Source organism: Somniosus microcephalus, chromosome 18 (assembly GCF_052327205.1).
Source record: "Somniosus microcephalus isolate GS21.2 chromosome 18, FLI_Smic_1.0, whole genome shotgun sequence".
Classification (NCBI taxonomy): Eukaryota; Metazoa; Chordata; class Chondrichthyes; order Squaliformes; family Somniosidae; genus Somniosus; species Somniosus microcephalus.
The window spans coordinates 31,666,155-31,810,333 of NC_141004.1; the positions used below are offsets into that span (position 1 = coordinate 31,666,155).

The 144,179-nt window shown below is 44.3% G+C and overlaps 1 protein-coding gene and 3 long non-coding RNA genes across 5 annotated transcripts; 2 read left to right on the forward strand and 2 right to left on the reverse strand.

Annotated features, from left to right (window-relative positions):
* The first annotated feature begins 10,258 nt into the window (after nt 1–10,258).
* On the forward strand, nt 10,259–17,799 carry LOC147105192 (uncharacterized). Its single transcript, XM_086011793.1, has 3 exons — nt 10,259–11,009; nt 11,145–13,237; nt 17,780–17,799. The coding sequence occupies exons 2-3, from the start codon at nt 12,223–12,225 to the stop codon at nt 17,797–17,799; spliced, it is 1,035 nt and encodes a 344-aa protein (XP_085867919.1). The 5' UTR covers nt 10,259–11,009; nt 11,145–12,222.
* A 245-nt stretch (nt 17,800–18,044) lies between these two features.
* Nucleotides 18,045–70,459, reverse strand: LOC147105193 (uncharacterized). The gene is made up of 2 exons (XR_015081706.1): nt 70,157–70,459; nt 18,045–18,320 (listed from the first exon to the last, which is right to left on the reverse strand). It is a non-coding gene; the product is annotated as an uncharacterized LOC147105193 (long non-coding RNA).
* A 51,431-nt stretch (nt 70,460–121,890) lies between these two features.
* LOC147105194 (uncharacterized) lies at nt 121,891–130,638 on the reverse strand. The gene is made up of 3 exons (XR_015081704.1): nt 130,533–130,638; nt 128,003–128,117; nt 121,891–122,012 (listed from the first exon to the last, which is right to left on the reverse strand). It is a non-coding gene; the product is annotated as an uncharacterized LOC147105194 (long non-coding RNA).
* On the forward strand, nt 130,257–139,432 carry LOC147105195 (uncharacterized). 2 transcript variants are annotated; one of them, XR_015081703.1, is made up of 3 exons: nt 130,257–130,497; nt 132,520–132,565; nt 136,088–139,432. It is a non-coding gene; the product is annotated as an uncharacterized LOC147105195 (long non-coding RNA). The 2 variants fall into 2 exon arrangements; XR_015081702.1 differs by lacking the exon at nt 130,257–130,497 and adding an exon at nt 130,673–130,851.
* Nucleotides 139,433–144,179: the final 4,747 nt, after the last annotated feature.

Consider the following 144,179-nt stretch of genomic DNA (forward strand, 5'->3'; position numbering starts at 1 on the left):
AGAGAGGGAAGAGGAGGGAAGAGGAGAGAGAGGGAAGAGGAGAAGGAGAGAGGCGAAGAGGAGAAGGAGAGAGAGGAAGAGGAGAAGGAGAGAGAGAGAGGGAAGAGAGAGAGAGAAATTTTTTGAGCTTCAGGCCGCCTGCAGCGGGCCTGGAGAGCAGCACCGAGTCCCCCTGCGCGAGGTTGAGGAGGAGGGGGGCGGTTGCTAAAACACAATATAAAACTGAAATAAATTGTTAATTAATTCCCTAACACATAATTCAAATATTTACCTTACTTCCCTAACACACTGAAAGTGTGGGGAAAAAAATCGTGAAAAATCAAGATGGCGGCCACTCACCTCGGTTCAGAAGGATAAGGCCCGCCCACACACCACGCACTGATTGGTCGACCGGTCAGGTCACCGAACCGTAGGATTGGTCAATCGTCGAGTCACTCGACACTCAACTGTAGGATGGCACGCGCCAGGAACCCGCCGTCTGATTAGCGACCGTGTGACGTCGAGGTCGACCAATGAGATGCTAATGAGCGGAACGCTGGTTTTTGGATACCGCAGGCGCGATTTTTGTCCGGCCGAAACGTAAATACGCCTATGACCGGTCCGGAATCGCAAGCTTTCTTTTGAGGCGACGCGCGCGTCGGTACGCTCTATAACTTTCAAACGTATAGAACACGGACAGACAGACAGACATCGGGACAGACAGAAGAGCCGCTTTATATATATAGATTATACAAACCAGCAAGTAGCTTGAGAAGAAATATTTTACTTAAATAATGTATTTCAACTGAAGCAAAGACTTGCATTTATATAGGAGCTCATTCCATCTGTCAAACATGCTGCACACGTGGCGGCCGCACTCCTCTGCCGGCTCCCAGCTTGCAGTCAAGAGTGAGTGAGACAGGAGGCGGGAGCAGAGTGCGGTCGCCACATGCCCCATAACGTCGGCCCTGCTCAGTGCTCGCATTATTTTGCGGATCACCTGGAAAGTCTCTACGGACCCCCAGGGGTTCCGCGGGCCCCAGTTTGAGAGCCACTGACTTAAGTTAATGGTTAAAGCTGCTGTGCCCCACGGTTACCTTGGCCTTTAGGTTTCTCTTTTTTTTTTTAGAAACTGATGAACAGTTAATTGTTGAAATATAACACAAGTTGTGTGAAGTCCACAAGAATGGTTTCTCGATAAAGAGAAGAAAATCCGAGTCTGCAATTCAACCCATTACCTTAGTGGGCTTCTGTTGATAACAAGATTGCCAGTACACACTAATTGAATGTTTTGAAAGAGTCGAACCATCTGATTGCAAGACTGATGATTTTGTGTATGTGTGTGTGGGGAGAGGGAAGAAGATTGTGTACTTACTGTGGAGAATACCTATTCTACACCAGAGACTATCCATAAGGTATGACTGGACCAATAGTCCTCTCTACTGTATCACGAAAAACAAAATCTTGAGTTCCTGCCACTTAAATTTTGCTTCCAATGTTTATATCAGAAACCCCAAATAATCTGGAGCCAAAAGCTCTCCGAGGATTGCCCATGGCAACGCCTTACTTGTCGTTTCTCTGCAACTTTTCTTTGCTCAGACAGTGTCGTCAGCTGGGTCCCTTTGCCTCTTGTGTGTTGAAATTGAAATGCAAAGTTTATTCTTGGTTGCCAGGGTAAGTATCAGACTGTTGGAATGCTCTGGGTTTGCCTGCCGACGACCCAGTACAAATTTGTGCTCTGAACAACCACAAGTGTCATTTTTGTGCAACATCTAGCCTAGTTACAATTGCCTCTGGCTGCACCATGCTATCCCACCTCGCATACAAAAAAGTGCCTTATAAGGTCATTTGATTTTTTTTAAATTAAGTCATTGCAACATCTGTGCATCTTTAATACAGTTGGATAATTACACAGAGTGTAGTGTTAGAAAGTGAATTATGCACTGATTGTAATTTATTTTCACAATTATAGCAAAAGCCCAAGAAATCTCTTCAGACCAAATCCTGTTAAGACCATTATTTTCCATCTGGCACCTCAGAGTCTTCTGAAGAAAGCTCCAGTGCCTGATTAAATTGTATTTTGTACATTACAATCCAGCACATCACTCAAAATCAGAGAGATTAAAACACCAGACAAGTCATTAATTAAGATGTATTACACCATAGTCCTAGGCTTCCAGGAGCTGTTTGATAGATACCTGCTCCAGTAATATAAGCATTGTGTGAAATTAACCACAGCAAAGGGTTCTGACTCACCATTGATTTTTAATAGCAGATATCATGGCTGTTGTATTGAAGCATTATTCTTTCTGGACTATTGCCTTTGCTTTGAAAATGGGCAAGTCCATCAATCTGAACTATGTACGCTAGCCCTCCTTCCTATTTTGTTAACTAATACCTTCTTAGACTCAGCTACGCCAAATATCATTTGCAACCGTGAGGCCACCACGTCCTCGGCCCTGAATACAAGCTGGAGGTGTCAGCAAAATAAAAACATGCTACTAGCTGCATTTTCCATTACTGAGGCCTGCAAATCAACGGAAAATGTTGCCAACCTGCATTATAAGAACGAGAGCCACTCACCGACAGACCCACCACGTGCACCAGCTGAATAATTGCTTTCCAACTCTTAAACTCAACATGGTGAGTCTCATACAGGCTGCCCATAAAGATAAAAAAAATTGAAGATTCTTCCAAAACATTGGCGAGATATTTAGCAACAGTGATCCTGAACTTGATGGTGACAGCACTTTACCTTTCACAGTAACGTGCCTCTTCAAAGGGGAACCTCAGTGTGGGGCATGTACATTGAAAAAATGTGCATTTATTCCAAAAACATTCTGTGCTGATAGTTTTGTTTTGGTTCAGTTACTGTTGCTATAATTAGCATTTTAATAGAGCAGACTAGCATGTGTAGTGAGGGAATTCCTTTGGAATAAGTCTGCTTCTCGGTATTGAAAATGTGGACCATATTTTGTTGATGGTCTTTTTACAGGATCTTAGCTTTTTTTCCTTTGCCAACGGAGTATTTGTTATGTTTTAATAAATAACAGAGAAAATGGTTTGGGAAAGGCCTTGCATACAGACTGCCAATTAAAAAAATATACTGTACTATTGATACTGTGAAACAGTAATCCTCTTGGAAAATAGGGCCGCAATTTTGCCAGCACTTGGAGAGGCGGGTCAGAGGTTAAAGTCCTATTGATTGACAGCGGGTCCCGAACCCACCGTCAACCCGCCTCCAAACAGCCTTCCCAAGTGTCGGGTCCCCGATTTATGAATGGACCCAACACCTAGCGGTGGGCAATGGATTAAAGGCAATTACCTGCCTATTAACAGGTACTTGTCAGTAGTGTTCAGCCTGTTTTTCGATTTTCCCGCTTTTGGGTCGGGTTTCCTGACGTCCACACACCACGCCAGGTAAATGTGGCGTGTTGTGAGTCTGGTGTAATGTTTGTGAAAAGATGACAGCTGCAGAAGTGGTGTCAAGGATGCAATGTTGCACCTGGTGAGTTTCAGAGCAAAGAAAATGTTGGTTACTGCATTATTAAAACATATACAGATTTCTTTAGCTTACAAGTTTTTAAATCCAACTGTATGTCCAGTGCCACCTCATTGGGAGAGCCTCTCTCACCAGTGACCGATCGTTTCTGTCATCTCACCTGCAGCTGCCATCTATTGCAGCATATGGAGGGAGTCATTGGAGAGCCTGGGTGAAAGAGTTCACCTTTGTACAGTGATTGTCAATGTTTTTAGCACCTCAATGCTGTCAAACATTGAGGGCTGGATTTTCTCAGCCACGAGGAGGCGGGTATAGAGACGGGACTGCAGGTAAAGTAACAGAAAGTGGGGGCGTATGGCAAACCCGCCCCCATTCCGCCTCTGTGCCCTTTTGCCAGGAGGTGGGAAGATGTGCTGCTTCGGGTCCCATCTCCTGGAGGCGGGAAAGGGATTAAATCATTTTAACTGCCTGTTAACAGGCAGAAAAAAGGATCAGTCCCATTTTACCTTCTCAGGTGAAGGCTTTCCGAACTCAGAGAACCCCACTGGGTTGGAGGAGTTGAGTAGGAGGTCTGCGGGGGTTGCAGGGACCTGAAAGTAAGATGTAGAGGTGAGTGATGGGTGCAAGTGTGGAGTGGTATGTATGGAAGGTGAATGTTAAGTGTTAAAAAATGTTCACTTACCTTGGTTTCTGCCTACAGACTTCGTCCGCCCTGGATCGGGAGTCCAACATCTTCCTTGTCGATTTCAAAGACTGGCTGTTGGATCCTCCAACCCAAAAGTCATCTGAAGTCTACAAAGTTGAAAGGTTTGATGAGTCCTGAACACAAAGGGCAGGATTTTCATTGGGCCATGGAGGCGGGATTGGAGGCGTGTGGGGGGGGTTAAAATTGAAAAAACTGGCGGGCGGGCCCAACCCCGCCTCCATGCAATTTTCATTAATTCGTGTCTAATGGTCCCGTCTCCGTCCCACCTCCAAGAGGCGGGATAGGCCGTTAACGCCCTTAACAAGCACTAAATTGGCTCTATAATGCCATTTTGAAAGGCCTTTGTGATTTTAACCCATTTCCCACATGAAACACGCCTGTTCTGAAACACGACGGTGAAACCTGGCGGGAGCACAATTGGATTGCTGACTATCAGCTGCAGGTCAACCATTAAAGAGGAGATTTGATCAGCCATCATTTGCAGGTGGCAGGACTTTGTAGTCTCAGGTCTGGGGGAACTTTTAGAAGGCATAACCACAGCTGTGGAAGTTTGGAGCCTGGCACTCATCTCCAGTATGTCCTCCTGGGAAACCCCTCTTGCCACCTTCACTGAGCGCTTCCTCAACTGAGGCATATACCAGAAGCATGGGAGCCATTTATTTCCTTCCTTTCTGGACATTAGATGAGGACGAAGACCAGCTGCAGCACCAGCAGAACCAGGAACAACAGCAGCACCAACAGCAGCAGTACCAACAGGAGCGCCAAGCTGCTGCTCACCCACCTGAAGCTGCACAGGCCAGAAGGGGCCAGCGCATGGAAGCCCGTCGGCACAGGAGATACCCCCCAAACAGGGTCTACAGACACAGGGTCAGCTACCTCAACATGTCTGAGCAGCAGTGCCAAAGGCAGCTCCGACTTTCGCGAGAGGTAGTGGGTGACTTCTGCGCAATGCTGCAGCAAGACCTGCAGGCCAGAGGACTAGGTGGACAACACTTACCAGTGGCCGTCAAAGTCACCACTGCACACAACTTTTTTGCCTCAGGCTCATTCCAGGGATCAGCAGCAGACATCAGCGGCATCTCCCAGGCAGCCGCACACACTTGTATCACGCAGGTAACCAATGCTCTCTTTGCCATCACACATAATCACATCCATTTCACCAAGTGTCACGGCACATGCAGTTGGATTAGCAAATCTGGCAGGCTTTCCAAGGGTGCAGGGCATCGTTGACTGCACACATGTGGCCCTTAAGGCACCCCATCGCAATCCAGGTATTTTTGTCAACCGCAAGGGCTTCCACTCCCTTAACGTTCAGCTGGTGTGTGACCATAAGAAGGAAATTTTGCATGTTTGTGCCAAGTACCCTGGCAGTTGCCATGACTCTTACATACTGCGCCAGTCCAGTGTTCCTCTGCTATTCAGTCCGCCAGACCAACTTAATGGATGGCTACTTGGAGACAAGGGCTATCCCCTGAGGATGTGGCTAATTACGCCATTGAGGAGCCCATCCAATGAAGCTGAGGAGAGCTACAACACCAGCCACATGTCCACCAGTGCCATAATCGAGCAAACCATCGGTTTGCTGAAGATGCACTTCAGATGCCTGGATAGATCAGGTGGAGCCCTGCAGTACTCAGCAGCTAGGGTCTCCAGAATCGTTGTGGTTTGCTGTGCACTTCACAACATGGCACAGCGTCGTGGCTTGCAGATTCCTGAGGACCAAGTGGCTCGTCACATATCCTCCTCAGATGAGGAGGAGGAGGAGGAGAGTGAAAACGAACATCTTGCAGAGGCCCATCAACCAACGGCAGCAGTATACAAGAACATTGCTGCCCGGGATGCAAGGAACGCACTCATCTTGGCCAGATTTGCTTAGCCTAGCCAATCAAGCAGTTTTGCCTCGCAGCTTCTTACCTGAGCATCGACAATGGCCAAGGACCAGCGGATTCCTAGCAATTTGACCACCATACTGACAATTGCAAGTAATCCTAAGCCCTCAATGTGAAAGTCCCATTTGCGAAATGACACATGCCACATCTACAGCAGTAGCCATCAGATTTTTTATTTACATTATTCATCTGATGGCTTTTTCACAGAAAACATCAAATTTCACCCAAGTGACTACCCTCGTGACTATTTGTGCAGTATCTTTCTCTTACGCGTGCTCCTACATGGTGCTTCCCCTGTGGCTTCAGCAGATGTGGTGGCCCCTTGCTCACTTTCCTGCTGCTCCTGTCATGACACCTTTGGCGGGCGTCCTCTGGGGTTGTGAACCTGTGAGGGCTCAGCAACAGTCTGCTGCTCCTGCGGCTGTGCAGGGGTTGAGACGCCAATCTCAGTTGGGTGTGTACTCTGGTGGAGCTCTGACCGAGGGCTCTGCAGTGGCATGGAAGTGAGTGCGCTTGGAGAGGAGGCTCCACTTCCTTGATGTCTGCCACCAACTTCCCTCTCATGGTTCAGGTCCCCCTCAGCGCTTCCAAGCGGCTTGAGAGCACCTTGCTGCACATCAGGGGGGCCATGGGGACCCGTATCTGCACTGGCAGTCCTACTCAGAAGGACTTCCATGAAGGTTTGGTTTCTCTGTTCAATAGATGACCATCGCTCCTCCAGAGGTGTCATTCTATTCTGAACACTCACCATGTTTTCTGCACTCTGGCAACTTATCACCTCCATGGAGGTTGCCATCTTTTCCATGATAATGCGTTCATGCACCAATGACTCCACAAAGACTCTCCTCATGTTCGCTATGGACTCCTCCATTCACTCTACACTCGCAGCGACCCTGGAGACAAAACCTGCCAGAGACTCCTGCATCTGTTCCTGGAGTTCCAGCACCGCTGATCTTATGGATGGACCCAGAGGCAGAGGGTCGACATGCAGCTGAGCTGAGCTGGCAGAGTCCTGCGCCCTCCGACTAGGACTCTCCACTGCTGTCCCTGTCTCCACAATCTGCTGATGCTCACTTGTGAGCTGTGATACAGCAGATGACAACACTACTCTATGTCCCGAAGGTCCCCCCGAGGTGTGAGTGTCTGCGCTGGTGCTGGGTGCGCTTATTTCTGCTGACGCTGCGCCCTCAGAGGTTGCAGCTTCCTCTGAGGAGTCTTGAGGCTCATGCTCTTCCTCCTGGCTAGTGGGGACGGGTGCTTGCGATGGTCCTGTGGGGGAGTAAAGGAAAGTTAGAGATGTGATGCCATGGTTACATGCACATTGCACATTGCAGATGATCATAAGTCCATCTGTTAGAGCTTCAGAACCATTATCAGCAACTCGTGCAATGTCAATGAGATGAAAAACTATTCTGTCACCAGCTTGCTGTGATGCACCCCTCTGTCCCCCACTTGCGCATCTTCCTCCACTCCTACGATCTCCAGGACATCCTCCTCCCCCAGGGGGTGAGGTGGACTACTGAGGGTGGCCCTCCTCCTGTCCTCACTTTTTCTCGCTTATTGTGAGCTCTCTTTTCCTGCAATGAGGGAGACAAGTGGAGGTTGAGTGAGAATGAAGGAGTGAGTGTAAAGATTCCATAGCATAGATACTTAGAAGGAGACAAATATGGAGTGAGGTGGCAAGACCAAGGTTATCAGTTGTTTTCATAGCATCACAGTGATAGGGAGTGTGAGGGCTGCATGATCGAATATTTAGGTGAATGTGACCATAGAGAGAAAGGGAATCGGTAAGGGTGCATGGATGTCAGTGTCAAGTGGGATGTGGAGGAAGAGATTGCTAAAGCTGAGTGCTGGTGAGGAAAGGCAATGGGGATCAGGTTGAGGGTGATGGGAAATTCATACTCACTTTTTCAGTGCACAGAAGGTCATGAAATCTCTTCCTGCACTGAATCCAGGTTCTGCGGGTTACTGATAATGAGTTGACCTCCTCTGCCACCTGGTCCACACAGCCTTGGTCTGCTGGGGAGGCTTCTTCCTCCCTGAAGGGAAGAGCACCTCTTTATGATTTGCTCCCTCAACTAAAGCCTGCAAGGTAACGTCATCAAACCTGGGAGCAGACCTAGGTCTCTCGCTGGTCATTCTGCCTCCAGGTCCCTGTAGCATGAAAGGCCAAAAGGTTGGCAGTCTGCAGAAGAAGCAAGGCTTGTTGCAGACCTTAAATGCTGCAGCAATGATGACGTCATCGGAGGCGACTTTCAGACTGGAAAAACTCATTTGCCATGGGTTCCCACACGTTGGAACTCAATTGGCCAATTAAGTTAAAATCGCATCAATCTTCCACATCGATTTAGATTCAGGTGGATAACATGAAATGTGGATTACATGACCCCAGCCCGCCCCTGAATTAAAATCCAGCCCAAAGTCTCATCAGACTACAGAGAATGTCAGTGTTTGACAGCTTTACAGAGCTGTCAAACACTGACATTTCTTCTTTCAAGTAATCTTGACAGATAGCACGTCAGACGTTGACGTGCTCTGTCAGTGACTTCCCCCTAATTGGCCTGCTGAGCCCGCAGGGTGGGCTTAACAATGTCAATCAGGGGGAAATCCCGCTGGTTGGCCAGTAGATGATGGAGGCGGGACATAGACCTGACAAGCAGTAGTCCCTCCTCCAACTCTTCTCCATTGAGAAAATCCAGCCCTGAGAAATCAACTGTCAAAATAAAATTGTGCATGGTCCCTTTAAGGAAACCGGCAGATGACATCATCATCAAATGACATCATCAGACCCGCTTCCTGTTAATTGGCTGTTAAGCCCGCAGCAAGGTCAATCAAGGGAAAATCACGTCTGTGGAGCGGAGGCAGCTGGGGGCAGGACCGGAACCCGGAAACCACCTGACCCGCACCCATCCCGACACCGAATGCAAAATCGCAGCCCTAGTGTTAGTGTGTCCACTCCAGTATACAATTGCATGAAAGGATCAATCATAGAGCCCTGTAAAAGCAACAATATCAAAAGCAAATAAACAGACAAACAAAAGAAAAACACCAACAAAAGACCGATGTAAAGGTACTTACTCATATTACAATCGCAAAATACTGCGGATGCTGGAAATCTGTGCTACACTTAGGTTACTCTTTAACTTTGTGGTGATTATGCAGGTGAAGAGATTAAATCCCAGCCTCAACTATCATTCAATCTCAGTCCTTCTGCTGAGTAAGTCTCACTAATTCGTAGCTAGGCTGCTGTACAGCACTAGGTGATGTATGCTCCCTTTTGTCGCATGCTTAAAATAAAAAGACTAGTTTTGCCTTTCAGAAAATCTGTCGCTCAATTATAGAACAACATTTAAAGCAACCGTGGAGAATTCTGCAGACCAGACTAACATATCCCAATTTCCAGATGATAACAACAGCAGAGAGCTTTAAAGAGGAAAAATACATTAATCAAAAGCACACTTTTACAATAGCTAGAATCTAATACTGTAGTAAACTGAGCTGAGGAAAGCCATTGGAAAGTTTCTATCACACGATGGTCTTGATTTTATCTTGGGCTGGGATCAGTGCCTGTGGGGGGCTGAAGCGAGTGACAAACATGCATACCAAGGCCCCGAGATATTTTAACTCCTGGGCCTCATTTCCATACTCAGGCTCGGATTCCCACCCGAACCCAGCACAAATCACTGCCTAGCCGGAGGGCAGGAGCAGAAATTCAGGTGGCAAGAAGGCGCTACTGGGAACCCATGGAAACAGTCCCCAGTAGTCAGGTGAGGGGAGGGGTTTTCCAAGAGGATTTCTTTGCTGCCGATCTGTTTCACAGAATGGAAAATACAGTATTTTTTTAATTGACAGTCTGTATTCAAGGTCTTTCCCATTTGCTCTCTCTGACTCACAAGGAAATATGGACTCGATTTTAACTCCCTCTACCTGGCAGAAACTGGGAGGGGCAGTTAAATTGGAGCGGGGGACCTACCCACTCCTTTCCTGCCTTGATCTGACCACCTGCAATTTTAAATCGTTATCCCATAGAAGCTCAGAATAGTCGTGCTTGATAGTCGGTCACAAGTGAAGTGTGCCGTCATTCTTTACAGCTTACTCATCAAAGTTTCTTAAATTTTTCTCCTCAAGAGAAAACCTGTGTGACAGAAATGTGCAGAAAAAGTAATCCACTGATGTATCAGTGCCTGTAAAGTATCTCATAATGATTTCAATTGGGACCCGACCCACTGTAAAAAAAAAACTTTCCCACCTAACCTGCCACCGATCGCGCCCGCTACCACCATGGAAAATTCAGCCCAAGGTGTGGACTGATTTATGGAAATTTGGCTAATGGTAGCTGATAAGATTAAGGCAGGAATGCCTGTTGTTATTCAATTTCAAACCTCTGGGTCAGTATTTACTTGAAGATGGTGCTTTTATTCCCCAAATGAGTGTGGTGCAATGAGCACCAGTTGAACCACTATCGAGAAATCCTTCCCCAAACAGAGAATCCAAGTCATAAAAGCAACACTGCAGAATTTCTGCTTTTCCAAAGTCATGAAAAATTGTTCCAGTCCTAGCTCAGACCCATCAAGTGAAATTCAATTTGCTTTTCCTTCTATAACAAATTTCTTGATAAAAAGAGAACAAAAACAAAACTGTCACCATATCCGACTGCATGCTAGCTCCAAACTCATTTAAAATGTGCTAACTTTTAAAGGAACTTTGTTAACGTTGCCCTTTTTGGCAAGTTCAAAGAGTACAAGCTTCTTGTAAAATGATAATACTTTCAAATATGAATATTTTCTCTAATTAGTAATTGCTGTACTAGTTGGCTGAACAAACACATCAAAGCTTCTCATTTGACAACAGCAAGATCAAATATACTAGAGTGATGGACCTAGAAAATACATGATACTGTATAAGGCTTTCTTCCCTTCCTTAACCATCTCAGGTAAGAGTTCCTCTAATCATTATCACAGCAAAACCATGATATCATTGATAAATATATGTGCAAATTCATACAAGTGAAACATCATGTTCGCCTTGTTTTCCTTCCTACTTCCTTTCCTTTCCCTTCACTCTCTAGAAGCTGCACCTATTTATCCAAGAAACCTCCCCCAACCTAGTCTGGCCTATATGTGACTCAAGTCCCACACCAACGTAGTTGAATCTTAACTGCCCTCTGAAGTCAAACTGCTACAAAGAATATCAAGAATAAAACCAGACAGACCACTCGACTGTGAGCCCCTTCACCACACGGACTGCAGTGGTTCAAGAAGGCGGCCCACCACCACTTACTCAGGGCAATTAGGGATGGGCAATAAATACCAGCCTTGTCAGCAATGTCCACATCCCAAAAGTTAATTTAAAAAATTGACCTTTGAATGTTTCAAATTTATTGCAATTTCTGACTCTTGTCATTTTCTGCTTTACAAACACATTGCTGTTTAGAATTGATTAAATTTCAATAATTAATAGATTGAGATGTACCATTTTTTGGAAGACTGTCTTGGGGTACTGTTTTTCAACAGTTGCCCAGATTTCTCCAAATCATTTGCTGTTAGAGAACTGCATAAAATCAGTAGGAAGTATATATCTCCAATTTGAAAATGTATTCTTATGGCAATCTCCCACATATTAGAACTGTGATTCAGCAATTAAGTACATTACGATGCACATAAGAGCCAAGGGAATAATCTCAGAATGGGGATATTGTAAAATTTGATATATAATTTGTATTTTTATGTATGTTTTATCGCTGCTAAAGATAAGAGTTAAGAGTGTAGTTTTTTATAGGACTTTTTAAATTGAAATAGCAGCCTTAATATAGAGAGTAATTTATACACACAGGTAAATTATATAATATAAAAACAGAAAATGCTGGTGTAACATTTGCATATTGAATTATCATTGGCCCGCAGGCATCTGTAAGGAATACCTATTATATTCACATGTGATCACATGCTGAGTTGTCATTGGCCTGCAGGCATCTGTAAGGACTACTATTGTTTTGAAGACCCAAGCTAGGGGTCCTAATGCCAGGCTTTCCCCAATGGTGCTGCTATGAGTAAGATCACAGACCTAATGCTTAATAAAAGAGTTAAACTGTAATACTCCGTTGTCCTGCAATTTATTATTTTTGTACAAAGTGTGCAAAACAAGACATGGTGTCAGAAATGGACATCGTTGGAGCTCCCTCGCCTCGAATGGATTGGGAATCTTTGAACTTACCTAGAGAATGGCGCAAGTTCAAGCAACATGTGGAGTTGATGTTCTTGGGTCCGCTGAAAAGCAAAGGGGAGGAAAAAAGATGCAGTTACCTACTTCTGTGGATCGGAGAAAAAGGGAGAGATATTTTTAACACATCGTCTCTCACCGCGGATGAAGCAAAGGTACTGAAAAGTTATTTTGACCGTTTTGAATCATATGTGATGCCCAAGGCAAATACGATATTCGCTAGGTACAAGTTTCAGGAGAAAGTACAAGGAGCTAGTGAGTCATTTGAACAGTTCATGACTGAGTTAAAACTGCTGGTAAAAGACTGTGAATATGCAGATAAAGATGAGATGGTCAGAGACCGCATCATGTTTGGAATACATTCAGCTAAAGTGAGAGAGAAACTTTTGAATGCTGGGTCCGGGCTAACGCTGGACAAAGCTATGGACACAGCTAGATCGCACGAGATAGCCCAAGCACAGTTGAAAACCATAACCGGCACCACGAGCAGCTCGCGTGAACAGACAGTACACGCAGTTAATAGACACACACCAAAGAACACCGCCCAGAGAGCGTGTTTCAGAACAGAAAGAACAGAGAGTTTTCTAAAAATGAGTGACACAGATATAAAACGCTTCAAAAACTGTGGATATTGTGGAAACAAGGTGCATGGGGAAAAGGAGCACTGCCCTGCCAAAGGAAGGCAATGTGCTAAATGTGGTAAACGGAACCACCTTGCTAAAGTTTGCAGGACTGTTTTTGGAATGGCAGTACACACAGTGAGTGACAGCCACATGCCAGATAGGGAGCCAAATGCAGAAGAACTGTTTATTGATTCTGTGTCACAGAAAAAAGAGATTTCAGAGACTGAGCAAGCCTTTGCAGATATTGAGATAGGAAAACAGGGCACAGAGCTTAAGTTTAAACTAGACACTGGAGCTCAGGTTAATGTAATTCCTCTGAGTGAGTATCATAGCTTGAAGGATGAGTGTGAGCTACAGCCCACCTCATGCAGACTGACTAGCTATGGGGGTGAGCAGCTCATTGTAAAAGGCACATGCGCGATGAAATGCAAGTACAAAGAAAGCGACATGATGTTGGACTTTTACATTGTTGACACTCGAGCACCTCCAGTGTTAGGTCTAAAGGCATGTTTAGACATGGACCTCGTCAAGCTAGTGCTATCATTGACAGCACCAGTTGAGAAGCAGACAGTCATAGGGGAGTTTGCTGGTGTTTTCAAAGGAATCGGACTATTCCCAGGTGAATGCACTATTCACCTTGACCCAACAGCAACCCCTGTGGTTTGCCCACCGAGAAGGATACCCCTTGCTCTACGTAGTCACCTGAAAGAGGAGCTGCAGAGCATGGAGAATACAGAAATCATCGTCCGGGAAACAGAACCGACAGAGTGGGTCAACGCGTTAGTAGTGGTTGAAAAACCATGTACAGGCAAGCTCAGAGTCTGATTCAACCCCAGAGATTTGAACAAGGCTATCAAACGCCCTCACTACCCTCTACCAACGCTAGATGACATCATACCCAAGCTAGTGGGAGCCGTTACTTCAGTGTAATGGACGCACGATCAGGATACTGGACTATCAAGCTCACGGAAGAGTCATCTAAGCTAACAACATTCAACACACCATTTGGACGCTACCGATTTCTGCGTTTACCATTTGGTCTTATCTCAGCACTGGATGAATTCCAGCGGAAGATCGGCGAAACCTATGAAGGCCTCGACGGAGTAGTCACAATCGTAGATGACATCCTCATCTATGGCAGGAATAGCAAGGAACATGACAGGAACCTCCGTGCAATGCTACAAAGATCACGAGAGAAAGGTATCCGGCTCAATCCCGAGCAAAGCATAATCGGATCCACCGAGATCAGTTACTTCGGGCATCGCCTCTCAACTGATGGCATTAAGACAGATCCAGAGAAAATCTCCACCATCAAGAAGATGGAGCCGCCGAAGAACCGCGCAGAGCTAGAGACAGTACTAGGCATGGTAAACTACTTAGCCAAGTTTGTTGCCCCGAGCCTCTCCGAAATCAACGCACCCATGCGTCAGTTGCTCAAACAATCCAATGAGTTCCTGTGGGACAAACAACATGACACAGCATTTCAGAAAATGAAAGACCTAATCACCAGAGAACCAGGACCAGTTCTTGCCTACTTCGACCCCAACAAAGAGCTCAGACTACAAGTGGACGCATCAAAGTACGGACTAGGCGCAGTATTACTGCAAGGAGGAAAGCCCATCAGCTACGCTTCCAGATCTCTCACAGACAGTGAAATCAACTATGCTCAAATCGAGAAAGAGCTATATGCAATTCTGTTTGGATGTAAGCGTTTCCACCAGTACGTCTATGGCCGACAAGTCATTGTGGAATCCGACCACAAGCCCCTCGAGTCAATCACAAGGAAACCACTAGCCGCAGCCCCACCAAGGCTACAGAGAATGATCCCTCGGCTACAGAAGTACGACTTCACAATCATTCACCGTCCAGGCAAAGACATTCCTGTCGTAGACACGCTCTCCAGAAAGTCTCTTAGCTACCAGGACAGCAGCCTCAGTGAAGGCATGGATGTGCAGGTGCACATGGTGTACAACAGCTTACCTGTGAGTGACTCAAAACTGAAGGAGATCTGAGCAGGAACAGAGAAAGATGCACAACTCACACTGCTGAGCAAAGTCATACATGAAGGATGGCCTGAGGAAAGGAAGAAATGCCCTCAGAGCATATCTGAATTCTGGAACCACAGAGACGAACTGTCACAAATCAACAGAATCATCTTCAAAGGGGAGAAAATTATCATTCCTACCAGTCTCAGAGAAGAGGCGTTGACAAAAACTCATGCTGGACATATGGGCATGGAAAAATGCAAACAAAGAGCACGTGACATTATGTTTTGGCCTGGAATGTGCAAACACATTGAGGACATTGTCGGAAAATGTTCCATTTGTCTAGAACGCCGCCCATCAAATGTCAAAGAGCCCATGATACCTCACCGTATCCCAGGCAGGCCCTGGCAGGTCGCGGCAATGGATCTGTTCACATGGAACAATGAGGACTACATAGTGACTGTTGATTACTACAGCAGATTTTTTGAACTGGACAAGCTTCACAGCACCACATCTGCAGCTGTGATCCACAAGCTAAAGGCAGCCTTTGCCAGGCATGGCATGGTAGAGACTTTAGTCTCAGACAATGGCCCCCAATACAAATCAAAAGAGTTCGAGTCGTTTGCCAAGGCATGGGATTTCACACATGTCACATCAAGCCCACATTACCCTCAAAGTAATGGCCTTGCTGAAAAAATTGTCCAGATTGCAAAGGCACTCATGGACAAAGCCAAAGCGGACAAAAGAGACCCCTACATCAGTCTCCTTGAGTACCGCAACACTCCGGTTGACAACTTCAAGTCACCAGCACAGCTGTTGATGAGCCGCAGACTTCGCTCAATCCTTCCAAGCACCAACCAGCAGCTGCAGCCAGAGGTCGTCAGCTGCAAGCAAGTGCATGCAAAATGTGTACAGAGACAGCAACACCAAAAGAGATACTATGACAGGTCAGCTAGACTACTGCCGCTGCTGCACAATGGAGAATCCGTCAGAATCCAGGAGCATGACTACTGGAAGCCAGCAGTTGTCATCCAGCCAGCTGACACTGAGCGATCGTATCACGTCCGCACCCCAGAAGGACAGGTGTACCGCCGCAATCGCAGGCACCTCCTGAACACCAAGGAACAACACCATCATTCTGACGAGAGGATCAGTTCAACAGAGTGTGATGAACAGAGCAATACACAAAACACATCATACTTACCTGAGCCTAAACCTGAACCTGAATTGTTGACCGATTCAGGAGCATGCTCAGTTTCATACCACACAAGGCCGGGACGAGAGGTCAAGCCTAGAGTTATCCTTGACTTGTGAACTGTCAAAGGGTGTAGGCGGATCGCTGCCCTAAAAAAAAACTGTACATCGTTATTGAAACGTTGAGATGTTTTCAGTGCTAGTTAAATGCTGAGTTTACTTATATGTTTATGCTACCGAGAACATTATGTAGAAGAAAGGTTTAAAAGTAATGCATAACATTTTTCTTTTAAAAGAAAGGGGATGTAACATTTGCATATTGAATTATCATTGGCCCGCAGGCATCTGTAAGGAATACCTATTATATTCACATGTGATCACATGCTGAGTTGTCATTGGCCTGCAGGCATCTGTAAGGACTACTATTGTTTTGAAGACCCAGGCTAGGGGTCCTAATGCCAGGCTTTCCCCAATGGTACTGCTATGAGTAAGATCACAGACCTAATGCATAATAAAAGAGTTAAACTGTAATACTCGATTGTCCTGCAATTTATTATTTTTGTACAAAGTGTGCAAAACAAGACAGCTGGTACACACTCAGCAGGTCAGGCAGCTCATGTGGAGAGAGAATCAGAGTTAACGTTTCAAATCAATGACCTTACACCAGTTCTGATTAAAGGCCGTCGAACTGAAATGTTAACTCTGTTTCTCGCTCCACAGAAGCTGCCTGACCAGCTGAGTGTTTTACAGCATTTTCCGTTTTATTTCAGACTTCCAGCATCCGCAGTATTTAGCTTTTGTTTTAGCATGTAGATTGTATGTTCAGGTTAATAGTTAAACTCCTCCTACTAGGGCCATCAACTTTTTGAAGTTATAGTTTAGTAATTCATCAGTGCAAATTGTAATCATGAACTATGAATCAATGAAAGCCATGGATGGAGTTTTCTATTAGAAGATTTTTTTCTTGTCTTACAATACTCCTGTGCAGCGCCTTGGGACATTTTACTACGTTAAAAGCGCTATATAAATACAAGTTGTTGTTGTAGATAGAGTATTCATTAAATGGAGCACAGCATTAATTGAAATAGAAAGTTACCAGCAACTCTCAGCATTTTGTCTAAGAGTATTTCTCAAAGGTAGAGATTACTCTCAATTCGTCAAGAGTTAACTAACTGTACAATATTACAAAGGCAGACTACACAAATTCCCCATCACTATTTATCTACCCATCACACATGTAAGTCACTTTGTTTGTCTGTTCTCCACAATGTAATCTTATATTAGATGGATGGGATTGGATGAAAACAAAAGTAATTCACTGATAATGATATATTCATCAAAATGTAATCTTTACCAAAAATCATATTTTAATATTATTAAGCCGTAAGATTAAATTAATTGAAATTAAGTCCTCACAGCTTGAGGAATAAAATCGGTTCTGTGTTTAAACTACAGCAAGTTGTCCCAAGCTGTTTCAAAAAGCAATTACTGAAAAATATTAATGAAAATTTTAATGAAAATTGCAATTTTTTCTCTCCCTTTTTCCTCTGTATCCTTCTCTATTCTAATATATGATCAAAACATACAGTCTAAATGCAAAACGACAGGTTTGTTGCACGTTTTACTGTTGGTGTAGCCCTATGCCTGGCTCTGCTGGCTCGTAATTCTTGTCAAATTTTCAGCTGGAAAAAGACACCACTGATGGGGGACGGTGGGAGGGGGGGACAAGTGAAGATTACAACAGTTATTTTGCAGTTAATATCACATATACAGTAATTTCACACCTTTCAATTGATTCAATCACAGTCAGTTATCTGTTGGATAGCCCTGAATGAGCATGTTGGTCTCCGGATATTGAGCTGAATTTCAATGTAAGTGAATTAATCGGATGGGATGAGCAGTAAGGGACGAACATGCCAGTGCTTGACAGTTTGCCACATGTCCAGCAATGTAAAAAGACAACTTTTATTAATTGAAAGTTTACCTTCCAGAATAAATACAACATATTAGAAAAATGTTAATAATCCACAGACTAAGTAGCTTTCGCAGCTTATGATAATATTAGGACAGTAATTTCATGCGACTTAGTTGTATTGCGACATAATTCTTTCATCTCTCGAACCTGCGATCAAACGTAGTCCAGACTGATGAGAGAAGATTCCTCTCACTGTCGGCAGTCTTATGTGATGTGAAACAAAAACAAGTCAGCAGAGCAGTCAACATCTGTGGAGGGAACAGCCAAGCTAACATTTCAGGTGGTGACCTTTCAACAGAACTGGAAAAAACTGGATGAACAGCATTTAAAAAGGAGCATAAATGTATTGAAATTCTCACTAATCACAATTTCTTTAAAACCCCTGAAAACTGTGTCAAGTATAATTAATTCTTGAGAACGGATTATATCCCTTTTTATCTTTAAATTGAAGTTTAAATATGACTCAGTGACAGATGCAGAACAACATTAAAGGTAGCACTTTGGACGGTGTAGGGCGAACCCATATCATAGACCAGCATTTTCACCCATTGATAACGGAGAAAATCTTTTTCAGCAGCTCACCAGGACGCCTCTACAAACATCAATAACTTCTGCTGCTTATAGAACATCTTCACGTGCCCAAAAACCAACTTCAGGAAAATGACGATCAAATTGTAAAATACTTCAGTCGAACATTGACCTATCAACAGCCTAACATCTGCTCCCCTGAATCGAACAGCCACTCATGCATATTGCTTCTCTTCTTCTTAGGCAGTCCCTCGGAACCGAGGATGACTTGCTTCCACATTAAAAATGAGTTCTCAGGTGACTGATGAGTCCAATGTGGGACCTACAGTCTCTGTCACAGGTGGAGCAGACTGTGGTTGAAGGGGGCGGGTGGGTGGGGTGCTTGGGTTGACGTGCACTCCTTGCGTTGCTTGCGTTTGGCTTCCGGCGAAGTGACTCGAGGTGTTCGGCGCCTTCCCGGATGTTTCTCCTCCACTTTGTGCGGTCTTGGGCCAGGGATTCCCAGGTGCCTGGGGCTCTCTTGCTTAAGCAAGTAGCAACCATCAATCAAATCATGCTATTTCCTTTCCAAATTTGAGGGAGCTTATTCATCCAAGGTGTGAACAAGTTTCAGATATAAATGGTAGGCCTGGTCTACAATTCCGAGTAAACGAGAGTAAAACAATGGGGTGGATTTTTGACTTGCTGCCCGGGCATGAAACTGGCATTGTGGATCTTTGAGCAGTTGCATAATCCTCATGCCAGCCACACCACGATTGTACTTGTGGCAAACATTGTTGCATCACATTTGCGGGTATGGCAGCATTGTGGTTATGTTACAGAACTAGTAGTCCAGAGGCCCAGAGACGCGAGCTCAAATCCCACCATGGAGCTGGGGAATTTAAATTCAGTTACAGGAAACTTTGGTTTATCCGGAGGTTAACTGTCCGGAATGCCCGAGCCACCGGCAAAAATCAGGAGCCGTTTCGTTAGTTTTTTTTTCTTTTCGTTGCTTTTTTTTCACCAGTCAGGCTCTGCAAGGTCTCGCTGAAGCTGTTGCTAAGCTACAGAGATGCTTGCAAGGTACGGCCGACTGTTTAGAAGCTGTTGCTAAGCAACAGGGTTTGTTGCCAGATACGGAGCTCAAAATCTCCGTATGTTTCAACATTAGCGCTGGTTTGTCCGGCAGTTTTGATGGGACGGCAACAGCTTGGTCCCGTCGGTGCCGGATAGCACAAAGTTTCCTGTAATTAAATAAATCTGAAATAAAAAGCTAGTATCAGTAATGGTTATGAAATTACTGGATTTTCGTAAAAACCCATCTGGTTCACTAACATCCTTTAGGGAAGGAAATCTACGGACCTTACCCGGTCTGGCCTATATGTGACTCCAGACCCAGAGCAATGTGGTTGACTCTTAACCGCCCTCTGAAATGGCCTTGCAAGCCATTCAGTTGTATCAACAAACCACTACAAAAAACTATAAACTATAAGGACTGCAGTGGTTCATAGGCGCCGGCTCACCAGCACCTTCTCCTGAGAATGAATAAAAGAAAATGCCAATGATATGCAAGTAAAGCTTGTAATACGATCTTAACAAGTATATGTACACTATTCCATTGTATACTATTCATGGTCAATTGATGAAGTACAAGACAGCAACGAAGTTGAGAAATTACAGAACTCATTGCACAGAATCATTATATCATCATAGCTCACACAGCAAAATTGAAGAAGAAATGTTGACATTGCAAATTTATAATGATAAATTTTGACAGAAAAGCATGACCATTAGTCATGACATCTGGGAGTAAAGGTTTATGGATAGGGGTTGCAGTGCAATGGTTGGACCAGCTTCCTCTAGTTCTGTTCTAGACATCTACCCTGGGGTGCCATAGTGACTGCTGAATGTGCTTTTGCATCTATGAAATTTATAGATATATATGTGTCAAAATCCTTTGGTTTTTAAACAAATGTCGGATAAAATATGAGTCACATCATTATCCAACGCAAGATGTTTGCCACTGCATTTTGTAAGGTTCCATCTATCATAATTATTAGGTATATAATAGACGTGTCAAATCTCATCAGCATCTCTGGAAATTATTTGATTTTTAACGAAAATCATTTGTGTATTAGTCAGGCTGATTCAGTAAGTGTGTGTACAGGGTCTAGAGGGTGATGGGGGTGAAATGCAGTGTCTGAATTTAACATGAGATGCAGAGCATAGGATAAGAGAGAAGAGCAGATACAGCATATAGTAGAAAATATCGCTAGGGACTAGTACCAATCCAGCTTAATATTCGTGCTTTTATTACCATTTGCAAACTATTCAGTGCCCCCTATCACAGGTTGCATTTATTTTTCCTGTGATGTTTTTCTTCTTTAGCTTTGTTCTATATGGACAGTTCTATCCTTTCAGCCCCAGGATTCAATTCTCTCTCATTACAGTACAGTATTGTTACCAGCTGCAAAATGAACAAAATGCTCTAGTTTCAGCCTCATGACCTCCAAATCCTTGTTATCTGCCATCTCGTGATTTTTTGACATGACCCACTCATGTCCACTAGGGCAGGCATTTGGAGCTTATCAGTATCCAACTGCCGTCTACTCCTTTTCATTCAAAGTGGCCTAATTTAAATCGGAAGATAATTTAAATTGAGCAAAAGAAAGCCTCCCGTGTTGTTCTATGTAAATTGCTTAATTTGCGTTACTGGATATTTTTTTTTTCAAGCAAATAACCAGAGTTGACTGTAGATCAACCTGTTTGTAGGAAAACTTTTGTCAGAATCTAACCATTCTACAGCTATCTGTTTATAGTCATCAATAGAATTTCATAAGTTCTCCCAGACAGTGCCATTGCCTGGAGTTCAGTGACTTGTCTATAGAAGTTTAAATGCAGAGTGAACCATCGTTTGCAGAACCAGGGTTGCTGGAGCATGCATTAAACTATAGGAAACCTGTTCCCATTGGTATCCCAGTGCAATTCCCTCAAGCCTTTCAGTAATTCCAACAATCACCGAGATCAATGCTATGAGACATCGGTCTTCCTTTCAATTATCTCCGCCTGCATCATGTTGTTTTGCCAGCAGATAGATTTTTGAATGATTAGATAATTCATATTTGTATGTTATTTTTAGTCTATTAGAACTAGATTAGGGTCTAACATGGCCACTAAATATTAATATATTTGTGACTAATCCAAATACTTAATTATCATATTTCAATGCTATTTCTAATAACTTGGAGTTCAAAATTATGAGAATTTGGAATATACCAGCACCCACAGGCTGCTTTTAAAGACTACAGGGGGAGAAATTCGGTATCACCCCGTTTGGGACGCAATTATCGGCCGGACGCAAAGTTTAGCATTGTCGCTAATTATCACTTCTGACTGAAAACTTGGCTTCTATCGCCCCTGGAGGTGATTGGAGCGCTAAATCAGGCGCTACACACCTCTCGTAAGGCGCTAACTCAGAGCGCTGGCGAAGCTCATGTAATGTCAGTCAGCAATGGAACACAGACACACTGGCGCCGGCCAGTTCTTAAAGGGGAGGGTCGATCTTGCGCTCCATCCACAGCCTACTCATTGCAGCCTTGAATCTCAGCCTGGAGAGACCTGTACATCAAATCTGCTGGAAAGAACAATGGAGAGACCTAGGGAAAGAGCTCAGAGTGCAGCCCTCATAGTCTCTTCTAAATCGATGCAAGGAAGGTCAAATCAAACTGACCTGCAAAGTGCTGCTCAGTACCCAAAACTCCTTCACACAGCGTTGAATCACTCCAGAAGTCTCTCTCTCTCACAAAATGCGTGGTGCGAAAGTGTCGCCGACAAAAAAAGGCAGGAAGCAGTTGCCTTTAAATAGCGCTCCCCCAGTCCCTTCCCGACTGCAAAACGCTCCCCTCAACCTGTCGTTACTAGCGGCAGGCGGTAAGGCAGGGGGTGCCACTCAGTATCCGGCCCGGGGCGTTACCAGGGCGTTGCACGATCTGCGGGCACAGGAGATTGTGGCGGTAGTGTTTAGCACCGCCGCAAAATGTCTCGCCAATTTCACGAGCGGCGCAAACATCGCCGCGCCCGGGCACTAGTTGCTTTGCGCCCCATTAGCGTCCTCTTAGGGTGCTAACAGGAGGCACAAAGCAACCGAATTGTTCCCCCTATGGCTTAGAAATTGTATTGTGGGCGCAGTGCTGGTGCAGCACATGCTACAGCTGCCTAATGAGGCTGGCAGCAGGACCATGGGAAATTGGTCCACTGGCCTCACTAGGATAGTACCAGCGAGCTGTGGGCACCATTCACGGGCGGGCAGCAAGATTGGCTGGATGAAATGCCAACCGAGAAGCTCAGGAGCAACTGGGAAGGGGGAGGAGACAATCGAGAGGGAGCCAAGCGGCAGCAGGCCAGCGGTTTTAATGTGGAGCTGGGAGGAGCAATCCTGCTCCTCCTGCCTCCACAATAAGTTGAATAAAACATTTTTTAAACTTGCCTTGCAGGTGGCAGCCACCAGCAGTCCCTTTAAGGACATTGGTTTGGCTGCTGAGCACTTGAAGAAACTGGTCGCGACATGCATAACGCAAGCTGAAGTCATTCGAAGTCCAATTTCGCAACAGAGCCTGAAACAAGTGTTCGGCCCCTGATTTGCATATGCAATGGACCCAACGCCAGTGTCAGGCATGTGCCCTAGACGCCTACGAAGGAGTGCTAACCAATATAGCGGGAGGTGCTCTTCCAGCACCAAAAGGAACATGCACGTGCTGCCCACTTATTGGACCCTTAGGTGCCCGTTTTATGCCTGTAAAATGGCGCAGCAAATTCCAATTTCAAGGCATTTGATTAAATGCCCCCAAAGCATTGCTTTGAGAATACAAAAATAGATAACTCACCAATCTGTGAAGTCGAGGATTCACTTTAATCTTTGGATCAAACACTTGAGGTCCTAGTTGTTGAATCTGGATACAATATCACAAACTTATAATTTTTCCTTCTTCTTAGAGCACAAAATATAATTTGTTTAATTTAGTGGAGAAATATTTTGCATATTTATGTTAATTTTCAGAACTTTTGAGAGTACTGTACTTAAAATGTTGTATGGAAGACAATACATCAAATTAACGCAGAGTTTGATGTACTCCTTTATATAAACCCAGTGAGATCTCCAAGGACATTAAACAGACTCTTACAGGATCTGCAAAAGATCATTTCATTATCTCTGGTTCAATAATTAAAAGGCAGCAGAAACAAATTACACTGAAAAAGTGCTAGTAACTGTCTTATATCTTCGGTGTCAGTTTGAAGGCAACCAATTATAGCATTATTTTTCATTAAAGCTGTAAATGGAGAAATACTGCAATATGACAGACTTTCTCTCCTAATCAAGTTTGTGTCATAAAGTTGGGAGATTGGACACACAAGCTCAAACACAATGTGCAGTGGGAGTGATTGGAATATTGTAGTCCAGTTATATTACAGTTATTGCCCTGTTGCAATTTAGTTTGTGTGTTGCTTTGATGCAAAATCAGTTATGCGACTTTTAAGGTACACAGTAGTTTTTCTATCAAAAGGAATTCTCTCCCTAAACCTTCAGTCTCGCCACCTCCCTCTCCTCCTTCAGCACCCTCCTTAAAAGCCAACTCTTTGACCCAGCTTTTCATCACCCCTCCTAAAATCTCCTTCAACTTGGTGACCATCTTAGATTGCACCTCAGTGGCACGCTTTGGGACATTTTCTGCATGAAGGACACTATCTAACTGCAAGTTGTTGCTGGTGATGTTGTTGCTAAGTGAAGTTGGAGAACTGACAGCGCATCAATTTCTGCAAGCAGTGTGAAGCCACCTTGAGAATGCAGTCTCTGACTGTGAGTGGTGGGAAGCAAACTGTGGCTTCCAGCTGGCCAACTTTCTAAACTTCATTTTGAACTTTTGAGCGATAGCAAATAGCTATTTGGCTCTTCTTGAACATAGATTTAACAAGCATTTGGACACTGATGTACAGAGATCTATGCAAGTGTGTAAGAACACATTTGCAGAGTTTCTCTTTGCATGACTTGAGAGCAGTGTGAAATCAGTAAGCTAACTCTAGTGCTGTTGACTCCACATTGCTATAAGCAGGCACCAGTCTCAACCACTTACATTATAGCAGCGGCATTACCAGATTTTTTTGTAAGTTGTTAGCTGTAGCACAGAATTCACATACACAAAAAGGTTTTTGTGCCAAAATTGATATTCATGTGTTATGGTAAGTAAATTTACATGCAATTTGTTTGAGGCACAGACTACAGCACTGAAACTGGGAACCTTTTCCCCCCACTCGTTCCTGGGATGTGGGCGTCATTGGCAAGGCCAGCAGTTATTGCCCATCCCTAATTGCCCTTGAGAAGGTGGTGGTGAGCCGCCTTCTTGAATCGCTGCAGTCCGTGTGGTGAAGGTACTCCCGCAGTGCTGTTAGGGAGGGAGTTCCAGGATTTTGACCCAGCGACGGTGAAGGAACGACGAGATATTTCCAAGTCAGGCTGGTGTGTGACTTGAAGGGGAACTTGGAGGTGATGGTGTTCCCATGCGCCTGCTGCCCTCGTCCTTTCATCAGCACACTCTCGGTTTACAAGCCTCGTTGGCAAAACAGCGGAGTTCTCCAGTTTAGATCTAGCTGGCTGTTGCTTAGGAGTACATTTCTAAATCTGCATACTCAAACTGATATAAGGGTGATGAGAACAGAGGCTAACAACAGATCATCATGTTGCTGTGCTCCATGAAAGATAGACGAATAGCCACCATCAAAGTCAGCCCACTTCCTGGAGAGATTTTGTGGCAGAGCCACTGAGGGACTTTGAGCAACTGTACATAATTCCCTTTAATGAGGTTTTACTCCAACCTAAGCCTGTACCAGTCTGTTAGTGATTTCTGTGTTTGTACATACTGTTTGCATGCACGGGGCGCGGTCCCTTTAAGACTGCGGCAAAGCACGGGTAAACGCGATGATGTCATGCCGCTAATCACGTGACCACCCAAGCGCGGGAGAAATGTGATGACGTCATGACGCCATCCACGGGACCGCCCTGGCAGTCCTCGTGGAGCCTCCGACCAGCAAAGACCTGTTTTCGTGGTTCTCCTGTACAAACTGTCTAAACTCGTTAGTTCTGCATTAAAACTCGTTTGTTTGAACGTCTGAGTCGAACTCGGTTCTTAGATAGGAATTAGAGATAATTCCTACAATTTCATATATAAAAAAAAAACACTTTTAACTTAGAACTCTTTCTTATTTACCTCGGGGTTACATTGGAGACAAATGCTTCAGGATAGAGGACTGACACCAGTAGATAAAACAGTAATCCAGTGTGCTGAAACTATCTGTTCATCTTAGCTGCTTGCAACAATTTACCTCCCCAGAAGCAAAAGCAGTAAAGTGTACAAAAAATCTATTGAAATAAATTTAAAAAGCTACAAAATATGTTTTAAGCTAATTATAATTCTTTGTAACCACTTGATCTTTTATTGCTGGTGAGGTTGCTCTCTTGCATTGGTGGTATAAATGCATAAATTGTATCTCATTTCAGGAATTAATATTTTATCCCAAACTGGGTCAGATTGGGCCAACCAAGATGATATTTTTTTTAAATCTGAACACTAATCACTAGAAAATTTATATCATTCACTGCTGATATCTGTTAGAACTTCGACTGTAATTGTTCTGAGTAACCTGTGTTCATCAGTGATTATTACTGAGAGAAGGTTCAAGGCAACAACTAAACATCCCGTGTGCAATTGCACAAAAAAATGGATTAACTGATAACATACTAAATGTGAAAGTGAACTGACAAGCCGCATTATAAGTGTGGTTGTATCTCACATAAGGAACGTGCCATCGCTGCTAGTCAGTGGTCATCATTGCATTTCATATTTTATTCATTTTTTCCACTACTATGCTTTGAAATAAACTGAAGGCACTGATGTCCTACATCTTTTCAATGTTTAATAAATGAATGTTCAGGAGAGAAACAAGGTCAGAATGTATGCCGATGAAATCTCACCATGCCTCTGTAATCACCTCAGCTTCTTTGCCTCTAAAGGAGTTCAGTTAATGTCGTGACTAATGACAGTGAATCTGGAGCCACTTACAAACCTCATCTGAATTCCAGTGTGGAACTACAGCCTTAAAGTGACTCCCTCTTTTCCATTTTTTTAATAAGATATACTTTGAGGTTTTATTCCATTTTGGGTTCAATTTATTTGCTGGCAATGGCTTTAAAGTTTTTTTTTTATGGGATGTGGGCTTCATTGGCAAGGCCAGCATTTATTGCCCATCCCTAATTGCCCTTGAGAAGGTGGTGGTGAGCCGCCTTCTTGAACTGCTGCAGTCCGTGTGATGAAGGTACTCCCACAGTGCTGTTAGGGAGGGAGTTCCAGGATTTTGACCCAGCGACGATGATTTGTGATAGGTAGAGAACTACAAATCCTATATTCATGATGTTGTTACAATACAGATTAATAGTTGCAGCATAATGAGCATAAGGTTATTGTAATGTATTATCACAAGGTTTAGTATGCGCATGCTCAGTTCGCTCTGGCCTAGTAAAGCAAGCACATTGACTAGCGACTCGTCCTGTCTCTGTCCTTTATTTGTTCTACCCACACATATTACATTTTAGCGATGAGAATGGGATCCCAAAGCCATTTTTAGGGATCATGGAAGGACACAGTGTTCAACCTTCGAGTGGAAAAGTTTAAGGTGAATTTGTGACACCTAAACTGAATTTTTGCGTTGTTTTACTGTTAATGCTGATACAGAATCGTCTGTGCTTTGCCTTTCTGTGTATGCATACACAGCAACAGCGCCATTGATTCTCACAGGTACACGGGTAGTGTGCTGAGTCACTGTTCAATGGGATCGAGACAATCATGGCTGCGCCTACGGGATTCATCGGAAGCCTCGGCGTGTATGACTGAGCTCGTGAACCATTCAGTTCTTACATTGAGCGGATGGAGATGCTTTTTAAGGCCAATAACATTATTGAGACCGAAGGTGCAGATGAGAATGTTCAAACTCAAAATAAAATAATTTGTGAATGGAAGAAACCAATTTTTCTAATGGAGATCGGCCCAGATGTCTACGGAATGTTGACAAACCTACTCACACCAGGGAAAGTGAAGGATGTGATGTTTGAAGGCATTGTTGAGAAACTCGAGGCCCACTTTGACCCAAAGCCATTAAGAAATAGCAGGGAGCTATAAGTTTGGTACCAGAAACCAAAAACAAAGTGAAACCATCAGTGAGTACATTGTAGCTCTTAAAAAACTGTCTTTGCATTGTAACTTCGGCACATTGTTGGATCGTGTGTTGTGAGATAGGTTTGTGTGTGGACTGGTGGATGAGCGCACACAGTCCAAATGACTGAACACTCCGAACCTAACGTGTGACATAGCATGCAAAATTGCCCTATCTATGGAGATAGCGTCAAAGAATGCTAGGGAGCTCCGTCCCACTCAAGAGACTAGTGCAGCTGAGGTCTACAGTCACAAAGCCACCGCTGAACCTAAAGTTGTGAGACCAAGTCAAAAGCATGTCAGTGAGAGCAGCTCAGTGAATTGTTATCGCTGCAATGGAAATCACTCACCACAGTCCTGGCAATACAGAAATGCGAAGTGTTTTCACTGCCAGAAGCAAGGCCATATTTCAACAGCTTGCAGAGCTAGATCGAAAGCAGGAAATAAGAACCATTCTAGTGGCAATGCAAAGTAGTGACAACAAAAGAGAGGAATTCACAATGGGCCGTATTTTCCGATCGGAGGCTTCCCGCGTGCAAAAGCCTCCGATCTGGAAAAAATCTACGCACTTACCTGAGGGCTCCTGAGGTGCGTATAGTTCCGATGCTGGGCCTCTCCAACTCCAAGTGTGCAGGGCCCACGTATCCTAGAGGCGTATGCGGTTCGCAAGCACCCCTGGGATCATGTGGGCCATGGGGAGCCAATCAAAGAAGGGAATCCCCCTTCATACACTTGACAGATAGGCCAGTCAAATATATGAATGGAGTTCACCCCAAAAACACTTTAAAACATTAAATAAATTTTAAAAAACATCACTTTTTTTAATTAGTTGAAATTACAATAAATTAAATATTTTAAACAAAAATGTATTTTTTTGAAAGAATAATTAAAGTTTTTTACGGGGCTAAAAATAAACTTACCTTTTTTAAAGTATTTTTAAATGATAAATGAGTTTACTTTTTTCAACTCTTATCCTGGTAAAAGCAGGCCTTACACTGCTTTTACTAGGCATAAGAATTCTAAGGGTTTTCTGCAGGCAGAGGGTCTCCAGAAAGCGGAACTATCCGCCCACACAGGCCCTTCTCCAGGGCAGGCGTCCGATCTGTCAAGAGCATTCTTAACAGATCGGAAATGCCGGTTTTCAGCACATACGCTGTGCATGCCTGAAACCGGCATTTCCAATGTCCCTACGGGTGTGTACACAGCTTGTACACACCTGTAGGGGCATCGGAAAATACGAGCCAATATTGAAGTGAACACACTTGATTTTGAAGAACTAGGCATCTACAGTATCTATGCCACTAGCGGCAACACCAGCAGTCGTGAGAAAGCCTTCCGTACAAAACTTTTGATCAACGAGCAATATATTGATATGTATATCGACACGGCGGCAGTCTGCTCTATCATGAGTAAGGACACATATGAGAATAAATTTAATCAAGTACCACTTGACGTAAGAAAACTACTAGGCACTTGGTCTGAGGATTAAACAAGGCTTTAATCAACTGTTTTTCAACATGGACATCTAGTTGTGTCCTTCACTAGTTCCTGTTAAAGAATGTCCTGCACAAGCTGGGCCCATGCCCGAGTATTTATACTCTCCCTGGACAGCGCCACTTGCAGGCTGCCCAGTATTACTTCATAAATCATTACCACATGAATGACAGATTCATGTCACCACTTACAAAAGAGTACTGTAGAGTTAAAAACCTACTTCGGAGAAATCCTAGAGACATGTGGACAAATGAAATGTACAGTTCAACACAATGGCCAGCCAGTAAAGCTGCCTATTATTGTAACGAGCTACAACAACAGGCCAACCCGCATGGGCAAAGATTGGTTGAGAAAGTTAAAATGAGACTGGAAAAACATCTTCAGTGTAGATGCACAACTCGACACAATGCTGAACAAGTATGAAAGCATGTTCACAGACAGTTATGAGGGCATCACTGGGTATGACGCGCATATCCGCATCAAGTCCAACGCAAGGCCGGTCCCCTATCTGTTGAAAAATCAGGTGGAGGAAGAGCTGGCGAAGCTCAGAGATAACGGAGTGCTAGTAAAAACTGACAAAAGTGAATGCGCTTGTCTTCTTAGGCAGTCCCTCGGAACTGAAGATGACTTGCTTCCATATTAAAACTGAGTTCTCAGGTGACTGATAAGTCCAATGCGGGACCTACAGTCTCTGTCACAGGTGGGGCAGACGGTGGTTGAAGGGGTGGGTGGGTGGGGTGCTTGGGTTGACGTGCGCTCCTTCTGCTTGGCTTCCGCTTGCTCCCGGCGAAGAGACTCGAGGTATTCGGCGCCTTCCTGGATGCTTCTCCTCCACTTTGTGTGGTCTTGGGCCAGGGATTCCCAGGTGTCAGTGGGGATGTTGTACTTTTTCCAAGGAGGCTATGAGGGTGTCCTTGAAGCGTTTCCTCTGCCCACCTGGGGCTCTCTTGCCATGTCTGAGCTTCGAGTAGAGCGCTCGTTTTGGGAGTCTCATATCGGGCATGTGGACGATGTGACCCATCCATCGTAGCTGATCGAGCATGGTCAAAGCTTCGATGTTGGGGATGTTGGCCTGAGCGAGAACACGGACGTTGGTGCGCCTATCCTGCCAGTGGATTTGCAGGATCTTGCAGAGGCAGCGTTGGTGGTACCTCTCCAGTGCTTTGAGGTTAGTGCCGGGTTTGAGGTCCTGGTCTCCAAACACTCTCTTCCTCAGGCGACCGAAGGCTGCACTGGCACACTGAAGGCGGTGTTGGACTTCATCATCGACGTCTGCCCTTGTTGACAGTAGACTCCCGCGGTATGGAAAGTGGTCCACGTTGTCCAAGGCCTTGTCGTGGATTTTGATAATCGGGGGGCAGTACTGTGTGGTGGGGGTAGGTTGGTAAAGGACCTTTGTCTTACGGATGTTTAGTGTAAGGCCAATGCTCTCGTACGCTTCGGTGAAGGTGTTAACGATGGTTTGGAGTTCGACCTCCGAGTGTGCGCAGACGCAAGCGTTGTCTGCATACTGTAGTTCGACGACAGAGGAAGGGATGACCTTGGATCTGGACTGGACGCGATGGAGGATGAACAGTTTCCTGTTTGTTCTGTAAATTAGCTCCACTCCAGCGAGGTGCTCACTGAGGGGAAGATGGAGCATTGCCGCAAGGAAGATCGAGAAGAGTGCTGGTGCAATGAGACAGCCTTGCTTGACCCTGGTTCGTAGATGAATTGGGTTTGTGGTGGAACTGTTGGTCAGGATCACGGCTTGCATGTCGTCGTGAAGTAGGCGGAGGATGGTGACAAACTTTTGAGGGCAGCCGAATTTGAGGAGGTCACTCCATAATCCCTCATGGTTGGCAGTGTGAAAGGCCTTTGTAAGGTCAAAGAAGGCCATGTAAAGCGGTTGGTGCTGTTCCCTGCATTTCTCTTGTAATTGGCGCGCGGTGAAGATCATGTCCATTGTGCCCCTTAGTGGGTGGAATCCACATTGCGACTCTGAGAGGAGCTCTTCAGCCACTGGGAGAAGGCGATTGAGGAGGATTCTTGCGATGACTTTCCCTGTGGCAGACAGCAGGGAAACTCCTCTGTAATTACCGCAATCGGACTTGTCACCTTTCTTGAAGATGGTCACGATTATGGCGTCTGAGATCCCCTGGCATGCTCTCCTCCTTCCAGAAAACTGATAAAAGTGAATGGGCTACCCCAATTGTGATAGTGCCCAAAGCAGACAAAACTGTACGCTTGTGTGGTGACTACAAAGTTACCATCAACCAAGCAGTTGATGATGAACAGTACCCATTACCTACATCACAAGATTTGTATGCAGCACCCTCTGGGTCACAGGTTTTCTCCGTCGCACGCTTATGCTCAGCTGAACGTTGTCAAAGAGAGTCAACAGTTTCTCACTTTCAACACACACAAGGGACTGTACTCATACACCGAGCTGTCATATGGTGTAAAGTCCTCCTCTAAAATCTTCCAGGCTACGATGGATAAGATTTTGCAAGGAGCTCCAAATTGCTTATGCAATCAAGATGATGTGCTGATCGCAACAAGCAGCAAGGAAGAAAATCTAGAAGTGTTAGATTTAGTGCTTCAAAGGTTGAATTCCCACAATGTCAAATTGAAAAGGAGCAAATGTGCTTTTGTGCAGCCCGAGGTTGTGTACCTTGGTCTGAAAGTTGATGCAAATGGCTTGCAACCAGTGAAGGAAAAGGTTGATGCTGTCATCAATGCTGCAAAGCCACAGAACGTGTCTGAGTTAAGATCTTTCCATGGAATGGTCCAGTAGTACGCACCTTTCTTACCTGAGTTAGCGACCATGTTAGCCCCATTGCACAAGCTCAAGAAGGATGTCCAGTGGAAGTGGACGAAGCGTAACAGGAAGCTTACGACGCTTGTAAGAGAAGTCTCTCTAGCGATGCTCTGCTTGTGCACTACGACCACAGAGCGTGAGCTTAATTAGCGTGTGATGCTTCTAGTTACAGTGTGGGAGCTGTCATAAGCCATGTAATGGATGATGGCCTAGAGAGACCAATCGCATTCGCATCGCGAACCCTCACAAAGAGCGAAAGAAACTATGCGCAAATTGAAAAGGAAGCACTCGCCATAGTGTTTGGAATCAAGAAATTTCAGCAATTCCTGATTGGCAGAAAGTTTACCCTGATAACTGATCACAAACCACTCCTAGCAATATTGGGGCCCAAATCTGCCATCCCTGCAATGGTTGCATCAAGAATGCAATGTTGGGCAGTGTTGTTGTCACAATATGACTACACGATTGAATATCGCACCTCAAAGAAAAACGCAATTGCAGATGCCTTGTCCAGGTTGCCATACAAGACTCATGTTGGGAGTGAAGGTGAGATTTTCATGCTAGGTTCAGTTGACAAAGACTTTCCTGTGAATGCAACTGAGATTGCAGATGAAAAGGACTCGGTAGTGAAAAGAGTGTATGAAAACACCTTGAATGGATGGACTGATCAGTGTCTGGACAAAGAGTTGAAACCATTCCATAACCATCGTACTGAATTGTCTTGTGAGCAAGGTTGTAGCAAGTGGGAAAACAGAGTGGTGGTGCCTACTTCTTTGAGTTCGGAATCAAAACAAAACAGCCCAAAAATTGGTTCTACACCAAAAGCTTCAGTAAGGAGATCAGGAAGGCTCCAGAAACCTGCTATTAAACTGGATTTGTAGCTCATTTAAAAGAAAAAAAGCCAGGAGTTTTTGTTATGTGGTACATGTAATTCTGGGAAAAGTGGGGCCATAGTTTTGTTGTATTTAAGGAGGGGAATACATACACTTTTTTTTAAAAGGGGAAAGCAGTGTAATGTATTATCACATGGTTTGGTATGAGCATGCTCAGTTCGCTCTGGCCTAGTAAAGCAAGCACCTTTACTAACAACTCATCCTGCCTCTGTCCTTCATTTGTTGTACCCACATATATTACAGCTATCAAGTAGTAATCAACAGCTGAATACGAAGACGTAATCCTCAAAATTCCACGGGTTTAGGCTGTATCGTTGCAGTGTAATGGGAATGGAGGGGCAAAAGTTTGTGATGGAGCCCATTTTGTCCAGGTTTCCAGCCCATTCTGGCCCCACTGGTGAATTCCAATGGGGTGGGGGGTGGAGGGAAGTGGGTGGGTGGGCGGTTCTTTCAACCGCCCTCCCTCTGTTGTGACATCACACTTGCAGGCGGGACTGGCTGAAAACTGACCTCCCTGGGGAAACCCCACCAGTTCTGCCTATTGCATAAAGCAGTCATACTTGCTGTAAGCGGACCACAATGCCTTGTCCAAAAAGCAGTCAAACCCAGAATGCTCGGTCATTGCTGCTACATCTGCAATGTTTCAAGGGAGCAGTCATCAATTTAAAATGGTACCTTTGGGTGCATGAGCCTGTGCATTACTCTTGAAGTCCATTGGCTCTGCAGGCCAGGCATGTCAGTAGTATTGTTAATGGACAGAGTGCCTGTCCCTAATGGCCCTATCGATGGGATTTGGGACAGCGTCAAGACAAGGGCGTGGTGGAGCTTCCAGAATTTTGACCCATAGCAATATCGTCAATATATGTTATAGAACTGTAAAGAACTGTTGGTTCCAATCTACTCACACTGTGTAATATAGCTCCACTTGTCCATCACTGTCTCAAGTTTGTGTCTTTCCATGTTCCCTGATGTCTCCATTCTTTTTCTCCCTCTTTCCCTTCAGGCTCATGCCTTTTTCCCCCTCACATGTTTATTTCATGGCTGATTGGTTACTCATTAAGGGAATAAAATAGTGATGAGGACTGGAGCATATGTTTGTGACTGATTTTTAATGCCTGCATACATTTATATATGTACTGGTTGTCTCCGACTGGGAGAAAAAGTAAGACCAAGAGAACTGAATCACTGGTAATAAACCCATCCAGATTTTTTTTGTTAGCAGATGTAGCATATGCACCTTGGCACATTCTTTATGTTAAAGGTGCTTTACAAGTTTTTGTTCTTGCTGAACTAGAGGAATGACTTGAGTAGATGATACCTTCTACTGATAAATGATTCAGTGTGAAACTGGAGTTGTATTACACACTGAGGGATAAGGGTCGCTCTCTTACTCACAATGATCTTGAATGACAATACGATAGAGATGTAGGATTAATTGTGAGCCTCATGCAGTCCCCACTCAGCATATACTCAAGATCTCACAAGTACTTCACCGATCAGGATGTGTGTGGGTAGTGAACACTTGTTGTTTCATCCTAATCACTTCTACCGGTACACCATTGAGAGTATCCTGTCCGGCTGCATCACTACCTGATATGGCAACTGCACCGCCATAGGCCGCAAGACTCTACAGATGGTGGTGAAAGCTGCACAACATACTATAGGAATTAAACTACCTGCTGTGCAGGATATCTACCCCGAGAGGTGCCGGGGGAAGGCCCTGAGAATCATCAAAGATGCGAGCCACCCCAGCCACAACCTCTTCGCCCTGCTCCCGTCCGGTAAGAGATATCGAAGCATACGGTCTCGTACCAGCAGGTTTCGAAACAGCTTCTACCCCCAGGCCATAAGACTCATGAACAAATAATTTATTATTTATTACTGTTGTTTTATTTATTATTACTGTATTTCTATGAGTATTTTTATCATTGCTATGCCATATTTATTCCAATGTTGGGAGGACTCGTAAAAATCAACATTTCATTGTGCAGTACACACGTTTGCTGCACATATGACAAATAAAATTGAATTGAATTAGGTCATGTAGATTATATTTCAGGGAAGGCACATAACTGTTGTCATATTGGAGTGTCTATTGAACATTTTCTTTTAAATTTCAGACTCTCACAATAAGTTAATTTTATATTCTAGTTTTGTTTTACCCCACAAGCGGTCATATTTGACAAAGTTGCGAATAATCAGGAAGCGCGTGCACAAGGCTCATTGGGTTCCTGTAAAATATTCAAATCAGAGGGACTCCCCATAATGAACCCGCAGCACTAATGGAGATGTAATAAAAAAAAGCCTATTTTCGCCCAGGGTGGTTTTCCCCTCTCATCTCTTTCTTTTTCCAATCCTCCACCATTCCCTTCCTATCTCCTCTTACCCCCTTCCCCCTACTTTGCTTCTTTCATCTCTTCCTCAATACAGATGAAGCTACCTGCGCTCCACCGGCAGCCTGTCGCTCTTCGCTGGTGCCCGAAATTCCAGCCCAGGGTTCCTCTCAGTGGTCCCAGAAGCACTTGAACAACATGTCTGCAGCACCAGAAAAACCTTCAAATGAGCTGACCTCACATTATCGGGCAAGGTCAGTCCATTCCTACACAGGTGCAGGGAATAGCTGAACAGCACCACCACCACTTGATCAGCTCCCATGGCATTTAATAGAGGTCTTTAAAATTATGAAAGGTTTTGATAGAGTGGATACAGAGAAAATGTTTCCACTTGTGGGGAAGAGCATAACTAGAGGTCATCAATATAAGATAGTCACCAAGAAATCCGTTAGGGAATTCAGAAGAAACTTCTTTACCCAAAGAGTGGTGTGAATGTGGAACTCGCTACCACAGGGAGTGGCTGAAGCGAATAGTATAGATGCATTTAAGGGGAGGCTAGACAAGCATATGAGGGAGAAGAGAATAGAGGGTTATCTGATAGATTTAGATGAGGAAAGATGGGAGGAGGCTCGAGCGGAGCATAAACGCCGGCATGGACTGGTTGGGCCGAATGGCCTGTTTCTGTGCCATATAGCCTATGTAATCCTATGCATTTAACGTGCTATTGTTGATGTTACTTCAGAGGAAAATAAAATTTGTCATTCAAGAGGTTTTCATTTTAATTCCTTTTTTCCTCACTCACAGATGTCCATGGAAGTAAAGTGGATGGTAATAACTTTTTGTCAGCTTTACCTTCCGATTCCCTATGGAATTGACAAAACACTCCACCAAGTGCCTCAGCTGAGAACCAGTGATAATTGTGGGTTATCCATTTTTAGTCACAGGCATGTGTCAGTGCAGGGGAATGGAACAGCCTCCTACTTTTGGCACCCAGTGCCCATTATTAAGTGCTGCTGGAGCAACTATAGCAAGGTTACAGGCAGGGTAAAGCCCCCGTTACAACAATGTGCTGCAACCCCAACTCTCCCAGTATGATTTGACCATCTCTCACACCAACCCTCCTGATGGCCTGAGTCAGATTGGGCCAGATTCTTATTTTGCTGTCAAATTAACGGTGAGGCTAATGGCACTCGCTGTTATTCATGTGTAAATGGCACAGCAACTTCAGGCGAGGGGCAGATGCGCGGTTAAAGGCCAATATCCAAACGTTGCTGTCCGAGTTGCACCGCTCTGCCGTTAGCTTCACAAAAATGGCTTTTCACTGTCTGCCTCACCACTGAATGGCGTGAAGTTGCTGTAGATACGAACTAAACTCCCCGCAGATATTTAGGACTAGTAATTACAAGAGTAAGTACCCTTTTAACAATGTGATAAGTGTTAATGACTACCAATCAAAGTCTCTGGCACCGAAAATTAACTATTATAAGTGTGAAGTCTCAATCCATCAGGTTATGAATTATTTTAGGAAATTAAAAAAATGTCTAATTTTAAATTTCTTTTTTCCTTTGTCTTTTTTTCTCTCTCTCTCTCAGTCCAACCTGTCTTTCCCTCTCTGTATTTACTTTCTGTACCTGATTTGACATTGAATTCCCCCACTCTAATTCACCCGTCCTTCCGTTGTTTATTTCCCACTCCCTAAACCTCATTGGTTAAGGAGCTGCCCTGTTGTTTGCCCTGTTCACTCGGGTCCCAGATGGCCCGTTTCCCTCACTGCACCGTTGTCGGCTCGCACTTTCGGTAACTTAGTGGGGGGAAACATTTTTGAGTTGAAGGGTGCCGTTAGATGCCCTGTTACGACAAAACCTGCCCATTGTCAATTTAGTGGTAACTGTGCTGAATTGTGAACCAGTTTCAAGTTAATTTCCCACTAGGAATTAGTTTGAAACTGCCCCAGGTCATTTCGCAAGGGGGTCCTTGCAAACAGAAAACAGGGGATAGTTACAACAGAAAAAGGGAGCATAATTAAAATGGGCTGGAGAAGTGAATAAACATGCACTGAAGTCATGCTCATTTGTCCCCTTCTTCAGAGTAACCTCTTCATTCCATTTGCCTGTCCCTGCAGCTTACTAGCAATCTTTATCAGCATTATGTCTCATTTGAAGTTCCATTTAAGTTAATGGAATAAAAAATGATGCCCATCTGCACAAGATGTGTTCAATTTGCTGCAATGTAAACTTCCATTTACAGAGGCTATTTATAAAGATGGAGACCGAGAACAATTTCTGATTTGATACTTAAACAATTTATCTGGCCATGGAGGTAGCTAATAAAAGCGAGAATAATTTAGCTTGTATCTGGTCACCATAGAAAAACTCAACTGTCGTTAATGAGTATAATGTCCTGAAATATCCCTGGTGTGTGAAGGTCACAGGAGAGCTTAATAGTATGTGAAGGTACAGACAAATGTGTGAATCTCTCAGCTTTACATTGCAGCGGACAATGATATTCTTCACCGAGAGCACTGCTAAATGTCAAAAAAATATCCTATTAACCAAAATTGACATTCATTCCAACTGCCAGCATAGTGTGACACCATGATCTTGTGATAGAACACTGCAAAAAAAAACCTTCAAACCACAAGAACTATAATGAGTAAATGGGCAACATCCACTTTAAAACTTCATTTATTTTACATTAAATTAAAAATAAAATTGTTAAAATGAATTATTATGCAAGTACTAAATACTAGAAAAGTGATCCATGTTTTCAATGTTATTTTGAGCCCAGACTTTCCTTTAAGTATTCCCCCAAAAAACTGCAGTGCAGCTTTCAACATGTATAAAGGACAGTGTTTATATAGTGATACCTTTGCTATTTAAGTATATATTGCAGCACTGTATATATTAGCAATAAATCTCAGAGGCATTGATGCATAACAGCTGAGGCAGGGTACAGACAGGTTATTGATGGTTGGATTGATGTGATATGTGTTTGGCAGTTTGCTAATTGACATTTTTGCCATCCAGTAGAATGAATGTAAATGTTGATGTTGATGAATTTATAAAGATTCTGAAATATTTGAAATGTCAACATTGTTCAATAACTGCTCACAGAGTGTGGGAAATAAACGGGGACAATTAGAAGTAATCATGTCACAGGAAAATATAGATTTAATAGCACTCACAGAAGCTTGGCTACAAACTGCGTAGGAATGGAAAATACACACACCAGGTTTTAATTACTTTAGGAGGGACAGAATGGGTAAAAAGAGGAGTGAATACATGCTGTAGCTAGGACTGGTGTACATTAAAAACAAATTCAGACAGAGCCTATATGGTTAGAGAGCAAAGCTAAAAAAAAGTGATTGTTACATTATTAGGGCTGTACGACAGACATCCTAACTGTGGGAGGGAAATGGAAGAGGACATCTATGGACAGATCAGGGGGATAAGTAGGAATAACAAAATTATTGTTCTAGGAGATTTTAATTCCTCACTAATTGATTGTTTACTGTCACCCTGTGCCAGAGAGAAGGAATGGAATTACTAAAATATGTGCAGGATTCCTTCCTCGAGCAGTACATCCACATGCCTACATGGAGCAAGGTATTGCTAGACCTAGTTATGAGTAACAAGATAAAAAGGGAAAAAGTTAGTACAAAAGAAAGGGCACCAGATAGGAATGAGGCAGATTTTAGAAAGACGAGGAGTGAGCTAACCAAGGTGAGGTGGAAAGAGAAATTGGCACTCAAGATTGTCGATCAACAATGGGATCTTTTTAAAAAGGAGACTCTAGAGTAACGTTTCAGAATGCAGTGGATAAATAAGGACTAAAACTGAAGAAGAGGTGTTTACACCGTTTCTATTAGGGGCGATTTTGCCATGAGGGCACGTTGGAGGCAGGACTGCTGCTTGTCGGGTCGATGTTCCGCCTCCAACCCATGCTATTTTCCCTTGATTGACCTTGTTAAGCCTGCCAGGCGGGCTTAGCAGGCCAATTAAGGGGACGCCAGTTACAGAGAACGTCAGCGTATGACGTTTCATCTGTCAAAATTTTTTGACAGATGAATTGTCAGCGTTTGACAGCTCGGTGAAGCTGTCAAACATTGACATTCTCTGTTGTTTGATGAGTTCTTGTATTCGAGACTCATCAAACCTCTTTCTTTAGCAGAAATTAGATGGTTGTTGCATTGGAGAATGCAGCAGTCATCTGTCATCTCTGCCGGTGAGATGCGAGACTCTCCACATCCCCAACTGTTGAAGCCTGCAGGAAGAAACAAAGGTAAGTAAACATTTTCTATCACTTTTCACTCACCTCACATACTTACCTCTCCATACTTGCACCCATCACTCACCTCCACAGCACACTTTTGCACCCCTCAGACTCCCGCAGACCCACTGCTCGCCTCAGGCAGTTAAGTGGCTGTACTCCCCTTCCCGCCTCCAGGAGACGGGACCCGGCGCGGGTTGGCTACCCGCCTCCTGGGAAGATGGCACGGAGGCGGGTTGGGGGTGGGATGGGCACCCGCCACCAGATTCTGCCATTTTCCCAGCAGTCCCACCTCCAAACCCGCCTCCCCAGGGCTGGCAAGATTACGCCCTTAGTTTCTATAGCTTCTCTGCCAAAGTTACGGTGGGCGAGTGGGAGAATCCCTGCGGAAGTTCACTCCCTGTCTATTCAGCACCAGCAGAAGAAGAGGTTAAAATATGGGAGAAGTCGGTTCAAATTTCCACAAAAAGCAAAAATACAATCAGCTATTTAAAATATAGAGGTGGTTTGAAGTTTGGCATCGATTGGACATCCAAAAAGAATAAAGCCCTGACAGCACTGGTGTTTCAATCACTTTGTGCGCCAGCACGTTTTATAAACAAGCCAGACATGATTTAATCTTCTAGTAGATATACAATGAGCACCTTGCCCTCTGGGGATGACCACTACTCCTGAATTGATGAGCAATCAGGCAGAAGCAGACTCAGGCAATTAATATATTATTATTACAGTGTGGAAGATATCAGCACTAGGTGCAGGTTAAGGGTACTCCATAAGCAGCATATTAGTAATGGAGAAGATTATGTTCAAGGAAACTCACATAAGCCAGTACCTAAGTAGTAGTTATTACAATGTAATATTAAAGCACGTCACAACAAATATTAATTATTGTAAATTTGTAAGGACAAATTAGACCAAGATGTTCCTTCTGAAATTGTTGTCACGGTTAAAAATAATCAGTGTTTTTCAATGGATATTGAGCCATAATTTGCTGCAGTAGGGCAATGCCGTTAGTTAGACTTTCCCTTGCCTGTTTAATCATAATATTCTGCACCACAAGTTGCTGAAAGTGCGAGCTGATAACGGCGCAGCGAGGGAAACAGAGAATCTGGGACCTGCGTGAGCAGGACAATCAACTGTGTATCTCCATAACCAATCAAACTGAAGGATTGTGAAGTTAACAGCGCAAGGACTGAGAAGGAAGTGTAAATTAGGTTGGGTAAATTCAATGTCCAATCAGGTACAGAAAGTGAAAGAGAGAGAGGGAAAGAGAAAAGAGACAGAAAGGAAAAGTAAAATGTAAAATTTTACATTTTTTAAATCTCCAACAATTAAAACCGGAAGGAATGCGACTCCACAGTTGTAATAGTTCATTTTCAGTATCAGAGAGGTTGATTGGCAGTAATTACCACTTAGCACCCCATCCACCACCTTAAACATTCACTCCCTCCACCACCGATGCGCCGTGGCTGTAGTGTGCATCATCTACAAGAAGCACTGCAGCAACTCGCCAAGGCTTATTCAACAGCACCTCCCAAACCCGTGACCTCTACCATCTAGAAGGAAAAGGGTAGCAGGCGCATGCGAACACCACCACCTGCAAGTTCCCCTCCAAGTCACACACCATCCTGACTTGGAAATATATTGCGTTCCTTTATCGGCGCTGGGTCAAAATCCTGGAACGCCCTATCTAACAGCACTGTGGGAGTACCTTCACTACAGGGACTGCAGCGGTTCAAGGCGGCGGCTCACCACCACCTTCTCAAGGGCAATTAGGGTTGGGCAATAAATGCTGGCCTTGCCAGCGATGCCCACGTCCCAGGAATGAATAAAAAAGGTACTTAGATTGAAATGGACAAGACTTAACTTTCTGTGGTGAGTTTAGTTTGTATCTACTGCGCAAATACAGCAACTATACACCATTCAATGCATTTTAATGGTGAGGTAAACAGCAAGATGCCATTTTGCGAAGCACCTAGGACAGCAACTTTTGGATTTCCGCATTTAACCACACATCTGGCCTCGCCCGAGTTGGTGTAGCATTTGCGCATAAATAACGGCAAGGGCCATTAGCCCCACCATTATTTTGACAACAAATTACGGCCCACTTTCTCTCCCTCTTTGATCCAGTGCCCCTAGTGGCGTTCACAGGAGCACACCTCAGGAAATTCATTTTAATAGACAGAAAATCAGCGGCTTTCCCCCCCCCCCCCCGAGATGTGCCCCATAAGGGTACCGCTCCTCACTGACAGAATGACTCCTTTTATATACACGGTCATATTTCAAATGTCGCACTTTGTTGCAAATGCGAAACAATTTTTTTAGAAAATAGATTTGTAAAAAAATCCAGTCATTTCCTGCTGGATTCTGTAAATTTGGGGGAGGAGGCAGGAATTTACAAGCAGCTGCTAATCTAGAGAAATAATTATCCTCTAATTGATCTCACGATGTGCCTGACAATTAAGCTGTAATTGACCTTAGGATGGATTTATTTACAACAACTAGACCTTGAGGTCTTAGCAACAGTCAGATCGGATACACCTTAGCAGCAGAACAACATATTGTGCATTACATGATATAATGCTCCTGTTCTTCTAAAACAGCGTATCTTCCAACTTACCGTGAGCAATGCCATGGGAGATTTTCATTTGATTTTACAAAGTTACAAATACCAAACCCTTGTCTAGGGACTGTGTATACTGGTAGCCTGTCTGTATTGGTGGGTACTGAGTAAATAGGTACCAGTATCAATTTGAATAGCACATCCTACCTGCCATCCAAAGAAAACCTGAAAAACTTAAAAGTAATTCATATTTTATCTTTTAATGTCTGTCATCTCTGACGTTTCCTGTGTTCTTAAGTGATGAGGAGTGTACATAAATTGGACTAATTTTTAAAATATTTTTGTAAAATTTTTGAAATGTTATCTTACATATGTTATCTTACATGCCTTGAAAATCAGATAGGGTAACTAAAATGTTCTAAAAGTTACTGGATGCTTGATTAGTAGAACTTTTTTCTAATTCAACTTCAGTTACCAAACACTGTTGTGTGAATTTTAACATAAAAGAAATAAACCATGAAATGTGTAGCTGGGTACAGCAACTCAATGGAAACGTGAGTGAATAGCCTCAAGAAGACATAAAGCTGAACACAAACACCAAGGATCAGACACAACAAGAAAGTGGATGCAGTAAGAATGAAGTATTTGGCAATGGATGACAAAAACACACTGATATTAATCGCCAGCCAATTTCTCAACTCAGCAGGGATGCTAAGTAACTGTCCCTTCGCTAATTTACCCGGGAAGCCTCGTGGCTCGAGTAGTAGGTCATTGGGAAACACATCACAGTGGGTCAAAAGTCTTAACTGTCATTCAGGCGTCTTCTGCTCTCATTCACAAATGTTGCAGATACGCTTTGCTTAAGATCTCATTGTGCATCAGTAGACGGCTCCATTTCAGTGTGTAAAGGAAAGCACAGTGCCAGCCAAGTGGGTGCACGGTGGCATAGTGGTTAGCACTGTTGCCTCACAGCGCCAGGGACCCGGGTTCGAATCTGGTCTCGGGCGACTGTCTGTGTGGAGTTTGCACATTCTCCCCGTGTTTGCGTGGGTTTCCTCCGGGTGCTCCGGTTTCCTCCCACAGTCCAAAGATGTGCTGGTTAGGTTGATTGGCTATGATAAATTGACCCTTAGTGTTAGGGGGATTAAATACGTGGGGTTACGGGGATGGGGTGGGATATGTGTTGGTGTAGGGGTTACGGGGATCGGGTGGTATATGTGTCGGTGCAGGCTCGATGGGCCGAAATGGCCTCTATCTGCACTGTGGGGTTTCTGTGATTCTGTGATTCAAGTCAGCCATTAAAGCAGAGCAATAAAGAGGATTATGTGCCAGCAGATTTCTGCAAGCCAATACCTTAGTAATTACACTAATGTAGGAATCAACGGATTCCTATCTAAATCACTGAGGTCGAGTCAGTTCAGTAAATTAACCGAATTTAATTAAACTGGTGCACAAAACAAAAACATGCAGGAGCAACAGCAAACAGGTCTATACAGTAGCTTGTTCCACGAGGTCTGAACTCAGAACCTCCCACCTCTGACGTCATGATGTCATCACGTTTCCCGCCACTCAGGGCACCACGTGACCAACGTGATGACGTCATCGCGTTGTTTCAGGGTTTTTACAGAAAGCTTGTTTACACTCAGCAAACAGACATCAGTGCTGTAACATTGCTTTAAAGACAGTTATTCATTTGCACAGGAGTTCATTGGTGGTTTTACCACACTAAAGTCATTAAAACAAGTCGTACTAAGTATTTGAGAGTTTGTAGAGGCAAACCAAAATTTTTTTTTCTGGAACAATACTTAAGGGTTAATAAAAAGTTGTCTGCATTTTCCAAATGATATTCCTGTGTGAGGATTAAAGCTGGAGCAGGAGTATAATCTACTGTTCTCTACAGGCAGGCAAAATGATTCAAGCACTTGACTGCCAAAATGTAATTGTGTTAATTGCTTTATTTTTAAATATGTTATCAATACTGGAGCTCTAACCTGCCATTAAATGCTAGTACATCATGAAACTCATTGAAAAGTATAAAATTCTTAAGGTGCTTGACAGGGTAGATGCAGAAAGGATGTTTTCCCTGGATGGAGAGTCTAGAACTAGGGGGTCACTGTCTCAGAATAAGGGGTCAGCCATTTAGGACTGAGATGAGGTGAAATTTCTTCACTCAAAGGGTTGTGAATCTTTGGAATTCTCGACCCCAGAGGGCTGTAGATGCTCAGTCATTGAGTATAATTAAGACAGTGATCGATAGATTTTTGGATACAAAGGAAACTAAGGAATTTGGGGATAGTGCGGGAAGGTGGAGTTGAGGTCGAAGATAAGGCATGATCTTGTTAAATAGCAGAGCAGGCTCGAAGGGCCAAATGGCCTATGTTATAAATCTCATCATTCATCAAGAAACTACTCATGGAATAACGCTGGACGGCCAGCTGGTGGCGCCGTCCAAGGAGTATAAATACTCGGGCGTCGGCCCCAGCTTACCAGGGACATTTTGTAAGACAAGGAACTAGTGAAGTACAACTAGACCTCCATGTTCTGAAACAAGTTGATTAAAGCCTTGCTTTATGCTCAAACCAAGTGCGTAGTGAGTTTTATTACATCAGCCTACTCCTGCTCCTATATCTTATGATCTTATGATCTTACACACACACACACACACACACACACACACACACACACACGTGCTTCTTTTACACCCAACCAGGGTGTGAACCACACCTAGTGCAGTTTATTAATATTTATTTTAATCCCTTATGATTTGCATTTATCATCACCTTCATCTTGGTTGGGGTGTATTAACAGGAGATATAAAGAAAAGCTGCAAATGCTGAAAATTACATCACTTTAACCATTTGAAGGGAAGGACCAAACAAGTAAACTAGTTTTATGGACCTTAACTCTTTTCTCTGTTACATTTTCTCTTGTGCACGATGGCTGAATTTTTGTAACAAGCATCTTGTGAGACACGTTATCAAATACCTTCTGAAAATCCATATTCACTAGATTTATTCCGCCTATCTATCCAATCAGTCGCTTCTTCAAAAAAAATTACTTTTTTAAACATGACTTGCCTTTATTAACAAATTCATGCTGGCTGTCCTCAATTAATCCATGCATTTCTAAGTGCTTTAACATTAATTATGGATTCTGAGGGGGGGAATTTTAACGTGGGTGAGCGCATGGGATTGGGTGCGGGAAAAATTCCGAGCGCTTTGGGAATCCAGCTCCAACCTGCCGACCTCCAGGTTTTTCCGAGGCGGGACAAGGGGCGGTCAGCCAACCTGCTCCCAAGAGGTGGGTTGGCATTTAAAATATGTTAATAAGGCTGGCAGCCTCTGATTTAAGTCACTTTGCAGATTTTACAGTGGGCAGCCAGGTTTCCCAGGCCTCAGAAAACCCGGTAGCTGAAGCAAGGCAAGGGCAGCATCAGAGAGAAGGTAAGTGCCTTTACAGCACTGCTTGTGGGCCAGGAGGAGCACTAGAACACACAAACAGAGCTTTGGTTTAATGTCACATCCAAATAACTGCACCTCTGAAAATAGTGCCCTCTGAGCATCAGTTTATATTACACGCTCAAGTTCTAGAGCATGGCTTGACCCTATAACCTTCTGCTCAGAGATGAGAGTGCTCCCAACTAAACCAAGGTGACACAAAGAACAGGGACCAGGCAACCTACATTTTTTTGTTGGGTTTTCCCTACTTCCGGCCTTTATAAATCTAGCAAGTTTTCTTTGGCTGTTGCTGGGTCAGGAACTGGTGGAACGAGCACAGCACTAAATGTAATATAAAAGCAGCTTGAATCTGTCAGATTGTTGATTAGTAATACTGCTCCAAATGAATGGTTTTAAGTTAAGTATATCAATGCAGGTTTAATGGGGCCTCTGCTCATTGTATTTATGAATACATGTGCAGGTGCGCATACCATTTTCAGTATACTCATTTCTGGCAGAAGCAAAGCCTACCAATACTTTTTTTGACTGTTCTACTAAGAATATGAATAAATATGAGTAAAATATCAAAGTACCACCTTAATGCTAATTAATAAAAGTTAAAAATTGTTCAAAGCAACAAAACAGGAGGTCTAGGGAAGGCAATGTGGAAAAAGAAACAGAAAAAAGGTAAAATATTAAGGCCTAGAAATTCAGTTTGGGCCCGCCAGCTGGTTTGCGCCCAAAAGTTAGCGCTGGGCGGGGAGCCATTAGCGACCGTCAGATATTCGGCTTCTGCGCCCCAAGTCGGAACCGGGCGCTATTCCAGGGTGTGGCCGCCCCCGCTTGGGGTGCTGAAACTGAATTTCAGCGCTGTAGGCGCCGCTGCGCCACCCGATGCGGTGCAGCAGGCTGCGGTACTGCAGGCCTCCTCCTTCTCTTAAGGTGGAGGTGCCTGCAACGGGGAGTTCGCCGCTGGATTGTGCCGGCAAATGAGCCCGGCACCACGGAGAAGTGCCGGGCTCGCGGAAAGCAGCCGGCAATGCCGCGGGGGGGGGTGGTGGAGGAGGCCGGGGAAGGAGGTGCGGGCAGGCGGCCGCCGAAAAAGCGGCCGGCCGCACCTCCACCTTTACGCGCCCCACTAAGGCTGCAGTAAGGCCCTGGTCTCCGGATGTAAGTAGCGGCCGCCACGAAGGAGGCGGCGGCAACTGAATATGGGATTCGAGCCGGTATCGGGGCGGAACCGGGGCACTGCGCACACCGATGACGTCATCGGTGCCGGCGCAGCGCTACCGGCTACCACCGCCATTACCGCAGCGCTGAATATCAGCGCGAACTCCTCTATTGGCGCAAAAGCCCTCTTTGGGCGAAAACTGGGCGCAAAGCCAACCGAATTTCTAGGCCTAAATGTCTTATTCTCCCAGCAACATCATCACAAGTGTGGGATCTTAGTGTCCCTACAACAACTGTAAGAGTGCAAAGTGCAAAGGATCAGGCTGAGTATTGGATGGAATTGGCCACCATAAATCTTGCTGGGGACTCCCAAAATTCAAAAGATGGCCCTACCTCGAATGGGGCCACAGTAATTTTATTGGCAAGAATACCTCGCCCATTTGGTTTAAGGGGAGCATCAATCAACAAGTTTATATCGGAGTCCCAATTAGCAAGTTCCTTATCTCAGCTGACTCATCAATCAAAGGTAGCAAATAAGGGTAAAAGCATTTACCTAAATTGAAAGGGAAATAAAGCCATGCCATTCTCCTGCACCTTCAATGTTGGTAAAGGCATATGGGTGAGTCACCTGCCCATACCCCACATTGCTAGGGAATAGAATAGGGCCTAAAGAGGGAACGAAAATAGGTCACCAAAAAACAAAACAAGTGCAAAATAGTTACTATGGCTTCAAGTCTGAGTTATTCCCCAATATATAACATTTAACAATGAAATCAATTCCACCTTGGATTCTCCGTAAAAATAAAGCTTTAGTCAGTCAAGAGTAAAATGATTCTGTATAAATGTTCAACTGGTGCTTGGGGACTGAGTGCAATAATCAAGATTAGTTGGCCATGACAGAAGGAATGATGGGATTGATAAATGAGTGCTGGCAGCTGCCAAAAAAGCACAGAGCTGTTGTGAGCACAATGTCAATGCAGTCAGTAAAAATGAAAACACATAACCTTTCTGACAGAGTCTGCAGCAGCTGGAAGCATTAGATTCCATATTGAGTAAACCAATGGATTACTTAGTGCAATTGGCATTTTGGTTGATGGATAACAAAATTGCTTTTGAATTTTTGGCCAGTATTAATCTTGATTGGGTTGGTACACTTCGAGAGATTGTGTACCTTTGGTCAAGAGATTTATAGAATTACCAGGAGTTGACCAAAAATGCTGAAAGCCAGGAGCAGCAACTGGCTGTCCCCCTGTATTCACGAATTTACATAAAATGCTTAGTATTGGCTATTGGAAGAAGGCTATATATAATGCTGTCAAATGCATGGGTAAGAAAGAAAAGGAAAGACTTGCATTAATATAGCACCTTATCACATCGTTCGGCACTTCACACACCATTAACTACTTTGTAAGTGTAAGGACTATTGGTATGTAGGCAAACACGGCAGCATTTGTGTGTAGAGTCAGATGCCACAAACATCTATGGGATGAATGACCAGTTATTTTTTTGGTGATGTAGTTTGAGAGAGGAATTCTAGCTTTTCTTAGCTCTTAATGTCAGGATGTTAAACATCCAGCTGAATCTCCAAAAGAGGGCGATGGGCCTTTGGATTAATGTCTCACCTGAAGGTTGCAATAGCGAGGGAGTGCTGTTCGGACAGCACTCCCTCAATACTGCACAACAGTATCAGCTTGTATTATGTGCTAAAGTCCTAGATTGGGGCTTAAACCCACAAACGAAGACAGTCAATGAACCAGCAAAGCAAATGATTACAGATGGCTCACTAAAGATATTCCCCAGAGGTGCAACCTGTGTCCTGCAAATGAAGACTGAATTTAGCAGTTAAAGTGTTACTTGACAAAAGATGTAAACTGAAACAGGAAGCATACAAGCTGTACTGCTACATAATCTGAACAGACTAACTTCGCACAGCACATTAATTCTAATCTACAAAGGTGAAGTAAATTATGTTATGAAATTGGACCTGGTTACAACTTTGAACTGTGTCCTGTGCACTCCCTGATATTGCCGAGGTGAACTAAGAGTTAAATAGTACTTTAACGAATGTCCTCAAACCAACAATTATCAGTTGTCCGAAGACCAATTACTGACTATCCACTTGGGGGGGGGAGGTAAGTGGAGGCTTTGTCTGGTCAATTTGGTTCTAAGATGACATGGCTAGTGCTGGGAGATTGAAACGGAGTAGATCCTTTATACATAGATACATAGATACATAGAAGATAGGAGCAGGAGTAGGCCATTCGGCCCTTCGTGCCTGCTCCGCCATTCGATGAGATCATGGCTGATCCTTTAATTCAGTATCCCGTCCCCGCCTTCTCTCCGTAACCCTTAACCCCTTTTGCCCGTAGAAATATATCTAATTCCCTCTTAAATATATTTAATGAGCTGGCGTACACTGCCCTCTGTGGCAATGAGTTCCACAGGTTCACCACTCTCTGAGTGAAGAAATTCCCCCTCATCTCTGTCCTAAATGGTTTAGCCCTTATCCTTAAATTATGTCCTCTAGTTCTGTTCTCACCCGCCAAGGGAAACATTCCTTCTGCATCCAGTCTGTCTAGACCTGTCAGAATTTTATACACTTCTATGAGGTCCCCTCTCAATCTTCTAAACTCCAGTGTGTACATCCCTAAACTACATAGTCTCTCCTCATAGGTCATTCCCGCCATTCCTGGTATCAGCCTGGTGAATCGCCGCTGCACCCCCTCCATGGCAAGAACATCCTTCCTCAGATGAGGCGACCAAAACTGTACACAGTACTCGAGGTGTGGTCTCACCAGTGCCCTGTACAGCTGCAGCAAGGTATCCCTGTTCCTGTATTCTAACCCTTTTGCTATGAAGGCCAGCATACCGTTTGCCTTCTTGACCGCCTGTTGCACCTGCATGCTCGCCTTCAGTGACTGGTGTACAAGAACACCCAGGTCTCTCTGTACTTCCCCCTCTCCCAATCTATTGCCATTTAAATAATAATTTGCCCTCCCGTTCCTGCACCCAAGGTGGATAACTTCGCACTTGTCCACATTATAGTGCATCTGCCATTTATCCGCCCAATCGCCCAGTCTGTCCAAATCGCTCTGGAGCTTCCTGGTCTCTTCCTCTGAGCCCACCCCCCCTCCTAGTTTAGTGTCGTCTGCAAATTTGGAAATGCTGCATCCGACTCCCTGATCCAGGTCATTAATGTAAATTGTGAACAGCTGGGGGCCCAGGACAGATCCCTGTGGTACCCCACTTGTTACTGCCTGCCATTCAGAAAATGAGCCGTTTATTCCAACTCTCTGTTTTCTATCTGACAGCCAGTTCCCTATCCACGCCAAAACTTTTCCCTTTATCCCATGAGCCTCAATTTTCCATGCTAATCTTTTATGTGGGACCTTATCGAAGGCCTTTTGGAAGTCCAGGTACACCACATCTACTGGCTCTCCCCCATCTATTCTACCAGTTACTCCCTCAAAAAATTCCAATAGATTAGTCAAGCACGATTTACCCTTTGTAAATCCATGTTGACTCTGTCCTATCCTGTCCCCATTTGCTAAGTGCTCCGCTATTTCATCCTTAATGATGGACTCCAGCATTTTGCCCACAACTGATGTAAGGCTTACAGGTCTGTAATTACCTGCTTTTTCCCTACCCCCCTTTTTGAATAGTGGGGTAACGTTAGCTACCCTCCAATCCATCGGCACTGTTCCCGAGTCTAATGAATTCTGAAAAATCATCCTTAGTGCATCCGCTATCTCTAGGGCCACCTCCTTCAGTACCCTAGGATGCATGTTATCAGGCCCTGGGGATTTGTCCACCTTCAATCCCTTTAGCTTCCTTAACACCATATCCTTAGAGATATTGATTTGCGTCAGTTCCTCCTTTGCCAATGTCCCTATTTTTCCCGATATCCCAGGGAGGTTTTTTGTGTCTTCCTTCGTAAAGACTGACCCAAAGTATGCATTTAGTTGATCTGCCATTTCCTTATTTCCCATTATATATTCCCCCGTATCTGACTGCAATGGACCAACTTTGGTTTTCACCAGTCTTTTCCTTTTGATATATTTATAAAAGCTTTTGGAGTTAGTTTTTATATTTTCCGCCAGCTTGTTTTCGTAAGCTATTTTGCCCCTCTTGATCATGCCCTTTGCCCTCCTTTGCTCTATCTTAAACTGTTCCCAATCTTCCGCTCTGGCGCTTTTTTTGGCTATTTTATACGCCCTATCTTTGGATTTTATGCTGTCTCTAATTTCCCCTGTTATCCACGGTTGAGTCACCTTTTTAGATTTCCTTTTATGCCAGATTGGTATAAACAATTTTTGCAATTTTGTCATTCTATCTTTAAATGTTTGCCATTGTTTATCTACCTCCAGTCCTCCCAGGAACGTTGTCCAATCAGACCTACTCAGTTCCCGTCTCATGGCATCATAATTCCCCTTGTTTAAATTCAGGACCTTAGTCTCTGAGTCAATTTCTTCGCTCTCCATTTCGAGTGAGAAATCGATCATGTTATGATCGCTCTGACCCAAGGGTCCCCGTACAACAAGATTACTGATTAGTCCCTTCTCATTGCACAGTACCCAGTCCAATATAGCCTGTTCCCGAGTTGGTTCCTCGACATATTGATCCAGATAACCATCCCTTAAACACTCAAGGAATTCCTCCTCCTCATTATTTTTACTGATTAGGCTAGTCCAATCTATATGTAAGTTAAAGTCACCTATGATGACAGCTGTGCTCTTATTGCACGCTTCTCTAATTTCCCTCGTGATGCCCTCCCTAACCTCTATTTTACTATTTGGAGGCCTATATACCACTCCTATTAATGTTTTTCGCCCCTCGCTATTTCTTAGCTCCACCCATATAGATTCTGTATTAACTGAGTTAATATCCTTCTTTTCAATTGCATTTATCCCCTCTTTTACTAGCAATGCTACCCCTCCTCCCTTTCTTTTTTGCCGATCCTTCCTAAATACTGAATACCCCTGTATGTTAAGCTCCCAGCAACCATGTTTCCGTAATCCCAATTAGATCATAATTATTAACCTCTATTTCCACAGCTAATTCATCTACCTTGTTCCTGATGCTTCTCGCATTAAGGTATAAAACCCTCAGGCTTTTTTTATGCTCACATTTTTTATGAATTAGTTTGGCCCTTTGTTTTTTGTTCCTCACCCTTTTACCATTTATTTCTGTCTGCCTTTCACTTTCCTCTATTTCACTACATAGGTTTCTAGCCCCCTGCCATACTAGTTTAAATGCTCCCGAACTGCTTTATCAAAAATTACCCCGAGAACATCAGTTCCATCTCTGCACAGGTGTAGACCGTCCCTTTTGTATAGGTCACACCTACCACAAAACTGGTTCCAATGCCTCAAAAATTTAAAACCCTCCCTCTTACACCACTGCTCAAGCCACGTATTTAGCCTAACTATCCTGTTCTCTGTACTCTTACTAGCACGTGGCACTGGTAGTAATCCAGAGATTACTACCTTCGAGGTCCTACTTTTTAGCTTGGCTCCTAACTCCCTAAATTCTACTTGTAGGACCTCTTCCCTTTTTTTAGCTACGTCGTTGGTACCAACATGTATCACGACAACTGGCTGTTCCCCCTCCCCCTCCAGAATGTTCTGCACCCGCGCCGAGACATCCTTGACCCTTGCACCAGGGAGGCAACATACCATCCTGGAGTCTCGGTCGCGACCACAGAAACCCCTATCTATTCCCCTTACAATCGAATCCCCTATTACTATAGCCCTGCCACTCTTTTTCCCTCCCTTTATGGCAGTCAATGGAAAAGAAAATTAAAGGGGTGGAAAATGTGGTGACAATTCATTATCGCCCATATTGCGCCATCACTGAAGACCAATTTCACCCTCTCTGTCTTAGATAGGTAGGGTGTGTGTGCACTCCATATCATGCTACTAGAAACTCTACTTATGTGGATTTTTCAGTGGTTGGTTTGGAGATTCTTAAGCTTGATAAAGGAGTTCTGTGTATTATCAGACAGTCCAGGCGAACCCAAAAAATCCTATTGCATTCTTGCCAAACTGTGGTTGGATCTTTTAATTTGAGTCAGTTTACGTAGGATGACTCAGAATGAAATTAGGTAGCATGGTAAAACCCAAGGATTAAATACAGTTTCTCCATAGAGTTTTGATGGTGATTGAAGGCTATTTTACGACGGAGGTTGTGACAGCTGAGCCCAGTACTGTCCTCGTTCAAAGTTCACATAAGTGCACCATCTAGCAGAAGTCATTTGATAGCAATCAGAGGCAGAGATCCTGATCAGTGTTTTCCCACTAGCCTAGGGTGCTGACACCAATTGTTAACCGCTATTGCCTAACTGTCCGAGAGCAGCTAACTCAACACAGACCTGGGTGGTTCTTGGTGTGTATTTCTCAGTTGCACACTGACCCGTCAGAGCAGCAATAGTAAGGTTTTTTCTAGCTTCCCAGGGCATTGTTGTGGTAAGAACAATTACCAAATTGCATACCAATACCAATCTTCATAATCCCACATGAGATTTATTAGTTTGTAACTAGAACATTGATATAACGGAAACAGGGGCCTAGATTTTCAGTGTGCTGTGAGGTGGGCTTTTAAGCGTGCGGGGGGCTAAAATCCCGAATTCGGGGGTCCCGACACCATCCCACCCAAAACCCGCTTCCACGTAACTTTCAAAGGAGGCGGGTACCCGCCCCGCACTGGGACCCGCCGACTCGAGGCGGGAAGGGATTAGTGCCAATTAACTGCCTGTTAACAGGTAGTTAACAGGCAGTTTTTAGCCTAATCCCTATTTTGAGGAGTGTTGTGTGGGATTCCCGACAGCTCCAAACCACGCCAAGTTAGAGCAGGTGGGCCGTCGGGTTGAAGGACTTGGAGGGGTCGCGATGTCGGTGTTCAGGTGAGTGGTGGGTGCATGAGTGCAAAGGTAAGTGTGTAAAGAAGTTTAAATTACCTGTACTTACCTTAACAGCCTTTCTTGCTCTAGGCGTCGGGAGTCCATCATTCAGACGGCACTGAAAGCTGAATGGCTGCGATCTGTCAAAAGTGACAGCCTGCAGCTTTCATTGCCGGTGAGAGTTCTAACTGAGTCTGCGTAGAAGGACTCGGGTTAGAAGTCAGACTGTCAGTGTTTGACAGCTTCAAACAGCTGTGAAACGCTGATATTTCATCTGTCAACACCTCTTGACAGATGAAATTTCAGTCTGTGACATCACCTGTTGCCGGGTGGCCCTTAGTTGGCCTGCTGAGCCCACTGGGCAGGCTCAACAAGGTGAATCAAGGGAAAATCGCGTGGATTGGCCGGACGTCAATGGAGGCGGGACTAAAACCCGAAAGTTGTAGTCCCGCCTCCTTCCCGACTGCTGAATAAAAATCCAGCCCAGGTTTTGTGTAATTCACTTTCAGAAACAGTTCTGTAGAGATTTTGCCTGTCGACTGTTAAAGTGAAGAAAACGCAATCACTGCAAAATATTTGGACATATTTGAAGGCTAATCTTTAACATTTCTGATAATCATCTGTATATTTCAATTTTTGAACTGCCGATGAGAAACCATTAAGGAATATGCTAATGAAAGTTACAATATCTGATGAATTTTGCATGAAAATTATAATACTTGATGACATTTTCATGAATAAGCAGAGACACTGAAGCTGATTTTATGGTTGATTAACTGTTTAGTTAAATCAGATACTCTAAATGTACAAATGGACTCCAATAACTTTTTCTATACAGCACAAAGTACACAATTCAGGTGCTGCTTGATGGCAGCAGTGGAGCAGGTTCCTCACGTGTTTCACATAGACTATATACTGCACCTCACCTAATGCATTTAGTGAAAGCGTAAAGGCTGTACGGTTTTACACATTTGGTTCTTTCAGTGACTGAAAAGAAATAATTGACTTTCCCTCAAACAAATTTGTTGTTAATAATGGAACACTGCTCGTTGACTCACTGCTCACCAGCCTCCGAGCTCCACCCGTCCCGACTCAGCTATTGAACACCGAGTGCACAGAACCTTGAATCTCCCCAGAGTCCAATCATTAAATGGATGCTACCTGTAACACAGCTATTAATATCTGGCAATAAGCAAACACACATCTATCGTGGATAATTTTTAGTATAGGACCAAATTTAATGGGTAGAAAATCACAGGCTGGATGTCCTCAAATTCCCCTGGTATGCTCCCTGTTGTAATGATCAGTAACATGTCATTCTAGAATGGTACACTAGGTGGAGCTGTATGTTTAGTAGTGGGCTACCCACAAGGCAGTAGTCAAGATGGGTGCCTGTATACTAGTCCACATGGCTGAATAAATGACTAGCACAAGCTAGCTGTTCATAATGAAAACGTCTATTTATTTATGAACATAACATGGTACCAGGATTGGTAATATCTGCTGAATATTGTGAAATGCGACATGGAGAATTTGAAGCCATCGGACGGTTTGAAACTCACGGGGAATGTCGACTGCAATTGGCAGACTTTCAAACAACAATTCGAACTCTACATTGCTGCCATCGGGTTCGGTACGATGCCAGACGCAAGGAAAATAGCGTTACTGCTCATGGTTGCAGGCCCGCAGGTGATAGAGGTATTTAATATGTTTGTATTTGATCAAGAGGAGGACAGAGAAAAAATGGACGATGTGCTAAAGAAGTTTGATACACATTGTTCTCCCAAAAAGAACAAGATCTATGAGAGGTACGTGTTCCGTTCACAGACACAGCAGCAAAATTAGACTTTTGATAGCTTTGTGACCGATCTGAAACTGAAAGCACAGACATGTAATTTCTCTGAACTGAAATCATCCATGATTCGTGACCAGATTGTGTTTGGTATTAATGATAAAAAGGTCAGGGAACGTCTGTTGAGAGAAACCGAACTAACATTGGAGAATGCTGTGAAAATATGCCATGCCAGTGAGCTAGCTCAACAGCACGCAAAGACTTTCAGTGAAATTAATAATAATGCGACTGTAATGAGTGACTGTGCTGCTGTCGGTGCTGTGTTCTACAAGGGGAAGAAATGTGGGCAGACCAGAAATGCAAAGCAATCGGAGGATGGAACTTTTAATTGTAAACGCTGTGGTTACCAGCACCAGTCAAGACAATGCCATGCATTTGGGAAAATGTGAACAAAATGTAATGGAAAGAATCACTTTGCCAAACAATGCTTTTCAAAAGTAAAAACAAAGAAAGGGCAACAAGTCAGTGTGATTGAGGACACTGATTTAAGTGAGACATTTTTGTAGGAATGGTGTCATGTGACAATATAGAAAAGGATACAGAAAATGTGCAGCCCTCAGGAATGGACAATGCTGAACATAAAGTTAATGCAGTAAAAGAGGACAAATGGATGATGCCACTACAGGTAAATGGAGCATTAGTTACATTGAAACTAGACACTGGGGCAAAAGCAAACTTAATCAGTATGAGTGACATTAAAAATATGAAAGAAAAGCCCAAAATACAGAAAAAGTCAGTACTACTGAAGGACTATAATGGACAGAAAATAAATAGCTCAAAGTGACAGTCAAAGACAAAGTGTATCATCTCATGTTTTCTGTTGTGGCTGAAGGACTTGATTCACTACTAGGTGACAAAGCTTGTGAGGACTTAGAACTGGTCAAGAGAGTCTACTGTATAAACTGTGCCATAAGCAGACCAGATGACTCAGTGGATTCTGTAGTGAGTAATTTCCAGGATGCGTTCAAAGGATTTGGAGTTCTACCATTCACGTACAAGATCCAGCTAAAGGAGGATGCTCAACCAGTGGTACATGCTCCACGGAGAGTTCCAGCACCCCTGCGTGACTGGCTCAAGAAAGAACTGAACAGAATGACCACACTAGGAGTCATCAGGAAAGTCGAAGAGCCAACAGACTGGGTTAACTCCATGGTATGTGTAAAGAAAAAGAACAATGATCTAAGAGTATGCATGGATCCAAAGGACTTAAATGCAAACATAAAATGTGAACACTACCAGATTCCCAAGCGAGAAGAAATCACCAGTGAAATGTCAGGTGCTAGATACTTCACAAAGCTCGATGCCTCACAAGGATTTTGGCAACTAAAACTGGATGAAGAGAGCACCAAATACAGTACCCTCAACACACCATTTGGCAGGTATTGTTTCCTCAGAATGCCTTTCGGGATAATATCTGCATCTGAAATCTTTCATAGAGCGATGGAACACATAATTGAAGGTCTGGAAGGAGTTCGGGTCTATGTTGATGACATCATCATCTGGGGCTCCACACGGAAAGAACACAATGAGAGACTGACTAAAGTGCTACAGAGCATACGCTGGAATGGACTGAAGCTCAACAAAGCCAAGTGTCAGTTTGGCATCCAGGAAGTTACTTTCCTAGGAGATAATCTATCTGGTAAAGGAATAGAGCCAGATATGGAAAAAGTAAACGCCATACTCAACATGCCCCGACCCACTGACAAAAAAGGAGTGTTACGCATCATGGGGATGATAAACTTCATTGGAAAGTTCATTCCTAACTTGTCAGCCAAGACAGCCTGTCTGCGAGACCTGCTACATAAAACAAATGAGTTCGCATGGACAGAAAGACATGAACAAGAGTGGATGAACCTTAAAACAGTGCTGACAACCACACCTGTACTCACCTTCTTTGACCCAACAAAGAGAATCAAAGTGTCAACGGATGCATCAAAAGATGGCCTAGGCGCGGCCTTGCTACAAGCAGAGGGTGAAGATTGGAAGCCTGTTGCCTATGCCTCCAGGTCTATGACTGATTCTGAGTGTCGATATGCCCAGATTGAAAAGGAATGTCTAGACTTGGTAGTTGGACTAGAAAAGTTCCATGGCTACATATATGGACTTCCCACCTTCACAGTTGAGACAGACCACTGCCCACTGGTTGCCATCATACAGAAAAATCTGAATGAGATGTCTCCAAGGATTCAACGACTCATGATGAAGCTGCAAAGATATGACATTGAACTGATCTACACACCAGGCAAACACATAGGCCTAGAAATTCACTAGCCTTAGCGCCGCTTTTGAGGCGCTAGAGGGACCAGCGCCAGAGTTATGGCCAGTTTAAAAATTCCCTGGGGCCCTAAATCGGCGTTGCACCGGTAGCGCTGCGCCGGCACCGATGACGTCATCGGTGTGCGCAGCGTCCCGGTTGCCGTGGTAACCCGCCCGAACTCCGAAATTGAGTTGCGGCCGCCTCGCCCGTGGCAGCCGCAAGCAACGTTCTGGCAGAGGTGCCTTACTCCAGTTTGCGCCGGCGCATTAAAGGCCCCGCGGCGGCCGGCCGCTTTCCCGCCGGCCGCCTGCCCGCAGCTCCCTCCCCGGACTTCTCCCCCCCCCCCCCCCCGGAACAGATGCAAGCCCGGCACTTGTCCGAGGTGCCGGGCTCATTTTTAAGCTGATTTGCACGGGCCGCGGCCGGGTGCAGGCAGCTCCTCCTTAACGGGAGGAGGAGGCCTGCACGTCCCCAGCCTGCCGCACCGCATCGGGTGCCGCAGCGCCGGAATTGCGGCGCGAAACGGCAGTTAGCGCCGATGTACCGCCGCAAAGACCCTTCAGTAGCGCCGGCAGCCGTTTGGGCGCGGCGCCACTGAATTTTTGGCGCGCGCAGGGGACTTAGCGCCGGCACTAACTTCCGGCGCTAAAGCCCTGGCTAAGCCAAAACCCAATTTCTAGGCCATAGTGTTAGCAGATGCACTATCCCGAGCACCCAAAATGAGTCATGTGAGCTCTACTGAGGAAGACGTGGATGTTCATGTGAGTATGGTCACTGCTGCGCTGCCCGTGTCAGACACAAAATCAAAGCAAATAGCAGAAGAAACAGTAAAAGATACAGGCCTAGAAATTCAGTTGGCGCCGCGCCAGGGCTTTAGCGCCGGAAAGTTAGCGCCGGCGCTAAGTCCCCCTGCGCGCGCCAAAAGTTCAGTAGCGCCGCGCCCAAACGGCTGCCGGCGCTACTGAAGGGTGTTTGCGCCTGAAAATGGGCGCTACCTGCCGCATTGCGGCGCTATTCCGGCGCTGCGGCAGGCTCAGGAAGTGCAGGCCTCCTCCTTCAGTTAAGGAGGAGCTGCCTGCACCCGCCCGCTGGCCGGTAAAATCTTCACAAAAATGAGCCCGGCACCTCGGGGAAGTGCCGGGCTCGCAGCCCAGAAGCATCTGTTCCGCGGGGGGGGGGTGGAGGAGTCCGGGGAGGGAGGTGCGGGCAGGCGGCCGGCGGGAAAGCGGCCGGCCGCCGCGCGACCTTAATGCGCCGGCGCAAACTCCTGTAAGACTCGGTTGCCAGAGTCTTAGTTGCGGCTGCCACGGGCGAGGCGGCCGCAACTCAATTTCGGCGCTGGGGCCCGTCACCACGGCAACCGGGACGCTGCGCACACCGATGACGTCATCGGTGCCGGCACAGCGCAACCGGTCTACCGCCGATGGTAGGGCCCCAGGGAATTTCTGAACCGGCTGTAAGTCCAGCGCAATGACCTCTAGCGCCGCAAAATGGGCGCAAAGCCCACTCAATTTCTAGGCCACAGTGTTACAAACAGTGAGAGAGAACATTCATCATGGTTGGCCAAAAGGTTCCTGTCCAAAGTATTATCACATCAGGTCAGAGTTAAGTGTCGCAAGTGGACTATTACTAAAACAGAACAGAAGAGTCATTCCACAGGCTCTACATCAAGACATGCTGAAAAGGATTCATGAGAGACACCTCGGAATTGAAAAATGCAAAAGGAGAGCAAGAGACACTGTTTATTGGCCTGGCATAAATAAGGACATTGAGAACATGATAGGCATATGTGAGACATGTCAGAAACACCAAAATAAACAAGCAAAGGAACCAATGATAGTAGCTGACTTACCAACAGCACCATGGCAAAAGGTTGGTATGGACCTCTTTCATTTGAATGGTAAAGACTATCTAATAGTGATTGACTACTATTCTAACTATCCTGAGATGGCGCTGCTCTCAAGCACATCAGCAAGCAGTGTCATAATGCATGTTAAATCCATCTTCGCCAGACTTGGAATTCCCAGGATTGCCATTAGCAACAATGGTCCGTGCTTCAACTGTAAGGAGTGGCAACAGTTTGCAGCACATTATGACTTTCAACACATCACATCCAGTCCTCTGTATGCTCAGTCGAATGGTAAGGCAGAGAAAGGTGTTCAAGTTCTCAAACAGCTACTGAAGAAAGCAACAGAAAGCAAGTCTGATCCTTATCTCGCCCTGCTGAGCTACCAAGCCTTCCCTTTAGACTGTGGTTCTTCACCTGCTGAACTCCTAATGGGTCGCAAGTTGCGCACCACACTACCCTGCTGTGCAAAAGAAAAGCAGAGTAAGGCACTGAGACAGAGACTTCAACTGTTAAAGCTGAAACAGAAATCACACTATGACAAGTCATCCAAAACTCTGAAACCATTGACAAGGGATGATGTTGTCAGGATTGAGGATCCAGATGCATGGAACAGGAAAGCTACAGTTCTTGAGGAAGTAGGACCAAGGTCATACACTGTTAGAACTGAGGAAGGACAGATTCTCAGGAGGAACCGCCGTTCCCTCCTGAAAACACAAGAAACTATCCAAGAGCAAATCGATGACAATGCCGCAACTGAATCTTGTCACTCACCACCAGAAGAATCTAACACAAACACACATACAGGCTCTCATGCAAACACATCAGACTTACCTGTGCTGAGAAGATCCACACGTGAAGTAAAAAAGCCTGATCGACTTAATCTTTGAGTACAAAGAAAACTATAATGAAAGAATGAAAAGCTTAGAGTTCATAAAGTAAAGCTTTTAAAATGTGTTGACTGTTGTGAAGATGTTTATGTCATTATGATTGATTGATATTGATTTTGTTTAACCTCTAAGGAAGGGGGATGCAATGATCAGTAACATGTCATTCTAGAATGGTACACTAGGTGGAGCTGTATGTTTACTAGTGGGCTACCCACAAGGCAGTAGTCAAGATGGATGCCTGTATACTAGTCCACATGGCTGAATAAATGACTAGCACAAGCTAGCTGTTCATAATGAAAACGTCTATTTATTTATGAACATAACACCTGTGAGCACCAGTCCTCATTGAGAGCACAGAAATAGCCTTTATGTGCCTTAGCAGATACTTTGCAGTGATATTAGCATACTCATCTGACTGCTATTTTAATGAAGACATGCATGTGTGTTAAGATTTTAAGTGTGTTCATTAATATCTCAACTTTTTTTTTAAAGATCAGCTGGGGGTCCAATACTCACTGAAACCCATCACCATGGTTTAAGGGTTTTCAAATCAAGCTACTGGGAAATTTGCACAGAGTTATTGTTTATCCAGTAGGGAGTGCACGCTCTCTTCCTATAGGGACACACCCCACCATTCTAAACAGAGGCCTGGCGTTTCCGCTCGGCTGCGCTTTTTTTTGGCACAATTCTTCCGATATGGGCGTAACCAGCGCAAAAGATCGCGGAATTTTAAGCGCAAATTGCGCTCAGCGCAACTCGAGTTTCCGCAACCTTTTGCGCTAGTTTTAAAAAGAGCACGCTAGAAGCAGGCCCCGCCCAGCAAAGTGGCCATGCCCCCAGGGTGAATGGGAGTTTCCGCTAATTGTGCTCATTTGCAGGCCTTCGAGGAGGCTCCAAAATTAAGCTGGAACTTTTGGGTGCAAGGACACGAATAGGTACGTTTTGGAAGGTTTCGAATGAAATTTTTAAAATTTTTACTAAGGAACTGACTATTGTACCCCACTAACTAGAAAATAGTTCTTTTGTATATTTTAAAAAAAAGTAATTTTCCACAATTTAAAATGGGATTACTCACAGGTGGTGGATTGCCACTGTGATTGAAAATGCTTTTTTAATATATACTCATTTTCAGCTGCGTTAATCAAACTTTACCAAGTTACCACTCTGAAATATATCAAGGAATATCTTTTAAAAGCAAATTTTTTTTAAATTACGTTTTAAAACGCTGCCTGAATGTGCCGGGTCATGGCAGATTTTGCGTTCGCCGATATGCAAATGAGTTTGAGCGGAAACCCGGGGGGGGGAAAAAAACACACTTCAAAACGGGCGCAATTTTGGGCGTCATTTCCGTCAGAATTGCTGATTGCGGAAACTCTGCCTCGGAGAGTTTAGGCCCAAGAGCCAAAGCTCAGGGGCCCCAAGTGTGTGCAGGGATGCCACTGGAGGTTAACCAGTTAAGACCAAAATAGAGCAAACTGCATTTGTCTTAGATAATCATTAGTTGGTCATTGGATACCTGGCAAGTATGGATTTGATCTCTCACTAGACTGACAACAAGTAATTACTGTTGGGAAATCGATATTGCACCTTTTAACTGTTTAATAGTATTGACATTTCACCTCCAAATTGTCTTCGAAAATTTGACACCCTTCTGGTACAAAATGTCTGCAGTGGTGGATCCTAATCCCTTCCAAAGATCCTTACCATGGTGGGATTTCACAATGTATTTCTAAATACCCCCAGCAGCAACTACTTCTAACAAGTTTCCAAGAATGGCTGCAGTATTAAAGACCACCATAAAATCCAGCACATAAATCATAAGCTTATACAGATTACAGATACAGCTTTGACCTCCAAACGAGGATGCAATTCATGCTTATCTTCCACTGCTCAGGGGCTCTCTGTAAAAATGGAATTGCAGCCCTTACACGAGTGTAACATCTACCCCACTTTTTATTATTCCACACTGCTTAAAGCATAATATGTAGTGAGTGAATCAATCTAAAATGAGAATGCCACCAATAATATCGTATTAAAAGAGGAATCCATTGCAATTTCACGGATTATTGTTCATACAGGACTCTGTACTGCTTGCGATCACAGATTGTGATCTGTCTGTTATAGTTTAAATTACTTATATATTAAATGCATAATTCCCTTGAAAGCTTGCCTAACTGTAGGTAGTGTAAAAGTGCTGTAAATTTTGATAGCTTTCAATCATTTATAACATAGTTAAAATAAAGAGTAAGGTTTAAAATTATATAAAGTATTACTAGTGGAACATGAAACAGTGAAACATTACCAGTTGTGGTCATGTCATGCTACTGTCAGTATTGGTGAACTGACTCAAAGCCTATAGTTTGCATGAACAGAAAGATTTATAGAATGTCAGGAGATAGAGTGAGAAACCGATGCTATGGGCTGCCATTACTACAACATTTTAAATGTTTTTTTTTATTGATGCATGTGAAAGGCCAAAGCCTATACCAAACTTGAAAAGAGTGGAGGAGGAGACAAAGCAAAACAAGAAGTAGTAGGTGATACCCAGCCTGTGAACATTTGAGTGATAGTCAGTATAAACTATAAAGTATACTGATAATCTCTGAGGTAACTGAAGGAGGTGATGAATCTTATTAACAGTCTCACTAATTCTGCTGAAAATCTGATCCCTAATTTTTTCTTAAACAGTTTGTATATTAGATGGTTGATGCTTTTGGAATAGCTTGTGAATACCATACAACAGCATACTTTGCTGATAAGACTTTCATTTCAGTTTGGTTAATAGAATGTATTCCACACCAGTGGAGCACAGTTAAATTTGGAATGGAAATGGACAGAGAATCTCATTAAACACAAAGGTGGCCGCAAATGATTAGTCTTTCCAGGAGATGATTTATTTTCCCCTCTCCTGAGCCACTCTTCTACTTGCCACTTTTCCACAATAGTGCAAAAGAGATAAGTAACCAACAGCGGAAGCACAGATGCCAACTTGCATCCTACCACACCGCGCCAATGCACCACTGTGATCGAACTCTTCAAGGACTACTGTAGAATTTTGTGTCAAATATAGAATTTATAAAATTATGAACTAAAAAAATATATTGGAGATATTATATGGCAGCCATTGTATATTTTGAAAGGAATAAAAGTAATGCAGCCCAGAAATGTTAATGATGTCAATATAAGTACACTACTAAAGCTGGATTATTACTAAGGAAATGGTAGATTATAAAGTTCAAATTACAGTCATAAGCAACAAATGGAACAGAGCGTATGATGCCTTAACTGTTAAATGAACCATTTTGTTTTTGCATCAAACTAAATTAGATTCGAACTCACATGGAAATTGGTAGAGAAGAAAAAAGCTTGCATATCAAATTAAAGCAATTGTGCCTTCAAACTTTCATGAACATTAGCATCTCATTTTGTTTCGTTATAATTTTCAGCTGTTCATCAGTATTGCACATATCTTGCAAGCTGCAAAATCATTTTTATTCAGTTAGATTTCAACTCAAGGAAACACTCTTTATTCTGAATGATTCATTCTTTATCTTGAGATGAAGAATTGCCTGTTCAAATACATTATTTTGCTGATAAACGCAGAATTCTACCAGTGTTTTGCAACCAAAATGGCTGGTTATCTATAACTGCTTTCAGATATCATGTATTATCTTAAATAATAACCTGATATTTTCCTATTATCTTTTTGCACATACTAAAGTATATGTTGAAATAATAATAAAGGCATAAGCAATGGAAAGTGTCTGATACATAAAGTCACTGAATCTCTCAGAACTTGGCGCCTTTAAGGTGATTGGCAGAAGAACCAAAGGCGACACGAGGAAAAGCTTTTTTAAGCAGCGAGTGGTTAGGATCTGGAATGCACTGCCTGAGAGGGTGGTGGAGGCAGATTCAATCATGGCTTTCAAAAGGGAATTGGATAAGTACCGGAAGGAAAAAAATTTGCAAGGCTACGGGGAAAGGGCAGAGGAGTGGCAGAGAGCTGGCACGGGCTCGGTGGGCCAAATGGCCTCCTTTCTGCTGTAACCATTCTATGATTTGAATTCCAAGTTTGTTCCAGCTAACAGTTTAAGTAGCACAATTTGTACACAGTTTTCGCTCGTCACAGCTCCCAACAAGATAATTCCATGGTGAAATAAAAATTGATAATTCAGCACAACAAATTATCACTTAATATTCCTCACATATAAACAACATAAGAAATAGAAGCAGGAGTAGGCCATATGGGCCCTCGAGCCTGCTGTGGCTCTTTAATAAGATCAAGACTGATCTCTTGCCTCAGGTCCACTTACCTGCCCTATCCCCAAACCCCTTGATTCCCTTAGTATCTAAAAAAAATCTTCTCAAATAAGAAGACTCCATAATACAATAAATAGTATTAGTGCCCATAGAATAAAGTGATTATCACAATAATTATGGCATTGCTTTGAATTCTAGATCTTTTTCTGAAAAATTGTTTAAGCTTCTTTGGAAAAAAAAAAACTCTGATTCATCTATAAATCTGGATCAGCGTTGGCGCTAATATCACTTTGGCACTAAGGATAGGGCTCATATCACAATGACACCATGGAAGCTACTGACATTGCAACAGTGCTGAGGAAAAGAAATAATAGAATATGACTTTTCCCCCCCTAACAACCACCCCTTTCATTTTCTGTTAATCCTTGTTGTTACATGTTCTTTGCAATATCTGTTACATAAATAAGGTAACTAACTAGATGACTATCCACTGTGATTCTATCAAGGAACTTGATTTGCGATATCAAATATAAAGATCCTCAACAGTTCATAACAAAATGTAATCTGTGTTGTCCACAGTCAGCTGATAACCTTGAGCGTCCTCGAATTGCCATGCAGCATAATTGGATTCTTCATATAGGGCCAATTTCAGAATGTTATCAGCATTTCCCTGCCCATGAAGTGTGATAAATGCACATTAACGTAACCTTCCACAGTGTTATATATTACTTAAGGTCTCATGTTATGCTTCTTTGGTATTAATCAAAGCTAGCTGGGATCCAGTCTCTCTTATGAATAGAAAATGTTATTGACAAATTTCAAGGATTTTAAAAAGGCTATTTGCAAAATTAATCTTTTTATACCCTCCCACAAGATATGCAAGCTTGGAAAATGAAAATACTGATAGTTTAGAATCTCATGTGCTTAAACATTCAAGACAGTGATTTCAATATCTAAAGAGCTTGGGCATAAAGGTTTTGAACTGAGGCATACGTGCCTTTAACATGGTGTGTAAATATGTCAGTATTAATGTACTGTAACATTCTGGGTTCTATTGAGAAGACCCATGAAAAAAAACATGGGTCTGCATTGTTGAGCATAGAAAACTTGGCTTTCATGTATAACCGCCACCTGAAATACACTGCCTCAAAACTTTCACTCTTGGGTGACTGCACCTCGCTTTATATAATCTGGCGTAGGAACGTTCTAACAATTAATCACATGAACAAATACATGCACGATCACAGTTACACTCAAGAAGCCCTTCACAACTTGTAAGGTTTTATCTAGAATATCTACTTTCAAAAAAAAAGAGACCAATATGCATCAATAGCTTACTAACAGAGAATACCTAACTATACCACCGTCATGTTGAGTAATATCAAAATACCACAGAGGGAGGACTAGGACTTAAGAATCATACGCTCTCAAAATCTTACAACACAGAAGGCGGCCATTCAGCCCATCTTTGAAAGAACTATCTAATCAGTCCCACTCCCCTGCTCTTTCCCCATAGCCCTGCACATTTCTCCCCTTCAAGTATTTATCCAATTCCCTTTTGAAAGTTACTATTGAATATGCTTCCACCACCCCTTCAGGCAGTACATTCCAAATCATCATAATTCACAACGTAAAAAAATTACTCCTCATCTCAACTCTAGCTCTTTTGTCAATGACCTTAAATCTGTGTCTTCTGGTTACTGTCCCTTCTGCCAGAGAAAACAGTTTCTCCTTATTTACTATATAATGTAATACAATACAATATACTAAGGGGAAAGATAAGACTACTAGTACGCATTTACCTGCAGAGTGTCTTCATGATTTTGAACGCCTTTATTAAATCTCCTCTTTACCTTCTCTGCTCCAAGGAGAACAATTCTAGCTTCACTAATCTCTCCACATAACTGAAGCCCCTCATCCCTGGTACCATCCTAGTAAATCTCCTCTCCTCTCCAAGACCTTGATATCCTCCTGAAGTGTGGCACTCAGAATTGGACACAGTACTCCAGCTGAGGCCTAACCAGTGATTTATAAAGGTTTAGTATAACTTCCTTGGTTTTGTACTCTATGCCTCCATTTATAAAGCCAAGGGTCCCATGCGCTTTTTAAACAGTCTTATCAACTTGCCCTGTCACCTTCAAAGATTTCTGTATGTAAACCCTCTGTTCCTGTATCCCCTTTAAAATTGTACCATTTAGTTTATATTGCTCTCCTCATTCTTCCTTCCTACATTTCTCCTATATTACAGCAGTGACTACACTTCTAAAGTGCTTCATTGGCTGTAAAGTGCTTTAGGACGTCCAATGGTCGTGAAAGGCGCCATATAAATGCAAGTCTTTCTTTCTTCCAAAATGCATCACTTCACTCTTCTCTGCGTTAAATTTCATCTGCCACGTGTCTGCCCATTTCACCAGTCTGTCTATGTCTTCCTGACATCTACTACTATCTTCCTCACTGTTTATTACTTTTCCGAGTTTCGTGACTTGGACTCAGTTTTTGTTGTTGAGTTGAGTAAATAGCAAATTAAAAACTAGATTAATATTTGTAAAGATCATGGTCATGTCATGGAACACGTACTGCATTATGTACTCTGTCTTTACAATATCAGCACAGTGCTGTGGCACATATGGAGTTAATGGAAGTAAAGGGCTCGATAATAACTCAGAGGCATGCTTAGAGCAGGAGATTGGATGGGGTGGAAGGAAATATCAGGTGCGAAACCCGGAAGAAGGCTTGTCAGAACGTGCAGTTTCAATGGGGCCACCTCATTATATTACTCTGGATTTGGCGTCTCCAGTGCACGATGTGGGTATGGTGCAAACTGGCATGATGTGATCTCAAATGGAGCATTTAAAGGGCCTATCCATGGATGGAATTTGGAGGAGTTAGGAGTTAGGAGTTGCAACAAACTGAAGAAGTGTTGCGATGGATTTGGGACGGGAACAGGCTGTGCCACGCTTCAGTGTCGCAACACTTGATGTACTGCTAGGTGCAAGTGAGGAGTAGTGAGAGATACTCTTCCCGGCTGCAATGAAGAGGACATGGCTGGAGGTGGCGGAGGAGGTCAGCAGCAGGAGCATTGTGCCATGCTCCTGGATTCGGTGCAGGAATTTTTTTTAATGACCTAACCAGGTCAGGAAAGGAGAGTACAGTTGCACATTCACCTGCAGCTTGCTGTGCACATCACCCCCTTCACTTTGCCTTGTCATCACATCACACAACTCCTCACACCCACTTACCTTGCAAGCGCACCCATCGTTCTATTTCTATGTGCTTTCTCACATCACGATCTATCCATTCACCACTGCCACTCACCCTAATCCTTATGCAACTTCATGCCTCTGCCTGATAGTAATCCTCACCAAATGCACTGCATCCAGTGGAGGAACATATGCCATTACAGTCACCAAGGGTAGGCACGTGGGTGTTCATGCAAATGTTAGGTTATTAAATTTCCATTGTTTCATAGAATCACGTAAAATGTATTACTTTGCACCGATTTCCAGTGTTGCCCATTTTTGGTTGCCAGGTGGCAAGTCGCCTTTCAATTGCTTGTTGATGAATAGGAAGACATGAAGTGACGGGGACCAATGTGCAATGGGTGGATGGATAGTTGCAGGGCAGCTTTGTGTCAGTGGGATTGGGGGGGGGGGGGGGTGGCAGGGGGGAAAGGAGTGGCCAATGGATCTGATAGTTACATTGGTCCAGTGGGAGTGACTAACTGAACTTTTCAACTATAAAGGGAATTCCTGGCATCCCGGGTGGCAATGTGAGCGGCTGGTGCGAAGTTGGGGGTACCATCGTCATCCTCCGCCTCCTCATCGTCCTCTTCATTGGAAGCGTGTGCAGGCGATATGTGCGGAGCACCTTGTTCCTGCCGTCACTCCAATCCTTGCTGCTGCGCATTGTTGTGTAGAGCACAGCGCATCACGATCATTCTAGAGACTCTCGCTGGCGAGTACTAAAGGGCACCTCCAGATCGGTCAGCACGTTCAGTGACACATCTGGTGATCATATTGTACTGCTGTTGGTCTTCATTGGTAGGCTTCCTCACGGGTGTCATGAGCCCAGTTTGAAGTGGGTATCCTTTGTCTACTTGTAACCACTCCTTAAGTCTGCCTTCAGGTCCTAAGAGGTCAGGGAGCTTGGACTGCCACTTCATGGCAGCTCTCGGGGAATCTGGCACACACCGGCATTAACCTTTTCTTGTGGTTGCACAGGAACTGCACATTGATCAAATGAAATCACTTGCAGTTGGCGAATACTCCCGGTTGATCTGGTGGTGCTCGGATTGTCACGTATGTGAAATCGATGGTACCCTGCACCTGTGGGAAGCCAGCCATAGACGCAAACTTGAGCGCCCGCTCATCCTGTCTAGTGTCATCACAGGCGAAGTTGAAATAACTGATAGCACTGGCAAACAATTCATCCATTACCTGCCATATGCATTTATGTGCAGCCAACTGGGAGATCCTGGATATGTCTCCGGTAACGCCCTGGAAGGATCCAGAAGCAAAAATATTGAGGGCAATGCGTGGGCATCAAGTCCAGCAGGGAACGGGTCTTCTTCTAGGAGGCTGCAGATGTCAGCCACTACCTGACGTGACAATCTCAGCCTCCGGAAGCACTGCTCTTCCGAGAGGTCAAGGAAGTTGAGCCTCTGTCTGTACACCCTGTTAGGTGGGTAGTGCCTCCTATGACCTCGATCGCTCTGTTGCTCCCCTCTCTGCTACTCCCCTGTCTGATGACCACCTGCAGTTCTCTCCAAACCAGGTCGTTGCTGCTACTGATAGTCAATTTGTTCCTCATCCAAAATCCAATCTAAGGCAACTATGGCACCAGACATCCTGATGTTCTGAATGTCAATTCCTCCAAAGTCCACAAATTAGTCACTCAGAACAAGTAGTTTCAACAAATCCTTTCCCAGTGGGAGGTAAGAAAGCAGCTGTGAGCACTGCGCATTTATTGATGCCCATATTTTAATTAGCCCTATGAATTTTCGTACAATCTTCTCGCTTTCCTTTCAATGGCAACTTTCAGGAAGCCTGGCATGTGTTGTTAAATTTAAATGCCCGTGAAAATCTCCTTCAAATATCCTAATTTAAATATTAATATCAGTAAGCCGCCTCTCTGGAGGGGGTTACGTGCATGCATCCAAACGCACCCGAGTTAAATCTGAAAGTCAGCGTCCAGCTTCCATTTTCGGCAAATTTAACCAGCCAACCAAACCCTGACCCACACACTCTTGACTATTAAAATTCCCCCCAAAGAGTGGCCATTCTTTATGTATTATCTTAGACAGTTGAAAGGCAATTTGGCCATAGGTGCCATCATAGCTAAGCCTAATTCTTTCCTCACCTATTGTCCAGAAAAGTGTACTTTTCAGCAACCAACCAATAACGATGAAGGGCATGAACAATGGCTGATCTTCCCCTCCAAAGGCTGTCCGGTCAATTGTAGCACATTTAGTGCCATTCCTGGTGAAATCAGCTATCTCAGCACGGATCAAGAACGGAGCTGCTGCTTTCACCAACTGAGTCACTAATCAGGAGTCGAAAACATCGTTGTCATAAAGAAAGGCATTGTGACATCAATGTTTGAGTCGTCATGGCAATAATAAAAAAATATACATTGATATCTAAGCTACCCTCTAAAAACTGATCCTTGGTAGATCAGTCTTATTCTTTTCTATCTCAATTACTGTCTTGTTTTACTACTTGACAGCAATCTCATTTATTACATAAACAGCAAATGAGTAATTGCTTTATTGTGTGTTATCATCATCAAGAGTGATGGCTTCTCAAACCTGTTCCCAAATTGAAGGGATTTTCATTTGCACCGAATTCAATCGGACCGGGTATAGGGCGGGCAGCCGATCTGCTGCTGCCTGTTTTCAACCCCATCATCTTTCACTGACAGGGGGCTCAAATTACTGTGCGCGCTATTTTTAACTGCACTAACATTATATCATTTTCAAATTTCTATGTGTGCTATTTTGACAAAGCTATTAATCTGTTCAGAATTTGATTAACCGGTGTAGTAAAAATAGCACAGAGAGGAATTTCAACTCCATAATTAGCAGGTGGTTGACTGAACTATGAGGTGTGCCTTTCTAAACTCGAAAAAGCAGTCTTAGCTATATATAAATAAAGATGGCTCAATGAAGCTCTTACCCCTGCTGTTTGTGGGACTTTCCTGTATGCAAATTAGAAACATAGATGATAGGAGCAGGAGTATGCCATTCGGCCCCTCGAGCCTGCTCCGACATTCAATGAGATCATGGCTGATCATCCAAACTCAGTACCCTGTCCCTGCTTTCTCCCCATATCCCTTGATCCCTTTAGCCTTAAGAAATATATCTAACTCCTTCTTGAATATATTTAATGAATTGGCCTCCACTGCCTTCTGTTGTGCTGCATTTGCTGACGTAATGACAGTGACTGCACTTCAAAAGTCATCAATTGGTTGTAAAGTACTTTGTGAAGTCTTGTGAACATGATTAGTCCCTGTACAACAATGGCGACTTTCAGGTATACCGCACCTTTAACATCACAAAATGTGCCGAAGCAGGAGTCCGTGGACCTCCCGGAAGACGAATCCTCAGAATATAATTCTTTCTTCTTTCTGTTGTGATTTGCTGCCTAGACCGAGTGTCATTTTGCAGTCTCCTTTAGGAGAAAAGGACTCACTGATCTTTCACAGAAATTAAATCAGTAAACTATTGAATCAAAGGAGCACACTAATTTGCAAACCATTTCACATGGGCTGGAGTACTTTCCTCCTATGGTTTCCTGAACCAACAGCCTTAGTCAGTAAGGACCACAACTACAGATAAAGACTCAGTGGGCTTGGACCTCCCCCCTACAACTAACATATGCATAACTATGCTTTTTAGAACAGCAACTACTCCCGACTTGTGGAAAATGTCAAACTACAGCAATTTTGGCAGTCCAGTCATTTCTCGAACCATGAACAAAATGGAAAGTTAACCTTGCATAGCAAAGGAGCCCCAGGTGAGATAAGGATTTAAACTGAATTATTTGGAAAGCACAGGGCGCAAAATTATTTTTTGACCTGATTAGTGGCACTATAACACATAATTGAAAACTGATTAGCAGTTGATGGATTTTTAATTAGCAATTTAAAAAAAAAACGACTATCCAGTTTAAGGCAGATATCGCATGGAATGTCAATGATGACAACCTTTAAAATTGTGCAATAAAGTGCCGTTAAAGTATGGAGAAATTTGCTATGCTACACCAGTTATTCCTAACGCTGAATTAAGGAAAAATGATGAAAAAAATCTATGAGTTCTGAAAATTGAATAGACAACATTCTCCAGCGAGAATCAGAAAAGAAACTGCAGCAGAAAGAATTGATCACATAGAACAAAGATTAAGTAGCTATGGCTCTGCCAGCAGAATGTCAAATGATGCACCCTTGAAAGCTCTCCGCTCAAGAATAAAGGAAATTAGAAAGAGCGAGCTATGGGAAAGGAGAGGGATTCAATAAATAAAAAAATAGCAAGATGCTTGTTATGATCTGAATGCAAGAAATAAATGGCAGCAGCTGTACATCTCCATAAGGTCTATCAACTCGTTGAGTATTGAGTAATAGGTAAATGTTTAGACGGATTATAGTCTGATAAACATAACCAATGCCAGAAATGTCAAAGATTAATCAGTACATATGTCGAAAAAATATGGGCACAAATTTCCTTATAAAAAAAATAGGTACTCCCTATTTCTCAAAGCATAATCCAGTCAATAGCATGCCAGTAGATTATTGGAAATGTTTTAACATCTCAATATATTTTAAATATTGCATCTTGCTTATTTTTTAACAATATTTTAAGAGAGTTTGGAAGAAATATATTACAAATTATTAGAATGGAACATCAGCTGGAAAAACAAAGCCTTGAAATTGTGCCACGGGATACCAGCATTTCAAATCTTTCCGTAATCAAAATAAATTACTTCCCTCATTATTTTATTGAGGCACTAATCCAAGTTAATACTTCTTATACACAGGAAAAATATTCAGACAAATGTATTGAATATTCATACACTAGTATTCCACTGCATAACTTCAAGGCTGCGAAAGAATCATATCACTTGTGATCATAGCTCCAAGATTCATATGGGCTGATTTTAACTTTCGGTGGTGGCGGAAAATGTAACAGTTCGGCCGCCTGTTATACACCCTGCCTGATTTTCCCATCCATTGAAGTCAATGCAAAGGAAAATCGGGCACTGTATATAATGGCCAATCTGCTACCGCCTATTTTCTGCTACCGCCAAAAGTTAAAATCAACCCGTACATTAATTTTCCTTGGTGAATGATCTGTCCATTGAGCAATCAATTAATGCTGGTTTTATCGAGTATAAATAAAATAGAATTTGGAAGCAAAATGAATTGCAGAAGTCTTAATCATGCTTCTGGGCAACATTAGACTATAGTACAAATCTACCCTTGCATGTGCCACTAAATAGTATTACATTTGCAACTGTAAGCATAGAGTACGTGGTTCAGTGTCACCTTGTATAGCAAGGGTTGGGCACATTGTTGGGTCAACGTGGTGCGTTAGTTTTGCCTTATATAGCCTGATTTTGCGGTCCCAGAAAATCTAGGCTGCACTTGACCATGGCATGGGCACACCTGCGCCCATAGTGTGGGGTCAGTCCGCATGGAATTTTGCAATCAAAGGGCTGCTCCTAATTTGAATAGGCTACAGCTATAGGAAAGCCTTGCCTAAAGTGCTTGGCCTGCAGCACACTGGTTGCAGTGCAAAATCCAGCGAGAGGGCAGCTCTTGACGCGTTGCAGCTCGCCATAAAAGTGGAAGTTGTGATGGTGGCAGAGAAATGAATTGTTCACAATGGCACAGCAGAGACCCGCGGGCACTAATGCTCTCTTTTTCAGCTGGTGATGTAGAGGTCCTGCTGTAGAGTGCACACGAGAGAAGGGCACAGGACCTGAGCTAGAGTTCAGGCACTATGGCTTTCTCTCCTAACTGTGGTGTGGCTGCAGATTGAGTCCGTGCACACCGTTAGTCCATACCTGTGCTCTGTGGTTGCAGTGCTGTAATTGGGTCTTGCTCTGTGTTCAACATGATTTTATATTGAGTAACTTGGAATAAGCTCAGACCCAGAGGTGATGGCAAGAGGTCAAATAAAAGAAAACAAACTCAAATGTATTAAATAGCATGGTAAAAACACTCAAATATAAATGGGTAAACCATTCATTATATATAAAATAGTATTATATATAATTATAGAGTTACGTTGGATTAAAATTAGAACATTTCTAGCTGCTGATTAGACAGAGGTTATGTACAACTGGGTAGATAGTAAGTGGGGACCAACTACTTTTGATTCTTGTAGCAAATAAATCTCACATTACAGTTTCTAGCCACATTGTCGATGAATTCCATGTATCAAAGATTTATATTTATAATTGTCACTGCGAAAGTTTAACAGGAACAGTTTTATACATTTTTTTATGTTGCTGGCAGCAAGCTCCACAAGAAATCCATCAGTTGAAGCATTTAAGTCATAGATCTCAAGAGATCAATTAATTGTACACCTACCAGTTTCATCAAATAACTCACATGACCGTGAAACGTTCAAAATTTATCAGGCCCAGGAAGGATTCTCTCAGAATGCTCATCATCTCTGCTTTATTGTCTCATAACTGTGTCATATCATTAATTGGGGAAATAAGATTAGACAGCATCACATAATTTTCTCTGACATTTAGAGCTGAGCTACTGTTGTCTGAAAAGGTTAATGAATGCTCATTTACTCTTGTGGAGAATAGGTTGGTGTCCATTCCCCCATTACATACTCCTTGCACTCATGCCTTTGAACATTTGAATGCTTTTTCCTTCACTATCATTGATTTATTTTCCCCCACGGCAGTTAAATATAGACTGGGGAAAGGGAATAGCTTGTTTAGCAAGCAAAACATTGGCTCACAGAATAACTGATGAATGTTTAAAATCCTAACCTTATTCCAAACCTCAGTAGCAAAGGGTTTACACCACTTGGATTTACAGCAATAAATACATCTACTGGTCTGATTCTCAATATTAGTATGATATGTTCGTAGCACCCCCGGACCACAGTAGATAAATACTTCTTGATATGTGGCATGGCTTCAAGTCCCAGGCCTCCAATATGTTCTCTGATAAAACTTTCCTAAACATTTTTAGTTTAGCACTGGCCAACAGCATCAAGACGGCTAATACAGAAATGGGGAGAGGAAGAGAGAAGAATCAGAATGTGGAGAATTGTCCAGCTGTTCCTGGAAGTCTAAAGACTAATAATGACATTGTGGATTATTAATGAGAAGCCCTTGAATCTGTCCACCCTAACTTACTGGATGAAAAAGGAGTATATGCTCAGTATGACTAGCAATGTTTCAGTTGTAACTTAACAGCACAAAATAGATGTAAACTTTATATAACCATGGACTCAATCTGTGGTCTGAATTGTTGACCTTCAGTAGAATAGGAACACAGGAACAGAAGTAGGCCATTCAGCCCCTCGAGGCCGTTCCGCCATTCGATGAGATCATGGCTGATCTGCGATCGAACTCCATATACCTCCCTTTGACCTATATCCCTTAATACCTTTGGTTAACAAAAAGCTATCAATCTCCGATTTAAAATTAACAATCGATCTAGCATCAATTGCCGTTCCAAACTTCTACCACCCGTTGTGTGTAGAAGTGTTTCTTAATTTCACTCCTGAAAGGTCTGGCTCTAATTTTTAGACTGCCCCCTAGTCCTAGAATCCCCAACCAACAGAAATAGTTTCTCTCTGTCTACCCTATCTGTTCCCCTTAATATCCTGAACACTTCAATCAGATCACCCCTTAACCTTCTAAATTCTAGGGAATACAACCCTAATTTGTGTAATCTCTCCTCGTAATTTAACCACTGGAGTCCAGGTATCATTCTGGTAAACCTACGCTGCACTCCCTCCAAGATCAATATATCCTTTCTAAGGTGGGGTGCCCAGATCTGCTCAACCTGGTCCAACCAGGGTTTTGTATAACTGCAGCATAACTTCTGCCCACTTGTACTCTAGTCCTCTAGATATAAAGGCCAGCATTCCATTAGCATTTTTGAATATTTTCTGCACCTGTTCATTACATTTTAATGATCTATGTACCTGTACCCCCAAGTCTCTTTGGACATCCACTGTTTTTAACTTTTTACCATTTAGAAAGTACCCTGTTCTATCCTTTTTAGGTCCAAAGTAGATGACCTCGCACTTGCTTACATTGAAATCCATTTGTCATAGCTTTGTCCATTCACTTAATCTATCAATATCCCTTTATCCCTTTGTAATTTTATGCTTTCATCTACACTGCCTACAGTAATGCCACCTATCTTTATGTCATCGGCAAATTTGGATATATGACTTTCTATGCCATCATCTAAGTGGTTAATAAATATTGTGAATAGTTGAGGCCCCAACACAGACCCCTGCAGGACACCACTAGTCACATCCTGCCAATTTGAGTACCTACCCATTATCCCTACTGTCTGTCTCCTGCCACTTAGCCAATTTCCTAACAAGGTCAATAATTTGCCCTCAACTCCATGGGCTTCTACATTAGATAATAGTCTCTTATGTGGGACTTTATCAAATGCCTTCTGGAAGTCCATATTAATAACGTCCATAGACATTCCCCTGTCCATTACTTTAGTCACCTCGGGTTTGTCAGGCATGACCTACCTTTTACAAATCTATGCTGGCTCTCTCTGATCAACTGAAAATTTTAGGTGTTCAGCTACTCTAACCTTAATTATAGACTCTAGCAATTTCCCCACAACAGATGTTAAGCTAACTGGTCTATAATTCCCTAGTTTCCCTCTCTCGCCATTCTTAAATAGCGGAGTGACATGCACAATTTTCCAATCTAAGGGGATGGTTCCTGAATCTAGAGAACTTTGGAAGATTATAGTTCAGGCATCTGCAATGTGCTCACCTACTTTCTTTAAAACCCTGGGATGGAAACCATCTGGCCCTGGGAATTTGTCACTCTTTGATGTGTTATTTTCTTCATTACTGTTATTTTACTTACATTAATTTTATTGAGTCCCTGTAGCTGATTCAATATTAGTTTCTTTGGGATTTCCGGCATGCTATTCTCTTCTTCTACTGTAAATACTGACACAAATTAATTTTTTTATTTTTTATTTTTTTATTCATTGATGGGATGTGGGCGTCACTGGCTAGGCCTGCATTTAGTGCCCATCCCTAATTGCCCTTGAGAAGATGGTGGTGAGCCGCCTTCTTGAACCGCTGCAGTCCATATGGTGTAGGTACACCCACAATGCTGTTAGGAAGGGAGTTCCAGGATTTTGGCCCAGCGACAGTGAAGGAACGGCGATACAGGTCCAAGTCAGGATGGTGTGTGGCTTGGAGGGGAACTTGTAGGTGGTGATGTTCCCATGTGTTTGCTGCCCTTGTCCATCTAAGTGGTAGAGGTCGCGGGTTTGGAAGGTGCTGTTGAAGGAGCTTTGGCGAGTTGCTGCAGTGCATCTTGTAGATGGTACACACTGCAGCCACAGTGCGCCGGTGGTGGAGGGAGTGAATGTTTAAGGTGGTGGATGGAGTGCCAATCAAGCGGGCTGCTTTATCCTGAATGGTGTCGAGCTTCTTGAGTGTTGTTGGAGCTGCACTCATCCAGGCAAGTGGAGAGTATTCCATCACACTCCTGACTTGTGCCTTGTAGATGGTGGAAAGGCTTTGGGGAGTCAGGAGGTGAGACACTCGCTGCAGAATTCCCAGCTTCTGGCCTGCTCTTGTAGCCACAGTATTTATATGGCTGGTCCAGTTCAGTTTCTCTGAGCTGTCAAATGATGACAATTCATCTGTCAAAAATTTGACAGATGAAATGTCATACAGTGATGTTCTCTGTAACCGGCTTCCCCTTAATTGAATAGCAAAATACTGCGGATGCTGGAAATCTGAAATAACAACAGAAAATGCTGGAAAAACTCAACAGGCCAGGCAGCATCCATGGAGAGAGAAACTGAGTTAATTGGCCTGCTTGGGCGGGCTTAACAAGGTCAAGCAAAGGAAAATAGCATGGGTTGGCCACAAGTCGATGGAGGTGGGACTAAAACCCGACAAGCAGCAGTCCCGCCTCCAACGCGCCCCCATTGACAAAATCACCCCCTTAGTAGCTGTTTTACATTTCTCCCTTTCAAATGCTACTTTAAACTCGATCATGTTCTGATCGCTATTGGATAAATGTTCACGCACAGTTAGGCTGTTAAGTAAATCTGGCTCATTACTCATTACTAAATCTAATATGGCATGCCCCCTTGTTGCCTCTAGGACATATTGTTGTACAAAAATATCCCGGACACACTCAAGAAATTCACTACCTTTCTGACAGGTGCTAGTCTGCTTTTCCCAATCTATATGAAAGTTAAAACCCCCATTAAAACCACACTGCCTTTACTACATGTTTGTCTAATCTCTGCATTTATACAATCTAGCACTTTAGAGCTGCTACCAGTGGGCCTCCCACTACAGTCTTAGATCCTTTCCTATTTCTTAATTCAACCTATAAAGTCTCCACTGGCTGCTTACCTCTCTTTAAATCCTCTCATCATTGAAGTGATTTCATCCCTAATCACTAAGACTACTCCTCCCCCTCTGCCATTTTCCCTATCTGTCATGTAAACCTTACCACCTGGTATATTTAGTTCCCAGTCCTGACTGTCCTGCAGCCATGTCTCAGTAGGATGCATATCCGCTTATCCTTCACATGGAACAAAGCTGTATATAATAGAACTTAACTCATTCCCCAGTATTATAACAACATTTCTCTGTATTGTTGGACCTTATGTCACATGATACAACTGAGGACTTTAATCATAACTACTGGTACCTCCTCAGGCTGAATGTGACAATCAGCATCATTTTCCACAGACCATTAGGACAGACTTTTTCCAACAATAGTGTATCCCACATCATTATCAGACTTTGTAGCACCTAACTTCTCATGACCAAATGAACATACACAAAGGGCTGAATCTTAACTCCCAAAAACAGGTGGGTTGGGGTTGTGTCAGAGGTTAAAATGCAAAAATTCTGGAACAGGAACGCAACCCGCCTTGAACCCGGCCACTTGTAGTTTTAACGGAGGTGGGTGACCAATCCGCTCGCGGGAAGTGGGTTGGTCATTTAAATATTATAATGAAGTTGCCTGCCTTTATTTTAACAGTCATTCTATTTTTAATGGGTTTCCCGGGCCTTGGGAAACTCGGCAGCTGAAAGCAGGCGAGAAGGGCTGAATCCATGAGGTAAGTGCCTTTACAGGACTGCTTGAGGGACAGGAGTTGCAGGCCCAACAAGCTTACCTGTAAATCCCCCCATGGTCTGTCTGCTCCCCCACAACCATTGGAATCCCCCTACAATGGGACCCCCCCCCCAGACCACAATCGGACAACCCCCACCACTGCTACAATCGGGACACCCCTAGACCACCATCGGACCCCACCCACCCACCATCTCCCCCTTACTCCTTTATTTGAGAGGTGGCAGAAAAAATCAATTAAAAAAAAAATTGATGGTAGTTAGTATTTTAGCAATAGTTAGTTATTTTCCAAAACAACTCCAGTTTCTGATACAACAAAGTAGCTGGAGAGTTCCCCCAATACACCTAACTGCTCTTGTAGGCTTCAGCCTTGTGAAAAGCAGGCTTCCTGTCCAAAAGGCCTCCAACCTGTCAGTCAATCAGGCTGCCTATGAGTACCCCACTTAAAGGAGCCTTGCAGTTAAATTCTGCAGGACATTCGGGAAATTCGTTCTTCCGGGTTTCCCGACCACACAACAGCCCCCATGCAACAGAACTCGCCTCCAGGCTAAAATCCAGGCCAAAGAGTGTGAAAGGGCCATCAAACCCATCAGTGCTCATCCTAGCCACTGGACAGTTCAACCTCATGTACAGATCCTCCCTAACCATTAGAAATGCTAATTGCTGAAAGAGGGAAAATAGGCAGAGAATAAAAAAATTGTGGCAATTTCAGGAAGAACTTTGGGGGCGGGGGGAGAACCCAGAAATTTGGGGGACGCGGAGGTCCTGGCAAATTTAACGGCAGGACCTCATCATCGTTTTTTACTTCCGTTTCCCACCTGGAAGTCTACCAGATGGATAGGCTGGCCAGCTGCCCACCGGGAAAACCAGTGGTGGAAGGCCGCAGCCAGGGACCATTGTGGATGGTCTCCGGCAATTGGGAAAGATCGGGACTTGGTGGGTGGTGGTGTGGGGTGGAGGCGGAGGGGGGGGGTGGAGATCAGAGGCTGGCAATCGGAAGGGAGGGAGGGAAAGATTGGGACTTGGGGTGGGAGGTCAGTTGATTGCAGGCAAGATGGCTCGGGATTGGTGCTTGGTGGGGCAGGGTCGACCAATCGCAGGGTAGGAGGCTAGAGATCAGGGGTTAGGGGTCGCCAATCTTGGCTGCGATTGGCAGAAGGGAGGCCAAAGCTTTGCTTGAGGGGCTGGAAGGAGCACTTCTGCTCCTCCTGACCTACAAAGAGTGCTACCTATTAATATAAATCCAAAAATTAAGACTAATGTTTTATTGAAGATTGAGTTTAAAGCAATTATTTTTAATTATCTGGCCTTTTCTAGTATCTGCATTCCTATTCATATTGATTTTAAAAGGAAGTTATTAAATTAATTGTCTGCGGTTATGGTATATTAGGGCCACTGGGCAGTGTCAGGCAAAGGTGAAAAGCAGGACTATTCAATTAGTTGTGCAGCTGGATTGGAAGAGCATGCCAGCTCCGGTCACTGCTCAGTGCATTCCAGCTCCGGTCACTGCTCAGTGCATGCCAGCTCCGGTCACTGCTCAGTGCATTCCAGCTCCGGTCACTGCTCAGTGCATTCCAGCTCCGGTCACTGCTCAGTGCATGCCAGCTCCGGTCACTGCTCAGTGCATTCCAGCCCCCATCACTGCTCAGTGCATGCCAGCTCCGGTCACTGCTCAGTGCATTCCAGCTCCCATCACTGCTCAGTGCATGCCAGCTCCGGTCACTGCTCAGTGCATGCCAGCTCCGGTCACTGCTCCGTGCATTCAAATCACAAGCACAGGGAATTTTAAATGTGGGACTGGAGGAAATTTTTAAGACCCAATTTTAACACTGCCCAGCCAGCGTAAACCAGGCTGGTGGGCAGGTAAAATCAGGGCAGCGATTAACCGCCCCCTCCGATCCCGCTGCCTTCCTGTGGGATGCAACTTTAACTTACTATTTTTAGAAGGCAGTAGAGGATTGGGTCTTGGACAAGCTGGCCTCGATTTTAACCCCATCCCCTCCACGGGCAGGCAATGGTCGGGTGAGGGGTTAAAATCCTAAAAATTGTGATCCCACCTCCGAGCTGCTTTGTTCCTGGCTGCCATAATATTTACCGGCAGCAATTCAGGCCCGGGACAAGATTTCCGCAAGAAGCAGGCAGGGCCTACATAAGATTCAAAAGTCATGACCCGATGATTTCATTGGCACCGCAACATCATTTTAAGGTCCACGCAGGGGGTATTCCCACGCTGTCTGCTGCCTGGCAACTGCAACATGGTGGGAGGAGCCGACTGGCCAGGAGAAGTCCAGGTAAATTTGAAAACTTTGCCTGTCTTTGAACTCCTTGTGTGCCAGGAGGAGCAGGAGGGCTCACCCCCACCCACCATGCCCCTCAAGGAGCCCTTGGGCCTCTCCAGCCCCGGCATGCCCCCCAATCTTCAGTGGCTAGGAAACAATGTTTGTGGTGGGGACTGAAGAAAATGGCCTTAATATTTACAGAGAGGCAGGGAGGGAGTAAGCGAGCATGCTAGAAAATATTGTAGTTAAGTTTAACTGGCAATAAATTGTATCCGTGTCTGTCCTGTGTGCTATAACCCACTGAACAACAAGAATTTGCACTTATATAGCTCCTTTAATGCACAAAATGATCCAAAGCACTTCACAGAAGGGACTATACACCAAGCAGGAGGTAGAAGAGTTAAGGAGGTGACAAGCTGTGGTGAAAGAGTTGGAATTTCAAAAGGCTCTTGAAAAAAGAAAAGAAAGACTTGCATTTATATAACATCTTTCACGACCTCAGGACATCCCAAAGCGCTTTACAGCCAATGAAGCACTTTTGAAATGTAGTCACTGTTGTAATGTAGGAACATTGAAGGTGGAATGAGATGTAACCAAGCAATAGGGTTTAGGAAGAGAGTTCCCGAATGCAGAGGCATGACAGAGTTAGAGGAGTGGCGGGTGAAGATTTGTATGGAGTGTATGGAGGGACGGTGAAGGATGCAGAAATAGAATCAGATGAGGCCAAGAGGGATTTATACATGAATTTGAAATGAATGTATTAGAGGATGGTAGCCAGTCAAGACAGTGAGGACAGAGTGATAGGTGAGTGGAGCACAGTGCGGGATTGGATGCAGGCAGTAGAGTTTTCGACAAGTTGGAATCTGGTAGGGTAGAGCTCAGAAGGCTGATGAGTAGAGGATGAGCACGGATGAAAGTATCAGTGGCATTGGGGATGTGCACATTGCTGCTGAAAAAAAATGCCATTACAGAGAGGGAGCAATTCTTTGTCATAAACCGTTATTAAAGCAAGATGCATGATTTCTTTTAAAAGGCGACCAGATAGTTGTTTGAAGATGACAAATATTGAAAAGCATGGGGAGGAAACAGGACAATGTAATTCGACTGGGAGGTTCATGTGAGAAAATTACCGGAGCAGACTTGTTGGGCCAAATTGCATATTCCTGTCCTGTTACATTCTATAATTTCTCAGATTGTACCAGTATCACGGAGTGTCACTTTAAAGATCTACAGCTCCCAGAATGTGGCACAAGATGTTGCCTTCCACCGAGTTTAATACAGTACTGGACAGGGCTTACAAATAGTTGTGGTATGCTCAGTAAATGCCCAATCTTACATAGAACTACATAGAATTTTACAGCACAGAAACAGTTCATTCGGCACAACTGGTCTATGCTGGTGTTTATGATCCACACGAGCCTCCTCCCACCTGACTTCATCCCACCCTATCAGCTATCATAGAAATACATAGAAATACATAGAAGATAGGAGCAGGAGTAGGCCATTCGGCCCTTCGTGCCTGCTCCGCCATTTAATGAGATCATGGCTGATCCTTTAATTCAGTATCCCGTCCCCGCCTTCTCTCCGTAACCCTTAACCCCTTTTGCCCGTAGAAATATATCTAATTCCCTCTTAAATATATTTAATGAGCTGGCATACACTGCCCTCTGTGGCAATGAGTTCCACAGGTTCACCACTCTCTGAGTGAAGAAATTCCCCCTCATCTCTGTCCTAAATGGTTTAGCCCTTATCCTTAAATTATGTCCTCTAGTTCTGTTCTCACCCGCCAAGGGAAACATTCCTTCTGCATCCAGTCTGTCTAGACCTGTCAGAATTTTATACACTTCTATGAGGTCCCCTCTCAATCTTCTAAACTCCAGTGTGTACATCCCTAAACTACATAGTCTCTCCTCATAGGTCATTCCCGCCATTCCTGGTATCAGCCTGGTGAATCGCCGCTGCACCCCCTCCATGGCAAGAACATCCTTCCTCAGATGAGGCGACCAAAACTGTACACAGTACTCGAGGTGTGGTCTCACCAGTGCCCTGTACAGCTGCAGCAAGGTATCCCTGTTCCTGTATTCTAACCCTTTTGCTATGAAGGCCAGCATACCGTTTGCCTTCTTGACCGCCTGTTGCACCTGCATGCTCGCCTTCAGTGACTGGTGTACAAGAACACCCAGGTCTCTCTGTACTTCCCCCTCTCCCAATCTATTGCCATTTAAATAATAATTTGCCCTCCCGTTCCTGCACCCAAGGTGGATAACTTCGCACTTGTCCACATTATAGTGCATCTGCCATTTATCCGCCCAATCGCCCAGTCTGTCCAAATCGCTCTGGAGCTTCCTGGTCTCTTCCTCTGAGCCCACCCCCCCTCCTAGTTTAGTGTCGTCTGCAAATTTGGAAATGCTGCATCCGACTCCCTGATCCAGGTCATTAATGTAAATTGTGAACAGCTGGGGGCCCAGGACAGATCCCTGTGGTACCCCACTTGTTACTGCCTGCCATTCAGAAAATGAGCCGTTTATTCCAACTCTCTGTTTTCTATCTGACAGCCAGTTCCCTATCCACGCCAAAACTTTCCCCTTTATCCCATGAGCCTCAATTTTCCATGCTAATCTTTTATGTGGGACCTTATCGAAGGCCTTTTGGAAGTCCAGGTACACCACATCTACTGGCTCTCCCCCATCTATTCTACCAGTTACTCCCTCAAAAAATTCCAATAGATTAGTCAAGCACGATTTACCCTTTGTAAATCCATGTTGACTCTGTCCTATCCTGTCCCCATTTGCTAAGTGCTCCGCTATTTCATCCTTAATGATGGACTCCAGCATTTTGCCCACAACTGATGTAAGGCTTACAGGTCTGTAATTACCTGCTTTTTCCCTACCCCCCTTTTTGAATAGTGGGGTAACGTTAGCTACCCTCCAATCCATCGGCACTGTTCCCGAGTCTAATGAATTCTGAAAAATCATCCTTAGTGCATCCGCTATCTCTAGGGCCACCTCCTTCAGTACCCTAGGATGCATGTTATCAGGCCCTGGGGATTTGTCCACCTTCAATCCCTTTAGCTTCCTTAACACCATATCCTTAGAGATATTGATTTGCGTCAGTTCCTCCTTTGCCAATGTCCCTATTTTTCCCGATATCCCAGGGAGGTTTTTTGTGTCTTCCTTCGTAAAGACTGACCCAAAGTATGCATTTAGTTGATCTGCCATTTCCTTATTTCCCATTATATATTCCCCCGTATCTGACTGCAATGGACCAACTTTGGTTTTCACCAGTCTTTTCCTTTTGATATACTTATAAAAGCTTTTGGAGTTAGTTTTTATATTTTCCGCCAGCTTGTTTTCGTAAGCTATTTTGCCCCTCTTGATTATGCCCTTTGCCCTCCTTTGCTCTATCTTAAACTGTTCCCAATCTTCCGCTCTGGCGCTTTTTTTGGCTATTTTATACGCCCTATCTTTGGATTTTATGCTGTCTCTAATTTCCCCTGTTATCCACGGTTGAGTCACCTTTTTAGATTTCCTTTTATGCCAGATTGGTATAAACAATTTTTGCAATTTTGTCATTCTATCTTTAAATGTTTGCCATTGTTTATCTACCTCCAGTCCTCCCAGGAACGTTGTCCAATCAGACCTACTCAGTTCCCGTCTCATGGCATCATAATTCCCCTTGTTTAAATTCAGGACCTTAGTCTCTGAGTCAATTTCTTCGCTCTCCATTTCGAGTGAGAAATCGATCATGTTATGATCGCTCTGACCCAAGGGTCCCCGTACAACAAGATTACTGATTAGTCCCTTCTCATTGCACAGTACCCAGTCCAATATAGCCTGTTCCCGAGTTGGTTCCTCGACATATTGATCCAGATAACCATCCCTCAAACACTCAAGGAATTCCTCCTCCTCATTATTTTTACTGATTAGGCTAGTCCAATCTATATGTAAGTTAAAGTCACCTATGATGACAGCTGTGCTCTTATTGCACGCTTCTCTAATTTCCCTCGTGATGCCCTCCCTAACCTCTATTTTACTATTTGGAGGCCTATATACCACTCCTATTAATGTTTTTCGCCCCTCGCTATTTCTTAGCTCCACCCATATAGATTCTGTATTAACTGAGTTAATATCCTTCCTTTCAATTGCATTTATCCCCTCTTTTACTAGCAATGCTACCCCTCCTCCCTTTCTTTTTTGTCGATCCTTCCTAAATACTGAATACCCCTGTATGTTAAGCTCCCAGCCCTGCTCACCCTGCAACCATGTTTCCGTAATCCCAATTAGATCATAATTATTAACCTCTATTTCCACAGCTAATTCATCTACCTTGTTCCTGATGCTTCTCGCATTAAGGTATAAAACCCTCAGGCTTTTTTTATGCTCACAATTTTTATGAATTAGTTTGGCCCTTCGTTTTTTGTTCCTCACCCTTTTACCATTTATTTCTGTCTGCCTTTCACTTTCCTCTATTTCACTACATAGGTTTCTAGCCCCCTGCCATATTAGTTTAAATGCTCCCGAACTGCTTTATCAAAAATTACCCCGAGAACATCAGTTCCATCTCTGCACAGGTGTAGACCGTCCCTTTTGTATAGGTCACACCTACCACAAAACTGGTTCCAATGCCTCAAAAATTTAAAACCCTCCCTCTTACACCACTGCTCAAGCCATGTATTTAGCCTAACTATCCTGTTCTCTGTACTCTTACTAGCACGTGGCACTGGTAGTAATCCAGAGATTACTACCTTCGAGGTCCTACTTTTTAGCTTGGCTCCTAACTCCCTAAATTCTACTTGTAGGACCTCTTCCCTTTTTTTAGCTACGTCGTTGGTACCAACATGTATCACGACAACTGGCTGTTCCCCCTCCCCCTCCAGAATGTTCTGCACCCGCGCCGAGACATCCTTGACCCTTGCACCAGGGAGGCAACATACCATCCTGGAGTCTCGGTCGCGACCACAGAAACCCCTATCTATTCCCCTTACAATCGAATCCCCTATTACTATAGCCCTGCCACTCTTTTTCCCTCCCTTCTTTGCAACAGAGCCAGTCATGGTGCCATGAGCCTGGCTGCTGGTGCCTTCCCCCGATGCGTCACCCCCCCCGACAACAGTACCTAAGACGGTGAACCTGTTGCTAAGGGAGACAACCCCAGGGGATTTCTGCACTACCTTCCTGCCCTTGCTCTGCCTTTTGGTCACCCATGTACTGTCTACGCTGGCCTTAACCTGCGGTGTGACCAACTCACTAAATGTGCTATCCACACCCCTCTCAGAATCGTGGATGCTCCAAAGTGAGTCCATCTGCAGCTCAAGGGCCGTCATGCGGTCCCACATGAGCTGCAGCTGGACACACTTCCCGCACACATAATCGTCAGGGACACAGGAAGCGTCCCTGATTTCCCACATGTTACAGGAGGAGCATGACACAGGTCCGAGCTCTACTGCCATGACTTAACCCTTATATTACTTTTTAATTTTCTAGTTTTAGTTTATTTATCGACTTTTGTTTTCCCGAAGCTTACTTAGACCAATGTATACTGTACTCCTCTTATTCCTTTTTAAACTAACCAAATCCCACTAGTTTTGGTTTTACTTTCTAGGAAGGTTTGAGGAAAGTACTTACCAGTTAGTCTTACCTCCCTGGTCTTTCGCTGACTTCCTGGTCTTGTGTCCCCTTGGTCCTACGCCGACTTCCCGCTCCTCCCGGTTCCTGCCCTGCTGAAAAGAAACTGAGACCAAAAAATTTGTGACCTCTGTTTTTAGACAGCTGCTAAAAGACTACTAGGTTAGAGGAGGAGGGTGGGTGGGGTTTCCTACTCTGTAGGAACTCGGGTTTAAGCCACCACCCTCCTTAAATACCTTTCACCTGGGTGCTTCCCACCAGGTCCGCTTCTGAAAAAAAGCTCACGAGCTGGACTTCCGCCTCAGCTGTTTTTTTAAATGGCTTTTTACCTCTCTCCTTCCCTGAGATTGGAGATTGGTGAGGCCTACCTGGGCCTCTGGAGCCTCTTGTAGTCGCTCTGCCGCTCAGCTCCGCCTCCACCCGCTGCCGATGCCGCACTGGGGCCTACCTGGGCCTCTGGAGCCTCTTGTAGTCGCTCTGCCGCTCAACTCCGCCTCCACCCGCTGCCGATGCCGCACTGGGGCCTACCTGGGCCTCTGGAGCCTCTTGTAGTCGCTCTGCCGCTCAGCTCCGCCTCCACCCGCTGCCGATGCCGATATCCTTCTATTCCTTTCTCCCTCGTGTACTTATCTAGCTTCCCCTTAAATGCATCTATGCTACTCTCCTCAACTACTCTATGTGGAACAGGTTCCACACTCTTAACTACTCTCAGCAATGAAGTTTCTCCTAAATTCCTTATTGAATTTATTAGTGACTATCTTGTATTTAAGGCCTCTAGTTTTGGACTCCCCCACAAGTGGAGACATCATCTACCCTATCGAACCCCTTCAGAATTTTAAAGACCTCTATCAAGTCACCTCTCAGTCTTGCCTTCTCTAGAGAAAAGAGCCCCAACCTGTTCAGTCTTTCCTGATAGTTAAACCTCTCAGTTCTGGTATCATTCTTGTAAATAGTTTTTGCCCTTTCTCCAGTGCTTCTATATCCTTTTTGTAATATGGAAACCAGAACTATGCACAATACTCCAAGTGTGGCCAAACCAAGGTTCTATATAAGTTCAACGTAACTTCTCTGCTTTTCAATTTTATTTCTCTAGAAATGAACCCCAGTGCTTATGCTTCATGTTTTATGGCTTTGTTAACCTGCGCCACTACTTTTAATGATTATCTTGCTGAATGTCCGCGGGGTTCTCTAGTGGGACATTGGAGGAACCCCTGGAGATACTGCATAATTGACTAAGAACAGCGGTGGGAGATTTGGGAGCACTCTGGAAATTCTCTTCTGCCCAGAACTGTGCTTCAGGCAACAGCGAGCAATGCCACCTGAGATCAGCTAGTATATACAATAAATTAACATATCATTTTGGCTATAATAGAAAGATCGATTCCTCTTTTTGGAATGTTGAAAAAGGAAAGTCTCCCACTTTTGATATTTCTGTCCTTCATGACTTCCCTTTACTGCTGCTTTCATTTACCGAAAGTGAAAATTGCAAGAATGTCTTGTTCTGGTCATGTTTTAAAAGGTTAATTGTTTGTGCTGACAGTAAATGGCTACACAGCAGGCCTTTTAGTAAAATCAAATAGGGAGAAGCATTTGTTGCAATTTGTGAATGTGCTGTTACAAACTAATTGGATTTTCATGAAACATCAAATATGTTAATAAATGTTGTCTTATCATTGTGTAGATCAGTATATATTCCTATTGCACACTGCAAAAACATTTGTATAACAAAGATTATTTTCCCTTTAGCTACTGGCCTCATAATGGGATGCATGATTTACCCCGATGGCTGGGATTCAGATGCAGTCAAACAAATGTGTGGGAACAAAACTGACAAGTACACTTTGGGCGCATGTTCTGTTCGCTGGGCCTACATCTTGGCTATAATTGGGATCCTGGATGCTCTCATTCTGTCCTTCTTGGCCTTTGTACTTGGCAACAGGCAAGACAGCCTTCTTCCTGAAGACTTCAAGGTGGAAGATAAAGGTAAGTGATTGTGTGCTTTTTGTGCTGTAAAGGATTTTAATTCAATTGTACCTGAACAAAATCCAGTGTTCTCACAGGGGAATAATATGTCTTCAAACTGATGGAGTTGCCAAGACTTGATTGAGGATACTCTCATGAGATAAGCCATTAGCAACATAAATATTCTGGATTATTTTATTAAATAAGATCAATGATTGTAAGATCTGATAAATAGCAACAGTGATCTTGTGCTTGCATTTCAGTCGCGCAGTATATCCTTCAATCAATCTGTTGAGGCCTGGTTCCCTGGTGCAGATGCTACTATATTTATTTACACCTTTCTCCTGCGCTACACACTATTTTCCCAATCACAAGCGAGATCTGTGGCAATGCCACACTTAATTGGCCACCACAAATGCACTAGAATGGCACAGGCTTACTCACCTTCATGTTCTTTGCTTCATCGGTATTGATGTCCCGTAATGGCTGAAGATTTGTGTGTCCTTCTATCCTGTGCATCTGTCGTTGTTCAATTTGATTTTCTCTCTACACAAAAAAATCCCTGAAGAAAATAAAAACACTGGCACAAAAAGAAATCACAAGGAACAGGTGGTGCCATTGGGATCAATGTCATTGTTAAGGAAGTCAGTGAGATACCCCCAACACGTTTCACAGCCTGCATTCAGCATTGTTGGCTATAAGGGAGCTGCCAACTAAATCAATAGGACAGCCTGCACATATATTTTTCATTCCATATCAAACTTTTTTTTTTTTTAAATCAGCCAACTTGATTCTCGGCCTTGAACAGCAATTCAAAAGATGGCTACCAATCCATTCCTTAAACGTTCATAAAATGGTACACTATCAATTGGTCTCTGGAATAAAATGGGAACTCTGGCACATCATATCCTTTCCCATTGTACTGCTTATGAGAATTAAGCACTCGTGAGCACACAGAGTAGCAAGTTTTAAGTGAGAAAAGAAAGTTTGCCTGAAGGATGGGAATCCAGCCAGTCAGAATGCTTTCCTCAGTTACAAATTACAGGAAACTTTGGTTTATCCGGAGGTTGTATGTCCGGAAACCTCGATCTACCGGCAGAAATCAGGAGCCATTTTGATAGGTTTTTTTTCTTCTCGTGGCTTTTTCTTCTTCTCGTGGCTTTTTTTTCCAACAGTCAGGCTCTGGAAAGTCTCTCTGAAGCTGTTGCTAAGCTACAGAGACGCTTCCAAGGTACGGGCCAACTGTTTGAAGCTGTTGCTAAGCAACAGTGTTTGTTGTCAGATACGGAGAGGAAAACCTCCGTATGCTTCAACACTAACGCTGGTATGTCCGGCAGTTTTGATAGATCGGCAACAGCTTGGTCCCGTCGGTGCCGGATATAACAAAGTTTCCTATATACTGTGATTACAAGTTCATTATTGTAAAACAAAACTGTTTTGCAGCTTTGAAAATAAATAGTTGTCTTTCAATTTGCTGGTGTTGTCATGAGGTGGCTGCTTGGTGGATCAGAGGTAGCAGTGTAGCAGCAATACTCCCTGTAACTGCTATAAATCTTTTAAGGCAATGGGCTAAGAAAAATCTAAACCATAAGTTACTGGTTATTAATTTTTTTTACATATTTCTGCCTTGCACAATAGTGAACTACTTCATAATACCGCGTCACATGGGAGTGTCCCAATCTGTTAGAAGAAACATAGAAAAATAGGAGGAGTAGGCCCTTCGAGCCTGCTGCACCATTCAGTATGATCATGGCTGATCCTCTATCTCAATACCATATTCTCACTCTCTTCCCATACCCCTTGATGCCTTTTGTGTCTAGAAATCTATCTATCTCCCTCTTAAATATGTTCAGTGACTTGGCCTCCACAGTCTTCTGTGTTAGAGAATTCCACAGGTTCACCACCCTCTGAGTGAAGAAATTTCTCCTCATCTCAGTCCGAAATGTCCTACCCCTGTTATTGCTGGTATCTGTTAACCAAAAATTGGGAAACCCCTGTGGCCAATCAGAAGCCAAGAAAGGTTTCCAAATGCACTTGAATGTTTCTTATTGTTGCTCTGATTTCCAAATTTAATTTAGGAAGCAGTCTAAAAATCTCAAAGACATGTAGCTGCTTATCCCTGACAAAATTAACATCCCGGAAGATGATATTATGTGTGATACTGTTCCAATTGCATCCAAATTGAATGATCTGTTGAACGTCTCACCTGTTAATGTTGTTTGTATACACAACCACTCCAAATTTTCAAATGAACACCAAGTGCAATCCACTAGAAAAGCCCAGTGACACACAAACTTCTGCACCAAAATACGAGTACAGCACTCACTTTCCAGTCTACAGTCATGGCCATCAGCTGACACAGTGGGCTTGATTTTAACTGCCGGGCGGGAAACGCGGCAAAGCAAGCAACGTGCCCGTCCCGGGGCGGCAGCAGGCAGGTTAGCTGATTTTAATGGCCAGGCCTCATTAGCATGCCGCTTGCCAACTGACCAAAACAGCTGGGACGTCAGCAGTAAGCGGATGCTCAGCCATTAAAATTGGGCAGCAGGAGGCCTCCATTGGGGACCCAGGAGTACGGTCCCCAGCACGAAGAAAGTGCTCCGGGAGTGAAATCCTGGATGGAGGAAAGGAAAGAAGTTAGTTAGTTCGTTAGTTATGCCTCACGAGGAATCCACCACTGCTCCCCAAATCAGGCCTTGGGTTTAAATGGCAAATAAGGCCCCAATGTTGTCATTGGAGTCTGATCAGCATATTTAAAGAGGACCCCGCCGGCTTGGGATAAAAGTCCTTGCGACCCCCCCCCGCCCCCCACTTTGTAAATTCGAGGGGATTCTTCTAACCAGTTGGGTTTTTTCTGTGAAATTTATAAATCATTACATCAATCGGAGTGATCTCAACCTGTGAAAGAACATTTATTGTGTAAGTTTACAACACTGCGAGGTGTCACTTACTTCCATTTTGAATGTCTTTGCAAGGCCAAAAGAATAGCTCGAAATGGAGGCTACTCCACTAGGGGAGGGAAAAGAGATTCTGAAAAATCTCATTTATTATATCAATCTAAATATTTATCTGTTGGGCTCTAAAGAACTTTCATCTCTCTACATTCAGCCGGCCTTTCCAGCTGATGGTTAAAAAGAGCAGCTGTGATAGACTGGCTAACAAGCAACTCTCAAATCGACTGAGATTGCGATCTTGCATTTACTGTTGCAGTTACTTTTGATTGGCCAGAAATAGCCTGTCAATTTATAAAAATATTCATGTTGAGATTCCACTCTTTCAAATAACTGTTCTCTACTCATTCTACTGGCAAATAGCTGCTGGATCACCTCACACAGAAGGAAGGGGGGATTTTTCAAAACTACAATATAAAATCTTCTAGCAGATTTATAATGATTTACCAAAATAAGGCTTATTATTAAAGGTTGATTATATATGATCGGGGAGTCACAAATGTAGGCCTAGAAATTCAGTTTTGCCAGTTTTGGGGCGCTAACGTTAGCGCCCGCCCGACTTTAGCGCCCCCCCCAAAGTTGCGCCCCCTTCACCGAAATTCAGTTGCTTCGCCCTAAGAGGTTGCTGGAGCGCTAAAAGAGGCGTTACACGACTATCTTTAGGCGCTAAGCCGGCGGTGCAGAGGGATAGCGCCGAGGCGGGGCGCAGCGCGGTTGCGGTCATTTTTTGATTGACAGCAGACCCCGTGGCGCCGGCCAGCTCTTAAAGGGGGAAGGGACGATTTGGTCTGCTGCCACGCCCTGCACACTGCAGCTTTCAAACTAGACTTCAACACTGCTGCTGAGCCCAAGGAGCCATGGCAACGCATGAGAAGGCCCGTGAGCGTGCCCTGCGCTTCTCAGAGCGTGATCTGGATATCATGCTGACAGCATTGGAGAAGAGGCGCAGGATCTTGTTCCCAGACACTGGCAGGAATCCCACCCACCGCGTCTACACCAAAGCCTGGAGGGAGATCGCCACCAGGGTGTCGTCCTACGGCGATGCCCCCAGGGACAAGGTGCAATGTCGGAAGAAATACAATGACCTGACCAGGATTGTCAGGGTGAGTACCCTTTCCACTCTCCTCCTCATTCTTGCATGTACACCTGACATGATGGGCAAAGGGACCTGAAAGGCCTAATGGGCAGCCCTCAGCCAGCAGCTTTGGGACAGTCATGAGCATCAATTGCACATTCTGCACTTTACACACTGGCCAAGCTATTCCACCATGAGAGGCAGTGCACACTAGATCAGGGCTACACTCTGGCCAAGCTATTCCACCATGGGAGGCAGTGCACACTACATCACGGCTACACACCGTACTTAGAGCCCGTCCTTTCTCTTGCAGGCTAAACTTGCGAATAATCGCAAGCGCCGCGACATCACTGGGGGAGGCCGCGCCAAGTTCCAGAAGCTCACTCCCCTGGAGGAGCGCGTGAGTGGCCTCATGGGAGGCCACGTGATTGTGCCCAGAGCGTGCGGAGAAGCCGACCCTCCGCTGCCCGGCAATGGTAAGGACCTCGCCTTTTGGCCCTCTCTCATCGCACTTGCGCATCCGAGCTACCTCCTTTGCCACTGTGCCACCAATGCGCTGAATGCCACCAGTCATGACTCCCTCGCTGACGCCCTCTCCTCACTCTGAAGCTACTCTTGTGCCTTCCTGCTTTCAGCTGGTGACGAAGAGCTCCCTGAAGCTGCCAGTGACAGCCCCTCCGAATAGGAGGAGGAGGAAGAGCAACCCGGACCATCAGGGGAGGACTCAGGTCCCGCAGCAGAGGGCAAAGTGTTGGACACGTCTTCCCTGGACGAGAGCCTGGAGCAACTTTCGGAGGGGAGTGCAGCTGCTGGGACCAGTGGCGTCCAGCCACCCAGGAGGGCTGCGGCCTTCCCCCCAGAGGGGGGAAGGATCGGAGGGGAGTGCAGTTGCTGCGGACATTCGGCGCCAGCAACGTGCCAAGGGTCGCCTAGCTCGGACCCCTGCTCCCCAGCGGGAGAGTCCCGCCTCCAGTCCGGCCACCTTCACCTCGGAGGAGGCGCGCCAGCTGGACAAAATGGCCGAGGATTCGGACCGCCGCCACACAGAGCTCATGCAGGTGGTGGGACGGATGCCGGAGGCCATCGAGTCGCTGGCGACCAGTGTGCGGGAGTTTGGGGCATCAAATGCCGAGAGTGGCCGGATGATGATGGAGGTAGTGGAACGGATGCCTCCGGCGATGGAGTCGCTGGCTGATGCCGTCAAGTCAGTGGCGGATGTGATGCGGGCGCAGACCAGGGCAACAGGGGCACTCACTGCTGCCACACGCGCTGCCTCAGCCAGGCATCGCCAGGACACCCACCGCGCTGCAGCAGCACAGCGATCCGCCCTTCGGCTGATTGGTGCAGATCATGCAGTGCGTGCCCGGGCGAGGGCCAGCATGCGACATCACCAGCCAGCGCCTCCAATACGCCAGCTTGCCCACATTGCGCCATCCGTCGCCGCCACTCCCCCAGTGGAGCGTCAACGGCAAGCGGCTGGAGCTGATTGTGGGCATGCACATGTGCGCCAATCAACAGCCGGCCCCTCGAGGCCCAAAGCCCGTGTAGGCCGCCCCCCCAAGGCCATCTGGCGGAAGGACATCTGACCCTCAGGCGCCTTCCCCCAGCCTCGCAGCAGCCACTGGGCAGAGCTTGCGGAGGAGCAGCAGGCCAGGCAGGGGCGCCAAAAGGCTGGACAAGGTCTCGCCCTCGCGGGCCACTAAGTAGAGGGTGTGGCCAGCTTTCATTTTATATGGCGGTGGACATCTTTATTTTGCCCATGGTTGTTTTGTTTATGGGTATGTTTTTTGCGTTAAGGCCGAGGTTGAGGCCTGGTTTGGTCAAATGTGGAGTTACTCCTCCCCAGGTTGTGGGAGTGAGTCGTTTGTTGCACTTTTTGTGGGGGCCGTAGATTGTTTTTGGGATTCATGTGGGAAGGGGTTTCATTTTTGTCAAATATAAATTTATCTTTATTCAGACAGTGTCCATGGTTGTTCTTGTTAGTCTTTGTTGCCTTCGCTGGCTGAGGGCTTGCGGAGCGGCTGCATTCATCTTGCTTCATGGCCACAAGGCATTCCCTGACAGGGGGCTTAGAAGTTACGTTCAATAAGCTGGCGACGGACGGCCCTTGGACCTTGTCGCTCCCTCCTGGGAACGTACTCCTCCTCCTCCTCCTCCTCCTCCTGCTCCTCCTCCTGAGGTGGTGGTCCAACGTCAGGTGGCAGTGCCTGAATCCTGCGGAGAGCCAGGTTGTGTAGCATGCAGCAAACTACGACAAATTGGGAGACCCGGTGCGGCGAATACTGCAAAGATCCGCCGGAACGATCAAGGCAGCGGAACCGCTGCTTGAGGACCCCAATAGTTTGCTCGATGATGTTTCTGCTCCTTTGATGGCTCTCATTGTATGCCTCTTCAGCAGCGGTCCTGGGCGCGCGGAGCGGGGTCATGAGCCAGGTACACAAAGGATAGCCTTTGTCCCCGAGTAGCCATCCTCTTGGGGGAGGCTGTGCCTCGAACATGTCATGCACAGTACTCTGCCGCAGGATAAAGGCATCGTGGCAGCTGCCTGGAAAGCAGGCATTGACAGCCAGGATGCGCTGCTTGTGGTCACACACCAGCTGCACATTGAGAGAATGGTAGCCCTTCCGGTTGCGATACTGCTCGCCATGCTCCAGAGGTGCCCGCAAAGCCACATGCGTACAGTCAATGGCGCCCTGCACCAAGGGGAAGGCCGCGAGTCTTGCAAATCCCACTGCACGCTGATGCTGGCTCTCCAGGGCCATGGGGAAGGAGATTAATTGGCGTCTCCTTCTGAAAAGGGCATCGGTCACCTGGCGGATGCAGCGATGCACGCCGAACTGGGATATGTTAGCTATGTCCCCAACAGCAGATTGGAAGGAGCCGGTGGCATAGAAGTTCAATGCCACCGTCACCTTCACTTCCACCGACAGAGACGTCCTGCACCTGAGCTTTGGACGCAGATCTCTGCGAAGCAGGTGGCAGATCTCTGCAACCACCTCCTTTCGGAATCTCAGCCTTCTTACACATCGCGCGCCACTCATGGTGAGGTAGGAGCACTGCTGGCGGTATACCCTGACTGGGTAAGGCCTATGTTGCCGACGCCTGTTGCCCCCTCTGCCTCTAGCCAGGGCTGCCCCTCTGACCCCGCGTCTGCGAGCCCTACGCACATGGCGCTGAAACTCCGCGTTGGCACCCCATGCAACCCCCATCAAATGCTGGCAAACAGTCAAATTTCCAACAGGGCACTTGCAGCGCTTTGGCCTGAGTCCAAAAATACCTGAGCTATTGCTGCACGAATCCAGTTAGCTCTCCTCCTTGTTGTGTGTCCAGAAATCCGTTGCACAAGAGTGTTTGCTGCAAAATGGCTGCCCTTTATACTGCAGGGTACGTGCCCTTTAATTTGTGCTTCCCGGGGCCCGCGTCGGCTGTGTTGCGTTCCATTTTACAAACGCTCTGGCCGCCAGCCGCACAATGGGGCGGTCCGACTGAAGTTTGGAATCGGGGCGCGCAAAGGGCGTTGCACGAGGATGTGACGTCATTTTCTGCGCGCGCAGCCGGGCGGGCGCTAAACTTTGCGCCGGTGCTAAGGGTCAACTTAATTGGGGCGAGGCGCAAACTGCGCTGCGCCCGGGCGCTACACGCATAGCGCCCGAAATTCGCTTCTCTTAAGGCGCTAACTGCTGGCGCAACCAACTGAATTTCTAGGCCGTAGTGTTTTCGGACACAATGGTAAAATGTGTGTTTGTTGCTATTATTCTTCCATCTGGTCTTAGCCAAGCAGAGCCAACAAGCGACAGTCCCTTCCCTACAGGCAAGGTATGAAAATCCCATTTGCCTCCTGGCAGCCGGGCGCAGAGCACATTTATCCAGATAATAACTTAAGAACAGGTCACCCACCTGTCCCACAATTTCAGAGAATGGCGTGTGGTACCAAAAGAAGCCAGGAAAAGGGAGAATTAAAATGAAAAATTAATGAGATTAGTAGGGAGCAGCAACCTCGGACTCGAGAGTTTCTACTCCAAGCTTAAGTGATACCTTATTGTTCATGTGCATGGATTGAAAGTCTTTCGAAGAGGTACTAATGTAAACTTCTCAGGTAAAAGGAGATGGCTGCAATAGGGGGAAAAGTCATCAAAGCAAATAAAATGAAAATGGGAGGATAGATTTAAGTATGTGTGGAGTTTAGTGGTGAGATATAACAAGTAATGAGAGACAGTACTGAGGTCTCTATAAATGTATCTCTTTGAGCTGTCACTGAAGGTAGATTGTGTTGTGTATGTAATATGTGTGCTACTTTGAACCTATGGACAGGACTGCACTACTTGTTGGGCGTAGTGATACGCAGTACCACTCCTGGCCATAGGGGTATAAATAGTACTGTGGGTACTGATCTCCCCTCAGTTCCCGCCTGTGGGCATGAAGTAAAGACCTACGTATAGTCCCTACCTCCAACCAGTAAAGACCTGTTTTATTGTTACTGATTAAGTCTGAGTATTAATTACTTGAACAACTCACAGATTTAACACTGGCGACGAGTCTGATTCGGACCCTGCGGCAGTCACTCCACGGCAGCTTCGTCCACAGCCAGGACGTTGCAGAGAGGTTTCCACCCTCTCCACCCCACTGGAAGACATCCTGACCTCGGAGCCTCCATCAGCGACCGTCAGCTTCTTCTCCAGCTTGGTGGTGGGTAAGCCGTTGTCTGAGCCGGGCAGCGACGCGACAGGCAGTCGACCGCGTTGGCCGCACGAACGGGGCTGGGGGAGCTGGAGGAATAGGGCGCGAGAGCCGCTTCGAGCGGGAGGCGTTTCAACGGAGCGATCGCATCTCCTGATAAGAGCCGAGAGCCGCTTCGCGATCCAGCGATCGCATCCGCTGATAAGGGCCGCACTCGGGCGATCGCGGCGAAGATAAGGGCCGCACTCGGGGGCTGAAGGGAGACGGCGTTGGGGGACGGGTGAAGACCGCCAAGTGCGGGAAAACCGCCATTTTGTGGGCGGAGGATGACGGCAAGAGCGGGAAGCCGCCATCTTGGATAGCAGTAAAAAAAAAAAAAATCTGAGAAATTGCAAATCTACAATGCCTAAACACGGGGCAAAGAGTGTACCCCATCGGGAAAATAGAGGTTGCAGTGGTCCACAAGGGCGAAGACAGTCAAATAATGGACTTATATGTGATATCTGAAGGAGGTCCTCCACTACTAGGACGGGAGTGGATTAGGAAAATGAATATGGACTGGCATTTCCTACAAACAATAACGAGTGAGAACTCGGTGAAGATAGTCGGCCCAGACTCTGGAACGGATGATGGTAAGCCCAACTCAGGTGCAAAAGACAAAGTTTCAGCACAGAATTCCACTGAGCAACAACAACATAGTTTAACTGTGGATTCTGAGTCTGGCAAGTCTACTGATGTGCCCATTTCTGAGGGACACCGGGCTCGAACTCAACTCCATTTCAAACTACAACAGCAATTAGAACAAATGCTTCGCCGTTGTGAGCAAGAGTTGAATGCAACGAAAGAGTTCTTTGATATAGAGTTGGAGAATCTGGAAAGACAACAGAAGCAGCTGATGGAGAAAATGGAACAGGAGCACACAAAACGTCTGATGTCAGAGGAGTTAACGGTCAGCCAACTCCTGCATATGCTGAAGGACAGGACTCTGAAATGGGAAAAACTTGAACACGAACTTCAATATTCAAACGAAAGGGGTTCGGAGCTCTCAAAGGTTATTGGAAGAGCTGAGGTGGCAACACAGACTGAGATGACTGCAACAGAGCAGCCCTTGGATGCCAAAAGTACGCTGACTCACGTCAACGTAGAACAACAGACCGCTGAAACAGCTGCTCCGGTAGAGGGATTGCATAGTCCGATCAATCAATCTCCAAAGGAAGTTGAAGTATTAAAATCACAAATGAGGTCACTAGTAAACGACTTGCTGAAAGCCCAGAAAAAGCTGGATGCAGAGGTACACATGAAGAAGTCTCTTCAGGAAAGATGTCTGGATTTGGAACAAGAGCTGGCTAACGTCCAGCTGGGTATGGAGGAAATAGACGACCCTCTCACTGGTCTAGCTCAGGACGACACCGAATATTACTATGACCTGGTGGACGACACCGAATATTACGATGTCCTGTCCTGCCCAGCTTGTAACTTCGACTCCCAAAGTGCAGAAATCATGGAGGAGCACCAAAAGTCTACGGAACATCGGGAGAAGCTGGCTCTACGACGGAAACAGGAGGAAGAGAAGGAGGAACTGCGCATGCAGCTGGCAGCTGTGGCAGCTGACAATGGAGCCCAGAGAGTCTCCAAGAAGCAGAAAAGGAAAAGTAAAAACAGAAGATGACCCATCTGAACCATTATCACCTCTACCAGATCACACACGTGGTCCCTCCGAACGGAGCCAATTCAGTTCGGAAGTTCAAACTGTTAAATCCATGGAAGGACTATTGAATGAGTCACTCCAGCAACGTGAACCGACTCCACCACAGAGATTGAATCTGTGAACTGTTTTCCGCAGAGACTGAATCTGTGATCTGTTTTGACATGAAGTTATCTATGTATCTATGTTATTCTGTTATGTAAACCTGAAGTTATATATGTATATATGTTATTACGTTATGTTAAATGGGGAGATGACTGTAAAGCTAGGAAGGGAGGAATGTTGTGTATGTAATATGTGTGCTACTTTGAACCTATGGACAGGACTGCACTACTTGTTGGGCGTAGTGATACGCAGTACCACTCCTGGCCATAGGGGTATAAATAGTACTGTGGGTACTGATCTCCCCTCAGTTCCCGCCTGTGGGCATGAAGTAAAGACCTACGTATAGTCCCTACCTCCAACCAGTAAAGACCTGTTTTATTGTTACTGATTAAGTCTGAGTATTAATTACTTGAACAACTCACAGATTTAACAGATTGTTATTATTCAGAAGGTGCTCAAGACCTTATCAATATGCAGTATGAATATCATCGCTCTCTCAGTTGCTGGTATGTCTTCAGTCAGAAACAATTTCAGACTAACATTGCCTTAGCTTCAGTTCATTTTGAAGCAGTGAGTAACAGAGCTGAACTGATCTGAAGTGCTCACTGGAAGAGTTTTGAGAGCTTTGTTAAAATTGCTGTGTTTATTCTTACTATAGTAAAAGATGTCAACATCGATCTTAAAATTAAGCTGTATATACAAGAGTTTTGAAAATGTTTCGAAGTGGGTGCACTTAATGACTCCATTCTAAAATTACATCAAAATGTAGATGCACCTATAGTAAACTGTGCTTACCAGGGCTTACTGCACAGCACAAATATCAATGGAAAAATGTATTTGGCACAAGCCAGATAGAAAAATAAGTCATCTAATGTATGTGAGAGCAGTACAACCTATCTTCCTAGGAATGCGATGAAATCTATTTCAAGTAACATGCATTATATTAATACAAACAATTCTCAGTTGTGACCGATGGAATATAGGAATATGGAAATTATAGATAATGTTCAAAACAGATAAGTAAAATGCACTTTTAGGTAGAATCAGGACAATAGATCATCCACAGTAGACAGCTCTGGTCGAAAAGCCGGCACAGACAGAAGCATTGGACCAAATGGCCTTCTGTGCTGTCATTTTTATGATCAAGTTGAATGCATATTTGAGCTTTACATTCTAACTAATTGGAATTCAGTTAGTAAATTTATAAAGATAAAGTATGCCAAAAAGACCACGCTATTAATTCATGTGAACTGGCAGAAATGGATTCAAATGTGGCCAACCGCCATTGGATTATAACAACTGTAACCTTGGGACGGGTTTTAACTTGGGACGGGTTTTAACTTGGAGTGGGTTTCCAGTGGAAACTAATTAGCTGCCCGCCAGAAGCAGCAGAAGGCCACTAAGATTTTAACCGCCAGGCCTCATTTAACTGCCGCCCGGCCACTTCCTCCCCAGAATGGGTGGGAAGAGAGCACAACACAGCTGCCAGCAGGGGAAGATCAGGTGACCCTTGGCCGTCCGCTTGCTTGTGGGGGAGTGGTGGGGGTGAGTGTTTCGGAAGGCTCGTGTGGAAGGGAAGGAGGAGGGTCCAGGGCAGGGGAGGCTGTGACTTTCCTTGTGGGGCCCAGAGGAGCACGCCTGCTCCTTTTTTGACATACCTGGAGGGCCTCAGTCTTTCCCACCAGCTGCTGATCCACTTCAGCCTGGCAGGAAAGGCGAGACAGTTTCCCTACTTAGACCCTGGTTAAAATGCAACCAGGGTCCTATTGACAAAATAGGACTCTGATAATCATAAATTCACGAAGCTGTCTGCAGGTTAATATCAGAGACGGCATGAAAGGATCGGGTTCCGAGCGGGTAAGTAACCTACTCGTTTTTAACTGCCCACTCTCCAAATTTCCGCTGGGCAGGTAAGGTTAAAATCAATCCCTTTATGTCAAAAGGATTTTTTTTGTCTTATCAGTTGATCTTAATGTTATTTCCACTGCTGGAGAATAACTCTGTATGGTGTGAATTAAACTAAATGAGTTGAAACTATACGAAGAGAAATATCTTATATAACAAAAAAAATTATTATAGGGACAAGTCGACACTGCCTATTGGAGCACCCGTGCGGTGTCACACAGGCACACAGGTTTGATCCTCTGAGCTCCTAATCTTAGCCAAGTTATAGATGAAAGCACTAACAAATGCCAGGTGTCTCCCATATGCGGCAGGGAAATTAGAGGTCTGTTCATCACCATGCATGCAAGCCATCCGCGCTTGATGTTAACATTCAATATTTTGGGGGTCCTATTATGTCCATGTATAATTGAGACACGGACTGCAGGAGTTGATTATAACAAGTCTTTACTGAATGGAGACAACCTGGAAACTGAAACTGCAGAAGCCTGCTAGGGCCTTTTATACAGGGGTGGTCACTGCCGGTACTGCAGTCTGAGACCAGTTATTCCCTTAAAGGTACATACACAACAATTCCTCCCCTTTTAGATAAACAGTACATAACATTCATTTAACAACTAAATAATAACTAATTACAATTACAGTTGCTAGATACATTGGTTGAAGTTAAGCAATTATAAGTTCAGTCTTTGAGGAGGCTTTCTGATTCTGTCTGGATAACGCCTCTTTGGGATATCAGGTTCTTCTGGCAAGGTTGAGTCGGGATCAATGTCGTTGTTTGGTTCATCTGCTTCCAATATCACCGATTCTGCGGTAGATGCAATTGGTACTTCGGTTTCATCGTCAGGTGTATCAGATCGTGGTGTGGAGTTGACGTTTTCCAGTGACTCTAGAATCTGGTCAGCATGGCGCCTTACAATGCTCTCTCCAATGTCCACGGTATACATTAGAGGTCCTTGCCGTGTACAGATCGTTCCTGGCTGCCATTTCTCTGTGCGGTAGTCCCGGGCCAAAACTGGTTGACCTATCTTAAAACTCCTGGTCGGCCTTTCATTCATATTCTGAAACTGCCTGTTCTCCACATCTCTTCTGACGTTTGTCTTAACCAAATCCAAGCGGCATCGTAGTCTTCGATTGAAGAACATCATGGCTGGAGTTTGGTTGGTAACCGCATAACAAGAAGTTATCCACCTTGTGTTGTAGGGGTATATCTTCATTACACATTGCCTTGATAGCCTTCTTGATAGCCTTCTTGAATGTTTGAACAAACCTCTCGGCCAATCCATTAGTGGCTGGATGATATGGGGCGGATGTGTAATGCTTAACACCATTGTTCTTTAAGAACCTCCGGAACTCTTCAGACACAAACTGTGGTCCATTGTCAGAGCAAATCTGTTCAGGCAGCCCATTCCTGGCGAATATGGTTCGTAAGACTGTGATAGTTTTTTCTGTGGTGGTTGAGGACATTTTTATTACCTCTGGCCACTTTGTGCATCCACCGCAATTAAAAACATCGAGGCCATAAAGGGACCAGCAAAATCAATGTGCACCCTTTGCCATGGAGATGAGGGCCACTCCCATGGATGTAGAGGGGCTTGTGGTGGGGCGTTTTGGACCTTCTGGCATCCTGTACAGCTCTTGGTCATCTCTTCGATTTCTCTATCGATTCCTGGCCACCACACAAACGCTCTGGCTAAGTTCTTCATTTTTACCCCTCCCAGATGACCCTCATGAAGCTCATTGAGCACTCTATCCATCAATTTGGGTGGAATTACTATTCTGGATCCACACATCAAGGTTCCTCTGCACACTGACAGCTGTTCTCTTCTCGGCGAGAATGCTGGCAGCAGTGGTTCGCCATGTGCTGGCCATCCCTTCACCGTTAAATCATAGACCCAGGAGAGTGTCGGGTCATTTCGTGTTTCCTTTTCTATGTTTGCATTCGTCACGGAGACATTCGACTATAGTCGAGTGGAATAACTCCACTGGATCCACTGCCAGTTCTTCTTCCACCGTCGGCAACGGTAGGCACGACAATCCATCAGCATTCCCATGCTGTTTAGTTCCTTTGTACACTGTCATATTGGTGAGCCCCTAGGAAAAGGGACCACCTCTGTAGCCGTTGTGCCGTCATTATCGATACGCCCTTCTGAGGGTTGAAAATGGAGACGAGAGGTTGATGATCAGTTAGTAGAGTAAATTTCTGACCGTGCAGGTAGTGATTGAACTTCTTCACCCCCCACACCAGGCTGAGGGCCTCTCTGTTAATCTGGGCATAGTTACGCTCAGCTGAAGTTAACGAGCGTGACGCAAAAGCTATCGGCCTCTCTGAACCATCAAGGAATTTATGTGACAGTACCGCCCCAATGCCGTAGGGAGACGCATCACACGCCAGTCTTATCGGTAGTGATGGGTTGTAGTGAGCCAATACTTCTCTTGAAGTGATTAGGTCCTTACTCTTCTGAAAGGCCCGCTTGCATTCATCGCTCCATTTCCATGCTACTCCCGTTCGTAGTAGGGCGTTCAGTGGATGCAGAATTGTGGACAAATTCGGCAATAACTTATGGTAGTAATTCACCAATCCGAGGAATGACCTCAGTTGCGACACATTTTCAGGCGCTGGAGCCTTAACTACGGCTTCAATTTTGTCAGGGGACTTATGCAACCCCTCTTCATCAATCACGTGGCCACAATACGATATCTGTTTCTTAAAAAACTCGCACTTGGGGCGATTGGCTCGTAGCCCATGTTCACGTAGTCTAGTGAGCACCTGCTCTAGGTTGGCAAGGTGTTCACTGTCATCTTCACCTGTCACTAGGATGTCGGCCAAGTAACACTGAGTCCCCGGAATCCCTTGCAGGACTTGTTCCATCGCTCTTTGCCATATCGCCGGAGCTGATGCTACTCCGAATACCAGTCGATTATACTGGTAAAGACCTTTGTGAGTGTTTATCGTGAGATACTTCCTAGAGGATTCTTCAACCTCCATCTGCAAATATGCTTGTGCTAGGTCAATTTTTGTAAAACGCTTCCCTCCAGATAGTGAGGCGAAGATATCTTCTATCTTTGGAAGAGGATATTGTACTGTGTGAAGGACTGGGTTCACCGTCACCTTGAAGTCCCCACAGATGCGAACCTTCTTTGGCTCCTCAGACTTATTGTTTAATGTTTTTTTCATGACAGGAATGATGGGTGTCGCCCACTCGCTCCAGTCTACCTTAGATAACATGCCTGCATTCTCCAGATTCTCCAGTTCTGCCTCGACGGCTGGGCGAATTGCATATGGTACCGGTCTTGCTTTGAAAAACTTGGGAATTGCATTCTCCTCTATTTTTATCGAGGCGGTTACGCCTTTAAGAGTGCCCAGTTCTTGTTGAAATACCTCTTTGGCGTCAGCTAAGATTGTTGACAATCGTCCAGGAGTGACGTCGTCATCCTTTTTACCAGCCACCGTCAGTGCCTGAATGGAGTGCCAGTCTAAACTTATCTTTTTGATCCATTCACATCCCAATAACGGTGGTCCACCATCTTGCAGAATGTAGAGATACAATTTCCGTATTTTCTTGCGTTGTATTCGACAGGCACCCTTATTTTTCCTCTGTGGTATACTTTTTGCCCCGTATACGTCCTCAAGACAATGGATGTCTCTCTCAAGGGTATGTGTGAGAATAGCCGCTCATAGTCTCGTCGATTCATGACGGTTAGAGCTGATCCTGTATCCAATTCCATTTTGACTTGGGACCCTGCTATCGTGAGGGTGACCCAAATGGATCGGTGATCCTCTTTTGCGATTACGTTGTGAAGTTTGAGACAGCTTAGTCTCTTGTTCCCGGATTCACTATCGCTCATCTGGTCTTCGGAACTACTGTCCGTCATCTTTTGTACTTTCCTGTACGGTTCCTTAGTAGCCTTTTTGTTGTCGTTGGTCTTCTTCCCAGACCTGCAAACTCATGCAATGTGTCCCATCTTTCCGCATTGCCTGCATATTTTGTCCTTGGACCAGCAGTCCTTCTGGTCATGGTTTGTTCTGCCGCAGCGATAACATTTTGCAAATCCCCGTGTCATTTCGTGGGTACCGTATTCCTGTGGCTTTTGTTGTATTTCCGCAGCTCCCCTTGCAGCTGCTTCTTACGATACTGCCACGCTGAAAGCCTTATCTAGCGTCAGCTCTTTCTCTGAGAGTAACCTCTTCTGGGTTCCTTCACTCAGGAGTCCACAGACAAATCTGTCCCGTAAGGTATCTGCCAGTCCTGCTCCGAACTGGCAGTGCTTTGATAGCTTGCGTAGTTCCGTAAGGTACTCAGCATTGCTCTCATTTTTATGCTGATTTCTCCTGTGGAATTTAAATCTTTCTGCTATCAGCAGCGGTGTAGGATTTAGGTGTTCCTGTAGGATAGCAACAATTTCGTTAAAACTCTTCGCCTTCGGTTTGGCTGGAGTAATCAGGTCCCGCAATAGGCCGTACGTTCTTGCGCCTATTAAATTTAGCAATACCGATGCCTTTTTCTCATCGGCTATTTTGTTTGCCTCGCAATATACCTCGACTCTTTCCACATACGTGGTCCAGTCTTCTATTGCATTATCGAAGGCAGTGATATCACCAGTGTTTGGCATCTTGAAAATCTAAGATGGCGCCTCCTGCGCTTTTCCTTCTTCCCCGCCGAGTTAAGATGGCGCCTCCCGCGCTTTCCCGCTGCTGCCAACGCTGTTGCTGGCGATTATATTTATTTTACTATCCTGTAATGGCGACGCCCTATGGTCTTCGCGCCTCCCCGATCGCTGCTGCCAACGCCGCTCTCCGCGGTATTTTTATTTTTCTATCGCGCTTCAATATTTGCTCCGTTAATTGAAGAACCGTTCCCGTCGTGGAGCGGACCCTCTGGGACACTTCCCTCCCTCTTCTTAGGTCCGAACGCTGCCCGGCTTCGAAGCACCGGCCGCGCCCCGAGTGCTCCACCCTCTCTCTCTCTCTTTGCTTCCCGACTCGCTGCCCAGCCCCGTTGCAGAGCCACTCGATCGAGCTCTAGCCCGCCACAGCCCAGGAAGGATCAGTGCACTACCTGCCACCAGCCCGATTAGCTGGGAAACCACAGACTGGAGAACCAAGCCTGGCTCTCGACAGTCTCTCCTGCAATTTTTCAATTCGATGATTTGGAGGGCGGTTGCCCATGGTCGACGCCCATTTCTCGAGTTTCTTTGGATTATTATTTTTTTCTTTCCTCTGGCTCCGACCTTCGATAACGTCGTCTGAGGTGCTGCCGAGTTGCAGGTAAGTTCGTTTCTTACTCGGCGCCAGTATTATGTCCGTGTATAATTGAGACACGGACTGCAGGAGTTGATTATAACAAGTCTTTACTGAATGGAGACAACCTGGAAACTGAAACTACAGAAGCCTGCTAGGGCCTTTTATACAGGGGTGGTCGCTGCCAGTACTGCAGTCTGAGACCAGTTATTCCCTTAAAGGTACATACACAACAGGTCCATTTAGAGATCAGGCCCTCCACCCTCAGAGCGCTCTGAAGTTCCTACCCAAGTCCTGATGTTGCTGCTGCTGCTAAAAGGCATAGTGATTGACGGCAGCTGCATGCTATGGGCAGGAATATGCTAATCGCTCAAGATTCATTCATTTCCATAGGATTAACTACAGAGCTGCTTGTACAAAACTACAAGCTGCTTTTGAATAATCGAGTTAGAAACATGAGTTTTCTTTCACCTCATTTATTGAAGAAACTCAAATCCAATTCTAAATCCTTGTGTCTACTGCCATATTTTCATTTTTTATACTACCAATAAAATTTTAGTTGTGAGATATTCCTTCAATAAGATATAGAAAACTGGGAGGTGGATAAGGAATTGGCTGAAAGAGTACAAGCAGCAGGTACTAGTTGGGAGAGTGTTGTTGAGTTGGGAAGATGCACTGAGTGAAGTGCCTCAGGAACAAATCCTCAGAATTATTTTTTAATCTATATAAACAACCTAGATGCAAGCCCTGTCCTACTGCAATTACTCGTCAGATTGTAGTTTGGCATGTATGGACCATCTCTTGGACACCTTGGAGCAACCAGCTCAAAAGTGGCATTTACAAAATCCATGGAGTAGTTTGCCCACCTTACTTTCCTGGATCACATTTTGGCACGTGGCCTGGAGAGACCGGAACAAGTTGGAGAAAATAACTGCTTTAAAAAGGTGGAAGGACCAGTTTGACGACAGCTAGTCCATCGTAATTGAAGAGTTTAACAGACTGATAACTGCTTAATCTGAGAGAATTTAAACCCAGCATTGTGAAGTACAGGATTAGAATAATTTCCAGACAGCTCAACACTTTGGCTAGGGCTTTCCACTTCTAGACTTCCTAGCCCGTGATTTTAGGCCTATTCACTTTAAAGGATGGAAAATTGCCAGCTTACAAGTGCAGAAGCAAACAATCCTAGCCTTTGGGTTTTTTTGCAGTAAAAATTGAGGGTCCAGTAATCTGACTGTGAAGTAGGTTCTGTGGTTTTTTTCTCCCAATGTTTTCCTGAGTACAGTATGTTCAGAAATATATCTCCATAATCCCAAAGGGCTAAGAAGAAGAGACTCACCAGTATGTCACAATTCTCAACCCAAATAGAACCTTTTATGTTGTCATTTTCAATTTGCTAGCAAACTACGACAATAACAAGGCTTCTCTCAAATATTGTGCATCCTTTCTCAGTAAAACATTCAAGCCTAACCACTTTGTACTTGGTAAATCCATATCCTTGGATTTTCCTGAGGGAGAGGGGATTAAAATAAAATGGAGATCATGAATAACAACAGAAAATGATGGAAAAGCTCAGCAGGCCAGGCAACATCCGTGGAGAGAGAAACAGAGTCAGCGTTTCGGGTCGAAACCCTTCTTCAGAACATGACCCCCCCCCCCGTCAGCCCTGTAATATTGTCATCCTTTTTTCAGGGACTGTTACTTTAACTTTAAATGGGAAATTTGATGACATCGACCACTCACAGGAAAACTAACAGCTGCTACCAAAAGCAGAGCTGTAAAAGTTTCACATTTGAATAAATTACACAAAACTTGTGAACAGAGAATTACGAAAAATTGCACCCTCTCAGCTCAGCTGCATTATTTTAACTGTGTGATTCATTTGTGGTCGCTTTTCAGTTGTAAATTGTGTTTCTTCACAGAACTCCCAGGACTCAAAACATTTAGTCTTCTTCTTAGGCAGTCCCTCGGAACCGAGGATGACTTGCTTCCACATTAAAAATGAGTTTGCAGGTGACTGATGAGTCCAATGCGGGACCTACAGTCTCTGTCACAGGTGGGGCAGACGGTGGTTGAAGGGGCTGGTGGGTGGGGTGCTTGGGTTGACGTGCGCTCCTTGCGCTTGGCTTCCGCTTGCTCCCGGCAAAGAGACTCGAGGTGTTCGGCACCTTCCCGGATGCTTCTCCTCCACTTTGTGCGGCCTTGGGCCAGGGATTCCCAGGTGTCGGTGGGGATGTTACACTTTTTCAAGGAGGCTTTGAGGGTGTCCTTGAAGCGTTTCCTCTGCCCACCTGGGGCTCTCTTGCCGTGCCGGAGCTCCGAATAGAGCGCTTGTTTTGGGAGTCTCGTATCGGGCATGCAGACAATGTGACCCGTCCATCGGAGCTGATTGAGCGTGGTCAAAGTTTCGATGCTGGGGATGTTGGCCTGTGCAAGAACACTGACGTTGGTGCACCTGTCCTGCCAATGGATTTGCAGGATCTTGCGGAGGCAGCATTGGTGGTACCTCTCCAGTGCTTTGAGGTGCCTGCTGTACATGGTCCATGTCTCTGAGGCATACAGCAGGGCAGGTATCGCTGCTGCCCTGTAGACCATGAGCTTAGTGCCGGGTTTGAGGTCCTGGTCTTCAAACACTCTCTTCCTCAGGCGACCGAAGACTGCACTGGCACACTGAAGGCAGTGTTGGACTTCGTCATCGACATCTGCCCTTGTTGACAGTAGGCTCCCGAGGTAGGTAAAACATTTAGTAAAATGCAGCAATACTCAAATGAGTGTCAGAATTAAGAGCTTGGAAAAAAATCCAATTTAAGTTGGGGGGTCAAATTGTGTAGTTAGTATCAATTGATGTAAAGTGAAGATTTTGGATAGAAATATATTTATTTAATACTGAATTTACCTCTCAGTGGTGCCACCAAGTGGCAATGGTGCAGGAATGTAAATGAGGCAGCACTGCAGCTCGAAAGGTGTGTACCCCACCAAAAAAAAGCGGTTTCCTGTGGAACTTCAGGAGGCAGCACCTCCTACAACAATATAAACATTACCAGCTGCATCCATGTTTTCTGGTGCCCACACAGTCCAGGCAATGAGCTCTTTCACTCAACGGCCTGCACCTACCTTCCCACTCACTGGGACACTACTGCACTGCTGAACTGTTTCCCGGAGAGCCAGTATTGTAAATAGGGAGCTCCACTTAATTCACCAACAACACTGCCACCCTGAACTGATTTGTTAAATAGATATGCAATGTTCAGATGCAACCACCGTATTCTTTGGCCGGAATTTTCATGCTGCCGTGCGTGCGGGGTTGGAGGCGGGGTGGGAGCAAAAGTCGCAAGAAGCGGGAGTGTGTCGGGAACCCGCCGTCATCCCGCTTCCTTGCACCTTTAACTCGGCCGCATTTGCTGGCGCGGCACAGACACGGATGGCAGAGGCGGACGACCTAATTTAGCTCATTAATGACTTGTTGTCAGACCCTTACTAGTGTTTTTAACCAGACATTTTGAATTTCACTGGATGGCCACGGGATTCACGCAGCTCAGGAACCATGCCTGTCAAGCTGAGGCGGAAACTCAGTGGCCATTGATCAAGGTCATTACTGCAGAGCATGGAAAGCACAATAAATACTCCCACATGACAGCTGCTTACTTGCCTAAGGGAAAGGCTCTTGCTGAGTGCATGTTGAGCACAGATTTAGGTGTCTACAGTTTGCAAGTCTTTCCTGCAACTTCAGAAGCCACTCTTACCTCACTGCTACTCACCATCACACCTTTGACAGATTGCTTCTCTTATCTCTACTTGACCTGCCATCTATTACATCAGCATGTGTGCTGTTTATACTGTCTCACCTTGGTCCTCAGAATCGGACCTCGATGAGCCCCAACAGCAGCAACACCAACAACCTTCTCCTCAACCACCTGATGCTCCACAGGCACAGAAGGCATCAGTGCAGGACTGCACTGCGCCGGAGGCGATACCCCCAACACAGGGTTTACAGGCAGAGGATGAGCTTCCTCAACATGACTGAGCAGCAGTGCCAAAGGAGGCTCAGGCTATCGTGCCAGGTCGTCGCAGACATTTGCAGCTTACCTGTAGCCCAGAGGATCTGGTGGACACTCCTTACCAGTGGCTGTCAAGTCACCCTTGCCCTCAACTTCTTTGCCTCAGGCTCCTTCCAGGGATTTGCAGCAGACATTTGCGGCACCTCGCAGTCGGCCGCCCACAGATGCATCTCACAGGTCACCGATGCCATGTTTGACAAGTCAGCCAATTATATCAACTTTGCCACTGATGAAGCCAGCGTTACTGAGCAGTCACTCGGCTTTGCCGCTCTGGCTGGCTTCCCACAGTTGCAGGTCATCATCGACTGCACACATGTGGCCACCAGGGCACCCCATTATCACTCAGGAGTCTTTGTAAACCACAAGGGTTTCCACTCCCTCAATGTGCAGCTGGTCTGCAACTATAGGAAGATCATCAGGCATGTGTGCGCCAAATTCACTGGCAGCTGCCATGACTCCTTCGTCCTGTGCCAGCCCTCAGCTTTTTGCACCGTCAAACACACTTACCAGCTAGCTGCTTGGAGACAAGGGCTATCCTGAAGATGTGGCTCATGAAACTCTTGAGGAGGCCAAGTACTGAGACCGAGGAGAGATATAATGAATGCTACATGTCCACCAGATGTGTCACAGAGTAAGCAATAGGCACGCTGAAAATGCGCTTCAAATGCCTTGACAGATCTGGAGGAGCCCTTCATTACACACCAGCCAGTGTCTCCAGAATCATCATTGTCTGTTGCGCGCTGTATAACATAGCACAGCGACGAGGATTAGGCGCTGCATGAGGAGCAAGGCGCAGAGAGCACAGCCTCTTCAGAGGAGGAGGAAGAGGAAGAAGAGCATCAGCTGTAAGAGGAGGAGGAGCAGGAGGAACCTGAGGTCCAGATGCCAGCAGCACCGGAGCACATTGCTGCCCGGGAGGCCAGGGATGGCCTTATCATGGCCAAATTTACTTAACTTCCTGCATTACACCCAATGGCTCAGTGGGTAGAACACTCGCCTCTGAGTCCAAAGGTTGCGGGTTCAAGTCCCACGCCAGAGACTGGAGCACAAAAATCTAGGCTGACACTCCCGTGCAGTGCTGAGGGAGTGCTGCTCTGTCGGAGGAGCCATTTTTCAGATGAGATGTTAAACCCAGGTCCCGTCTGCTCTCTCAGGTGGATGTAAAAGATCCCATGGCACTATTTCGAAGAGGAGCAGGGGAGTTATCCCTGGTGTCCTGGCCAATATTTATCACTCAATCAACATAACAAAAAAAAATCATCTGGTCATAATCATATTGGTGTTTGTGCGAGCTTGCTGTGCTCAAATTGGCTGCCGCGTTTCCTACATTGCAACAGTGACTACGCTTCAAAAAATACTTCATTGGCTGTAAAGTGCTGAGAGATTTCTGGTGTTCGTGAAAGGCACTACATAAATGCAAATCTTTTTTGTTTGTGTGGCTGCCACATGCTGTGCAAGGTTAACCCCCCACCCCGCCCCCAACACCACCATAAAGCATCCCAACATTGACCAAGCCATTCCTTTCACACTGACCACCATTGCTGGAGGTAATGTTATGTCTGACCATTCACTCCAACTCACTAAGCCACTTCCAAAGTAGCATACAAAAATGGGCAGGACTGGAAAGTGGTGAAAATAAAGTTTTTATATGTGACATAACAGTAGCGGAACATTAACAAAAACACTTCTTTAAACACCCATGTGCTTACCCTTCTGCATCTACTTCTGAGTAATTTTTTGTTTACTCGTGCTTCTACGAGGTGCAACCCCTGTGGCTTCAGCAGAGGTAGAGGCAGCCTGCTCACTTCCCTGCTGCAACTGCATAGACACTTTTGGTGGATGTCCTCTGGGTTTTGGAGCCTGTGATGGCCCCGCCAAAGTCTGCTGCTCCTGTGACTGTGCAGGGGCAGACTTGGCCATCGCAATACAAGGAGGCATCTGGGGCTCTGACTGAGGGGGAGACAAGGGGATGAGAAGTGTAAGCGCATTGAGAGGAGCCCCCACTTCCATTTCCCCTCTCACCATCATCCCTCTCATGGGCCACCCGCGCTTCCCTGCTAGCAAGGAGCTGGAGAGCACCTTGCTGCACAGCAGTGGGACCATGAGAACCCATGTCTACGTTGACATCCCTCCTTGAGAGGAGGTCTGAGCCCCTGCCATCTGTACTGAGTCAAGGAAGAAAAGGTAGGTTTTCTCTGTTGCTTCTTGTTGTGTATGTACCTTTAAGGGAATAACTGGTCTCAGACTGCAGTACCGGCAGTGACCACCCCTGTATAAAAGGCACTAGCAGCCTTCTGTAGTTTCAGTTTCCCAATTGTCTCCATTCAGTAAAGACTTGTTATAATCAACTCCTGCTGTCCGTGTCTCAATTATACACGGACATAATATTGGCGACGAGCAGATACGAACTTACCTACAGTCTGCACCACCTCATGGGATCCATTCCTGAAGCGAAGTGAGCAGAGGTCGAGGCCAGAAGGAAGAAAGAAGCAGTAGAAACGGGCGTCGACCGTGGGCATCCGCCCGAGTCAGCGAAGTTGAAGATTGCAGGAGAGGCTGTCGAGAGCGGGGCTTGGTTGCTGTCGATGGTGCTTCAGCTAATCGGGCTGGTGGCAGGTAGTACACTGATCCTTCCTGGGCTGCGGCGGTCTAGAACTCGAGCGGGTGGCTTGCAACGGGGCTGAGCAGCGTTGTCGGGAAGAGGAGAGAAAGAGGGTGGAGCACACAGGGCGCGGCCGGTGCTACGAAGCCGGGCAGCGTACAGACCCGAGAAGAGGGTGGCAAGAGTCTCACAGGGTTGTTCCACGCCGGGAAAATAATAAAATAAAAAAATTTAAAAAATATTAAACGCGCAGAAAGCCGCGAGGAGCTGCAGGTTGCCACAGAAACCGCGGAAAGCAGCGCTAGCAACAGCGGGGACGGCGGCAAATCGCGGGAGGCACCATCTTAATCCAGCGGGGAAGAAGGCAAAGCGTGGGAGGCGCCATTTTAGAGTTCCAAGATGCCGAAGACTGGCTGTATCACTGCCTTTGATAATGCAACAGAGGACTGGATCACGGATGTGGAAAGAGTCGAGGTATATTGCAAGGCAAACGAAATAGCCGATGAGAAAAAGGCATCGGTACTGCTAAACTTAATGGGCGCAAGAACGTACGGCCTATTGCGGGACCTGATTACTCCAGCCAAACCGAAGGCGAAGAGTTTTAACGAAATTGTTGCTATCCTACAGGAACACCTAAACCCTGCACCGCTGCTGATAGCAGAAAGATTTAAATTCCACAGGAGAACTCAGCATAAAGATGAGAGCAATGCTGAGTACCTTACAGATCTACGCAAGCTATCAAAGCACTGCCAATTCGGAGCAGGACTGGCAGATACCCTACGGGACAAATTTGTCTGTGGACTCCTGAGTGAAGGAACCCAGAAGAAGTTACTCTCAGAGAAAGAGCTGACGGTAGATAAGGCTTTCAGCGTAGCAGTATCGTATGAAGCAGCAGCCAGGGGAGCAGCGGAAATACAACAAAAGCCACAGGAATACGGCACCCACGAAATGACACGGGGATTTGCAAAATGTTATCGCTGCAGCAGAACTAACCATGACCAGAAGGATTGCTGGTCCAAGGACAAAATATGCAGGCAATGCAGAAAGATGGGACACATTGCACGAGTTTGCAGGTCTGGGAAGAAGACCAACGACAACAAAAAGGCTACTAAGGAACCGTACAGGAAAGTACAAAAGATGACGGACAGTAGTTCCGAAGACCAGATGAGCGATAGTGAATCCGGGAACAAGAGACTAAGCTGTCTTAAACTTCACAACGTAATCGCAAAAGAGGAGCACCGAACCATTTGGGTTACCCTCACGATAGCAGGGTCCCAAGTCAAAATGGAATTGGATACAGGATCAGCTTTAACCGTCATGAATCGACTAGACTACGAGCGGCTATTCTCACACATACCCTTGTGAGAGACATCCATTGTCTTGAGGACGTATACGGGGCAAAAAGTATACCCCAGAGGAAAAATAAGGGTGCCTGTCGAATACAACGGCAAGAAAATACAGAAATTGTATCTCTACATTCTGCAAGATGGTGGACCACCGTTATTGGGACGTGAATGGATCAAAAAGATAAGTTTAGACTGGCACTCCATTCAGGCACTGACGGTGGTGGGTAAAAAGGATGACGACGTCACTCCTGGACGATTGTCAACAATCTTAGCTGACGCCAAAGAGGTATTTCAACAAGAACTGGGCACTCTTAAAGGCATAACCGCCTCGATAAAAATAGAGGAGAATGCAATTCCCAAGTTTTTCAAAGCAAGACCGGTACCATATGCAATTCACCCAGCCGTCGAGGCAGAGCTGGAGAATCTGGAGAATGCAGGCGTGTTATCTAAGGTAGACTGGAGCGAGTGGGCGACACCCATCATTCCTGTCATGAAGAAAACATTAAACAATAAGTCTGAGGAGCCAAGGAAGGTTCGCATCTGCGGGGACTTCAAGGTGATGGTGAACCCAGTCCTTCACACAGTACAATATCCTCGTCCAAGGATAGAAGATATCTTCGCCTCACTATCTGGAGGGAAGCGTTTTACAAAAATTGACCTAGCACAAGCATGTTTGCAGATGGAGGTTGAAGAATCCTCTAGGAAGTATCTCACGATAAACACTCACAAAGGTCTTTACCAGTATAATCGACTGGTATTCGGAGTAGCATCAGCTCCGGCGATATGGCAAAGAGCGATGGAACAAGTCCTGCAAGGGATTCCGGGGACTCAGTGTTACTTGGACGACATCCTGGTGACAGGTGAAGATGACAGTGAACGCCTTGCCAACCTAGAGCAGGTGCTCACTAGACTACGTGAACATGGGCTACGAGCCAATCGCCCCAAGTGCGAGTTTTTTAAGAAACAGATATCATATTGTGGCCACGTGATTGATGAAGAGGGGTTACATAAGTCCCCTGACAAAATTGAAGCGGTAGTTATGGCTCCGGCGCCTGAAAATGTGTCGCAACTGAGGTCATTCCTCGGATTGGTGAATTACTACCATAAGTTTTTGCCGAATTTGTCCACAATTCTGCATCCACTGAACGCCCTACTACGAACGGGAGTAGCATGGAAATGGAGCGATGAATGTAAGCGGGCCTTTCAGGAGAGTAAGGACCTAATCGCTTCAAGAAAAGTATTGCTCACTACAACCCATCACTACCGATAAGACTGGCATGTGATGCGTCTCCCTACGGCATTGGGGCGGTACTGTCACATAAATTCCTTGATGGTTCAGAGAGGCCGATAGCTTTTGCGTCACGCTCGTTAACTTCAGCCGAGCGTAACTACGCTCAGATTGACAGAGAGGCCCTCAGCCTGGTGTGGGGGGTGAAGAAGTTCAATCACTACCTGCACGGTCAGAAATTTACTCTACTAACAGATCATCAACCTCTCGTCTCCATTTTCAACCCTCAGAAGGGCGTACCGATAATGACGGCACAACGGCTGCAGAGGTGGTCCCTTTTCCTAGGGGCACACCAATATGACATCGAGTACAAGGGAACTAAACAGCATGGGAATGCTGATGGATTGTCGCGCCTACCGTTACCGACGGTGGAAGAAGAACTGGCAGTGGATCCAGTGGAGTTATTCCACTCGACTATAGTCGAATGTCTCCCTGTGACGAATGCAAACATAGAAAAGGAAACACGAAATGACCCGACACTCTCCTGGGTCTATGATTTAATGGTGAAGGGATGACCAGCACATGGCGAACCACTGCTGCCAGCATTCTCGCCGAGAAGAGAACAGCTGTCAGTGTGCAGAGGGACCTTGATGTGTGGATCCAGAGTAGTAATTCCACCCAGATTGACGGATAGAGTGTTCAATGAGCTTCATGAGGGTCATCTGGGTGGGGTAAAAATGAAGAACTTAGCCAGAGCGTTTGTGTGGTGGCCAGGAATCGATAGAGAAATCGAAGAGATGACCAAGGGCTGTACAGGATGCCAGAAGGTCCAAAATGCCCCACCACAAGCTCCTCTACATCCATGGGAGTGGCCCTCATCTCCATGGCAAAGGGTGCACATTGATTTTGCTGGTCCCTTTATGGACTCGATGTTTTTAATTGCGGTGGATGCACATTCAAAGTGGCCAGAGGTAATAAAAATGTCCTCAACCACCACAGAAAAAACTATCACAGTCTTACGAACCATATTCGCCAGGAATGGGCTGCCTGAACAGATTTGCTCTGACAATGGACCACAGTTTGTGTCTGAAGAGTTCCGGAGGTTCTTAAAGAACAATGGTGTTAAGCATTACACATCCGCCCCATATCATCCAGCCACTAATGGATTGGCCGAGAGGTTTGTTCAAACATTCAAGAAGGCTATCAAGGCAATGTGTAATGAAGATATACCCCTACAACACAAGGTGGATAACTTCTTGTTTGCCTACCGGAATGCGACACATGCGGTTACCAACCAAACTCCAGCCATGATGTTCTTCAATCGAAGACTACGGTGCCGCTTGGATTTGGTTAAGCGAAACGTCCGAAGAGATGTGGAGAACAGGCAGTTTCAGAATATGAATGAAAGGCCGACCAGGAGTTTTAAGATAGGTCAACCAGTTTTGGCCCGGGACTACCGCACAGAGAAATGGCAGCCAGGAACGATCTGTACACAGCAAGGACCTCTAATGTATACCGTGGACGTTGGAGTGAGTATTGTGAGACGCTATGCTGACCAGATTCTAGAGTCACTGGAAAACGCCAACTCCACACCACGATCTGATACACCTGGCGATGAAACCGAAGTATCAATTGCATCTACTGCAGAATCGGTGATATTGGAAGCAGATGAACCAAACGACGACATTGATCCCGACTCAACCTCATCAGAAGAACTGGATACCCCAAAGAGGCGTTATCCAGACAGAATCAGGAAGCCTCCTCAAAGACTGAACTTATAATTGCTTAACCTCAACCAATGTATCTAGCAACTGTAATTGTAATTGTAATTAGTTATTATTTAGTTGTTAAATGAATGTTATGTACTGTTTATCTAAAAGGGGAGGAATTGTTGTGTATGTACCTTTAAGGGAATAACTGGTCTCAGACTGCAGTACCGGCAGTGACCACCCCTGTATAAAAGGCACTAGCAGCCTTCTGTAGTTTCAGTTTCCCAATTGTCTCCATTCAGTAAAGACTTGTTATAATCAACTCCTGCTGTCCGTGTCTCAATTATACACGGACATAATACTTGTCAAATGGAAGTAACATTTTCCATCACAAGGCAGTAGGTTTTGAAGTTACTCACTATGACTTACTTAGGAATGCCAACTCTTACCAGTTCCACCAGTCAGCTTTGGTCCCCGTTTGTCCTAGCCATATCTTTGGTGGGAGAGCAGTGGAATCCCCAGAGCAACGGCCATTTTCAGCCATTTACACCATTGCTCTGGGGTTTCTGGCAGTCTACGGCTAAAGTTACGACATCCCTGCAGAACTTTAGATCCAGCACATTGTCATCCAATTACCCAGCCTGTCAATGGCTGCCTGCAGTGATTAAATTGCTGCTTGTTTTTCAAATGGAGAGTTAACCATTCTGTATAGGGGAGTAGCACTAGCAAAAATAACATTTATTTTTGATGGCACCTACCAACTCAGTGATGAAAACAAGTAACAGGGTGGCCAAAGCATGCTTCTCTGATTTAATGTGGCTTTAGCTTTTTATCTCCGATGGACCATTTGTTGGATTCTTTATTGTTGGCTCAGCACACGGAGTTGACTTTAGTTACTGCAGGCTGTTTCTGCAAGCTGTGAATAATAATCCATTATGATATGCGGAAGCCCTTGATGTACATAAATTGATTACTACCATAATGCTGAACTTAAGGAAATAACTAGTGTAAAAACATAATGCCCAGAAATTCGGGTCCCAACGCGTGAGTGCACACGGGGTACTTGCACGTAGGCCCAACGAAAGTGCCGGTTTTGTGCATGCACTGCGCATGCGCGGGAAACCGGCACTTCCGTTCCCCTGAAAGAAGGTGGAACGCGTGCGCCAGAGAGGCAGCGCATGCGCATCGAACTTACGTTTTTTTTCCAGGTTTTTCCCGGGAGGGTAAGTCTCTAGCAGTTACATTTTTAAAAAGCAGGCGCAAGGCCTGCTTTTAACAAGGTAAGTGGTGAATTAATTAAAATTAAAACATTTTTCCCCACAGGTTTATTATTTTTAAATATTTTAAAGAAAGGTAAGTTTATTTTTAGCCCTGTTAGAAAGTGTAATTAATTTTTTCAAAAATTTAAATTGTTTAAAATAGTTATTACATGTAATTTATATAGTTATTTTAAAAATGTGATTAAAAAAAAAAATTATTTGAAGTTTTAGCGATGTTTTGGGGCCTTTTGTATTTATAGGTTTGACAGCTCTTCCTGTCAAACTTATGAATGAAGCATTCCCTGCTACCATTGGCTCTCCATGGCCCACGTGATCCCAGGGGACGCATCGAACTAACTGCGCCCCTGGGATACGCAAGCACTGTGCGCCGGCAGTTGGAGCAGGCCCAGGATCGGAATTCCACGCGGGCCTGCGGGCCCACAGCTCAACGGCTGGCGCGCTAGGTAAGTGCAGGTCGGGGGCTTGCACCCGCGGGAAGCCTCCGACCCGAATTTCTGGGCCAATAGCTGTTGATCTATCTCAAATTAGGGAGAGGTAAATGACAATTCTAAGGAAGAGGTCATAGCCCTCATTGTTCCTCTCTTCTATCTCCATTGGTGCATTTTGATTAGCACATTTGCATAACCGGCAAAGGAGGTGGGGGGGGAATCATAATTTTCTCTAAATTAAACTTAAAATGATACAAAAATCTGATACTCAAAATGGAAAAAAATGATTGAGAAAAGTTAGAGAATAGATTTACAGTAGAAACGATTGGAAGTAGCATAGCTCCGTCGGGCTACTTTTGGCTGAAATTGAACAACGTTCAATCTAGAATGGTGAATTAGGACCAGGACTGCAAAAATAGAGAATTGGATTTGCAGCTAGATCGACGTTTCTAGTGCAATAGCCTTCATACTATTCAGCAGCCGAATAAACAGTGCATGATGGGATATGGCTTTAGTTAAGTAAAAAAGTTTGCCTCTAAAATAAATACCTTAGGAACGACAATAAATCACTGCTAGTCACACAACCCCTGGCTACTCATCTCAAAACTTTTACATAATAACCTTCAGTGGTTTATAAAAGGTATTCGAATACACAAGTAAGTCAGTATCAACAACAACTTGCATTTATATAGCGCCTTTAAAATAGAAAAATGTCCCAAGGCAACGCTTGACCGAGTAAATAGTAAAATAAAAAAGTGTCAAGTGATATATTGCCATGACAATCATTATCTCACGCATAAGCGGCAGCCAATCTTCTGCCAGGCTTCGGTGCTAAAGTTGGCACCACTCCTCCAATTAGTTCTCACTTACCATTAAAAGTATGCTGGAGTCAGCGGCACTGATTTTCCTCAGCCTAGCTGTCTCTAAATCAGAATTCAGGCGTATCCTGGGTACACAAGTCTGGCACTCCCTTCACAGTCAATATCAACATGCCTTGTAACTGATGTTAACAGATAAGGTTCGTAGCGAAGGATCATCCAAAATAAAAAGCATGAGGCAAAAATACAAGAATGAATTTAAGGTTATTCTTTACAAAGCAGATTTTTTTTTTTTACACAATCTTCTATAGTCCATAGGTTGGGCCAAGGGGAGCGGGAGTACTTTATATCTATAGGCTGTTATAATTATACCATTGCACGAGCATTGTTACATATTTTATGGTAAAAGTACCTTTAATTTTCAATGACATTCTCCAGTCTATAATTTCAATAGATTTTAGAATTATTGATAGAAAAAATGTCACATATACAGGGGTCTGAGCTTTAAAAAAACATAAACCCACTGTATATTTATTCAGAATATGTACTATTAATTAAATGGCATAGCAATCTGTATACTTTTGCATTTACCTTCTTCTGTCAGCAGGAAGAATTACAAAACTTTAATTCAATTGATTACAGCGGTCTTCAGGTGGAATTAGCTAACTTTCTCCACAGAATCTGCTTAACACATACATTATATAAAATGCAGTATTAAGAAAGAAAGGATTGAATATTCTGGCTATATTAGCTGTACTGATTTTTTTTTCATGATTGGCAAAACCATATAGATCAGGTTACTTTCTACATAAGGTTAGTGGGGATATTGGTATTCACTGCATAATATAGCAACCACTATTAGAGGAGAGACTGGAATTAGGTCTTAATGTTCTTTCATGTTGTGCTGAAACTACTTTCTCTACTCATTTTTGTTAATACAAGCCTATTTTTGATTTTGTATTTGGCCATTCTTCTGTGTCATATGTAACGGCACATTTTTAAAATTTGTTTCTGGGATGCAGGCGTCACTGGCAAGCCCAGCATTTATTGCCCATCCCTAGTTGCCCTCAAGGAGGTGGTGCTGAGCCACCTTCTTGAACCGCTGCAGTCCGTGTGGTGAAGGTACTCCCACAGTGCTGTTAGGGAGGAAGTGCCAGGATTTTGACCCAGCGTCGATGAAGGAACAGCGATATATTTCCAAGTCAGGATGGTGTGTGATTTGGAGGGGAACTTGGGAGGTGGTGGTGTTCCCATGTGCCTTCTGCCCTTGTCCTTCTAGGTGGTAGAGGTCGTGGGCTTGGGAGGTGCTATCGAAGAAGCCTTGGCGAGTTGCTGCAGTGCTTAATGTTTCTTAAAGCTGAATCCTGTATTAGTGGTATTTTACATCATTTATATTCATTAATTCTAAAAAACTATTTACAACCAACTGAATTTATAAACCAGAGGCTTTCATCACAACTTAAAAGGTACTTTTACCATAACATGTGTGACAATATTTTTTTTTCTGACCATGCTGACCGTGAGCACTTCCTTATTAGAAATGTAGACTGTAATCTGATCTCCTGCCAGGAGATTCCTGTAATGACAGTGCTTTTTCCACAAACTAATAAATGCTAGATCCATGGAAATCACGGTAAATTGATCCACATCATTGCTTCTACAGCAACAATCAGCAGTAACCAAAAAACTTCAGTGTCCAACTTGTGGATTCTGTTGTGAAGTGTTGGGGTGAAAATAAATTCACATCTAAACCGTGTAAAAGTAAAAAGATGCAGTTTATTATTTTATTATCAGAGCTCTGGGAGAAGCGTCTCAGACCCCGCGAACACCTTCTCAACTTTACATAGCTGTTAGGCCCCTTTTATACACCTCAAGGAGCTGAAAAAAAGTACAGAAAATACATAAATTCACATGGTTATTACATCACTGCCTTAGCAACAATTGTTCTCCAGTTAAAATCTTTCAAAAACAGTTTATTGATAACAAAATCTAGTCTTTCAATTGATTGGACAGCGTACAATAGCTAATTGACCATATCCTGCAATGATTCTGGCAGTTAAGCCCTCATGACCCTTATTTGGTCTACAATACTGGGCTGCAGGTCATAGGTTACTTACAAACAACTCGTTTGTAACTGAGCCCCTTCTTTCTGTTTTGCTTCTTATCTCTGTCACTTGGACCATAAGTTCGGTTCTACAAACTGCCAGACCATGTTTACTAGGCTGAGGTTCCTCTTTCCTACCTTTCCGAAACTCAGAATAACTATTAATATATACTATGCAAGCCAACTGCCAATTCTGCGAAGCCATTTTATTTCTTTATGTTACCACTCTAAGTTTAGCTGATATTTTATTAAATCTTTCTCACACTTCAGCATTAGCTGTGTGTAGCCTGGTGGCTATGCCTTATCTTATTCTTGTAAGGCTCTATTGTATAATGTCCTTGGGCTGGGCTGGTTTATCGCCACCTGGCTTCTTCTCAGCTCTTGGTGATCTTGCACATGACCCCTCTCTCTGTCCTTTGTCTGAAGTAATTTGTTTGCCCTGCATTTTAAACACTGAAAGGATTTGCTTTAACCCTTTCAGAAGTATGCACTAATTACTTGACATTGCATCATAAGAGATGGACTGGTATCACATTTTAACTTGCATGAATTAAAAGGCCACATCCAACAAATTTTGGTAAAGGCGGTGGTGTATGGGTAGAGATCAGATTACAGTCTGTCCATCGCCAATCAGCAAGTGCTCACTGCGCCCAGCATTGTCACAAAGAAATATATTGTCACATATTTTATGGTAAAATACCCTTGGGTTGCAACGAGAGGCTCGATGCTGGGAGCCGTAATCGATATGCTAATCAAACTGCCCCCAAACAAACAGCATGATGATCTCTGGTCTACACTGATAAATTGCCGAGCAATTGTTGTTATAAATATGTTTAGCAGTTTGATATTATATGATTAGTTCTACTGGTCAGGCAGCCCCTGGTAACTGAGGTGCACAGTGTTATAACTCCATCTACTGTATATATCTGCAAAAGCAGGTTTCACATCTTTAAAATATATTAACAATCAAAGTAGAAGAGTTAAATACAATAGTGTTATCAATAATACTACTCAAGGCTGAAACCACTGCTAGTACTGTATGCATTTTATAAGCTACAGTGTGGGTTTTAACTGATGCTATAATAGATTATAGAACTATTTTAAATAGTTGAAATGTTTTCTATTTGATAACCAGCACATTTTTATACAGTAGCAAATATGGAATTTTCTTATATTTTTATTTGCAGTATCCATTATGCGGAATCACCTCAGCTCAATCCTTGATATGTTGTGAGCAATGTTTTTTAATGTATGAATTATATTCTTTGAGATTGGGATTTTACATGCTATTTGGTCTATATTCAGGAAACGTGGTGTTGCTAAAGCAAAGGTTAAGAACCTGACCCCCGTGACCTATGCTGATTAACCCTTTATAAGAATATAAATGCAAGACCTACCTCTGAGCTTTAGCCGGTATTTTAATTCAGTGAAGATTTTCTAAATCTGTATTTGTATTTATTAAGTGGTGATAATTGTAAGAATAAATGAAAACTGATGTGAAAAACAAGTATCGCACAGAGGCAAAAAACAAGTAAAAATGATTTGGAGGGACAGTCGGTCCAGGCCATTTTGTACGCCTGTTATTGGGTAAGTTTTTTAAAAAATTGTCATATTAGGGTGCATACAGAAGCAAATATAACAAGGAAATATGCCGCATAAATTTTTGCTTGCGGATTGCTGGGATCATAGAAAAACCCTCTACCCCACCACTACCTTGATTGGGGAGAATGACCATGATCAGCGGGACTTCTAATTGCTCCGGAGCTGCTCCACTGACCATGGTCATATTTATGGCTCCAGTTCATTTATATTGGGAAAGGAGGAGTTGGCAGCCAAAAGGAAAAAGGTGGCTGCCAAAAGAGATTTTTTTTTTTTTTTTTTACTTGTGAATATTTTTACTTTTGTAGATGGGCCCTGTGCACAGCTATTCAGAGGGATTGGGAAGGGCCTTGATCACATTGTCCTCTAGAACCCCCTTCCACCAACATCTGAATACTGGACGCCAGAGCCTAACAGGCAGCCCCTGCGCATCCAGGTTTCAAAGAGTGCAAATGGAAGGAAAAACAGCACAGGCTGCGCTTCCCTCATTTGCATGTTGTTAAGTCTGTGGGTTGTATTGTAAATAATACACAGACTCCACGATTAACAAAATAACAGGTCTTTACTATTCAGAGGTTCGGGCGATTCTGCCCTAGTTAACGTATCACAACCCTTATATACTGGTGTGGTCACTATCGGTATTACAGTATACATGAGCCAACAAATAGTGCCACACCGAAAGTAGTGCTCTTAAAGGCGAACGGTTACATTCTATAGTTCCCTTAAAGGTAAACGGTTACATACACAACACTCCTCCCTTTTTAGCTTATTACTTACAGAATCCCCTTTAAACATACAATCTTCAACTTCATATAACAGTTTACAGATATACTCTCGATGGAGTCAACGTCATATAACAGTTTACAAGTTCAGTCTCTGTGGAGGTTTCCGGATCCTCTCTGGATAACGCCGAAGTGGTGTCGTCATTCCTAGCGGCCCAGTAGGGGTGCCTGGCAAAATCGATTCAGCTGGAACAACAGTGTCAGGTTCATCTGATTCCAATGTTACTAGATCAGCAGTAGGTGTTCTAGGTATTTCAGTTTCAACATTACTCGGGTCAGGTGGTGAAGTCAAGTGCTCATTTGTGGCGGACTCTATGAGCTGGTCAACATGGCGCCTTATTACATTGTCCCCAATGTTCACCGTGTACATCAACGGGCCTAGCCTTTTTTTAATAGTTCCAGGCTGCCATTTTTCTGTACGATAGTCCCGGGCCAAAACTTGTTGCCCCATCTTGAAAGACTTAGTTGCCCTGTCATTGATGTTCTGGAATTGCCGGTTCTCCACGTCCCTTCTGACATTGGGTTTAAGTAAATCCAGCCGGCATCTTAAGCGTCTGTTAAAAAACATCATTGCGGGAGTTTGATTTGTGACCGCATGTGTTGCATTTCGGTATGCCAACAAAAAACTGTCTACCTTATGTTGTAGACTTATGTCTTCATTACTCATGGCCTTTACGGCCTTCTTGAAGGTCTGGACGAACCTTTCAGCCAACCCATTGGAGGCGGGATGGTATGGGGCTGATGTGTAATGTTTAACCCCATTGCTCTTTAGGAATTTCTTGAATTCCTCGGACACAAATTGTGGTCCGTTATCGGAACAGATCTGTTCCGGCAGGCCATTCCGAGCAAACATGGTTCTTAACACCGTGATGGTTTTCTCCGTCGTGGTGGTGGTCATTTTAATTACTTCCGGCCACTTGGAGTGGGCATCTACCGCTATCAGGAACATCGAGTCCATAAATGGACCAGCAAAGTCGATGTGCACTCTTTGCCAAGGAGATGAGGGCCACTCCCATGGGTGCAGAGGAGCCGGTGGTGGTGCGTTCTGAACCCTCTGACATCCTAGGCAATTCTTGGTGATCTCCTCTATGTTCCCGTCGATGCCTGGCCACCACACAAATGCTCTCGCTAAATTCTTCATCTTTACTCCACCCAGATGTCCTTCGTGCAGCTCCTTGAGTACTTTCTTTTGGAGTTTGGGCGGAATCACCACTCTCGACCCACACATTAGGGTTCCTCGGCACACCGACAGTTGTTCTTTCCTCTGTGAGAATGCCTGCAGTGTTGGTTCGCTCTGTGCTGGCCATCCCTTCACCGTTAAGTCATAGACTCGTGAAAGAGTCGGGTCATTCCTTGTCTCCTTCTCAATCATTGAGTTTGTTATCGGCAGACATTCCACAATGGACGAGTGGAACAACTCCACTGGGTCCCCTGTACTCGCTTCTTCTACTGTCGGCAATGGCAAGCGTGATAACCCATCGGCATTTCCGTGTTTTGTTGACCTTTTGTACTCAATGTCATACTGGTGTGCCCCAAGTAAGACTGACCATCTTTGTTTTTCGGATCCACTCCCGTCCTAGAAGTGGTGGACCTCCCTCAGGCAGTACATACAGATCCAGACGGCGGTAATTTTTGTCTTTGTATCGCACATTAACTCCTGCCTTCCCAATAGGGAATACTTTGTGTCCCGTGTATGTCTGTAGTACTAATTCTGTATTCCGTAGTGGAATATGTTTGAAAAACTTTTTATAGTCATGCTTATTCATGACCGTCAATGCCGATCCCGTGTCTACTTCCATTTTGACTTTGGCCTTTTCAATCCGCAGCGTCATCCAAATGGTTTGTCTGTCAGCTTCGTTGTTCACGTTGTGAATTTTTAGACTGTCCAGTCCCTTGTATTTGGAGTGTGAGTTGGACTTTTGTTCCCTTGGACTCCTCTTGTACCCTTTTTTTGCGGACTCCCTCTTCTTGTCAGTCATTCTTGACCGGCATACTTTTGCTATGTGCCCGATCCTGCCACATTTCCTACATTCTTGGTTCTTAAACCAGCACTGATTCTGGTCGTGCGTTGTCTTTCCACAACGGTAGCATTTGGAAGTGCTTGCAGTAATTTGATCCTTCAGCACTGCTACGATCTCTTCGAAGGTCTGGTCCACTGGTTTAACTGGTGCTATTAGATGTTTCAAGAGCCCATATGTTTTTGCTCCCATCGAATTTAACAAAGTTATTGCCTTGTCGTATATGGCTACGCAATATATTCCTATGCGTTCCACATACGTGGCCCAGTCTTCTATTTCAGCATTAAAATCATTAATATTTCCTCGCTTAGGCATCTTCTTCTCTTTCCGAGAACAGCACAAGTATTTCTTTACTTATTATTAATTTTCTTCTCTTCTTGAGAACACCACAAGTATTGCTTTACTTATTCTTATTTTTCCTCTCTTCTTGAGAACACACCAGCCTTTCTGAAAATTCTTATTAATTTTCTAAGATGGCGGTTTCCCGCTTCTGTCTTCTTCCCCAGCGGTTTTCCCGCGAAAAATGGCGGCTTTCCCGCGCTTCTCGCTCTCCCCGCCCACTTCAATGGCGGTTTTCCCGCGCTTGCCGGTCTTCACCCGTCCCCCCCGACGCTGTCTTTCAGCCCGAGTGCGGCCCTTATCAGCGGATGCGATCGATGGCCCGGCTGCGCCTCGCACTTGAAAGCAGCCCGGCCCTTATCAGTGCTTGCGATCGATGGCCCGGCTGCGCCTCGCACTCCAAAGCACTTATCTCCCGATCGCGATCGATGGCCCGCGCTGTGCACCGCGGCTCTCGCGCCTTCAATTTCTGCAGCCGCTGCCCTTTTCAGCCCGAGTGCGGCCCTTATCGGTGGTTGCGATCGATGGCCCAGCTGTGCCCCTCACTTCAAAGCGGCCCGGCCCTTATCTGCCGATCGCGAGCGCCTGTACCTCTGTCTTCCCAGCCCTGTTTCTTCTGCACTCCAGTTTTCAGTCACTGATGGAGGCTGCAGGGTCCTAATGCCTGTCGCTTCCAGTGGGGTGGTGAGGATTGAAACCTCTCTTCAACGTCCTGTCTTTGGACGGAGCCGCCGTGGAATAACTGCCGCAGGGTTCGAATCCCATCCTCGTCGCCAGTGTTAAGTCTGTGGGTTGTATTGTAAATAATACACAGACTCCACGATTAACAAAATAAAACAGGTCTTTACTATTCAGAGGTTCGGGCGATTCTGCCCTAGTTAACGTATCACAACCCTTATATACTGGTGTGGTCACTATCGGTATTACAGTATACATGAGCCAACAAATAGTGCCACACCGAAAGTAGTGCTCTTAAAGGCGAACGGTTACATTCTATAGTTCCCTTAAAGGTAAACGGTTACATACACAACACATGTCTTTATCATTCACCCAATAGGTATAGCCCTCAGAAAATTTCAGGCTGGTGGGGCTGGAGCAGCGCACATTTCCAAGTTGCTTTCCATCTCCAGCTACCTCAGATCTGCAAAAAAATGGTGCGTGTGGTGGAAAGTTGAGTCTTGGAGAAACTGTACCCGAACACCAAGACACATTTCAGAGATTTTCCATAGCCTACTGCATGCCATATCAATCCTGGTTCAGCAAAAGATGGGGCCCCATGTGATCACAATGGCAAATGATGGTTAGAGAATGGTGTAAAGCAGGCTGACTGCCTATTCAGTTGGCTCGAGAAGTGTTTATGCAACCCGGAATGATACAAGTTAGGGTGAAAAATAAATAAAATATGGGGGGGGTGGGGGGAACCTTTTTCACTAATATGGTACTCAATAAGGGCAAAGGTGTATAACTTTACTCTCATTAAACATCATAAATTGAGAAAAGGCAACGGGGCGGGGGCAGAGATAATAAGATTTCAACTCGTGTTAGTAAGTGCAAAATTCTGCAGTATTGTCTTCTCAATTGCCACCACCCCCCAACCCTGCCAACATTCTGTTCAAGTAATAGTAATAAGCTTATGTAATATTACCAGTTTGCGTTTTGTATTCACGTCTATTCACGTGTAAAATAAAAGGAAAAGCATGGAAAGCAAGTTAAATAGTGGGAAACTGAACATTTATTATAGCTCTGTTACAGAGGAAGGTTGTGTCTTAAACTGTCAGATAAAATTCTAGCCTTAAGCTTGTTATACCATAAATAATCCTTTGGTTTAACTTTAAAAATGAACATATCTTCCTAAAATATATGAATAGGTGAAATAACCCATAATACACTGGAAATAGAATGCACAGGTCACACCGTGATTTACAGTGTTACGATGATTAGGTGAAAACTCAAAGTCAATGCATTCACAAGGTTTATTACACTAATAAGCTTAAGCGTTATAATTAGATGATTATGTACATCTTAAAGTTTCTTTTAAATGTAGTACATCTAACTATTTAGAAGCTAGCGGGCCTCTAATTTGTGTATATTTATCCACCTCAAGTATTTAAAAAGGATACTTACAGAAAAATGAAAGTCAGAATTAGAAGTTACAATTGTCTATCATTTTCATTATATAAAACTGTCAAGCTAATATTTCTTATGGAAGTTGATGAGTGAGCTACAGTTTTTAAGCTTTTAAAACTCTAATAACACAGTCCTTATACTGCGGGTTTAATGTTTGAAACCTGGTTGTATGTGGACTCATCAGAAGAAGGTGATCTACTTTTAAAAAAAGTATCACAATAATTAGTACCATATTATTGTCTGCTATTTCTTAGTTCAAATGTTGTATTCGGGTTACACACCCAGCTTACTTTTTAGTGGTCTATGCTTCCTGGTCACTCTCTCACTGGGATTGTGTTACTGTATCATAAAGTACAGGGTTTGAAATGCAAGAAAGTCAAATTTTTCTACCACATCTGTACCCATCTAATTTCCTGTTACTTTAACAATGAAAACAGGCATTTAATAAAGCAACTACAAACCAGATGCAATCCTGTCAATGGTTGAATTGGTTTCAGTTACTTAAACAACATTCAAAAGTTTGAGCTGGCAAAATCGCCAGTGTGGGCTTGCATCTTGCAGGTACATAGTTCATTAAACCAAATACTAAACTACACTTCAAGTGTAGGAGATTGGGTGACACAGTGTATAAATCACATCTTTCGAATTTGATCCAAATCCAGCCCATCTGAATGGGCCTAAAGTCTCTATTCACCCATAAGAATCTTTTGTGAAATGAATTGGGCAGTCTTAATCACTTCCTGCAGACACAGACCCATAACACAAAACTCCCCAAAATCTGTGACTCAACTGGTAATCTGACTTAGATATCATAGGATGAGTATTGTGGGAAATGGAAAAATTCAAGACAATAAATATCATAAGAGGTGCTCTCCGGAGATTGAATTCATTGCTCATTATTGCAGCTTTACGCCAACTTACCTGACTTGGTTTAACTTCATACTGCTACTTAACGCCCAAGTGAAACCTTTGTCCAAAATTAACACGCTCAGGGGAAGAAATTCATTATAGCCCCATTTGAGGCGGTAAATTAAAAAAGTTTGGAACATTAGCGGCAGGCGCTAATGTTTCTAAACTTTAAAAAAATTCGGTTTTGCGCTCCAAGAAGGAAGTGAAGCACTAAATCAAGCTCCACTTCCTTCTTGGAGCGCAATCGGCAGCAGGCGGGGCGGCGACTTCAGGAGCTGCACACTGGGCCATGCAGCGCTGCCGCGTTCAAAGGCTCCTTCCCTCCCTTAAAGGGAAGGACCATCGCTACAGACTCTGCAATAGAAAAATTACCTACCTGGAGCACCAAGGCAGCTGCTTTCCCACGCGATCTGCCCGGCACTAAAGCAGAGCGCCAGGCTGATTGATCGCGGGCAGGAACCCGCAAAAAAAGTAGAATAAGAAAGGTACTTTTTTTTTAAATCTCCCTTGGACAACTCACCTTTAATCATTGCCCCAGAAGCGGCCAGCTGCCCGCCTCCTGCAGTTGTCGGTGTTTTCACCTGGCACTGCTGCAGGGGGCGGATGTCAATTTCAGGTCCGGGGCACTAGCGGGACAATGCGCATGGCGATGACATCACGATCTCCAGGCAGAGGAGATCGAGGTGCAACACTGTAGCACTGCCGCAAAACTCCCGCCGAATATGTCAGTGCCGCGCCCGGTCACAAAGCCATCTCCTTACCACGCCGTTAAAAATTAACTTAACACTTGATGGACAAGCCCCAACTTGTTCTGGCATGTTTAGTGGATATCTTATCACGTAAGTACCCCAACCTCATGCCATTCCGTGTATTTGAATGCCGAATCTTTTGGCGAGATATCGGTATATCATAACTCTGGAGGAGCAGGGCAACTCGGCAGTAACTTCCTGAGTTCCACGCATGTGTGGTCACCGGAAGTTGTTGACTGATTTACTCTTTAATAACAGTGAGCACCGTTAGCCTCACTGTTATTTCTACCGCAAAATCCGGGACATTGACAAACAAATTCAAAACTTAACCACAGCTCCCATTGTCTCTCGGCTAGTGGGTGCTGGTAATTTAGGGTGGGTGCGCCAGTACTTAAGGGAATGGAGGAAATTGTGGATTCTTGCTGGGATGGGGATCTCCGATGGGTGTCAGACTGAAGATCGGTTCTGACAAAGGGGCATAAACCTGAAATGTTAACCCTACCTTACTTTCTCAGCCAATGCTGCTTGACCTGCTGCGGCTTCCAGCATTTTCTGTTTTTAGTTTAAATATTATAGAATCAGAGCACAGAAGGCCATTCGGCCTATCTTGTCTGTGCTAGCTCTGAAGAACTATCCAATTAGTCCCACTCCCCTGCTCTTTCCACCACCTTTCAACTAGTGCATTCCAGATCATAACTCGCTGCATAAAAAAATTTGCATCTCCTCCTCCCCCCACAATCCCCTGGACTTTTTTTGCCAATTATCCTAAATCTGTGTACTCTGGTTACCGACCCTCCTGTCAGTGGAAACAGTTCCAGATATATAGCAGCTTTTATATTGATCTTCAGCTACTGGCTTCCCATAGCCTAGGTCTCCATGAGCAGCAGCTGGGTGAAGGCAAAACTGCCAGATTTTGTTGAGATTGATGGCCAAGAATGTATTGATTTCTTTGTGGGTTCAATGACGAGGCATTTATGAAAGAGAATGAGTTTTAATCTAAAGTCTGTTCAACTCTTTATACAGCATTTCAGGAGACACCCTGCTAGTGATGCATCTAGAATGAAACTGAAACTAAACCAAACTGCCTTGCTTGTCTTAGTCACATGCCCTCTGCTGGTCAGGCACAAGCAATCAATACATGCAATCATGCTGGTAAGGCATCATAATCGAACAGGCAAATACCATCTCTATTTGCTGATATCATTACAAAGAAGACCTGCTTTTCCATTGATTTCAGCACCTGTTGTCACTCACTGAAAGTGTCGTGTTAAGGGAAGCGTGATTTAGGATCCCCCCTCTCCTGATGACATCAGGATAGTTTATTGCATTAGATGTTTTGTATATTATATCATCTCTTAACATGATGACACAATTACATTCCGCACAGACCAATTTGCCACAGCCATTCTGCACATGCACAATGGTACTGGGTCAGAGGAAGACTGATTGCACTTGCGCTGTGTAATTTTGGAAGTGATGCTCTTGGATGATCTCCCAATCATTTTAATTTTATTGACGTGTTAACACAAAAAAACAAGCTGGTGAGAACTCAACATGGTTTATAAAGGGAGAAATTAAGTTAATAAGTTAGAACTATGAATAATAATTGTTAACTTTCATTTACTACATTTTATGCATAATGTGGATTTTTGTTAGTCTTGGAAATTCTATTATGCACGCCAGCTCATGAAGTCAATTCTTTATTCATTTATATGGTAATCAGTTCCAAGTGCCTTGTATTTATTTCTTGTATTGCAGATGTGGACAATGCTTAAGGCAGACATCAACATTCTTATCAATTATGGTAAGTAATCTATAAAGCCATACACACACCTGCTGCCTTAGTAGAAAATGTAATTCTTGCAGTGTTGGAAGTTTCAGATTGTTGCACATTACATACAGGAAATAGATAAAAGATTAAGGCCTAGAAATTGGGTTCTGGCGCCAAGTTCGCCTGGGCGCTGGTTTTTGCGCAGCGTTCAAAGCTGTAGCGATCATCAGAAATTCAGTTGAAGTGCCCCTAGAGGGAAACAGGGCGAGGCTCGAGGCGCTCCGCCTCCCTCTTAGGGCGCTGAAACTGAATATCGCAGCGCAACATGCGCACAGCACGCTGCGGTACTGCAGGCCTTCCTCCCACTGTTAAGGGGGAGGGGCCTGTAACAGTGCGAACCCCGATCGCGAGTGCCGGCAAAAGAGCCTGGCACCAAGGAGAAGTGCCGGGCTCTCGGGAAACAGCCGGCAATGCCGCGGGGGGGGGGGGGGGGGGAAGAACCAGGAGGCCGGGGACTAGGAGCTAAAGTTTTAGCATCAAGAAATATATTCTAGATGCCAAATTTAAACTGACTATGTGAAGCTTTTTATTTCCCTTCATGCCTCACTCGCATTCAGTTCACACCCTTCTTACAGGCAGTGTAGTGATAACAGGTACTGCACTATTGAAGGCAGTACCTTAGGAACATAGGAATAGGAGAGAACAGAAAATGCTGGAAATACTCAGCCGGTCAGGCAACATCTGTGGATAGAGAAAGAGAGTTAACATTTCAGGTCAATGACCTTTGAAACGTTAACTCTTTCTCTCCCCACAGATGCTGCCTGACCCGCTGAGTATTTCCAGCATTTTTTGTTTTTATTTCAGATTTCCAGCATCTGCAGTATTTTGCTTTTGTAGGAATAGGAGTAGGCCATTCAGCCCCTTGAGCCTGTTCCCCCATTCAATTAGATCATGGCTGAACTATATCTTAACTTCCCAATTAGTCATTAGTTCTGAGGTCCCATGGGTGGTGAAAATATTGCATTGCTCACAAGGAGGGCATTGCCCTGGTTGGCCAAACGTTTTCCAAAAAAGAAAATCTATTGTTACCTTAAATTCTCAATGTGAATAAGCTACATTAAGCACACAGAATAAAAGACAAATAATTACGGACACTGGGATTGACAACCTGACAAGAATCTACATTAAGGCCACCAGAAAAATCTTTAACCCTTTCACTTTTTAATTCCTCACCAAGGAAACATCTGGGGTTTACCACTCCGTCTCTGCCTAAGAGTTAACACTGCCTAAATTTGGCTTGCCAATTGTCTTATCTTAACTGGTTCAGATTATTTTGGCATGAACTAACGGTTTATTAACCTTAGAATCAATGGGTCAGATTTTGCTGTAGCAGAGCATCTCACAGCATCTGCCATTAGTTAGACTTGCCCCTGTACCCTTCAGCTCGAAAAATGTTTACCCACAAAGTTGCTGAAAGTGTGAGCGTAGTGAGGGAAACAGGGCATCTAAGATCTTAACCAATGAGATTTAAGGATTGGGAAATAAACACAGGAAGGACTGAGGAGGGTTAAAGGGGGTGAATTCAATCAGGTACAGAAAGAGACAGAGGGACAGCAAGATTGGATTGAGAGTGGGGGGACAAAAAGAGACAGAAAGGATTTTTCTTTTAATTTGACCTTTTTAAAATCTTCCCGAAAAATCCAAAACCTGAATAAATGAGACTCCACACTTGTAGTTAATTTTCGGTGCCAGAGAGGTTGATTGGCAGTCATTAACACTTATCACATCGTTAAGAGTACTTATGCTTATAATGACAAGACTTAACTTTCTGTGGCAAGTTTAATTGCAGATTAATGGGCAAATACAGCAAGTTCCTAATAGAAAATATGGAAGTAACAGCAGGGCAGCAGAACTCTGACAGCAACTTTTGAATATTCACATTTAACCGCGCATCTGCTCCTTGCGTGAAGTTGCTGTACCATTTACCCATAAATAATGGTGAGTGCCATTAGCCTTGCCGTTATTTTGACAGGGCAACGGTAGAATTATGTTACTGGACTAGCAATTCAGAGCCCTATACTAATGATCCAGAGGCACAAGTTCAAATCCCACCATGGCACCTGGGGAATTTAAATTCAATTAATAAATCTGGAATAAAATGCTAGTGTCAGTAATAGTGACCATGAAAATACCAGATTGTCGTAAAACCCATCTGGTTCACTAATATCCTTACCCGGTCTGGCCCACAGCAATGTGGTTGACTTGTAACTGCCTTCTGAAATGGCCTAGCAAGCCATTCAGTTGTAACAAACCACTACAAAAACTGCAGCGGTTTAAGAAGGTGGCTCAAGGGCAATTAAGGATGGGCAATAAATGCTGGTGTTGCCAGCGACGCCCACATCCAGTGAACAAATTTTTAAAAAGTTCTCGATCAGTTATCAGCACTTAAACATTGAGAATGCAAATAATTGGTAGGGTTAACTGATGAAATAAATAAGATTACGAAGACAGTTTAGTTGTCACAGTAACTCAGCATCAACTGCTTGCTGATTATAAATTTACAGTTGAGGTCAGTGTCTGAAATTGATATAAAGTGGTGACATACATTTAGGATTCCTTAGATAGCTGTTAATATATATTACCAGTCTATTGAACAGATTAAAGTTTACATGCTTGTAGTTAGCAATGTTTCCAAAACTGATGACCTCATCCTTATGCTCTGGCATGGATGAACTGGTTGCCTCACCATCCTTTGGGAGGATGGCGTTAGTCTTTTAAAACTGATGAACCGCCATCTGTAAAGGTGCTATCTGTTCATCCTGGATCATCTGCTCCTGGGTACAACCGCCTTTCGTGGACAAACTCACCTCCCTTGATATTGGGGAAACTTGTACATCTATGTGACACACCTATCTCTACCTGCATCTGGCATAAGGCATCACAACTGTGTGGGACAGGTTAGATGGGCCAGGTCTTTTCCTGTTCATTTTCAGATGTTCGTAAGTCAGTTATTCCCTCATACAGGCTAAATCTGGCAGCTATACCTTCAAAGAAAGACTTGCATTTATATAACACCATTCACGACCACCGGACATCTCAAAGCGCTTTACAACCAATGAAGTACTTTTGGAGTGTAGTCACTGTTGTAATGGGAAATGCGGCAGCCAATTTGCACACAGCAAGCTCTCACAAACAGCAATGTGATAATGACTAATCTGTTTTTGTTATATTGATTGAGGGATAAATATTGGCCAGGACACCAGGGATAACTACCCTGCTCTTCATCGAAACTGATAAAAATGGAGATCATAGGCAGAATCTAGGAAAAGGAGCAAACATTTTTGGTAGTCAACTTATACCAGCAGTGGTGGGTGCAGGTCCTGTCAGTCCACTTACAGGTAATGTCATTGGGAATACTGTTTTTTCCCCTGTTGTTTTAAATATAGCTGGTGATATGGTATATTGGAATGTGAAAACCTGTATAGATTTTTGAAATGCAACCTAAATGTACCTAAATAATATTTTTCACGGCTGTATTCTTTCTTTTACTTCCAGAGCGGTTCAGCATGCTCATGGCATTCAAGACAAATTCCACAAGAGTACTGTATCAAAGAATCTTCAGTACTCTCCTCAGCAGCTGATGCGAACTATGTTGCAGGTTCCCGAAAGGATCATCTAATACAGCAGTTTGTACCTCTCCTGTGGAAGTGCATCCAAGTTGTAATAGTTGAAATTATGAAACGTGATTTACTTTGTTTCATTCCATTGGAGGCAGTGTTACATGGCCATAAAGTCAGAGGATTAATGTGTTACAAGGTTTTATTCCTGCCACTGTGTTGATACAAATGAACCTCATTAGGAAGAACACTAGCATTGTTATTAGATTCAAATCCAGTGCGATAGCATGTTTCAGTACTATCTGTGTATACTGTATTGAATGCAAGTACCTTAAACTGACAGAAATTGTTCTTATTAATCTGTGATAAGTCTTAATTCTTGATGACAAAAAACTAGTTAAAATCTGAATGTTTCTATGTATATGTAATGTTTTAATTAGGTGTGCTGAAGAATTGATGTATGCTTCAAATTGAGAGATCTCATATTACACCATTTTTGAACAAGATTATAAAGCTGCTATTAACGGGAATAAGGGATTGGTTCTTTGAAATCTGTTCATAGTGGCCGTGACAAATTTTGTGTTTTAATTAGAACTACCCCTACCCAACACCTCTTAAAAACAAAAACAAAAATTACACCTGCAGAGCTCAAATGAGGAGGTTTGATGCAGCAAGTGTGAACAGTCACTGAAAAGGCAAATTCTCTCTCATTGTCTACAGGATGCCAATTTTAGATGGCAAGTCTGAAACCTAATACATGTCTGCCAGCCTTGCTGCCTTGTAAATTTAACTCTTAAAAGCAAGCGTTAACTTACAAGCACATTTTAAAATAGTTCATATCAAGATCCCATCTTTGGAAAAATTATTAAATAATTATTAAAAATCCAGAAATGTGATGCAGGTCAAAGAGTTCTTTGCCCAAATGCCAGAGAATCACAGAAATCTTGCTGGGTATGGAAATGGACAGCTGCAGCTTCCCTGATACATGGGCTATGATATTCCCTTGCAACTTGAAATGAAATAAAACCTAGTAACACTACTGTCCAAGTAACATGGAACAAAGCTGCTTGTGTTCAAGTCAGATGATTTTATTGTAGTAGCTGTGTGTCCATTGTTGTCACCTGACATCCCGCCAGCAAAACAAAAAAGTGGTAAGTTTGTAATTTATTGTACAGGAAACTTTTGATTAACCGGCACCTAAATAACTGGAAATGTCGGTTAACCGACAAAATTCAGGAGTAGGTTCAGGTAACTTTTATTACTTGCCTTCCTCCATCTGTTGCTGTGCAAGGGTGTGGCTGCAGCTGTTGCTAAGCTACAGAGACGCTTGCAACTTGCGACCATTGTTTTGAACCACAGGGTTTGTTGCTTTATACGCAGCTCTCAGCTCCGTATCTTTTACTATAGCTTTTGGTTATCCGGAATTTTTGATGAACCGGCACCACGTCGGTCCCGTCCATGCCAGATAAAAAAAGTTTCCTGTATACAGCAATAATTTTATTGTCTTGCAATCCCTCCGAATTAAGACAATATTAATAAATCTTGAGAGCTTTGCTTTCATGGTTTATGACATTGAGCGCCTCACGCGACAATGCCTCACCATGTGCCAGACTGTTAGCCTAGATATTTTAACATACAGGTTTACACTTTAGTGATTAGAACATTACCACAAAATAATGGACACAGGTAAAACAGCTTAGACATTGATACATACACATTTATTTCCCTTAAAACAAAATATGTTTCTTTTTAGAAAGGGCCTTACTCCCACCACAGCAGAAGGGCATGCCACAGACCTAAACTTGGCTCTGTACCTGCACTGTTGTATTTTACACTGGATTATGCACTGTGAATCGCAATATGCACTGCGGCATTCCTAAAGGCTTTGGAATTTTAGATCATCCCCAGCCTCCAGAATCAGGTTCCAACACAGCACAAGCTGCAACTCCAAAACAACAGCATCAACTAGATAAGAGTTAAACTTGCATGTAATTCTATTGTTTACTGAAGATTGCTTCATGCTGATCACACCCTTGTGCCATATATTTTAGGCAAACATTTAAGCAGAATTATGCTACAAAGTAAGCTTTATTTATAAAAATATAGCTGATCAAGAAAATCAGACTATTTCAATAACTTGTCACTTTTATTCGGTCATTTTTTTTTTTATAAAAGAGACATTTGTAACTAAAACGCAAATCCTTTATACAAGTTGTGGTATAGGTAAAATATACATTTTAATATTGAAAAAATACAACCTTCAGGAGCCTGTCAGAGAATAAATATTACAGCTTCAATGGCTTTTATTTTTACCTAACTTGAAATTCTTGTTCCAAAATGGAAAATGTTAATCTGGGTAGTAACACAAACACTGCATCAAGCCAGAGCTGTTGAAATTCAACACACTACATTCATACAAGGAAACAGTCCTGTAATTTACTAAAGCATATATAAAAGTTGCAAAGCTTTAGAAATAAAGTGTACTAACCTTGCAACAACTTGGAATAATTTTGGGAATATATTTGCTATTCGTTACAACTATGTATTGTTCAGCAAAATATCAATCACCACAACCCTGCAAACCTTATTTAAATCAGTGGGAATTTAATATCAATTCAGGTTGTCATCTTGCCAACAGCAGCATGTGGTTTGTCTGTGTATACACACATACTGAGAAAGGAATTAATCCTGAACCAGACGGCAGAATGTTCCAGCATTCTGCAGTAGAGAAAGTATTTGGTGATATGAAATAAAGCTACGTTAGATTCCGATTTCAGAAATGAGTATTCTTAATTTTACGTACCTGTGGTTTAAAAACACATTTAAAAAAGTTAAACTCTGTTTATTCCATGAATTCCACACCTGAAGACAAATTATAGTAGAAAGAATAAAACTCTCAAAGTTCAGTCCAATTCAACTTTAGATCCTACAAGAGGAAAGACTGTTGGTTATGTTAAGATTTATATAAAATACATCTGGGAATATTCACAAGGCAAGATATTGAACTCGATTATATCCAATGCAGATTAGTTTAGAAATTAGCAAGTAGAATGATCATTTGTAGCCATAGAAAATCATGCATGTTTTTTTTTTAAAAACACTAAATACCAAGAGTTGCTGTATCAAATATTATACCTGATCATATCCCACTGTTCCTTCAACACTTAGAAATTCACTTGACAAAACAGACCTGAATGTTTTTGGGAGGATGGGGTTTATGTACCAATGTAAAAAGTTTTAATATTTGCAAAGCTGGCTCAATAGTTGATAAAAAAAATATTTCTACCCGAGAAATTTTGTACAATTCATTCATGGGATGCGGATATCGCTGGCAAGGCCAGCATTTATTGCCCATCCCCAATTGCCCTCGAGAAGGTGGTGGTGAGCTGCCTTTTTGAACTGCTGCAGTCCCCGAGGTGAAGGTACTCCACAGTGCTGTTAGGGAGTTCTAGGATTTTGACCCAGTGGCAATGAAGGAACAGCGATATATTTTCAAGTCAGAATGGTGTGTGACTTAGAAGGGAACTTGCAGGTGATGTTCCCATGCGCCTGCTGCCCTTGTCCTTCTAGGTGGTAGAGGTTTAGGAGGGGCTATCAAAGATGCCTTTGCAAGTTGCTACCGTGCACCTTGTAGATGGTACACACTGCAGCCAGTGTGCCGGTGGTGGAGGGAGTGAATGTTTAAGGCGGTGGATGGGACGCCAATCAAGCGGGCTGCTTTATCCTGGATGGGAGTCAAGCTTCGAGTGTTGCTGGAGCTGCACTCATCCAAGCAAGTGGAGGGTATTCCATCACATTCCTGACTTGTAGATGGTGGAAAGGCTTTGGGAAGTCAGGTGGTGAGTCACTCGCCCCAGAATACCCAGCCTCTGACCTACTGTTGTAGCCACAGTATTTAGGTGGCTGGTACAGTTAAGTTTCTGGTCAAAGGTGGCCCCCAGGATGTTGATGGGGATTCGGCGATGGTAATCTCATTGAATGTCATGGGGAAGTGGCTAGTCTATCTCTTGTTGGAGATTGTCATTACCTGGCACTTGTGGTGTAAATATTACCTGGCACTTGTGGTGTAAATGTTACTTGCCACTTATCAGCACAAGTCTGAATGTTGTCCAGGTTTTCCTGCATGCAGGCATGGCCTGCTTCATTATCGGAGGAGTTGCGAATGGAACTGAACACTTGACAGGTATTGTCTGTTTACTTTAAGGAATTCCTGTCTGCACATCACATTCAGCATATTTGTGCACTTGCTTCAAGACGACTTTTCAATGGCATTTCTACCCATTTCAATGCCTGTATACATTGGAGTATAAGGCAACCCCTAGATTAGAGTTGCCACACCTCAAAACCCCACTCAGCAAATCCGCCAAGAACACACAGGGTTAACATTACAAAGCTTCTGTACACCAAAATTCTCAGCTTTATATTGCACAGCATTCACAATACACGTCGTTCCTTCTCATGTCAACTTCATAACAACCATTGCACCATTCTTCCAGTATCCGATTCTAAACCCAGAGGAAGCTTGGACTGAAGTTGGAAGAGTGGCAATTTAAATGTCAAAAACAGCATGACAGCACAACCCAGAGACACAATCATGTGTTCGCTGCTCTTCACCAGTTTTCTTCCTCTGTGCATTTTGGGGGAGCAGCCCAAAGTAGTAAAATATTCAGCCCAACTGCAGTACGCAGATATAGTAAACAATAGTCCTGGGGATAGTGTTTTATTGTTGAAATGCACTTGAATGTGTTCTGCTCCTCTAGTACCATTATATTTAAATAGACACTTCCCCCTCCCAACTCGTCCAAACTTCCACTGCAGATTTAAAATCACAGCGGCCAGTAGAAAAGGTACAGCAGCTGCAACCTGCAGTGGAGTCAGGAGGGAGAATTTCACTAGAAGAGCAACACGGATTGATACAACAGGCGCAAAAGGGGAGTGTGTTCATACAACGCTGCTGCTGGGTACACGCCTTTGTAGAAATTGCTGCTCGAGGGAAGCAGTCAGGAGGAAAATCCGAGCAACTATATAACCAGGTAGAAGACAACCAGCCTTTTAGCCACAAGGAGAGCCAAATATATATGGTTGGGTCTTTGGATAGTGAATTTGATGGATTTTGGTAATTGTGTTTATTAGAGCAGTTAAGGAAAGGCTGAAAGAATTAAGTCACTAGAATTATGGCAACTACTTATTTTCTGAAATTGAGAGAAAACTATATGGAATGTGACCAGTTACTGAATACTGCATTGCAGAGCTATGGTAAACCCCAAACCATTCCTGTATCATGAATACTGACTAACACTATTGGTAATTGTTATACAACACTATTAAGCAAGTCCAAATGGATTCAAGTAATGTTCTACAACATTTCTATCTCTGGAAATAAGCTTTTATTTTTCACAAATATACCACTGTAATATAAACTGTTTCAGAACACCCGACATGATCAAGTATGAGAAAGCTACAGAACTCAGATGAATACATTGATGAAACTTAGGTGAATTGCACCCAATGTACTTTCAGTTCTAGCTGACAAATTTTACAATTGTGCAATTTTGAAGGAGGTGCAGGAAGAGACACCCCTGGGGTAGGGGGGGGGGGGTTCACATACACAAATCTTTGAATATGGCAGGACAAGTTGATAAGGCTGTTAATGAAGCATTAGGGATCCTTGGCTTTATAAATAGAGGCATAAATGTACAAAAGCAAGGAAGTTATGCTAAACCATTATAAATCACGGGTTAGGCGTCAACTGAAGTATTGGGTCAAATTCTAGGCACCACACTTTACGAAGGATGTCAAGGCCTTGGAGAGGTGCAGAGAAATTTACAAGAATGATACCAGGGATGCAGGACTTCAGTTATGTGGAGACCAGCGAAGCTGGGTTTTTTCACCTTACGTTTCCTACAACAGTAACTACACTTCAAAGCTGGCTGTAAAGCGTTTTGGGACATCTTGAGCTCACGAAAGCGTTATATAAATGCAAGTCTTTCTTTACAGTGTAGAAGGTTAAGGGGAGATTGAATAGGTGTTCAAAATTATGAAAGGTTTTGAGAGTGTAAATAAGGAGAAACTGTTTCCACTGGCAAGAGGGCAGGTAATCAGTAGACAGATAAGATAATTGGCAATATAACCAGAGGTGATAACTTGCTGTTTAAAAAAAGACTTATGATCTGGAAGGGCAGTTGAAGCAGATTCAACAGTAAATTTCAAAAGGGAATTGGATAGATACTTGAAAACAAAAGTTTGTAGGACAATAGGGAAAAAGCAGGGAAGTGGGACAAATGGGATAGCTCTCCGAGTCAGCACAAGCACAATGGGCTGTATGGTCTCCTTCTGTGCTGTATGATTCTATGAATTAGACTTGCCAATTCCATATCTGTAACTTACTTGCATGCACGATCCAAAACACTGGTAAAAATGTACAAGACATCAAGTATGTGCCACTAAAAAGTACAACCACAGCATATTCTAGATTTAGTTCCCCAAAAACACTAAACCCTGATTTTAACTGAAGCTATATTTTCAAATGAAAACCAGTATTTATATATTGATTTAGCATAACACGTGATTATTTTTTGTACACTTTAGAAGTGTTAATGGTTGAGGTTCAAAGAATGCACAATTGGCAAAGGAACAGAATGGAGAAAGAGTCGTATCAATGAGTTTCCATTGTATCTGGTGACATTTCACTGGGGCAAAACATTTGCTAATTTAATACAAAACATTTACAACACGAGCAAGCACTTGTGAATAATTCTGGTTGCATACTGAAGGAGTCACCAAGTAAGTTATGGGTTATAGAAATCAACTCTATATTTAATTCTCACCTTAAAAATAGATCCTTCCAACAATCTATCCACAAATAACAACTTGCGTTTATACAGCACCTAATGAAAACATCCCAAGGTGCTTCAGAAGTATAAAAAAAAGACACCCAGCCAAAAGGAGAAGTTATTAGGAATGGTGATGGAGTGGTTTTTAAGGAAGGCCTCATAAGATGATGGATTTTTTGAGGAGGGTTTGACTTTTTGAACAGGAGAGACGGGACAGTACCCAATGAGAGGGGGGACAGTACCCAATGAGAGGGAACGATTTACATCGCCAGCTAGCATGGGGTCCAGGAAGGGGAAGTTGGGTGGTCAGCAGTTTAATGGAAATGGGGTCCAGGGCTCAGGAGGAGAGTCTCATGCACACTACAAGCTCATCTTGTCCATGTGGCAAGATGTGGCCTGTTGGGGTTTTTTTTTTTGGGGGGGGGGGGGGGGGAGGTGCACACAAATAGCCTGGTGGGCAAGCAGCAGAGGGAGCTGAATAATTGCCACCAAGATGTAGACCAAGAAGTCTTTGAGTTCCTCACACTTGGTGCACAATAGTGCTGACATATCAGTGTGCCTAAGTTTGGACAAATCTTCCAGCAACTGAAGTTGCTTATTAATCTGAGGAAATGGCATCAGAAACTAGAGGGGAATCTTTCTGGAAACATGTATACTTCATCACAAAAGCTGGAGCTCTTCTACACCAGAGACACAACCCATTGGGCACAGTTGCATTTCCTCAAGCGTGGTTGCACATAAAATAAATAGATCCGAGCTAGATTTAAAAGACAAGGAACCTTAACGTTGGGGAATTTTAGCAAACATTTAAGTTACTTAAGGGAGCAGAAATTGGACCTTGGTGTGCCCTTTTTACTGGCATAAAACAGGTAAAAGGGGGGCCAAATTTGGGGACCAATGTCATCAGACACCAGACAATGTCCAACGCAAAATTGGGTTAGGCCATCCTAGCGGCCGCTTAAAACAGGAGATCTGTCCCTTACATATGTAAATGTGGAGCCCAACGCCTGTTTTTTCATCCTCAAATTGTGGCAAGCAGGACAAGCATCGGGCCTGCCCTGCACAGGTTCTTCAGTGGATGTTGACTACGGGTAATATTTAAAAAAAATTAATGGACCTATCCCCTCAGGTAGAAAATAAAGAGTGCTCCACCCAGCTCCAGATCGCCCCTAGCTGAGGCCACTGCCAGCAAGGCAG

Excerpts from the sequence above, each read along its gene's own strand:
- LOC147105192 (XM_086011793.1), top strand. The coding sequence starts at position 12,223 with ATGGTGTCAGAAATGGACATCGTTGGAGCTCCCTCGCCTCGAATGGAT. Across the intron at positions 13,238-17,779 it reads GGTTAATGTAATTCCTCTGA|CTGGAAAAAGACACCACTGA; the intron begins GTGAGTATCATA and ends TCAAATTTTCAG.